We start from the raw sequence: 141601 nt of genomic DNA, 5'->3' as shown, positions 1-141601 counted from the left end.
AAAGAAAGTGGTACATAAGAAGGTTATTGGGTGGTAACTTAATTCTCACATACTCCATACTAGGGTTATTGTTCTGGTGATTGGGAGTTTGTTGTAACTTCTTAACTTTTAATTCTTGCTTTGTATAAAATAAAGAGTGTGAATGAATAAGATGAATGATTTATGTTTTTATTCAGGGAATGTTAATTAGAGAAGCTGGATGGTAAAATCACATATTAGGGTTAATAATTAGGTGTTTAATTGGTTTGACATAAGTCACATAACGTTTTATTTAGGACTACCTATATTTAATTTGGGAATTCCCTAAATTTTTTTTAGAAGTATATTGTTGGGAACAACTGCCCTATAATTAGGACTATCTAATATTTAATTGGGAATTCCCTAAATTTTTTTAGAAGTATATTGTTGAGAACGAATGCCCTATAATTAGGACTACCTAATATTTAATTGGAAATTCCCTAAAAAAATTTAGAAGTGTATTGTTGAGAACAAATGCCCTATTATTAGGCCTACCTAATAATTAATTGGGAATTCCCCAAAAAATTTTAGAAGTATATTATTGGGAATGAATGCCCTATTATTAGGACTACCTAATTTTTAATTGGGAATTCCCTAAATTTTTTTTTGAAGTAATTATTGATACAAATAATTCTCATAAAATTTATGTTGAAGTGACATTTCTCGATCATTTTGAATAACAAATACACTAAATAGTCCATCAAACCATTGTAGAACTTAATATGTATGTTTGATACCAATTAATGGGAGAAAATCATCTGTCCCATAATTTGTGTCCCACTGGTGTTCCACTAAATATGATTGGTTCTTAAAATATTTATTTGTCTTTTAAAATTTGAGAAGTGAGACCTTGTAATTATTAAAACCAATGATATTAAGTGGAACACAAATAAAACATGAAAAATGGGACAGAGGATTTAAACCCCCAATTAATGGTTAGGCATTCTCAATGTGTTAGGGTCACAAAATAATATTGATCATAGGCTCAACTTTTAAACACTTGCCATTTACTAAGATTAAGGTCAAAACTCATTTCAAACTTAATAAATAAAATATGTTTCAAACCGACGTGTTTCAACCTATTGCATGTGATATGGTATTCTTTATTCCATTAAGCCAATAAGGGTGTTGAAAAACAATAATCCTACCAAGCAAAAGATAAATAGAAAATACTATACATAACCCTTAGGACTACATATAAGCATTAAAAACACACTAGAAAATCGTATAAATTTAAGATATCATAAAAATATAAAACTAATTACACTGATTTACGTGAGTTTTTGTCATGAATTCCTAATTTTATACAATTTCATATAAAACTATACGTTATATATATATATATATATATATATATATATATATATATATATATATATATATATATATATATATATATATATATATATTATACAAGCACATATATATACGTAATCCCAAATAAATAAATTATGATAATTATGCCAAAAAATATGAATTTTTTTTTTATATAAATCTGGTTTCTTGATTTATTGACAACCATTGATTGGGTGATCCATATTAAGTTAGGGTCTGTTCACATCTAATGAACTGAACTGAACTGAATTGATTGGAGCTGAAATGAACTGAACTGAACTGATTGGAGTTGAGCTGAACTGAACTGAACTGAATTGATTGGAGCTGAAATGAACTGAATTGATTGGAGCTGAAATGAACTGAACTGATTGGAGCTAAGCTGAACTGAATTGAACTGAGCTAAGCTGAATTAAACTGAGCTGAAATGAATATTTTATGAGAGAAGGAAATTAGGAACTGAACTGATTGGAACTAAATTAAACTAAACTGAAATTAAGTAAATGTGAACATACCCTTACTAACACTCAATCTGTACCACTTTTGCTATTTTCAAAAGTGGTTTAGGATGTCCCAAATAGAAATGTAGTCCCAAATGTTTTGGGCATTCTCAAATTACTTTGCGTGGCAGTCCCAAATTCACATATTTTACATAAAATGAGTTGAATTTTTTTTTTTTTAATAAAAGTAAATATGGGATATTCAAATCTAAGAACACAACTAAGATAAGCTGTAATAAATTCATAAAATTTTAGATAAGATCATTTAGATTAATGAAAATTAGGTGAATACAACACACTTTTACCAATGAAATCCTATTCTAACTCAAATTACATGCAAACTGTGGCTGAGCCAGAATTTTGACAATGGAAGGACACCATCGATCCGCGTATTAATCACAACTAATATTACGCTTTAACTTATAAAAAATAAAAATTTAATAAACGTGCTTGTTTTTGAATTGTGTTTCATTTTATAGGTTCAAATACTATAAATATTAAATACTACTTGTATTTATTAAATATTAAGGTACGATGAACAAGAGTTTGATTATAAGCTAATTTTTATTATCTTTAACCAAACATTATATCATATTTTTGTAATAAATTAATTCTTATGTCATATTTTTATGATTATACGGAGTTACATCTTATTTTAGGAAAAGATTAGCTAAGGTTAGATAAATTTTGTGTGATTCTCGCTCCCTTATTCACGCTTGATACATTTTCCTTATTATTTTCTTTTATTACAAAGGGTAATCAATTATTATTTGACTTGAGATACAAATAAAGACCATGGTATATATCTTTGCTAAAAAAAATTTGATAAATTATTACAATATAACATTTAAATTGTTAGAAATATATTTTGTAATTATTGGTAAATATCTTCTAGTTTCTAAAATTATTTTTTAGGTATCTTTTAGTTAGTCAACTCTAAGGTTTAGCAAATCAGTTAGCTATTTTTTTTGGTGCAATCAATTAGCTAATATGTAGCCTAACTTTATGCTTTTAAATTTGTATATATTCCACTGCTTATTAGAATGAAATACTCGTAGGCTTGCTTTCTTTCTTGGTAACTAAAATTAAAATATTATTTTTTTTGGCAAATTTTTGTAAATAACATTAAAATTTAACAGCTCGTCTTGTGTGTGGCTAGCCACACCGTGTGGCCACTTATAAAAGAACAAAGTAACCCATATAACACTGACCAAGTAATCCCTATAATACTGACTGAGTAACCCCTATAACACTAACCAGGTAACCCTATAACACTGACGAAGTAACCCCTTTAACACTGATCAAGTAAACCCCATTACACTATGAAGTAACCCCTGCTACACGGTGTGACCAGCCACATATAAGACTTTGTGAAAATTTAAAAACACATTTTTATTTTACGGCAAAATTAATAAAAATATGTACTTATACACATTTTGATTTTTGAATATTCATATACATATTAAAATTACAAGTATTTCTTTTTTTTATTATTTCGCATATTTTCAAATACCCATATAAAATACATGTGTTGGGAAATATTTCAAAATAAATTAGAGAATTGGTAAAATTACTTTTAGTGTAATAAAACTAATTTCATTCTAATATAAATAATTTCAGTTTATCAACAAAATAGGGTGAAGAGAGAAGGACTTAGCACACGTAAACTATATTTGAGCATGGTAAGTAATAATAATTTCATACAAATTAGTAAAAGTGAAACAACCACTGGTGATTTACACACCGATACTTTTGCAGTGTGGCTGGTCACACTGTGTGGACGGGGTTACTTATAGGGGATACTTATTCAAGGGTTAGTTACTGGGGTTACTTATTCAGGAGTTATTCATTTAGGAGTTACCTAGTTGGTCATAGGTTACTTATTATGAGGTTACTTAATCCTTTAACGCGTTTTAGCTGGAGTTAGTTACTTATTTAAGGGGTAACTTATTTATGGGTTACTCAGTCAGTCAGGGGTTATTAACTCTAAATTTACTCAGTCCGTTTCTGTGTAAGAATAACCCCTGACCGACCAAGTAACCCTTGAATAAGTAACCTCTAATCAAGCGAGTAACCCCTGAATAGGTAAACCCCGAAATAAGTAATCCCGGCCACACGGTTTGACCAGCAAAACTGCTTTAATTTATTACCAACAATGACACACTTGGCCCACTTACACTGTCTAATAATATCAGATAAGTTCTACACTTCTACTAAAACTTTTCATGTCATGACGTGATGCAAAAAATAAATAAATAAAATAAAATAAAGAAGGAGAGAGTAAGGTTAATTTGCCAACAATCAACACAAACTGAAGGATAAAACTCATTCAATCATAATGATCATCGTTACTCTACGTTTGACTGAAATATCTTTCTTATTTAATACACACTCATGTTATATTAAGTATATCCGTATTTAGACATTCATAAATTTAATTTATGAGTACAAAAAATGAACATATTTTATTTTTCCCACTAAGGGCCTGTTCATATTTACTGAACTGAGCTGAACTGAATTGAACTGATTGGAGCTGAACTGAACTGAACTGAACTGATTGGAGCTGAACTGAACTGAACTGATTGGAACTGAACTGAACTGAATTGAGCTGAAATGAATATTTTATGTGAGAGGAAAATTAAGAGCTGAACTGAACTGAACTGATTTGATTGGAACTGAACTGAACTGAACTGATTGAAGCTGAACTAAACTGAACTGAACTGAAATTAAGTAAATATGAACAGACCCTAAGGTTATATATTTAGACATCATTATTGATCGTTGTAGCTTACTAAGGGCTTATTAGTTAATCACGTTCATTATTGATGTAAATAGCTTGAAGTTAACTACACATAATTGCTTAGCCAAAACATGTGTATTTATATTATAAAACAAAAAATATGATTAGACCGTCTAAATAATTATATAAAGTCCCAAAATTATTTATTTTTTTTTAAAAAACAACTAAGATTAATTTACCTTTAATCATCATAATTTGACGAACAAACATTGAAATCAAACGCATTTGTGAGGCCTAACATTTTTGTCACTCTGTTTCGTATATTTTTTAATTATCCTTTTTTAGGTACCTAAAATTTTTATTGGAGTACCCAAACAAACATTTCTAAAGTTTTACGACTTACATGGATATATATGGCTAAGTTTTTTATTTTTATTTTTTTAATCGAAGGATAATTATCAAAATTCATACACACAAGAATCCTATCAATATCGATTAGTCCTATTGTTTGCAATGGATTAATCTTGTGTATCATGACAAAATTCACAACCCATAGAGCATACATACATTTCGCTTTTAGATATGTCTTATTTAGTTTTAAGCGTGCATAAAATTTGAATTTTATTAGTCAAGTCATTCAAAAAATTGATAAATATATGATTTGATTATAACATAGAACACAGTGGATAAATTGTTTTCCATTTAAGGTATACCTTAGTTATATTTGGGCGTACCTAAAACAAAGTATTTCAATTCTGTTTTTTAAAATAATACAAAGTATCAAATTATTTCGGATAATCACATGCATCCATTTTTAGTACTTTTGACTAGATTTATTGTCACTCTATCTAACCAAGGTCTCATTAACTTAATCACATTTCTTATTTAAAGTAGAAGGACCGTATTTAAATGCTGAAAAGAGTTGCTTGGTGTAGGGAATATTTCAAGCATTATGACCCCAAACTTGAACCCCACTGTGATCATACACTAAAGTATGGTGGCGTTCCAAAGGGAAGGAAAAGAGAGCAAAAGAGTCGCCAACAAGTTTTAGGAACTTGTAAACCCAAAAGACAATCCAAAAGGACCATCAACTCCATAAGGTCTTGAACCAAACAGGGTCCGGGGATGAGGGTACGAATCCAATCTACAAAAGAAAGGACCCGCCCTATAAAATAGGCCTCTACTTTGTTCTGCTCGTATTCATGTGCGCTTTTCGAATAACATACAAACATTATATTAAACCTACCCTGTTTATCTATGTTGGTTGAATATTAATGCACAAATAATACTATTATTGGCGATCACTTGAATTAAAATCACATTAGCCTAAACCAAATTAATAATTATCTTATTAAGCGTGATTTCAAGTACAAATTCCCTTTAACAATCATAAAAGGTGTGATCAAGCAATAACAATAAATAAAACAAGCAACATAATAATAAGCAATAAATAATAATAACGATGATAATAGCATGATAAGGCATAATAAAGCTTAAACATAATAGCAAGATCCTAGGCATGATACTAACAAGATTAATAACAAACCCTAGCATGTCACTAAACAATAAAGATCAAAGCTTTAAACCTAACATGGTACTAACATGATATCACAATATTAGAAAAGAGTAAAGGCATCCTAAACATGATACTAGAAAGCATAAAAACATCCTAACATGATACTAGAAAGCATAAAAACATCCTAACATGATACTAGGAATATTAAACAATAATAAACATGCTTTCTACATTGAAAGAGAGTAATAAGATTACATAATTTGAAGCCTCGTACCTCTTTCTAATAACAAAATACACAAGTTAGTAAACTTCAATGAAAATAATAAAGAATAATTAAAGAACTAAATTGAAATCAAATTAAATAAAGTTTTGACTAGTTTTGGACCAAACCCTCAGAAATTATCAACCTTTCACGTCTAGGGCGAAGGCAACTTCGAACTTGGCTAGGTGTTTCAAGATCTTGTGAATGCGGAATTGTGTTTGTAAAAAGGTTGGTTTAGAAATAGAGAGGAAGAATAAGCTATATTGCTTAGAGAGAGAATAGAGAGAATTAAGGATGAGAATTGATGAGAGATGATGAAGAGAATTGATAGTAAGAATTGATGAGAGATGATGAAAGATGATGATTCTGAAAACAGGGATTCGGACCCTATTTATAATGAAAATAGTCCGGAAAAACATAGAATTTGATAAGGAATAAAACTACACGTTGTCGCCAGGAATCGACTCTGTCGCGAGGCGACAGGGTCTGTCGCGTGGCGACAAACTTGTCGTTTGGCGACAACCTGTATTAGCGCGTTTTCTTCACGCGGAATCCGATCTTTAACCAACTTGATCTACGGAATCCGTACATAAGATAAAATACGTATTTTTAAGATAATAAAATAATGTTTTACTCCAAATAAAAGTCTATTTTTTAAAATAAATAATTATTAAATCTAATAATATTTGAATTAAAAAGAATCTTCTAGAAACTTCTAGGAAATTATAATTAATCCTAATAATTTTAGGAATAATAATTAATATTGGGCCCTCCTCTACATCATTGGGCTGTATGTAAATAATTAACCGGCCCAGTTTAGTATTTTGGCCATAACTTCCTCAATATTCATCGGAATTGGGCTTATAATATATCGTTGGAAAGGTCTTTTAAAGCCCCATCCAACTACACCATTATTTGGACCCTTAATTATGGACCAAACTAAACTGGTTTGGCTGTTTTCAAACAAATAGAGTTATTTTCAAAAACAGAGAGAAGAGAATCTTAATTAAAACTAAACCGCAACACTCGACTTTCAACCACTTTCACCTTATTCGATAATGGTTCGACGTGAAAGGCATTCATCACTGGGTTTGGTTTTGGGGAGACACAAATGGGTGTCTACACTTGGCCAATACATTACTTCCTTATTTAGAATTAGAGGTGATCAAACTTTCGGGCCGGGTTGGGCCTTAATGTAGTATTTTGTGCCCAAACCCGTAAAAAGTAGCGGGCTTTTTGGGCTAAAACGGGCTTTTCAGACTTTTTTTGAACCGAGATCGGGTTTTAATTAAAAGTGCGCTTTTACTCTTTTAGGCTTGCCCAAACCCGCACTATTTTTGGGTCGGGCCAATGATGATCACCTCTATTTAGAATGTACATACGTAGTAAGTAACAAAAGAACACAACTAGACGGTTCCAGATGACTATTGGTTAGTCCCAATATAAAAGGCTAAAGATTAGTTAACCTTTAATCGAAAGATAATTATCGAAATTCATACACAGAAGAATCCTAGCTATTTCTATCAGTCATATTGTTTGCAACCTTATACTTTTGTATTTTGTTAAAAAAAAAAAAAAAAAGATTGAAGCACTTTGTTTTAGGTACGCCCAAAATAACATAGGTTTACCCAAAATAGGAAACATTTAGTGTCTGTTCTCATTGACTGAACTGAACTGAACTCAGCTGAACTGAACTGAACTGAACTCAGCTGAACTGAACTGAACTGAACTGAAATGAATATTTTATAAGAGAAGGAAATTAGGAGCTGAACTGAACTGAACTGAATTTCAACGTAAGAGAACATGCCCTTAATACACATGAATCTATGTTTTAATCAAGTCTTCTCTTAGTAAATTGTCCTGATTGAAAAATAATATTCAAATTGTGGGTAAGCCCAAAAATAAATTGGGGATATCTAAAAGAAAATATAAACATATATGTGTGTGTGTGTGTGTGTGTATATATATATATACTAGGAACTAATCTAGGCCCTTAGATTATGTTTAATCGGACATTCCACATGTTTCCCATGTCATTAATGGAATTTTTTTAAAAATATTTTAACTTTACAAATTAAAGTAAGGTTAATTTGTTGCAAACAATAGGATTAATAATTGAAACTTCTAGGATTCTTGCGTGTATGAATTTCGATAATTATCCTTTGATTAAGGGCAAACGTATCTTTAGCATATTATTTTAGGGCATACTAGTAATTATTGCCCGCCTAGTTGTGTTTTTTAGTACGTACTAAGGGTCTGTTCGCTTCAGCTTAATTTCAATTCAGTTCAGTTCAGCTCCAATCAGTTCAATTCAGTTCAGTTCAACTCCTAATTTCCTTCTCTCATAAAATATTCATTTTCATTCTATTCAGTTCAGCTCCAATTAGTTCAGTTCAGTTCAGTTCAACTCTAATCAGTTCAATTCAGTTCAGCTCAGTAAATGTGAATAGACCCTAAGTAGATACAAGTATATATGTTTTCGCGTATTCTTAATATAATTTAAGATAATGGGGTTTTTCAATCTAAACAAGGATTGTTATGTAATAGGTTGGCCGAGCAACTATTTTCAGCATTTATTATTGGGCTTTCTATGTTTAATAAGAACCGTGATTAAACTAATGAGACCTTGGTTGTATCGAATCAAGAGTACTAAAAACGGATGTGAATTGTAGGCGTCGTTCGAAGTGCGCCTACGTTAAAGCATGTTGTGAATATGCTTGGCACTCATAGGAAGTGGGAATTGACATATACGATTAGGGACAAGGAAAGTAGGGACAAAGCAAGGTAGGGAGCCGCCAACAAGTTTTTAAGGAACTTGTAAACCGTTCACGGATCATAAAAGGCAACCACGATTAAGGGACAACGAAGGCAACAACGATTGACCCGTGAAGGTTACACCCCATTCATAATCCATGAGATTACTAACTCCATATGGTTCGGAACCACGAAAGGAGGATCGGGGATGATGGTACGAAGTGAGTCATGGAGTCACATTCGCCCGTATTGGCCTCTACTCGATTCTTATTATGAAAAGTATTCCTGTGATCTCAAAGGCATGCAAACAAAGATTCAATTCGCTCCAAACTATTATTAAGCTAAATTGGTTGAATATTAATGCACACATTATTCTAGAATATTGGTGATCACTTGATTAAACAACAAGATTAAAAAGGAACCTAAACCGGTTGTCCAAATTATCTTATTAGGCGTTATTTTCAATTACATATTCCCTTTAAACATGCAATATGGTGATATAAATAAATAATAGAATTAACATTAATATTGGAAGCAATTCAACGATAATAACGTTAGTCAAATAAAATAATAATAATAATAATAATCATGATACTAGCAATATAAAATAACAATAGGTAATTAAAATAATTAATTACTCACATTCCGCGCGCTCTTTAAAATTGCTACATCGTGAATAAATTGTTAGTAACTTCAATAAAAATAATAAATCAAATGTAAATTAAATTAACTAAAAATTAGAGTTAATTTAGTCCAAACCCTCAGTTAATTATACCTTTCACGCCTTAAGGACGGAACCTCGGGTTAAATATGGACTCCTTTGAGTGCTTAGGGGAAGAATGATGTAATTAGGAATATAGGTTTGAGGCTTAGAATATAAGAGAAAGATAAGAAAATGATTTTTGGTAGAAAAGAGAGGAAGAGAGAAGGATTTGATTATCAAGCTTGTTGATGATTAAAAAGGGGGAGATATGACCTCTATTTATAGGGAAAAAAGAGGGGTCGAATCAAGAAAAGATAAGAATTCGAATCGGATAAAACTCTTGCGATAGACAGCAGTTTTTACAGTTTTTGTTTTTATCATATCTTTTGAGCCAGAAATCGGAATAAGATGAATAAGATATCACTGGAAATCTATTGAAGTCTACTTTCTAACCCAATTGGAATCAGATTAAAATATTTTGTAGAATAAAAGATATGGCCGAAATAGTGGGACGGTGTCAGTTTTGGATAGAGTTTCGTATTTCTTTTATATCTTTTTCGTTATAGCTCGGAATTAATATTATAATATATCATTGGAAAGATAATTTCAAGAGCTATACAACCATCTAAGAATCAGATAAAAACAGTGAGGAACGAAAATAATTTCTGACTATCTTTGAACGTCTTTCAATTTGAATAGAATTAGGACTTTCAACAAGAAAAGTTTTATTCAATTTCAAACTCTTTAATCTTATCTTTTCAAAAAGGATAATTAAGATCTTTTAGAAACTTATAGAAGCTTCCAATTAATCCTAATTGGATTAGGAGTGGGATTAAATCCTTTGGACCCTCCACATGATCATTGGGTCGTAGGTAAGGTGGGCTTAAGTTCGGTTTGGACTCAGTTTAGTATTTTAGCCATAACTTATTCGTTATAACTCGGATTTGGGCTTATAATATATCGTTGGAAAGCTCTTTTCAAGCCCCATCCAACCATTTAACAATTTGACCCAGATTATGGACCAAAATAAACTGGTCTAAACGTTTTTATAAAAAGGACACGAAATGAATGATTTTAATGGACACGAAATGAATTATTTTGGGTTTAAAGGCACGAAATGAGGAAAATAAGTTATGGTTTGGTGAAATGGGTTAGGAATTGGGTTGGTTTATGAAATGTATTTAGAATGAACATGGATTTAAGCACTCTAAAGATTACATACTCAACCCGACCAATAATGGCGGTGAAAGATTGTTCATCATCGGGTTTGGTTTTGGGGAGACATTTTTAGGTGTCTACATGAATATTCGAAATAGCCTTATATTCTAATGTATTTTATGAAATAAAAAAAAAAGAAATTTTGACAATTACCACCTTCTATTATGTCCATTTTAGCAATTACCACCTTCTATTTTTTTTTTTTTTTTGAAAATTACCACCTTCTATTTTCAAAAACATCAAAAGTTACCACCTTCTTGCTCCCCAACTACCACGTGACGTCATTTTGGGCCCATTCTTTCTCTTTCCTCCCTATTTCCCTCACATTTTTCATTCCTATTTGGATTCTCATCTCCCCTTTCACTTTTTTTCGTGAATGAGAGTGTTATTGAAATAACAATTAGAATAAGTTTATTGTATCAATTCTAATATGTTATACACATATTTTGGTATTGTAATAAATAGAAATTATAAATCAATTTAGATATGTATTTCATGAGTTATCCGGATTATCTAATAACAAATCGTAATTAATTCTAATATAAAGGGATTTTGACATTGTGTGAAGAGAAAAAAAATTATCCGGGATTATTTATATGTAGATTTTTTTTTAATCAAAATTTTTTTTTAAAAAAAAAAATTTATTCTTATAATCGAGTTTTTTCGTGAATAGGTACGTTGTATGAAACAGTGCAATTTTTCTTCTTCTTTTGCATGGTATGATAGACAACTGAAAAGACATTTTACATTTTCCCATTTTGCATTACTTGAAAACAGAGAAATTCATCATCATTTTCTCACATTTCCCAAAACTCATTTTGCATTCTTGAAAGTTGAAGATCGTTCCTCTCAGCTTCTCCCGCTTCATCTTCTCTATCCGCACACCAAATCGAAAGATCTGAACAGCACCATGGCTGGATTTGATGATAGTGATAGCATTTTTGATGATTGGTACCGGAATTTCCTTGTCAAGTACAAGGACAGCGTCCGTGGTCAGTTTGGGGCCTGGGGAGAAATTCAAACGCAGGAAAAAAAGAGGATGGATGAATTGCTTGATGAGATGAAGGATTGTGATGCGCAGATAGCAAAGTGTGATGAGGTGGCGCAGAGGAAAAGGAAGGCCACAGAGAAAAAGGCAGGAACGCAGGGCAAGAAACCTGAACCCGGAAGCAACTATGAAACTCCAATCAAAGTCGAAAGCGATTCTGATGATGACGAAACACCAGTGAGAATGATAAGATATGTTGGTGTGCAGGGTGAACCGTCTAAATTCAGAGGTCAGTGCAGTGGTACTAAGTTGGTGTTTGGTGTTGGGGTTGAAGGAGGGGAGGCTGATATGGATATCAGCGAGGATGAAGGTATAGTGAAGCATGTTATTGACACAACAGTGGGTGCGTTTGCTGAAGCAGAGGATGAGGAACCTGTTGTTGGGGTTCAGGATGTTGGTGCGGCGCAACATAGCCCACAGCAGCAGCAGCAACAAAGGGATTCGGAGGAGGAGGATGTAAATGAGGAAGAGAATGCCGAGGAGCAAGGTGATACTTCCGAGTCAGCTAATGGTCATCCTTACCATTATTACTCTCCAGATATGTCTGAGAGCGATGATGAAGCTTATGGGTTTGCTTCTGATTAAGATTCAAGGTTTTCTGTTTTTTTTTCCAGTGACGTTGTTTTATTTTAGGTCTTTGGTCGTTATTTTCAGACATTATCTAATTTGAATCTAAGTTATGTATTTATGGTAGATGTACTGGCACTAATTGTAGTGGTCTTTTGTTCACAAAACATGTTATGGTAATTTGGGTATATTTATGGAATATTGATCTAAAATGTTGATTGTTAACTGTGGTGTTAATCATGGTTTGATGTTACTATATTTTATTATAAATCTGTCTTCTTTCTCATGTAGTTGAATGTCAAAATGTATAAGGCTTTATTGTTAGAATCTTACTATAGTTGTTAGCTATCAAATGTGTAGAGAGGACTATTACTTAATACTACCTCCGTTAATTATTATGTGCAACTTTGGAATATTTTATATCTCACAAATAATACCCCAAAGTTGCACATAATAATTAACGGAGGTAGTATTAGTATAATGATTATGCATAATAAAAAATGTGTAGAGAGAACTATTAGCATAATCATTATACTCAAGTGCAGTCTAATAGGTAGCCTTATACTCAATCCCTATTACTTCTGATTGTTTATAATTATTATGCTTGGAGCCTTCCTTAGTCTGCTTCAAATTGCATACATTCAAAGTGTATATTGAAAACATTTTTATAAACTACTCTTTCAATTCTGCAGAAACCTGCCTATTTCATTTGGTGATTTGGGCACATAGATAAGGAAATGTAGTTTGGTGGGCCATTGAGTGAATGAAGATAGAAAAACTAATTGAAGTATGAGTGAAATGCAAATTTTTTGGTTTATTCTTTTTGAAGAGAGGGAGAATGGGGACATTGTAAAAGGAAAAAGAAAGAAAGAATTGCTCGTAGTTGAAATTGATCGGAGTTAAACTCTAGAAGGAATTGGATAATCCTTTGAAAGTTTGGGACATTCTAAAATGGAAATTAGGTGGTTGGGACAGGGGTTGGAGGTATAATACTATTATGTTAGTTTATTTTGAGCCAAATAGTTACAATGTAGTTATGCTAACTGTCTTAGATCTAATTCTGTTGTAAATAGACATTTTTACTTTGGTCTTCAACATTTACCTTAGCCCTGTAGCTGCAATCAGGGTGTTGCTATTGATAAAATTCTTAGAAAAAGATTAAGTCATATATATTGACTGAATTTGATTTTTTTAATTACAATGATACGTTTGGTTTCTAAGCTAAGTTTTCTGGGATTTGGATATAGTTGTTGAGCATTTCAATGCTGTATGCTCTACATCAAGTACAGGTTTGGGGTTGGTTGTGAATTAGGCTGCAAATAGCAAGCATTAACCCTTGTTTGATGGCTAAATGCATATTGCTTTGCTGTGTTTTGATGATAGAACTTAGGACAGATTTTTTGGGATTGGTTTTGATAGCATATTCTTAGGTAATTAAGGCTGACATATATTTAGTATAGTATGCCATGGTCTTCTATTATGATTGATTTCACAAGCTTATGTTGATTTATTCGAGGAGTTTTTGTATACCTACATACATTGCTGTTGTATGTATGAAAGCTAGCAAATACTCAAGAGAGTTATTGGGGCACAAGATGATGTGTTGGTGTTAGAAATAAGGCGTGTGGGGTTTAGGGTGTTGGGTCTGGTTGTATGATCAGGAAGGACAGAACTTAGCAGCAATTTTTGATAGATTGGCCTTTATTTTGTTGGAGAAGAATAGGAGAAGAAATTAAATAGGCTGATTGTTGAGTTTAGTATAACTGCTGTCAATTTTTGGTCATTGTGTCTGAGAAAGTATAAACTTGCTCTTGTTTGCCACTTTGTGTGTGCTTCTTAAGTAGTTAGTAATATGTGTTATGTGGTGGTTAACAGGTGTTTAAGTTCAGCACTGTTTGCAAATTTTAACCTTTACCCATTTTTTGCGAAGGAAGTTTGTCTGCAATAAAATGCGGAAAATGAACTTAGTCTGTGATGCATTATGTAATATAAATTGCTAAGCTCTGGGTTTCTCTTTTACATGAACTGTGGAGTTCAGTGATAGGGTTACTGAGTGTAACTTAATTACCAGATTTTTTGTCACTCAAAATCCTTAGAATGTAATTTAGTCTGATAAATTTGGCAATGAGCTTCTGCTGCAGAATTTTGTATGCATTTCAATTTTAAATGGCTTATTTGAAATGGATTGAAGGATAGGGTAAGTTGTTCAACTACGTTGTCAAATTATCAATAATTACCAGCCTATTTATTAGCTGAATCACCAGCAAATTATTAGCTGTAGGATGGTAAGCATGGAAGCAGTCCATTTTAATATAGGTGAATTATCAGAGTTGTAGGATGTTTGGTAGGGAAAATCAGTTGAGCATTGAAATCATTCACAAACAAAGAGTCTTTGATCTCTCAATCTATGTATTTCTGGCAAAATGTATTAAGCTGTAATTCTGATAATGGTGTTGTTGGTGCGTTCATTGGTTAGACAAGCAAATTACATGTTCTTCGTAATTTTCGCGCTGCGAATCCGTGTAGAAACCGTACATATTAGGAAACCTATTTTGCCGTAGTTTTAATAATAATATCTAATAGTCAAGATTTGTTTAACTAATGTTGTTTTTTTTGTAAAATTTTAAAAATACTTGTCCCACCAAAATTCTACCGAACTTTGATGCTTTAGCGTGCTATACGGCAATGGAGGTAATAATAATATTTAGACGATGCATTTTGAGAGCTCTAGCACGTAAAAACAAAGGGAAAATTTGCTAGAACGTCTTAAACATTAATTCGGAAGAACCAAAACAAAATGAGTGGTTTTGTGTGATATTTAAAGGCGGAAAGCTAGAAGTTTTACTATTAGCAAGAAATTTTTTAAAAATGGTAGAAATAGCTGTTATTTGACACAAATCATGCATTGATTGTGAAACATTAGAGTATATAGTACAAACAAATTCTGAACTGAAACCTTAGTTTAGTATGCAGCAGATAAATTGTTTTACAAAGTGAGCAGAACTGCATGCAAGACAAAACAGAAACATACAAACAAAAGCAAGATTTAAGTGCCAATCAAAAGCAAGTCTTTTTGGCAGTTGATTAGATAATAGCTAACTTGCTAGCAGAAATTATCAAGGTCTCAAACAAGAACACAACTCAAAATGATAAGCAACGCTCATCGGGAACGATGTGTTCTGATGTGAGCCCGTGGATCAGTAGACTTAGTATTCATTGGCGGGAAATTGACTGCACTACCCACCTAAGTACCCCTGCCCTGTTCAAGGACTGTGCTGGGTGAATTATGATGTGCATTGGTGTGTTCTTCAGTGCTGCAGCAAGGTGATCAAAGTCACTCCAATCATCCTGAGATAAATAGAATAGAAGAAAGTGTCATGGCTAGAATAGGTTTATATAAGCGATTTTATTTAATAAGACACTTGTTAGATTAATTAGGCACCTTAATTTTCCTCTCAAAGATTTCTAATGTAGGCAGCTGGAGGATTTTCTCACATACTGGACCAAATGCCTGGAGTTAGTGTTTTTAAATTTAGCGTAGTAGTTGGCTGCATAAAATAAGCATGTTGAAAAGCAAAGTGCACCTTTCAGTGGAAGTGCATTTTTTGTTAGGGCAATGTGGACAAAAAAATGCTACATTTGCAGCAACTCCACAGCGTTTACCACGGCCATCACAGCCAATGTAAGCAATGACATTGCTTAGCTGTGCATCAGGAATTGTGACAGTGATTGTGTACACCTCTTCTTGGACAGTGTTGTCAACCTGAAATATTTAGGGTGGGTTAGAAAATTAAGTGTTGGTGGCAATGGGATAGGGAGTAGCTGCTAAAGAGACTTACATTTTTTTTGATGATCTGATCAAGTGTCGTAGGAACTGGTTCAGTACCAACAGTCATGAACTCGAGTTGCCTGGCCATATAGTCAGTAATGACATCTGGATGTGCATGAGCCCTATTGACAGCAAAAAGGGCAGGATGAAGTGAATTTTACTGAGGAAGCTAAATATAATTCCATAATACAATGTGATCTTAGTGCTGCCCAGGAACACTAAGGTTGTGTGCTTACCAGGCTCTTAAAGCTTCAACTTTCTCACCAACAGGGGCTGGGTTAATTTCTGTAGACATACTCGATTGCAGAGAAAAGCCTGTGAAGACTGCATTAGTAATTTGATATTGCAGAACATTTAAAATAATAGATGGTGTAAATGTGTATAACCTTTGTGAGTTGCAGGCTTAAGAGAAGTTAAGCTTACAACCAAGGGGCTGGATGACCAATCCTTTAGGAGTTCACAGTCAAAAGTTGCAAGCTGACCCCATGCAGAGATGATCATGGGTCTAGTACCAGTGCTGCAAGGGCAACGAATTGTAAATTTGTATTTTGGTTAGTATATTGGTAGTGTAGCTGTTAATGTGCAGCAGAGGTGTTACCTTTCATCAACAATGCTTATATCGCGCACATCAGCAACCCTGCCTGACTTGTATGTCACTTGGCGCACATCTTCCATGTGGACCACTATGCCTAGCAAATCTAGCAAAACGGCAGCACATGAGTTCATTATAAGTAAGAGATTATGTGGTCTTAGGTAGTAAACACAAAGAAGTTTTCATGCAATGAAGACAATACAAGCAACTTACCAAACCGATCATCCTGACCACTGATCTTAGGGACATCAGCAATAGGATGTATTCTGGCAATACATGCCCTTCAGTACGATCAACAGGTTGGATTTTAGTCATGCCTTCAAAGGTTAGCTCGCATTCGCCTGGGAAGGAACTGAACTTGGGGTTTACGGCTCTGACCGGAGCATTAGCAATTTCATACTTTTTCTTGTGTTCAAAGACTCTCTTGAAGTGATCACATTCATCTCCGAACAAAGTGGCTTTCATGTTGTTTCCCTGCATTGCAAAAAATTAAGCTGATGTGCAGCAGCATATGCTTATATATTTATAAAGAAGAAGGGTAAATGGTATCATATACCTCATCGTCTTCGAATACCAGCTTCTGGAATTTTTTTTTGTTTGGAGGAGATCGGATAAGGGACTTTTCTTTCACGGTAACCCGCACTTTGTATGCCTTTGTTATAGGTGAAAGCTTGTCCAAAGGGGTGTATTCAGGTTTCATCTGTGGACATGAGTTTAAATGAAAATGTTACATGGGTCCAAATTGTTTAATTTGGTATAGTCACACATTATTTGTTGTAGCTAACAATCTAATATGCTATAACTGGATTTTCAAATGTACAAATAATTTAGGATGATATCTGTTTTACTTTATTAATTAGCTCTGCCACTTGTATTGAATGGTAAGGCACATGAGGGAATCTAGTATGAATTATTATTTTGGCAGGAACAGCTTTACCTTGCAGACAATAGAGTGACCTTTAACCATATATAAAAGAAAGGTAAGTGTTCACAATGTTACAAGCTTTCCTTTTCATTTTTCCCCTCAAGTGTTGTAGCTTAGTGTTCTCAGAACAAAGTAGGCAGCAATGTCAAGCAAAGGAAAGAGTAAGATGGAAAGCAGCAAAGAAGGTGACCTCTCCAACCAGCAAAGGTCAAGCCCTCTGGAGGAAAGGGTTGCTGTTTTGGAGCAGAAGGTGGAGAATCTGGAAGCAGTTGTGCAAGCACTTTGCTTTGAGCCTGAAGATAAGCACCCAAGCCCAAAGAAAGAAACTCCAACAGAGGGAACCAGCAAGCCTAAGTTTATTCTTGTCTTGGATGACCTCCACCACCATTCAAGCCCGGAATATTCACCTGAGAGTGATGCTTCCTATGGTAGTCGTTTCTAAGGAAGCTATTAATTTATATCCAAACATGTTGTATCTTTTTAGGCTATAAAACTAAAAATGCCTTATTATTGTTGTTTTCATGTAATACCAGCTTCAAGCTGGATTTTCAAAATGGGAGTAGGTATTTGTTGCTTTTTATCAGTTGTACTTTGTCTTTAGATTTCCCAAGTAGTAGTTATTATTGTTATAAGTTGTATTTTCTAAGTATTAATGGCTATCTATTGGTGTTGTGTGGATTATGTCTTATGTCTGTTTTTACCAAAAAATAAGTCCTTTTTTTTTTCCAATTGCACATGCAAACCTTATTATCTTTACTAATGCAGAACTAAGCAATCCTATATGACAGTGATTTTTTTGGCATGGTTTCCATGCAAAATTGATGAAAAAGAAAAGTCTACCATTTTTAGAATGTGTATTGTGGTCCAAATAAATGAAGTCTGAATATGGCTAGCTAATACTGAGCTCTAATTAAGCAACTTCTGTTAATTTTTTGAATTGTCAACATAATATTAACTAAGGCCTGTATAAAAAGAAGTGGTGACTTTAGTAAGGCAAGGCTTTACAGGTAAATGTACCAAAAAGAGCATTTTTTATAAGCTTAGCATTTACATAATGAGTGTCAAAATGATAGTCAGAGCTAGGATAAAGGGCACTGATTATTAGTCCAGGAGAATGGCCTGTGAAAGTTGTTTAAAGTGTACATGCAAATTTGAAAGCTAGGTAATGCACCCTGTATAAATTAAGCAATTGATAAATCTCAAAATAATATTAGGCTAGAAAACAAAGCATGATCATCTGTCATAGAATTATACAAATGAAGTTTTAAGCACATGGTTTGTTAAGTGGCTTAGCAAGTAAGATGGAGTGAGTTATTGTGTCCTATTCTTGTAAATTGAATCACGACAACAGCAAGGCATTGCTAATTTGGAATCAAAACCAAAATTACAAATGGAAAACTGAGTTTAAATTGAAGAGGAAAAGAATTTATGAACGTACCTTGCTAGAGTGGGTTTGCAAGTAGTTATTGCTAGATCACAGCAGCAGAAAACTAAAGTGACAAAGAGAAAAGCTAGAAGTAAATTTTCTCTATGAAATATTATGATTTTAAATAGATCAGAGGCTTCTAGATCTAACATGAGTGCTATGTAATATCCAAGGATTCTTGCTTTGGTGTGGAACTCTTTATTATCCAGCAGATTTAGAAGTGCATTAAGCAAGTCAATGGCTAGAAACCGGATGTGCAGTAAGTTTTTTTTTCTGTAAAATAAAGTAAAGCATAGTATGGACCAGCAGTCAATAAGATGTGTGTGGGAAAAGTAAATGCTGTAACTTGTACAGTGGGTAATAGAAGGAATCATGGTTTGCTGCAATACAGCTGCAAAAGCAAAGATGTAATACAAAAGTAAAAATAAGATTTTGTCTTTATAGCAAATCTTTATAGCATAATCAGGTTGGAAAACCTAGGATATTTCCATTTTTGTGTTACCAATTTCAATATACCTAAGCTTGTATTTTAAATTTAAAATAGAAAAGTGGTGAAAAATCAATCACATGCAATAGGTGCCAAAGTAATTGTATATATCATATAACATAATACATGGCTGTAAACAAACAAATCTGCAGCACCATTTCATGGGGGTTTTACACAAATGAGCTTACAAGAATTTAGGAAGCTTAACCTTAGGCTCAATTACATTATAGATATATAGTAGAAGCAAAAGCACCTGCATTTGCAACATGGTGAATATTATATTAGTTACAGCATGTAAAATAACTGATTTAAAATTAAGCTAGGAGATTAAATAATTAGGGAGATATACCTTTACATTCCTGTATCATGTTGTATCATGTTATGCCAGATAATCTCAAGACATCATATGCTACAACGTTTTTCATGACCGGTGAAGTGCGTTGTGGGTATGGTGTGATCACAATCACTTTAGCTGACTTCTTTGCCCTTGACAAGACAACATATAGCTGTCCATGGGAAAACCATGGATGTGGGAGGTAAACTATCACTTGGCTTAGTGTCTGGCCTTGAGATTTGTACACAGTCATTGCAAAGCTGAGTTTCAGAGGGAATTAGATTCGCTCAAACTGAATAGGATATTTCGTTGATGATGGAGGTCGGAGATTAACACGATGAATGAATACAAGCTCTCCTCGACGATGACCAGTGGCTATAGAACAAACAATTACATTCCTTCTGAAAGACTTGCATATAAGACGCGTTCCATTGCAAAGCCCATCTGCTGGATCAATATTTCTGAGCAATATCACAGGACTGTTTATTTTAAGAACAAGTTCATGCGGAGTCATACCACCAGGGGCTAGCTGGTTTAGGAATTCTGTAAGGTAAATGGCGCAATTGTCATCTAGCATGCTGTCAAAGCTCTTGTAAATTACAGAGTTTCCTGGAAATTTGTCTATGAGAACTGTGTTAATAGCATCAACTGCATCATTTAATGGTGTAAGAATTGCTCTCTATGTGAAGATATCTGGTGAAAATGCTGCATGTTCTAATTCTGGAAAAGTAGTAGCAGCTAGGTGACTGATAAGATCATCATTCTCATGATAATAACTCACAATGTGAGCAGGAACCTGAACATAAGCATTTCCATTAGATTGCAGCTGGCCATTGCCCAAACTCAGCAGAAATGAAGCATATGGGGGATCTTCTCTTGCTCGGATGTTTTTAGTTAGGTGCAGCTTCTCTAGCCAAGGCCAAATATGTGAGTTTACCAGGCTTGCTGCAACAGCTTCTCTTTGAGTTTTGCGAGGAACAACTGGAAAACCTGCCTAAAATCTCCCCCAAAAACTACAACCTTTCCACCAAATCGTTGTTCTGTGTCACAAAGGTCACGAAGCAAAAGCTCAACTGATTCAATGTTTTCTTTTTTAGCCATTGAAGCTTCATCCCAAATAATAAGAGTTGTTTCTCTGATTAAAGCAGCTAGGCTGCCTTGTTTGGGAACATCACAGGCAAGAGATGTTTCTGAATCCAGGGGAATTTTAAATCTTGAATGTGCTGTTCTTCCAGAAGGGATATTTGCTGCAGCAATCCCTGATGTAGTAGTTGGCAGAACAATCTTCCCTGACATGCGGACTTGAGAAATAATCTTGTCAAATGCAATTTGCTGAGCTGAGTTCAGTTTGCCTTTACAATCAATACATTCCTAAAGGATAGGCGCATCTAAGGCATCAATGATGTCTTTTGTTCTGTTCAGGTCTGCTGGCAGCTCTTCATGTAAATGATCAAGCTGGAAATGAGCTAATGATTTTCCCATAGACTCTAAATGTCGTTCAATTGACTGTATAGTGAGCAACTTAACACGGAATTCGTTCCCAGGATCAGTATGCCTGTAATCATCAGATAGGTCATTGTAAAATCGCTGCCACAGTCTGTTTGGGTCAGTGGGGTTGCAGAACACACAAACAGCTGCAAATAAGCGCCGTAAGGCTCCTGGCAAGTGTATTTCTGCTGCTTCAGCCAAGCATGCATGAACAACATTGTCTTCTTCACATAAGCCTCGTTTAATAGCTGCCTCTTGAAAAGTGGCGCAAAGTAATCCATTAACAGTCCGAAGGTCAGCAAATGACTTAGGGCTGCGTACATTAATCAGCAACAGCCTTAAGAAAAAACGCTCTCCTTCTGCTGGTGTCACACTTGCCAGCCGACCAACCACAAGTTTCTTGTTTTGCCGTTGAAGCCATCTTTTCTTACCGGCATCCCATCTGTTGTGCTCTATAAATTCGTTGTAAAGGTATCCTGTACCTTGAGGAGAAGCTGCATTTGCTTTAAAAAATTCTGTCAGATGAGTCTTTGATCTGCGTTCATTTAGCATAGCAGAATCTAACTGTTCATGAGCACGTAACTGAACAGTCTGCATGTTTTCCATATGCACTGCCAACTGTTGCACAGGTGGGTACATCTCAAAGAGATCAAAAGAAAAAATTCGCCAAGCTGCCTCACATGGTGACACCCATCGGCCAGACTGAAACCTCTCTATTTCATCTTCAGAATTTTTTTCTGTCCCAACCACATTGAAAGAAACCCTATCATGACCCTTATAAACATACTTGTACAGATACTTCACAGCTTTAATGGATGAGCACACTTCTACATTCAAATGGCAATCAAATAACATTGAAAGGTATGGATTGTAAGGAATGACCCAGCGGTTATCAAGGCTTGCACCCCTTATTCGGACACTTTCTCCCGTATCTCTTCTTTTGTACATGGGATATCCATCATCGTGATTCGTTGTTTCATGTAAAAAAATCTTTGGATAACCATATTTACAAGACAGGGGAGAATTGTGCTTTGTAGTCATGCATGCACATTCAGGGTTAATTTCTCCACATGGCCCATGCATCATATGCCGTACCACAATCTTCCGAAGTTCTGGGGAGCTGTGAGGTGGCAGCTCTGCAGAGACAAAGCGATCAAAATCCGCAGGATTTTGGATCTTGCAGCCTAGTTTTAAGATAATGAGAAAGTGTGCATGAGGCAGTCCCCTTTTTTGGAATTCAACCACATACATCATAGCCGCAACTTTTCCAAAAATATGCTTCTTCATTATCTGTTTTTTCAAGCAAATCAACTTTGCCCGGAAAACACGAGCAACAAGATCTGGCCAGTTCTGAGCTGCTTCCCCAGGAGCTAGTTCTGCCTTAATCTCCGGCCAATTAGCGTTGCAAGTCATTGTGACAAATAGATCTGGCTTACCGAATCGCTGAACCAAAGCCATTGCATTTAAGTAGCGGCGCTTCATGTCTCGTGGACCACCAATAAAAGTTGGAGGTAATATAACTCGCCGGCCAACATTCATGGGATTTGTTTCGCCGCTCTCAATTGAGTCTAAGATCCCCTGGTACAAGTCAACTCTAATTGCATGTTGATTGTGACGGAAAAAATCTAGGCGGGTATTTTCAATCTTCACATACATATCGACTATATATTGCTGAAGCCACCGGCCTGCTCTAAGAAGCATGCTGTTCGGCCGAGATTGCAACTTGTAAGCATAATATTCACGAGGTGAAACATGCCTAGCTGAAGTGCCACTTGCATCTGCCAGCCCTGAAATCAGGATGTTTGCAATGTCTGTCAGAGAAGGCGCACAATGATAGGTTAAGAGGTATGATGAAAACAAGCAAGTTTATTACTTAGTTTAAAAGCTTACGTGTTGCTTACTGTTCAAGCACATCTTCCTCTGTGTGTATTGCAGTCTGTTCGAGCACGTGTTCCTCTGTATGTATTGTAGAAGCCATAGCAGAGTTTGCTTGTTCCTGAGATGTGCCTCTGCCTTTAGCTATACCTTGACTCCAACCACAATCACCATAAGGAAATAACAGTGGGTACTGCAGAGGATCATAACATCCGTAATGATGGTATATTCGATGAGGATCGTTTGATTTTCCTCTCACAACAATGTATGGGCTGCTGGACTCACTTGACGATGTATCGTCAGGCCAGATCACAGCCACCTCATCTGTTGTAGGAGCATTATAGGTGCGTTGGTCTACAGCAGTGTTTTTGTTGATCAAAATTTGTGTGTCTTCTTCAATGTCAATTTCTCTCAAAGATCTGAAAAAACGAGCGTATGGATTATGCTCAGTTACCTCCATAAGTATATTTATAATATGCTGTCTAATTTGTTTAAAACAGTCTTTCCTAGCAGTAGCTTCAAATTGGCCATCATAAAAATAGAGTTGTAAATATCTAGGGCCTTTATCACCAGGGATTAAATCAGGCAAGTTATGGTAAATCTGGCCATGCAATTTAAAGACATAAATTCCTTTGTCTGTATCTGCATCATACTTGCCACCCAATGAGCTAAATGCAAATAAGTTATTATATAAGCGGATATATTGTCTAAAGTGCTGTGCATCATCTTCATCAGATGTTAAGAGTCTATATAATGCAGGGGGATACTCATTAGCTGCTAATTCAATTGATCCATTTCCACAACAGAAATGCAGTGACTCATGCTGAAATTTCTTTGCATTACAGTGCCCACAATACCTAGGTGCTTTAAGCTTCAGAGGAGCAGTTGGTAATTTGAGACCAACCATAGCAGCTGGGGGTTCTGCTATGCATAGAGAAATTGCCACATCAATGTATTGGTTTGTAACAGCACCAAAAAAAAATAAGAAGATGTGGACAGGAAAACCTACTTGTCTTCTTAGCAATGGGTTTCTTCACCACTTTCTTTTGAGAAAGATCAGCAGCAGTTTATGTGAAATGTAAATGTCAGAAGCAAGGTCTAAGCAATCAGGCATCTAAAAACTAACTGAAAAGGTGATGTGTACATTTTTGTTGTTTAGATAGCATTAATAGTGGTCACTGCATATATAAAGTGTTTGTATGTCAAGCTTTTGTCTCATGGACAACAATCATTAAATAGCTGTTGTGTCAAAGCTTAGCTTGCTGTTAAAAAGCTATACTGCAAAAGTCTATTTTCATTATTAACACCTAATATGAATTTCATTATAAAAGGGAGGAGGTCACTTTAAATTGTATTTTGCTTCCAAAGGCTAACTTACTGACCTTTGGCTGAGCTAGTTGTGGTGTAGATTTAAAATCACTCTTTTTTAAAAAAAAAAAAAAAACTAAATATGGAAGGAGATGGGGATAAATTTCCAGTAATGCAGAAACATGATATTAAACCTATGCTTCGAGTGCTAGAGTTAAGGGAAGCTAATATACAGGGCAAATTATCTAATGCCATGTCTGTTCATGCTGATGCAGAAAAGAGGATAACAAAGCTAAAGAGGAAATTAAGTGAGATATCAGCTGAGGTTATAAAGATCAGAGAGCTTGGTAAAGGGAAAAAGGCTAGAAAGAATACTACAAGCGAAGCTGGTGAATGTGCACCTGCTGTGCAGATAAGAAAGAGCGAAATGCTGAACAGAAGCTGCAATGAAGATGCTACCATTGCTGTTAATGATGAGGATGCTGGAATAGCTCAGGAAAATGTGAACAAAGACATTGCCGAAGCCAATGAATTGAACAGTGATATAGTCATCCAACACTTGTGTTGGTGATAATATACAAAAAGAATCTTATGGGATCTTCATGTAAATGCCTTAACAATGAAGAATCGCTATTATTATCTTAATGTTGGCAGGGAATTGTGCACTCTGAATTTTAGCTTGTTTTTGTTATGTTGTAAGCCATTTTAGCTTTTGCTACTTTATAATGTATGAATAGCCTCTACTCTAGATCTTGATGATGCTGGGTTATAGAGTTGCCAGGGGAAAATTGTTCGATTTGTTGTAACAGCACAAATGCAAATCTGAAGAGGTTATTATTAAGTCCATATGATATGCTATTCTGAACTATGTCATGCTCACTTACTGGTTGTCTTAGTTTGTGATTTCTTCAACTGCAGGTTCCTTGTTTTGCCTTGTTCACTGGTTTCACCTACTTCCCTATATTCACAGCAACCAGTCAATGCTAAAGAAGTGTTGTTGTTACCAATTAAATAAAAAAATATGTGTCTTAGCAAAAAATAGAAGCAGTGAGACCTTATAGGAACAGGTGGTTCACACATAGAAGCAATTGCTCGCTTGCGTTTGCTAGTTCTCGGATTATTAGTAGTATTCTGATATAGCATGCACCGGTCTAAAAGTGGCCTCCCAGTAACCTCACTGGCAGGTTGTGCACTATTCAATTCAGGTGCATTAACAGGCAAGACATGAGAGGCTGTAATCAAAAGACCATGTTATCTAAGTACAGCAATAAAGCAATGCATAATTCAAGACTGTGGTTTATAATTCAAGACCATGTTATCAGTTTAAGATCTCCACAGTTCAGAGCCATAGCACGTATCCAAGAAACATATAATTGTGCTTACTTTTACCTCTGTTCAGCAACCCGGCAGATAATTGATCACTTCTGGCTAAGCATGCCTCATTAGGTTCTCTGTATGATACAAGCGAATAGGGAATTTTAATGAATGGGGAAAAAAGTTTGAACAAACACTGTGAGTAAATTAGCAGGGTACATTTGCAACCAGAACAAGAAATGACCTTATTGAAACAGGTGTCCTAGACAAAGCTTGTAAGCCCTGTAAACGTTTGCTAGTCCTAGTTTTTGCAGGACCCTTCTTACCAACTAAGCAGCGATTTGTAATACAATTTAAGATATTCAGAGTCACTCCCCAAAAAATCTCTTTCTAGGTGCATTGTCTTATTGATGAGCTGGTGTAGGCATATAAATAACAACCAGATTTAGCAAGAGATAGCAATATTACTCATGGTAGCAGTAAAGGTTGGTGCAGCACAAACAGTTGAAAGCAGCCGTTTAGCTCCGAAGCAAACAAACTGTGCTGGAAGGGAAGCACCTAATTAAACCTGGGATTGGGAAGAAATGCAACCTGGTTACATTAGCCATCTATTTTGGCCAAAACCAGTGTCTGCGTATTATGGATAAGCAACAAACCAAAAACATAAACAGCAAAGTACTCAATACAAATATTCTAGTAACCTTTTAAAATAAGCGCTCAAATATTGTAAAGCATGGCAAAACAAATTTATATCATTAATTAACCACAAAAGTCTGCAATACATTATACGAAGCAAAAGCAGCACAACAGTTTTGCCAATTACAGGTACACATAGAGCAATTTAAACTATAAAACTAATGGCAAAATGATAGAATACCAATCTTTGCCAACTACATGTACACAGAAGTACAGTAAAATGGAATCAGATCATAACTCTAAACCTTAACAAACTAAGCGTGCTTTAAAACTGAGAATGCAAAGCTATGCTCTATGTGAAATGCAGCAGCACACTATTCAAACTTTCTACGCTTGAAGAAGCTGTCTAACTCAGCTGTTGTGGGTGAGAGATGGCCAGTATAGCGAGCGCTGAAGGATGGCCTTGATCTTAGCTTGTGAGGTGGCGGTGGAGGAAGAGTAAGTGCTGGGATCCTATGGACAGCAGACTTAGGTGTGACACAACTTTCCTCGACTAAAAAAGGAGCTAACTGAAGAGCACCTTGAATCCCCAACACACGTTCTTTGGCTGCTAAATAGCTCTCTCTAGCCAGGGAGCATTTTATGCCAGCATAAATCCCATTTCCGTAATTCAGATCAACCATGTCAAGATTGTATGCAGTACGTATGAAATCAACAGCCTTCCTAGCTGCATCCTGCTTAGTTGCTTTCAAGTCAGCACGCACAGCACTAAAGAAACACTCCACTCCAGTAGCAACAGAAGATCCATAAACTGTCACCCATGATACAAATTTTCCAGGGCCAACATTAAAAGTGTCAACTTCAGAAATACGTGCTTTGGTTTCGAAAGACAGGGTGTGCAAAACATCCATGTAATCAATGCAAACATATTTCTTTCGACGCTTATGATCAGGTACAGCCGGCCACTTCACTGGAACCTTCCCTGTCTCTCTTTCAGTTGCTTCTAGCTCAATACGCTTCATCTGATACAAAAACTCAGCGCGCTCGAGTCTTCTGATTTTCCTAGAAGTGAAGTCCTCAACCTGAATACTGAATTCCATCCGAAGAGCACGGACAGCATATTCAGCAGCCTTTTCCCGAGATTCCCTTACTGTTGTAGCAGGACCACCCTCATACACAGAAGAACCTAAACCTGGATCAGTTTCCATGACAATCTTCACAGCATTCTTCCCCACATCCACCAAATAGTAAGCTGGTACAGGAAGTTTCAGGTACGCAACAACCTGATAGAGGAGGTAGGTAAAAGAAATAGAAACTTTCCGAGTTTCATGCCCACCCTCCTGTGTGCACACCCATGACATGAGAAAAGTATGTATGCAACTGATTCTAGCGTAGACATCTAATAACCTAAGCTTCATTTTTTAAAAGGTAAACACATTCCACAAGAACACTGTAATGCTATACCCTAGCCATAATAAACTAAGCACATACGCAATCTATAAAAGCATCTAAGAACACGGTATCATGCTCATCTAGCCAAAGGAACTGCATTTTTAAAAAAAAAAAACAGCTACCTCGTATATATTCAGCTAATTATAAGCAGCTAAGACATGCAACATGATCCAACAAAGAAGGGAAAACAATAAAGGTAGCATAACACAAAACCAAGCTACCTATCTTAGTAACACTTTGCTAACACAATGCATCCCCTCAACAAACCCATGATAGCCAATCTTGAACCCACACAATGCATCAATAGGGACAATAAAACCACATTCAGACAAGGCATACTGCTAGCTTATTTAACAAGAGAAAACATGTGGAATGAACATAGCAAATTTAGCATCAGCTTAAAACAGCAACTAAACAAACACATGAGCCAAATCAGGTAAACATAGAAAGGTTTCAAGAATACTCACAGCAGGTACTTCATCTGCAGCCATTGCAAGGTCATAACTCTGCACAAGATGAAGCCACAACCAAAACAGGAAATTTAGCATTTCATCAAAATAATCTGTAAAGACTGTAAAATAATGCACAATTTGCAAGCACTCTAACTCATGATTCTCCCAGACTCTTTTACTGCTTCTTTAATTCTCTCAACTAATTTGACCGATTAAACAAATTTGCAAGCAGATCTATATCCATGCATGAACATAGATCTATTTTCCCCAAAAAAAAAAATTCTCAAAATAAAATAATAACCAATTAAGTTAAAAGATATTTGTAAAAAATATGCAACAACAGTAAACTTGTGATTGTTCCCTAGCAAGGCCATAATAACTCATCAAGAGGCAAGCACAACCAAGTAACACAATGCATCCCCTCAACAAGCATATGGTAGCCAATCTTGAACCCACACAGCTATTGTTTTTAGCAAAATAAAGTTACAATTACACAAAAAATAAATCTAAAAGTCAGTTTCTGCAAGTCCAGCATTCAATTTTTGGGGTGAATAGTTAACAATCAGTGAACCACCAACCAAGATAGCATAGCAAGTTAAGGTAATTGTTCTCAGTGCACATAATCTAAGATCAATGTTCCAAAGCAAGTTATTAGTTGTTCAGTTTTCATAGTCAGATTTTGGATGTTGTAGTTCTCTTGACCAACACAAGCAAATTGTAGATCTAATTTTTGCATTACCTCTAATACAATCCCCATGAAATCTGAGCTATATAATGCATATGCAGGAAACCAAATAAACCCCCCTGTATTTATTAACCAGCAAAGCAGTAGAAGACAAAATAAAGAGAAAAAGGTTCAGCAAAACACAGCAAGTAATTGAGTTCACCTATTAAAGCCTACAATAAAGTAAGCATGCGTTGATTAATGACAACCTTACAAGTTCGTTATCACTAAACAAGCAGCCAGACCCACTGCCCCAGAACCAAATAAGCTTCTTTAAAAGAGTAATACTCTTACTCAGTGTAAACTAAGACAGACCAGTGTGTAATGCAATGCTTCAGCTTCATATTCCAAGTAAAATGAGTATCGAAAACCCACTGGTCCAAAGAATGCTCTGCTGAACAGGCAGAATCAAATGTCAGTGCTACTTATTTAAAATAATTAACTGAACACTCTCATAACTTAATAAGTTTTTAAACAATCTAATTATCAATTACCTATTTTAACCCCTTCCAAAACCAATAACATAGTTAAACAAGTTACAAATAATTAATCAAGCAGCACATTAGCAACCCACTTTTGCAGAGTAACACCTAACAAAGCTGTTAAAAAATGGGGCACTAAGCAATTGAAAACTTACTTATAAACGGACATGCACTAATAAATCTGAACAAATTGGACAACCAATGAAGAAGGCTAGAAAGCAGCAGTAAGTGGACTGAACAAGGCCTGCATAATGGTAGAATTGCGTACACAATAAGTTCGCAATTGTTTGGGTCAATTTCAACAACAACGCTAGCAAAACTAATCAAGGAATTAACTCCTAATTACTCCACCAATTTCTCACCAAGCATCAACTACCCATGTACATGGAAATAGCAAAATTGCGCCCAGAATGAACTTCATAATTATCACGGCAATTCTGCACAATAGCTAATTTAACACTAACCTCCTGCTCTCCCTAGCAATCTCGCCCTCAAAGAAGCAGTTATGAACTCCAAATAACCTCCATTGTCAAGCTGAGGAAGAAGACAGCTGCACAGCCCGCAACACGTGTTCTCTTTTACATTTAGAAATATAACGTGGACACTTTTGAGGGACCACATACACCCTCACATGCACAAATACAGAAGGGCAATATGGGCATGACACTATTGACACAGAAACTCCTCACACAAAAGCAGGGGCACTCTGGGTAAAAATGTTCAGCAGCACATGACATATTTATGAGGGCAATTTGGGGAAAGCACTATTCATAAGGAATTTGTAGAACAAATACAGGGGCAATATGGCAATGTGGGCATGACACTATTGACACAGAAACTCCTCACACAAAAGCAGGGGCACTTTGGGTAAAAATGTTCAGCAGCACATGACATATTTATGAGGGCAATTTGGGGAAAGCACTATTCATAAGGAATTTGTAGAACAAATACAGGGGCAATATGGTCAGAAAACTATTCATAAGGAGGGGAAAAAAATGATGCTTGGTGCTTTTTTAGGTTTAGGGATATCTTGTTTTATTTTTATTTTTATTTGTCTTCAACCTAAAATCATGCCAATAGCTTCAACATTCAACAATGGTGGATAATACTCACAAATTCTTATGACTAATCAAAGTTAAAAACAGAATATTATGACTAATACTAGAAATTAATCCCAAAATCATTGAATAAATATAAAATCAGAAACTTAATTATTAATATTCAACAATGGCGTATTAAGCTTGAAATCATATGACTGATAAAATGTTAACATGAAATCATAATATAATAAGTGATTTTTTAAACAATAATACAAATAATTAAATTGATTAAAATAGAATAATGATGAATAGCCATTGATATTATTGATTTAATATATACTTTGGTAACTAGTTGTAGATGAAGGATGAAGATTTAGGTCGAACATAAAGGTTTTAGATGTCATAGGTTGAAGATGATGTTGAAAATCATATAAAGGTTATTATAGGTTGAGGTTGAAATATTTATTATTTGAAAGATATTTTTATTCAATTTTATAATAATAAAAAAAAAAACACAAGCGTTTGAACAAATTTTTTATCCAAACAAGACTTGATGACTGGTTTTTTGAGGTGTCGGATTGGACGACTAGGATTAGACAAATGATACATTAACGGTTCAGATTCAATATCTTACCGTAGTCGACCATAGTCGACCGTAGTCGTCCGTAGTTGACGACTACGCTAGAATTTTTATTTTTCTAATGATTCCTCAAAAAAGAAAAAAAAAATGATGTCCAAATGAAGTAATGATGCATGAACATAGTCTAAAAATGCGTAAAATAAATTAACAGTGAACCAACTATTAACTTAATTGATACTATAGTGATAATGTACTCCGTAATAAACATGTGCACTTGATTAGATTTCATTTAATGTGATTTTAATCTTTCCTTTATAGTTCATACGTTTAGATTAAGATGACAAGATTAATTCTACTAAGGCTACCAATTTATAAAAGTAAACGGTTTAATTTGGTTTAAAGTGGTTTGGTTTATAAACGGTTCGATTTATAAGTGGTTCGGTTTATAAGCAATTCGATTTGAAAATGGTTAAGTGCAAACGGGTTGTAATTTGTTGACGGTTTGGTGTAAACGGTTTTTACACCGGTCGAAACGATTTTGGGTTAGAATCGGTTTGGGTTAACAATGGTTCGGTTCTTTTCGGTTTGGTTTATAACTAGTTCGGTTTGTTAACGGATTCAGTTCTTATACGGTTTAACATAATTAAGATCGGTTCGGTTTCGGGTAAACTAAAAACACCGTTCGGCTCGGTTTTTAATTTTTAATCGATTTCGTTGTCATTTGGGTCTGTCGGTTTCGGACAATTAATGGTTTCAGCTAAAAATTTGACAATGCTACTTACAGTGGTCAACAATCGGTGTTTAATGATCCCTCACATGTCTTCATCACCTAAATTATTGAAAATCACTAAAAGGTTGGAGTATTTCCAATGTTCATTTTGTGGAATATTGGGGTTACCTTTATGAAAGCAAAATTAGAAATAATTATAAATTGGTTGCGGCAATATAGAAACAAAAATACGTGTAATGCGCTTAAACGTTAAATTGAAAAAGAAAGTAGTGTTTATTTGAAAAAGAAAAAAGAAAAAAAAAAAAAAAAAAAAAAAAAAAAAAAAGGCAGTAGTTGGAAGACGTAACTATCATGTTTTTCGACTATAGCACCATTTAATATAATTGTAACACATTGAATTAAACTCGTAGTTGGTAAGTAATTGAAAGAGATAGAGAGAGAAAATCGCAATGAGGGTTGAAGTTTGGTTGTGTTTGTTGCATTTATGCTTAGCATTGTTGAGAGTGATTGCTAGAAGTGAAGGCAAAGAGTATAATCGTTACGACTTTCCGAAGGATTTTGTATTTGGTGCTAGTACCTCTGCTTATCAGGTACATATTTTATTTCTTCTAATTCTCAATTTTCATATAATTTAGTCATGTTAAAACGTATAGGTAAACAATTAATACAGAGTAAAACATACTTAGGATGTAAATCGTATAGGTAACAAGTGATAAAACTCGACTTGGCTTTTATGGATCAATGCGAGCTTGGATCCGGTTGATGATACAAAATCGAAAATACTAATGTGAATTGAAATATTAATTTGTATGTCAAGGTGGAGGGAGCAGCATTAGAGGATGGAAGGAAGCCTAGCATATATGATACTTTTGCCCATCGTTGGGGTAAGTAAACCTTGTTTCATAACTTTTATTTACTAAAGGTCAGCCTAAATGATTGATATAATAAATATATCATATAAAGAAAGATGAACAAGTTTCTTCATAAAACACATATTTAGTGCTTTTTTCCACTCTTTTTATTTATTTTTTTCTCCCTTCATTTTTAGTACGTGCTCTTTCTCTTCTCAACCCATGGTGTATTATATATACATTTATACTACGGAGTATATATTACCACTGATTTGATCTTATACATTTGTCCCAATCACTTTTTGCTCGGTCTTTACTGTGTATTCGTGACTAACAAAATATAATTTTTCCGTTTTTTAATACTTGCAACATACCATTTTTCACGGTATTTAAGAAAAGTAGGTCTCATGTGATTTAAAACACTTATAGTTAACATTCAAAGATTTTAAGAAGATTATGATTATCGATGAAAGATATCAATGAAAGATAATAAAGCTAAAGGCAAAAGCATATGTTCATTTTTTTTAATTAGATGGATAAAGCAATAGCAAGCCTAAAGAAAAAAAGAATTTTATTTTTGGGTGGTGGTGGGGAAGGTGGGGAGTGAATGGAAGCTTAAAAACATCCCTAGCGAGCTCTAATCAATTCAGTTCATGTATTGATTTTCTTCTCTCGTAAACAATTCATTTCAGCTCTATTCAGTTTAGTTCAGTTCAGTTCAATTCAACCTCAATCAATTCAGTTTAATTCAGCTCAGTTTAGTAAATCAGAACAAACCCTAAGTCCCAATGAGTTAAGAAGTTAAGCTAAGCCATATAAAACTATGCCTTTGTCTAGTGCATTTTTAATTTTTGAAGGGTCCTTTGTCTAGTGCATTTGAGTGAAAGAAAAATGTTATTTAACAATTACGCTTTATTTTTTTAATTATTTTTTGAAAAACAATTACGCATTTTTAAATTGATGCAAATTTGAGAACTAGGGATTACATTATATATATATATATATATATATATATATATATATATATATATATATATATATATGCAATCCTAAAATGTTGGATATTGTATATTATAAGTTCATGGTCCTAAATACTTTGCGCCATAAATCTAATTTTTTTTTTCTTTTGGATTCTACAGAATAGGAGAGGACAATAAGTCAATGATGTAGGCGAGTGCCTCCATTTTAATATTTTGGCCTCTTCTCATTAACAATTTTTCGTCTACTAAGGGCATGTTCTCATTGACTGAACTCAGCTGAACTGAATTGAAATGAATATTTTATAAGAGAAGGAAATTAGGAGCTGAGCTGAACTGAACTGAACTGAACTGAACTGAAATTCAACGTAAGAGAACAAGGCCTAACTTGCTTTGTTTCATTAGATAAGTACAAACTAATTTTTGGCTCTGGCGATGTCTTGGATAATTGTGTGTTTATTGAAACTCAATTTGAATATGATAAAATAATTCAGGGGAAATATAATTATAGATTGGCTAATATTTTTAAATGATGATGTACTATTTTATTTTTTTCTCCAAAATTATTGAACATCAAAATCCATTATCTTTTTTTTGAGGGCTCAAAATCCATTATCTAATAGCGAGCATTTTAAGTTCTTCAATTGTTCTGTGGAAATATTTTTGGGAAAAAAAAAAAAAAAACAATAGCATGAAAAGTACTATATATACATGCATGCATTTTTGGGTTACATATTCTACTTAGCATTGTTTGTTTGAGCAAATGTAAGAGATGAGATTAATTTTGTGAGTATAATATACTCCGTACATTGCTGTTAAATGTATATGTATAAATTTAATTTATATATATCTATTATTAAAGTTAATTTGAAATTTATGAACATAATTAACTATTGAAGTGGTGGTAAAAGTTAAATCATAATGATATAATGAACATGATTATGGTTTAAAATATGGAAAAATTGATTCTAATTAATAATCCCACCTTTAACCGGTTCGCCATTAATAATCCCACCTTTATAGGGGATTTTCTTTATTGGTCCTTAACCTATTGGTAACCTGTTTTCATAGGTTAAGATGCCATGTGTCGTTTTTTAATTGACTGAAAAATTAAACTAAAAAAAAATTAAAAAATAAATAAATAAATAACTGAAAAACTAAAAAAACAAAACTGAAAAAATAAAAAACAAAACCCACCAGCCACCCCCAACCACTATGAACCCAAACCTAAACCTAGCCCCACCAAAAACCAACCATAACCCCCGCAAATGGCCAGTCGACCCACACATTACCGAAAATCACTTCGCCGACCATTAGCAACCCCCAAATTCACCCCTAACCCGAATCCCACCCTCGAAACCACCACAACCACCACCATAAAAACCCAACCCAGCCCCAAAACCCCCCTTCTAACCGCCGAAAACCATCGTAAAACCCCAAAACTCTTTCCCAAATTCAACCTCAAGCCATCCCTTGAAGAAATTGATTCATTGATTTTTTTTTTTAAATTCATTGATATTAAGGGGTTCGATGGTTTTTCGTTGGTGTGAGGGTTGGAATTGGACCAGTTTTTCCTAGTTAAGGGTGGGAATGGGTGTTCTGACGGTGGGGATGGGGGTTCGGCGGTGGAGGAGGGACTGCTGGAGGTTGGGTTAGAACCTTAGGGTGTTCGTTGGGGCTGGCTGGCTTTTCAAAAAAAAAATGTAGGTTTCTTTTTTTTTTACCAATTTTTTTGACCAATTATATAGTGACACATGTCACTCAAATTAAAAAAAAAAAAAAAAGTTTACCCAATATTCAGGTTACCGGTCATAAGGGACCAATAGAAGAAGATCCCCTACAAAGGTGGGATTATTAAATAATAATCTAAAGGTGGGATTATTAATGGCGAACCGGTTAAAGGTGGGATTATTAGAATCAATATTTCCTTAAAATATCAATGCTAACAAAATTTATATTAATTGTAATTTTCAGAGTATGACATGGGTAATCCAGATATAGCATGTGATCATTATCATAAATACAAGGTTGCCCATCAATATTTCAGTATATTATTTTATAAAAGTTTTATCATTCTAAACAGGCCAAATTGTTACTATTTGTAATATTCAATAAATATGAATGTCATCTATGCACCAGGAAGATGTTCAACTCATGGTGGAAACAGGATTGGATGCCTATCGATTTTCTATATCATGGTCGAGGTTAATTCCAGGTACAATTACCAATCTAAATAGTACCTTATGAGAATACCATATTTGAAAAAATAAATCATTACTATCTCCGTCCAAGAACAAATATAAATGCAACATTTATTACTCTATATCAGGATTTTTGATATGTCAATATAACTAAATTTACATAAATTATAACTCTCTTAGCCCCGTTCTTTAGAGCTGCTCAGCTCTTCTTAAAAATAATAATTAATATTGAATTATTATAATAAAAATTAATATTTAATAATAATAGTAATAGTAATAATAATTGATTTTTTATAATAAAAATTAACATTTAAAGAAATAATAATATTGAAAGATAATAAATAATAATAATAATAGTAATAATAGTAATAATATTAATAATAATAAATAATTAATATTGAATAATAAAGAATAATTAACATTTAATAATAAGTATAATAATAAATAATAAATATTTAATTATAATTATAATAGTAGTAGTAGTAGTAGTAGTAGTAGTAGTAGTGGTGGTGGTGGTGGTGTTGGAGGTGTAGAAATTGGGCTAGGGATAGGGTGGTGGTTGTAAAATCTGGTTAGAGTTAGGGTGTGAGTTGGGGTGGGTTTGAATCGGGTTAGGATAAGGGTGGTGGTGGGTTGAAATCTGGTTAGAGTTCGGGTTAGGGTTAATTTGGTGAGAGATAGGTAGGTTTGGTTAAGATTTGGGTGTTTTAGGTGGGTGGATTTGGGTACGGGTTTGGTGGGGGTGGTAGTGGGTGGTAGTGGCGATGATGGAGTGGTAGTGGCGGTGATGTGGGTGACTGGGTCGTAGTGGTGGTGGTGATCTAATGTTAAGGTAAGGGTTAGTTAGGGGTTGTTGGTGGTGATACGCCGCACCACGTGGTGCGGCGTATTTTTTTAAAATTTCATTAAAACATTTTTCGACGAAATTTCGGTTAAAAACTTTCTGACGGAATTGGGTCCGTTGGAACTTTATGACGGATTTTTCCGGCCCCGGAAAACCTCTTCCGACGAACGAATTCCGTCGGAAATTCCGTCAGAAAAGTGTTTTTGTTTGAAGATGCCGTTTTTCCTACAAAGGCTTTTCCGACAACTGGTTTCCGACGAAATTCCGTCAAAAAACCCTTTTTCAACGGATTTCGGGGTATTTTTGATAGAATTTTTCCGTCGGAAACAAGCTGTTCTCTAGTAGTGCTGGACGGGTTATGGCTGATGCGGCTCATCGGAAACCGGTTAAGTACGAAGCTCGTTGTCGGGCGAATATATATGGTTTCATTCCCTTTTCCTTTTCTTCTCTTTGGGAATTAGAGAAGGAGATTGTTGCGTTGCTAAAGTGGGTTTAAAGGTTCTCGACGACGCAAGACATTGGGGCTCGTGCGGCAACTCATATTTTCACTGGGGTAGACTTTGCTATAGCTAGAGCCTAGAGGATTGAGAATCCAGATTATATCTCGGCTTCCCACTAATTTATTATAGATTATATGACTTTTGTTTTTGAGATATAATAATAATAATAATAATAATAATAATAATAATAATAACAATAATATAATAATAATAATAATAACAATAATATAATAATAATAATAATAACAATAATATAATAATAATAATAAATAAATAAATAAATAATAATTAATAATAATAATGATAATAATGCGGTAATAACGGTAATAACAGTAGTAGCAATAACAGTAGTAGTAGGGGTGTTCAAATCCGGGTACCCGGGTATTCGGGTACGGTACCCGGATCTTCGGGTAGTTGATAAGTCGTCCCATGTCCCGTCCCGGATAATTCGGGTATACCCGAATTATCCGGGACGGGACATGGGTACCCGGATCTTTTTGTTTTTATTTTCTATTTTTATAAGTTTGTACTTAAAGTCCTTTTTTTTTACAAGTTGTACCTAGGAATGACCACCTTTGAATCCAGGCCATGTTTGTTTTGCAAATAAATTTTCCTTCTTTTTAGATCAGAATTTAAGAATAAAAATAAAAAAAAAAAAAAAAAAAAAAAAAAAAAAAACAAAAGGATTGAAGAAGTACAGAGTTTGTACACAGAAAAAAAAACGATTATTATCACTTGAATAATTATAAGAAAAATTATCTAAATTTTCAGATCTACAGAAAAATAAATTACAAACTTTCAGATCCATACAAAAATTAAATCTTGGAAAACGGAGAACTTCCAAGGTTGTTCTTGGCTTCGAGCTTTATATCTTCAAGTGTAATTGACACATAGATTATGTTCACGGTTGTTGTTTTGGTTTAGATCTCCATCATTAATTAATAATGGCAATATAGTAGAATTCAAGGGAGGTGTAATTGGAAAAGTGGTTGACAAAACACTCTCCTAACATATGGAGTAGTTCTGAACAGAGAGTGAGGAAGGAGAATGGAGAGGAGAGAGAAAGGAGAGGAGAGGAGAGGAGAGAGAAATGATTCTTTGAGGGAAATTGGGTGAGGAAAGTGGCGGAGGAGTGAAATTGGGTGATAAATGAAACCTAAGTCTAAGTGGGCTGGCTTGTTAGGGAGAAATGAAATACTAGTAAATTTAATTTTTTTTTAACGGGTATCCGGGTACCCGAGATTAACAAAGTGTGTCCCATATCCCGACCCACGAAACTGCTGTTTTGGCAGGACGGGTACCCGACCCGAAAACGAAAAAAACAGAAAAAATTACTAATTTCCCATCCGGTTTTTGGCGGGTCATCGGGAAATCGGGACGGGTTTTTTTGAACACCCCTAAGTAGTAGTAGTAATAATAATAATAATAATAAAATAATAGTAATAAAATAACATAGTAATAGTAATAGTAATAGTAATAATAATAGTAGTAATAACAATAATATAATAATAATAATAATAATTAATATTATTATTATTATAATAATAATCTGCTCAGCTTTGGTGCAATCTTCTCTGCTCTGCTGATACTCTATCTAGAAGCTTAAAAGAACAAGGCCTTGGTAGCACCTTTGTCACTTATTCTTATCCGAGTTTTACTTCTTTTGTCTTTAAAGTTATGGTTTATAATCTCACAAAAGGTTAAATCATCATATTGTAATCTTGATCGTTAATTACACATTGATTCACTTAATCACTTGCCCACTCAATTGTACGTAACTTGGGTAAGAGTACAACTACTCCATGAAAACGGGTTGTTTTTATACAATTTAGTATAATTTTATTAATTTTTTTACAATCATTGCTATATTTTCTTTTTACTCTCATTGTTTTTATGTTTATGAGATAATGTTGTTTATTTTATTTTTTAAAATCTTGGTTGATTAGATTACAAATTCTAGTACTTAATTGAAAATTTAAAAATTCCCTTTAACATTATACAATCATATATGTAGTAAAATAATCCCTCCATCCTTATATATTGCGAGTATGTTTGTCTTTTATTTTAAGTGTTTCAAAATGTTGACTGTTTTTATTTATTTATTTTTATAGATGGCAGAGGAGCTATTAACCCCAAAGGTTTAAGATTCTACAATAATCTCATCAATGAACTCATCAATCATGGTATTTAATATGTTACAAGCTATATTTCATATGTATGGTAAAAATAATCATAAATGGTTTTGGGTTTTGATCACTTTGTTAAGTATTTCAAATTGAATTTGCAGGAATCGAACCACATGTTACCCTTTTACACACAGATTTACCACAGGTTCTTGAGGATGAGTATGGAGGCTTTCTCAATCCTAGGATCATGTATGTCCTTATCAATTCGATTATAAACAATCCCTGTTTCATATTTTTTTATTTTTTTTTTATTAATGTTTTCATTTTATTTCATTTTTGGCTAATTTTATGTAGTACGTTACACTTTTATTTCATTCACTTTCTCTTTTTCATCCACTCAATCAACGTCTTTATACTCTTGTGCAATTTACTACCTCCGTTAACGGTTATTTGCAACATTTGCCATTTTGGGAAGCTACCTATTATGTGCAACAAATTTTTTTCTTTCCACTTTTAGTAACTTTTTGTCAACAAGATGAGCATATTACCCTTACTTAAACAATTTAGACATCTAATTAAATCACTAACCTAATTTCACTCTTTATCTAATGAATCTGATTACTGTATTTATTTTTACTAAAAATCATTCACCTACATCAAAATCATTCATCTCATTCTTTCAAAAAAAAAAAAAAAAAAAAAAAACATTCATCTCCCAAATTTTTCTTCAATTGAAATCTCTAGAATTTAAACCATAACCCTACATTTTGGTTCATTTTCCCCCTTTTCTCTCCTCTTGCGATTTGGGTTTGGGTTTTTATGGTTCATGGGTTTGTGTTCGTGAAATTGGGTTCTTCTGGTTCGTGGCATGAGTTTCGTGAGGGTGGGTCTGGTTTCATGGGTAGTCGTGGGTTTGGTTTCGTGGGGATGGCGTGGGTGGTTTCGGTTTAATAGGGTTTCGTGGTGGTTGAATTCGTGGTGGTTTCGGTTTAATTGGGTTTCGTGGTGGTTCAATTAGTGGTGGTGGTTCAATCTCACTCCTCCTTCATCTTCCCCATCTTCTATCTAGATCTAGAGGTGGAGGTGGTCGCATGTGGGTTTCAAGAGTGTGGTGGTTTTGGGCGGCACGAGTTTTCGTGGATATGGTGGTCAAGGTTTTGCTGGTTTCGTGGGCGTATCTAAGTGTCGGGGGTCTAGGTGGTGGTTTCGGTTGGTTTGTTGGTGTGGGTTCTGGGTTTCTGTGGTGGTTTATGTGGTGGTGGTGGTGGTTTTTGGTGGGTTCTGGGTTTCAGTGGTGGTGGTGATTCTGGGTTCTAGGTTGCCGGTGGTGGTGGTGATTGTGGGTTCTGAGATTAGTGGTTTATTGATTTTGGTTAATTGTGGCTTTTTATTTTTTAAATTAGATTAATACTTAAGTACCACCCTATATTTCAATAATCATGTTTTAAAACTTTTGCCTAGGAGTCTGTGCTACCCCCCTTTGTTGCAAATAAATGTTAACGGAGGTAGTATTAAAATACTCCGTATTACTTTTGAAAAAAAGATAACTTTTTTGACAAGAAAAAAAAAGGTAACTTTACTATATACTACTATTTATGTAACTTTTTGATTTTTTTAACTACATCCGTTACAAGTAATGTGCAACGATTTGACATAAAGCAGAAAGGGAAAATGTCTAATCGTTGCACATAACCTGTAACGGAGGTAGTAAGACTAATTTTATACCCGCTGACTATTTATTGTACATTTGTATACCCACCTTAAAAGTTTGTATATAAAAAAAGGAAATTTTGATTTTTAACACCTTCAAATAACGACTTTATTGAATTTACCACCTCCAAAAAAAAAACAAGATTTACTTTACCACCTCATAAAAAAAAAAAATCAGTTTTACCTCCTAATTCTAACTCCGGTGACGGACACAAACCGTCACTTCCCCTCCAAAGTTAATGTTTTAAACACGATTTCCCTCTCTCTTCCTCCTTTTCTCACCTTTCCTATTCAATTTCTCACCTTCCTCCTCATCAATTTCTTCTCTATCATCTGTAATTTCTTCTCTCCTTTGATTTTCCATCTTTCTCTGTAAAAAGTGAAACCCTAAATGAATTTGGGTGGTTGATGACGAGCTGGAACCACAAAATTGCAACACCTCAGCTTCACTTGTCATCTTCATCAATCGGGGGAGCTAAAAGACATTCCCTTCTAAAATTCATTAACAAAAGCATTGAAATTAATTGTATTTGAACACAATTACCATAATCTAACCCTAATTTCACTGCCCAATTGAAATATCAAAAAACCCCAAATTAATTTACACTTACATGAACCCTAATTTTTTATAATGAAATTGGGGTTGAATTAATAACACAAAACGTGCAATTGCTATGTGCAATTTCAATTACACTTAGCAATTGCAACATAATCACGCAAAGAATTGCAAAAAATTGCAACAAAATTCATGAAAATTGCTCACCTTTATGCTGTTTGTCGTCGAATAGTTCAATTGATTCAGGGCCGAGTACAATCTTGAATAATTTAATAATTTGAGGATGTGGGATTGTTAAGGATCACCCAAACTAAGGATTTGTGAAGAAAGTTGCAAAAAAAACCTTCAATCTTCAAGAATTAGATGTAGAAATGAAGAAGGTTGGTTTAAATGGAAGGGAAATCGAGAGAATTTGGGGATAATTTCGAAAATTAACCGTTATAGTGGGCCCCAAAGGCGTTTTCCGTCACCAGAGTTAAAATTAGGTGGTAAAACTGATGTTTTATTTTTTTATGAGGTGGTAAAGTAAATCTGTTTTTTTTTTTTTTTTTTTTTTTTTTTTTTTTTTTTTTTTGAGGCGGTAAATTCAATAAAGTTGTTATTTGAAGGTGGTAAAAATCAAAATTTCCTAAAAAAAATGTGCTTCATAATAATTAAGCTATCTAAATCCCTTCAATAAAAAAAAAAAAATTAAGCTATCTAAATTATTTATTTATCGGTAATTTATTTATCTGCTTATGCAGAGAAGACTTTACATCATACGCAGATGTTTGCTTTAGAGAATTTGGTGATAGGGTTCGGCACTGGACAACTTTCAATGAAGCAAATATCTTCGTCTTTGGTGGTTATGATGCTGGTAATACACCCCCAAGTAGATGTTCTTCCCCCTTTGGATTTATCAATTGTACCAAAGGAAACTCGACTACGGAGCCATACGTTGCTGCTCACCATATATTGTTCGCTCATGGATATGCTGTAAAGCTCTATAAGGAGAAGTACAAGGTATGCTACATAATATACTTCTTCCACAAGTTCCATTGTTTGTAATAATAGTAGTCATATTTTCATATACTTACCTCCGTTTTTTTTTGTTGACACGTATTTCTTTTTAGGAAGTTTATTTTTGATTGACATGTTTCCTTTTTGGGTAAATTTTACATCTTGCATTTACTAGTGTACCTTACTTGCTTTAATATTTGTTTTCATTCTCCATTCTCTCCTTAATATGTGTGTCTAAATTGAATGCGTCAACTAAATAGAAACAGAGGAAGTATATTATATTTTGAACATTACATTTAAATTACATTGGTGTGCTTAATTGTTGATTAAGTAGATTTACATTTTTTAAAAGTTCTGTTTGGTTAATCTGATTTTATTTTAATCTGACATAGGCTAAACAACACGGACTAATTGGGTTCAATCTCCTTTCCTACCATTTTGCACCTGTTACGGACACAAGAGAAGATATACTTGCAGGTCAAAGATCCTACGATTTTCTAATGGGCTGGTAATTAAGCTCAAACTTAAATGGTTAACATGGTTAGGTTTTATTTGAGCCCTTTCCCTAAATAATGTTGGGAAAACACGCAATTCCCAAAATACAGCCGATCTTTTTTTAATTTCCACCGTACCGTCCACATCAGCTAAGGAAAACAAACTGGTTTTTTTTGCTTGGTCCAGCAACAAACCGCCACTTCAAGTAGCGGTGTTAAGAGAATAAATCGCTACTTAAAGTTGCGGTTTTCCTGGAAACACTGCCACTTAAAGTAGCGATTATAATTTGTTGAATTATTTTACAAGGGAAAAGGAAAAGTGATTTTGTTAAAAAAATACTTTAGTAAATACAAACCGCCACTTCAAGTAGTGGTTTTTAATAAGTAAACCGCTATTTGAAGTAGCGGTTTTTAGTAGCACACCGCTACTTGAAATAGCGGTTTTCTAATGAACCCATTTTTTAAAAAATTTGCACAAAACCGATGACGTGGATAGTACGGTGGGAATCAAAAAAAGATTAGCTGTAATTTGGGAATTAGATAATTTCCCAACATTATTTAGGGAAAGGGCTCGTTTTATTTATGGAAAATAATATACATAACCCTAAGGGCTACATATATAATGAGCTAAAAATGAAAAAAAAAAACAATTGAAAATATAACATTAATTACACTGATTTGCATGTGATTTTGTCATGCATTATTAAATTAATACTCCCTCCGTCCCAAAAAGAACGACCCATTTGGCCAAAATTTTGTCCCAAAAAGAATGACCCATTTGCATTAAAACATCCACCAATTTGCTACAATATTTGTGCAAAATTAGCTTCCCTATATAAAAACTTGATTTTCCATGTTATTTTATTACTTTATCTCTCTATTTTTTTACAAACCCCATGTAAATTTATCTTTTTAATATACTTTTACTTTTTTTTTACTTAACTTCCTTAATACCCGCGTAATCAACCCAAATGGGTCGTTCTTTTTGGGACGGAGGGAGTACTATATTAGGAAATACATTAAATGTTTATTCATTGCCCCAAGGGCTACATATAACATTACCCTTTATTTATTTATGTATGGAGTAAAGGACTTAAAAATCATTAAAGTTTGTGTTCCTAAAGACTATAATCTATTCACTATTACTAAAATAAACCATTGCTGATATCATCAATCCCCTTAAACTATCCTATGTGTCATTCTCACATAAAAAAATTTCCCTCCAATTCTACGTGTGATGTCATCAATTATTAATGATTTTTTTTATTTTTATTTTTAATTTACACTTTTGACATCAATGCATAAGTGTCTATATAAAATTCAATCTATTAACTATTACCAAAACAAAACATTGCTGACATCATCAACCCCCTTAAATTATCCTATGTGTCATTCTCACATAAAAATTTTTTCCTCCAATTCTACGTGTGATTTCATCAATTATTAATGATTTTTTTATTTTTATTTTTAATTTACACTTTTGACATCAATGCATAAGTGTCTATATAAAATTCAATCAACCAAGTTACTCTACTAAATTATAGTTTCAGGTACTTAATTTGTTTAATGTTTTTATCATGGTTTCAATTTTCTTACTACCCTCAAATGTAAATTACTTTTATATCTACTTTTAATTTTCACATACAATGTAATGTAACAGAACATAAATTACAAGAAAGAATAATACTAATCGTGCATCGCACGGGGATAACCTAGTCTAACTTATAAAAGAAAATTGAAATTTAAAAATATTTGCCTTAGATTAAAGAACATTAGAAGGAAATTTCTAAATAGCGACCTCTAGAATATAATTACTACTAGATTAGCCCCGTGCGATGCACGGTTTTAAAAATAAAATTGTACTCCGTAGTGTTGAACTCGCATATACTCCACAAATAATATTCTCTAGTGAGGCTTTAGATAACTAATTAATATATTACTTAAAATAGTACTCTGTATTAAGTCTGTAATGCATGACAAAATCACACATCAATCGGATAATTAATGTTAATTTTACTTTAATATTTCCACATAGTTGCCATAGATAAAATCATAATCCTATTTTGTTAAGTGATATACAATCAACTCTTTCAATATAATTGACTTGTAGTGGCCGACTTAAAATTTAATGAAACAACACCCAAATTATCAAATACAGATAAATACTACAAAGTTCAATTTATCAATCTTTGAAAGAAAAAAAAAATATCATCAACAATGTTCAATAGTATGTCAAAATATAAAGGTGGATGATTTCTAAAAAAAAAAAACACACGCAAACAAATTTTGTGTATTAAGTGTTTCAAAAAAAAAAAAAATTGTATTAAGAAAATATTCTGATTTGAAAAAAAAAATTCAAAATTCTTGTATTAAGAAGCAACCCCAGCAACATGATTAATCATTATTTAAAAGCAAACCAGTCATTAATATGAACTCAAAGTAGAAAAACAACTATCCGTTAATACCCCTACCTTTTAGGAAAATAGTAGTCAAATTATTTTGCTACTTGAATTTAAATTATTGATTATGCAAAATGTATAGTAACTTGGGATAAATACAAAAACAACTATACCAATTCAAATCCCATTATTTTAGGAAATAATAGTTTACTGCTGTAACTTTAATGATAAATTTCTTTATTATTTTTTTTCTAAAATAAGCCATACAATTGGGCGGGAAAATTTTTCATAATAAGTCGACACGTGTACAGGTTTGGAGGAAAGATAACGTCAGCGGTTGCTACTTTAGTTTATATATATAGATTTTCTAACCTCTTTTTTTCGATTATTTATCCACGGGGTCACCATGGAAAATTGAAAATAAATAAAATTATCGTATTTCTTAGGAAAACTCTATATAATCTTATAATACGATTTCACATAGAATATAATAATAAATTAAAATTGTAATCGTTTTAGTTGTTTGACTGTAATTGTACATTCACATGTAACTAGAGCAGAGGAGCAGCTAACGTACGCACCATAACTAGCCATATATGGGGAACTTATTCAGATGACGACATAATGAGGGAAATTATTATGTAAGATAATATTACTTAGGGGTATAAATATTCTTTCACTACTAGGTTAGGTCCCGTGCCATGCATGATAATTTTCAATAACTATTTTTCAAATGAACATTATATTATATATTCAACTTTCATATGTTATATTTATATTAATTGAATGTTGAAGAACAATAAAAAAAATGGTAGGAAAATAATCACACTAAGAATAGTCAACATGTGTCGCTCTTGGCAAGTATTTTTGAAGTGTGCAAAGTTAATTATAGATTTTTTTTTTGGTTTTTTTTTTTTTTTTTTTTTTTTTTGAAAAAGTGATTATAGATGATTGATTGATTAAAATTTTAATCATATATTATTCAAGGAAATAATAAAAGTATCCTTTGTAGATTAGATATACGGCATTTGCATTTCATTGTTAAAATTTGTAGCTTCTATTATGTAGTTTAAATAATACATAAATTCAAGAAAAGTAAATATAGATCTTGTTGTAATAAACATAGTACGTAGTACTTAAGATATGTCTTTCCAAAAAAAAAAAACTCAATATGTCACAAATTATGTTAACAACTAGTTTATATATTTTATTTACTGCTTAGGAATATAATTGTTAATATGCTTTTTTTTTTTTTTCTTTTTTTTTTGGTATGGAAGGATATGAGTCATATGGCATATCAAATCTTCTCATACACTCCATAAATTATTATTACAGTATTATATATGTAAAGATTAAAAAAAAAAAAAAACTAAGACACACCAGGAGATGACACGTGTCATTACTGATGTTTTTTTTAGTATATAATTCTTATATTGATTTCTCAAGAGTTCAAAAAAAGAAAATTAATATTAATGAGGACAAATAAATAAATAAACATTTTAAAGAATATATTTGTTTAAATACTATTCATAAGAGTTGAATTATTAAATCATACAGTGAAAACCTTAGAGGCAATTAGCATCATATTAATAGGGACATATAGGTAAACAACCATTTTAAGGATATAACAATCCTCACACTATTTATAAGTGTTTTCTCATACTTTTAAAAGGTAGGGATAGCTAGTATTAATTTTTTTGAATTATATTTTTAATGAACAAATGCTATACATATATAGCCTTTTAAAAAGCTAAAAAGAGAAAAGTATTAACGAAATATATTCGTGTAATTTTTGTCATGCATCCATAAACTAATACCAGTACCAAATAAGTTATAACCCAATTCATCACCTATATAAGTTGCATTGAAATTTGTTTTTTGTTTTATTTTTTTTATTTTTTTATTTTTTTTATTTTATTAGAATGATATCTATTTACTGTTTATGGGCTATTGTGGCAATGTTGAAAGAGTTTTTGGAGTTAACTGTGTTAACTACTATTCAGCATCTTCTTTCTCCCACCTTCTTCTAGCTTGTTTATCTTCTTCTTCCCACCTTCTTCCCCTCTTCTTCTTCCTCTTATTCTTTTATTTCTTCCTCACTCCCACCCACCTTTATCTTCTCCTCCGATCCACACCCAATTTCATCTTCTTTTTAAGTCGATTTGACTCTGTAAGCACCACCATTTCCAGTAGCTCACTGAACTGAAACGAAAATCCAAATAATAAGGGAGAAATAAAGGGCTTGGTTAACTCTAAAGGGCAGTAAGCTTTCATTCCTCATTGATTTCGTCTATCTCAATGCCGTAGTGAAATGCATATTTTCCGCCATTTTAATTGAAGGTTGAAGGAGAGAGAAAATCAGGGGAAAGGGGAAAAAGCAACTAACGACAATTAACAGTAGTTAGATGTCAATTACATAAATACCCTTGATAAATTTGAATTGTTTATCAAGGTTATTATAAGCTTGTATTAGCCCTGTACAACATTTCATTCATAATTTTATTTTTGTGTTAATTCATGAATCTTAAGAGGAATTCTAACTTTGACCTTATCTTGTATGGTAATAGGTTTATGCATCCCTTGACTTATGGTGATTACCCTGAAATAATGAAGAAAAATGCCGGCACCAGAATTCCTATTTTCTCAAAAAATGAGTCAAAATTATTGAAGGGATCAATTGACTTTGTTGGAATTAATTACTATACTGTCGTAGTGGTCAAGGACAATTCAATGAGCCTCAACACAACACCACGAGATTATATTGCCGATATGGCAACGCAGTGGTTATGTATGCTTTATTTCTTCGCTCGTCTTCTATCATATTCGGTACTTCATTGTTCATACATAGCATGCAAATCATTTTTTGTTTTCAGTCAATACTTGAAACACATGAATTTAAAAGAACTTTAATTTCACGAAAATTGTGGAAAGTAAGGGCCTGTTCACATTTACTTAATTTCAGTTCAGTTCAGTTCAGTTCCAATCAGTTCAGTTCAGTTCAGTTCCAATCAGTTCAGTTCAGTTCAGTTCAGTTCAGTTCAGCTCTTAATTTCCCTCTCACATAAAATATTCATTTCAGCTTAATTCAGTTCAGTTCAGTTCAGTTCAGTTCAGCTTCAATCAGTTCAGTTCAGTTCAGTTCAGCTCAATTCAGTAAATATGAAGAGGCCCTAAATTTAAAAAAAAAAAATGTTTGTGTGACAGAGAGAATTAATACAAAATTAATTCAATATAAGTGGGAGATTTAAATAATATACAGTATAATTATTATTATTATTATTATTTTGACAAGAGGTTTAATTGTGTATTGACTACTTAAAAATAAAAAAGTGTTGCAAGTATTCTGAAATAAAGACTTTTGTCAATGGGTACATGTTATAGGGAGTACTTTGTATTATATTTATTTATTATTGGATTACTAACCTTATAACACATTTACATAATTTCTTTTCTTTCAAAAAAAAAAAAAAAAAAAAAAATTCTTAAAAACATGTAATAATTAAATTTCATTTTTTAAATTTTTTTTTTTTTTTTTCCATTTTTAACACTTGAAGTATGTCCAATAGAAATAACCTTGTTTATTTTATTAATTTTTTTTTTAACAGTTTTCAATACGAGTGCACAATCTGAAAAGGTAAGGTTCAAAGTCAATTAAGCATCTTGTATTCTTGTTTATGATTTGGTTGTACATTTATATTAATAATGGATCACACCTTAATTATGATATTTTCCTAGACATTCTTTCCAAATGAACCATCGGGTTTAGAGCGAGTTTTGGAGTATTACAAGGATGTTTATGAAAATCCCATCATATATATCCATGAAAATGGTATTCTTTTTTCTTTCCTTTCATTTTGAAATTTATTATAAATATATTTTGATTATAAATTGATTGTAGTTAAAATGGAAATTGGTTGTAGGTCAAGCTGCAGTTTATGATACTTCAACCGACGATTCATTCAGGGTGGAATACTTACGCGACCATGTTGAGAGTTTGCATAATGCTATGAGGTAAGGCTACTAGAACTTACTCCGTAGTAATTTATTGACTAAGAGTTATACTTCCTTTGCTTTTGTTTTACTGTAAAGTTTCACCAAATTTTACATGTTGCTGGGGTTTACTTTGTTAATGTTATAAGGATTATTTCGTTAGTGTTACAACTTACAAGGGCTATTTCAACAATGTTATAGGAGTTACTCCGTCAATATTATGTGGGATACTTTGTTCTTTTATAAGTGGCCCAGTCGCAAACAAAATGCGTTGTTAAAGTTTTGAATGTTATGTTTGTCGATTCATAAATTCAACCATAATTATAGACGGAGTATATTGATAATTCTTGAGTAAAAGTTATTATAAAAAGTTGGTTTTAAAATAAAAACCTAAGTATCTTAAACAAACCAGAATAAAGACACTACAATTAAGGGCTTGTTCACATTTACTTAATTTCAGTTCAGTTCAGTTCAGTTCAGCTCCAATCAATTTTATTCAGTTCAGTTCAGTTCCAATCAATTCAGTTCAGCTCCTAATTTCCTTCTCTCATAAAATATTCATTTCAGCTCAGTTCAGTTCAGCTCCAATCAATTCAGTTTAGCTCGGTTCAGTAAATGTGAACAGACCCTAAATCAAACACCAAAATGTGGAAAATCGATCACTTTGCTTCAAAGTGTACATGGTCATGCATATATTATATATAACGACATATGTTTTCAACTCTTCATCTTTACCTTATACTACACTAGCTTTGGTTACTCTAACTCTTATTAATCACGAGCTTCACCTAATATTATTGGTGTTACATATACAATAAATTAACTTTGGAAGGAATTATAAATTTGTCTCTAGAAAATCCTTCTGTAAGCCCTTTCATTGTTTAGTTAATTATGATCATCACTACAAAAATCAAAGAATTTATTTCTATCGGTTGTATTTTAGTGGAATAGATTAAATATTGATTAAATAATAAAACTTTAACTCTTTTATTATTTTCTCTATATTGCAGAAATGGATCCAATACTAAAGGATACTTTGTATGGTCACTTTTGGACGTGTATGAATTATTATTTGGCTTTAATTATACTTTTGGTGTATACTATGTCGATTACAATGATCCAAATTTGACAAGACACCCGAAGCTTTCTCAACAATGGTACTCACAATTTTTGAAGGGAAGAAATGCAACTACAAATATACAAATGAATCATGCAAAGGATACAACTATTAGTACTCGATCTTCAATTTAGAAAGTAGAGTTTTGTATCATGATGACAAATATTGCATATTGAGGAGATTATATATTTTTTTTTTAAATCAAAATGTGTGCGACTAATTAGAATGATATTATGCATCAAGAATAAGTTGCATATTGAATTTTTGTACTCCCTCCGTCCTTTATCGACTTTTGGGGATTTCAAAATTACATGTCTATTTCTATTTAAAGAATGTACTTTTTGATTATACTCTCTTTTTGATGAGTTGCCATTAATTTTCTTTTACTTTTATGTACTTTTGATGTTAAAGTGGAGAAAGATTGGAGAAAATGGCTTCACCTTTGTAATGATATTAATCACATATATATACACAATACGAATTGAAACATAACCTATTTTACCTAAAACTCCTAACAAAATAAACTAGCAAAATATACAATATTAACATATATAAACCAAACCGACTCTAATACTCCCCCTCAAGTTGGAGCATGCAAATCACGAATGTCCAACTTGTGTAACAGTTGTTGTCGTCCAAGAGCCTTGGTAAGAATATCTGGCAACTGATCGATGACCAGACGAAACATATGATGTAGAAATGTTACCCTTTAACAACTCATCACGAACAAAATGACACTTGGCCTCAATATGCTTAAACAAACAACAACTGCTTCAACCATTTCAACTCACAAGTAGTGAATGCCATCAACCGGTTTTCGGCTTCAGCCGAGGATTTAGATATGGAAGGTTGCTTCTTAGTCTTCCAAGAAACAAGGGGAACGACCTAAGAACACAAAATAACCTGACAAGGAACGCCAAGTCAAAGGACACACCTTGCTCGATAATCAACGACACAAAAGTACTCATCACTAGGTTTGGTTTTTGGGGAAACACAATCAGGTGTCAACACTTACGTACATGTTTTTCCAATGCCTGATTTAGGTCCTCTGAATTATTTTTTGGGCATTGCTGCTACTCGTACTCCGTCGTATCTGTTTTTATCTCAGCAAAAATATGCGCAGGAAATCTTGGAGCGCACCGGCATGGGCAGTTGCAAACCGGCAACGACTCCAGTGGATACTCAATCCAAGCTCAGTTTAGAGTCAGGGCCTAAGTTTCACAATCCAACACTTTATTGCAGTCTTATAGGTGCATTACAATACCTGACTTTTACTCGCCCTGAGATAGCTTATGCGGTTCAGGAAGTCTGTTTATTCACGCATGATCCTAGAGACTCATTATGATGCAATGAAGCGCATCTTGCGATATATTCAGGGCACCATTGATCACAGGTTACATTTATATCCTTCATCTACTACAAACTTGATTACTTATACTGATGTAAATTGGGGTAGGTGTTCGGGCAATCGTCGATCGACCTCGGGTTATTGTTGCTTTCTAGGGGACAATCTTATTTCATGGTTTTCTCAGTGTCAACCTTCTCTTTCAAAATCAAGTGCAAAGGTAGAATACAAGGGCGTAGCGAATGTTGTTCCCGAGGCATGTTGGATTCGTAATCTTCTTTTGGAGTTACATTATCCTCTACGGCAGGCCACTATTGTTTATATTGATAATGTCAATGCAATTCATTATCTCATAATCCCGTACATCACCAACGCACCAAGCACATCGAAATGGATATTCATTTCGTTCGAGAAAAGGTGGCGTTGGGGCATGTACGGGTCTTGCACGTTCCGTCTCGTTATCAATTTGCAGAAATTTTCACAAAAGGCCTAACTTGACAACTATTTTAGGAATTCAGATCTAGTCTCAGCATACGTCCTCCTCCCGCTATGACTGCGGGGTTGTGATAGAATATGATAAATATTTAGATACTATTATGTATAGAAGGATATAGTTTTGTGAATATTCTGTAATTATCTTGTAAGATTTCCTAACGAGATTAGGTTTCATCGATTGTAACCCTAAATATATGGACCAATGGAATACACTCCAATCTAAGGATTTTACATTTTCTAATAAAAACTATCTTCAAATGAACCGTCTTACAATAAAATGAATGTAATCTCATCTTATAGAAGAAACAAGACTTAAATTACTACAACATTTAAGCCTATGATAATCTAGGGACAATATCTTGATCTAGTGATTTTTGTTACGACTCTTACAAAGGATCGATTCTAAATGGACCAAATTCTTCTACAAAAACTATTAATAGACCACTAATAATATTTTGTAATTAATAGGCCGACTAATAATATTTTGCAAGCAATATGCACACTATAATATTGTGTTCTAACGTTTTTTTTTTTTTTTTTGAAGAAAATTTTGTTCTAACTTAGAACATGACATTGTTTTCAAGTTTCCATCCTCTTTTTGTGATTAGCTTCCTACCTACGCGATGAGTGTTTTCAAGTTTTCATTGTCTTTTGTGATGAGCTCCGTTCGTTGGTTTCACAGTTTTGGTGGGGCCAAAAACAAGGGGAACGTAAGATCCACTGGTTAGCTTGGAAGAAGCTGAAGAATGAAGGTGGCTTGGGATTTCGTGATTTCAAGCTATTAAGTTGGGCTTTGTTGGGTAAGCAAGCGTGGAAGTTATTAATGAAGCCGGGCAGCCTTTTGGGGAGAGTCCTTAAAGGGCGATATTACCCAAATTCTTCTTTCTTGGAGGCTGATATTGGTGTCAATCCTAGCTATACTTGAAGGGGTATAGCAGAAGCTAGATAGGTAGTCAAGAGAGGTATGAGATGGAGGATTGGCAATGGGGAGTCGTTAGGATTTGGGGTGATCCTTGGATCCCGGGTACTCAGTGACACATGATTCTTTCCCCTCGTGGCAATGAAAATGCAGACTTGAGAGTAAGTTCCTTGCTTTTACCAAATGCTACTGGTTGGAATTTTGATAAACATCATCAACTTTCCTTGCCTTTTGAATGTGATAGGATTGCTAGTGTTCCTTTGAGTTCAAGGCTGCTAGATGATTGTGTATGATGGGACTTGGAAAAGAGTGGGTATTATACGGTGAAGTCAGCCTATAAGGCCATATTTGATGATAATTGGAAGGGTGATGAAGAGGCTTCTTCGATTGCTGCCCACACAATATGGAAGAAAATTTGGCAGCTTCAAGCTCTTCCTCGTGTTAAAGTTTTTGCTTGGAGAGCTTGCCAGAATGCCCTTCCCACCCGCCGGAATATTAGCTACCGTATTAAAGACTATGATTCAGAGTGTTGTATCTGTGAGAGGGACTTTGATACCACTCTGCACGCTCTTAGGGACTGCAGTCTTGCTCGTGATGTTTGGCGTAAGAGCAAGTTCGCCCATGTTTAGCATTGTTGATTGGTTGGATGGGTGTTTAGCTGAGTTTGATAACTTTGATGCATCGGGCCGGGTATTATTACCTCGTGCTGGGCAATCTGGGGTGCTCGCAACTCGTGGATAATGGAAGGGGTGGCGCCAGTTTATGAGAATATTGTAAGCTATGCAGAGAAGACCAGCAGCGAGGTCTGTGTTGAATTATCAAAGAGGAAATCCACGGCTGCTGGGGGGTCTCTCCCTGACTCATGGTCTCCTCCATGTTCGAGCTACCGTAAAGTAAATGTGGATGCTGGTGTTATTAGTGGCCTAGGAACGGGGCTGGGTGCTGCTATTAGAGATGAGGATGGAGTTGTGCTGGTGTGTGGAGCTGCTTAGTCTTTGGACAGGTGGGAGCCGGCTGTTGCGAAGGCTAAAGCAATGCTGTTCGGTATGCAATTGGCGAAGGATGCGGGGATGAAGAAGCTAGTGGTCGAAAGTGATTGTTTGCGAGTAGTACAAGCTTTAAAAATTCAGTCAGGCGGTTCAAGTTCCTTCTCTTTAATCATAGAAGATATTTTATTGCTTTGTAATAGTTTTTCTAGTGTATGTTGGTCTTTTGTGAAAAGAGGAGGAAACTAAGTAGATCACGAATTGGCTCACCTTCAACCTTGGGAGGTTGGCCAAATAGTGTGGAATAGTGCTTTCCCGTCTCATGTACTTGCTCTTCCTTCTGGTGATTTAATTAATTAAGCGCACCCCTAGGGGTTTTTTTAAAAAAGAAAAAAATAAGAATATGACGTTGTTAATGTACTTACATAGATACATCATACCAATTACTATACTAATTTCAATTTTCCTTGCAGAAATGGATCAAATACTAGATGGTATTTCGTATGGTCACTTATGGATGTATGTGAACTATTGTTCGACTTTGATTATACTTTCGGTATATACTATGTTGATCTTAATGATCCGAATCTAGCAAGACATCCTAAGTTGTCTCAAAGATGATATTTCAATTTTGAATGGAGAAAGCATAAGTACGCATGTAAAAAAGAATATAGTAGAAGATACAACGAAGTATTGAATTTCAATTTAATCGCTCTTGATTTGAAGATGATATGAACTTGAGAAAGCACCTGAACTTCATTAACAAATGTCTTCTTAGGAAATAATGCTTTTTCATTTTATCAAATTTCATGATATGCATATGCTATTTCACATTGAAGAAGATGAGAGATGCTCTGTTATCCTTGTCAGTTGTCACAAAAGAAGAAAACGAAATTGTATGTTGTATGTTGCTAGATAGGTACTAAATATAAAGTTTCATGATATCAAATTTTATACTTCCTCCGTTTTCTTTTACTTGCAACACTTCCCTAAAAAGGAAATGTCACAATACTTGCAACACACTATAAAAGAAAAGTTACTTAAAGGAAAAACTATAATATATCCCTTATTTAAAGTACATGGCCCACTAAATTACACTCCTAACAACCACTAATCCTATTTTAAAGTTTATTATATCATGTACACCCCACCTTTCTTAATTACCGCACTAAAGGGTGTGTTGCATCTAAAAGAAAACGGAGAAAGTATATGTTTACTACTCCGTAATATTTAATTACATACTAGTTAATTCCCGAGTTATCCTCGGACTTTAAATTTAATTACTAGTTAAATAAATACCTATCTAGTATTGTTATATCCAACTTAGGAATTACTATGCACTTTGTATAATATAATATACTTTCTTAGTTATTTTAATTGCAACACTTCTCAGTTCTCATTTCACACTAGCCAATGCATCATTTTAATTATTAACTAGTATCTTTAATTTTCAAATAACAATTATAGAAATTAGTATGTTGAAAAGGTAAATCAAGTCGAATCTAATACTTCATAATAAGATTTCATAAGAGTAAATATTACCTTAACTACAAATCATCAAAACTTGTCAAAGTAGAGTATTTTCAAGATAAAGATAAATCACATTTTTATTTTTTTTTTAAAAAAAAGGAAGGTGGGATTATAGGTAATAGACTAATAGATATACACAAGGTTAATGTATTTAGTATTGACATGTGAGTCGAATTTAATTGTGTCAATTATTTTAAGATGAAGGAAGTATAAAACTAAAGAACATGATGTCATAGAGGGTGTTTGGTGGAGAGCTTATTGGAGCAAAATTAGGCTGACCACTACAATAAGCTATGTGGGGGGGGGGGGGGGGGGGGGGGGGGGGGAAGGGGGTTGGTGCCTTAGCTTGGTGGTGAGCTCATTCAAAACTCTAATTCCATCAAATAAGCTCATTTTCAATAAGCTCTTTGGAGGAGCTTTTTCATTATTAGCTTATTCAAGTACTTTAGTTGAAACAGCAACTTATCCTTATTAGCTTAAAATTTACCACAATTAATAATGTAATTGTTCTTATTGGTCATTTTACATACTCAAATAATTTTAAGAAATTATTTATTTACCAAACACTTTTATACAATTAATCAGATAATATAATTCGTTAGTCAAATCAGTTAATACAATCACTTGGTCAAAATCAATTAACAGTACACCATCAACTTTATCTTTTAGTTTTTCACAAAAAATGCAACCATATTCTTTTATATATACACTTCCATGAAATTGTGATCTATGTAAAAGTTCAAGAATCAAGATTGGAGGGAAGGCAAAAAAAAAAAAATTAAAAAAAAAAATCACACATCATGAGTACATTGTTAATTAATTAATTAATTTATTTATTTTTGAAAAATTGTATATTGTTAATTTATTATATATAGTGGTCAACAATCGGTGGCCTGGTTAATGATCCCTCAGTCCCTCACATGTCTTCATCACCTAAAATATTGAAAATCACAAAAAGGTCGGAGTATTTTTAATGTTCATTTGTGGAATATTGGGGTTATCTTTTTTAAAGTGAAATTAGAAATAATTATAAAAAGGTTGTTGCAATATAAAACAAAAATACGTGTAATGCGCTTGAACGTTAACTTGAAAAAGAAAGCAAAGTTGGAAGGCGTAACTATCATGTTTTAGACTATAGTACCATTTAATATATTTGTAACATATTCAATTAAACACAAAGTTGGTATGCAATTGAGAGAGAGAGAGAGAGAAAATCGCAATGAGGGTTGGAGTTGGGTTGTGTTTGTTGCATTTATGCTTAGCATTGTTGAGAGTGATTGCTAGAAGTGAAGGCAAAGAGTATAATCGTTACGACTTTCCTAAGGATTTCATATTTGGTGCTAGTACCTCTGCTTATCAGGTACGTATTTCACTTTTTCTAATTCTCGATTTTCATGTAATTAAACAACCAGGTAAAAAAGTAAATGTAAACATATACGAAGTAATAGAGTAAAACATACTTAGGATGTTAATCGTATAGATAACTAATGATAAAATTTAACTTGGCTTAGCTTGTATGAATCAATAATGCGAGCTTGAATCCCGTGAATGATACAAAATCGATAAATATAATATAAATTGAAATGTTAATTTGTATGTGAAGGTGGAGGGAGCAGCATTAGAGGATGGAAGGAAGCCTAGCATATATGATACTTTTGCCCATCGTTTGGGTAAGTAAACCTTGTTTCATAATACAACTAACTTGGAAGCTCAGCCTACATGAATGACGATATGATAGTTGTCATAATATAAAGAAAGATGAACATATTTCTTCATGAAACACATTATTAATGCTTTTTTCCCCACTCTCTTTTAACAGAGTTAAAACTACAACATTCAAAGATATTCAAGAAGTAATTATCAATGAAAGATAATAAAGCAAACGGCAAAAGCCTAAAGATTAAAGTATTATAAAAGAATTTTTATTTTTGGGTGGTGGTGGGTAAGGTGGGGAGTGAAGTGAATGGAAGGTTAGAAACATCCCCAACTAAAAAAATCTAGCTAAAGTCCCAATGAGATAAGAAGTTAAGCTAAGCCATATAAAACTATGCATTTCTCTAGTGCATGTGAGTGAACAATAGAATGTTATTTTGTCAATTACGCATTTTTAAAATTATGCTCATTTGCAAGCGTAAAATGTTGGATATTGTATATTACTATATAAGTTTATGGTCCTATTTCTTTGCGCCATAAATCTATTGTTTTTCTTGTGAATTTGAGAGAACACTAGAGGACAACAAGGCAATAATGTAAGCAAGTGTCTCCATATAAATATTCATCTTTTAGTTAACAATTAGATTTTTTGACCGTTTGAGTTATTTCATAAGTTATTTTTCTTGTAATGTATTTTATTTGTTTTATATGCGTCAGTGTTGTTTTGTACCCCTCTATTTTTTGTAATTGGTTTTTAAAGGAAAATAATAAAAATAGCCCTTACCATTAAGAAGCTAAAAAAGAAAATATTGAGAATCTATTAACATTAGTCACACCGATATACGCGTGATTTTATCATAAAATCCCAACTTAAATTAATTTCATTTTATAAAGTGTATTTAATTCTTATGCTACATATATCATTAGATTCATTACCCTTTTTAAAATACTAAACCGTAACAATGAAAATATTAATGCTACACTCCTAATAAAAGATTAAAAGGAATATAAATGCTACACTGCTAGCAAAGGAAATACAAAAAGGAAACATAAAGTTCATTACTAAAACTTAAAAGAAAATGCATGATAGTGGGGGTGGAACTGTGGAAGAAAATTTAAGTTATATTTTAACTTTAGAAGACAAAAAAAACTATTATTACTTTATATGTTTATGTAATGTGCACTAATAAGTTCATCTTTAATTTTTTGACTATTACTTTAATTTATATTAAGTTTAGGAGATGAAAAAACTATTACTTTATTATATTATGGTGGAACTGAAACATTTTATTTTTTTACTAAAATTTGCAAGTTATGCAATGCATTAAGACTTGAACAGGATATACTGTATTAAAAAGATATTATACGGAGTATTATTAAACAAAGAATGTAAAAGGAAAATATTAAGAGAAATGACATGTGGCATATGAATGATTTGTGGTGACATGAAGCATAGGAGTGATTCGTGGTTTGTGTTTTTAGATATACTTAAATTAGAGGGCGTTTGAATAGGGGTAATAATCAAAGGGAATGGGAATGAGAGGGTTTCATTCTCTTTGTTATTGTTTGTTTGCCACATTTTCCCATTCCCTTTACCCCTTTTTATTTTTGGGTTCACCCACTTTCCCTCTACACTCATTCCCCACCCCCCCTCCCCTTTTGCATTCCCATTCCCCTCATTACCACTAAACCACCAACCTCACACCAACCACCACGACCTTGCTGCCTACCCCACCGTCCAGCCACCTTGCCGCCTCTCCGCAGTCATCGCTGCCCCGCCGTCGCCGTCGCCGCCCCTCCTCATCAGTCACCGTCCCTCAATGACCGATCTCCCTCGACCATTGCTGCCTTTGGTCGCACGTAGATCGTCGTCGGAGATGGGACAGAATCTGGTTGGGCCCAATTGAAGGAACTTGAGGAGAATCCATTGTTATCGAGGAAATTAAATTGGGATTGAGAAGGGGTAGATTGAGGGCGTGGAGGATTGAAGAAGAAATCGCCCCAAACGTCGGCGATTTTGGAGGTGGAAGTGACGCCATTGATTTGCGTGATTTGAGGTTGAGGTCGGCCGTCGTTTCTAGGGTTTCGAGGGTGGGGGTAATGGCGGCCGATGGTTTTGAGGGGAGAGGGAGGGTTTTTTAGGGTTTTTGCGCCATGGGAGAGGGTGGTTTTTCGAGGACGGGAGGGCAGCGAAGGTAAGGGAAGGGCGGCGACGGCGGAAGGGAAGGGCGCGCGGTGGCTAGGCTGTGGGTAGCTACAACTGTTGAAATTCGAGGTGTTGTGGTTGTGTTGTGGTGGTGCTGTGGTGGTGTGATTCTTGGGTGTTTTTTTTTATAACAAACATGTTAAAAAGAATGGGTTTCATTCCATTCTCTTTGATTCCCTTTCTTCATATAGATATAGATTTTCCATCTGTGTAATAATAACGTGCTTTGTTTCATTAATTAAGTACAAATTGTAATTTTTCAGAGTATGACACGGGTAATCCAGATGTAGCATGTGATCAATATCATAAATACAAGGTGATCGGTCAATATTACAATATTATTTTTCAAGGATTTTGTTATTAAACAGCCAGACTATTATTATTTGTAATATTCAACAATTATGAATGTCATCTATGCACCAGGAAGATGTTCAACTCATGGTGGAAACAGGATTGGATGCCTATCGGTTTTCTATATCGTGGTCGAGATTAATTCCAGGTACAATTACCAATATAAATAGTACCTTATGAATACCATATTTTAAAATATAATTTACTACTCTCTCCATCCTAAAACAAATAAATATATGACAGTTATTACTATTTTTGGATTTATGATATGTCAATAAAGCCAAATCTTTTATATATCTATATCTACAACTATCAATACTAATCTATTAAAAGACATTCATTAAAAGGCTATGTGTCATGTAGATCCATTTTCATTACGTCACGTCACATACTCGACATTTCACCACTCAGGGCCTGTTCTCATTGACTGAACTCAGCTGAACTGAACTGAACTGAACTCAGCTGAACTGAACTGAACTGAACTGAAATGAATATTTTATAAGAGAAGGAAATTAGGAGCTGAAGTGAACTGAATTGAGCTGAACTGAACTGAACTGAACTCAGCTGAACTGAACTGAACTGAACTGAACTGAATTTCAACGTAAGAGAACAGGCCCTCAATCAACTAGCCTTAATCATTATGTCAGGTCACCTAATCAACCAACAATACTCTATATAAAAACATGAGGATAAGGAGATTCGTCTACCCAACCTCTTGTAAGAAAAATGATTATTTGACCATCTAAGCCAATTATCAACCATATTATAAAGATGAAAATAAGTGTATATAATTGCAAAGGAAATCACAAAGTCTAATTAAAAAAGAAGTAAAAGATACCTGGCCTTAAATGTCAAATACATATCTATAGTAATACATAAAGTGAAAAGGGATTTTGGGTGATAAATTTTTCTTTCCCAAAATACCCCTCTCATCTTTAATTTTCTTTACCAAAAAAAAAAAGTAAAACTACCTACATTTTTTTTAAATAACTACCATCAATAATAATAATAATAATAATAATAATAATAATAATAATAATAATAATAATAATAATAATAAAACTACCATTCTTTATTAAAAAGTTAAAAGCTAACTATTTTTTTATTTATTTATTATTTTTAGGAAAGTTATATCCATGAATTCATCAATTTATAAAGTCACTAATATATTTTTTTTATTAGAATTAGCTATATAATATTTCTGAAATAAAAATAAAAATCAAGCCATATAAATTTCTTATATTGCACACGCAATTTTGCGTGTGTCTCCTACCTTGTAATAATAAGGTTTAATCAAAGTAGCAACCAGGTGCAATGTTCGGGCTGCACACGAGTAATCTACTAAAAGCTAACATTTCTAAGGAAGTCTATGTGTCACGTCCACTAGCTCTTTCATTATGCTACATCATCTACTCAACTCCTTATTACGCCAGATCCCCCACTCAACACCACTTGGCTTTGCCTTTCATATTTTTCTTGTTGCATGTCATGCACTTACAATAAAAAAAAAAAATAAAAAAAAAAAAATAAAAAAAAAAAAAAAACAAACTCCACAAGATTTGAACTTGTAACCTCTAATTCTAGAACTAAGTGTCTTACCACCAATTTAGGTGATATTCTATGTTATCTTTTGATACAAATTAATATGAACAAATTTAATTACAAGAAAAAAAATGTAATGTAATAACCCAGGCATCGCCTAAGCCCAAATACTAGTTCACAGATTATAACTCTCTTAGGCCATGTTCTCTTCTGATTAATTTTGGTTCAGTTCAGTTCCTAATATCCTCCTCTTATAAAATATTCAGTTCAGCTCATTTTAGTCAATTAAAACATGCCTTTAATAGCCTTTATGCCCTCACAAAAGTTTAAATCATCATATTGTAATCTTGATCGTTATCTCTAAAATTTAGTCACACATTCACTTAAGCACTTGCCCACTCAATTGTAACGTGGGTACTCTATATGGATAGGGATAGTGGGTATACACAACAATCCTTAAGTGGAGTGGCTGGGTAAGAATACAATTACTCCAAGAAAACGGGTTGTTTTTCTATATTTTTATTAATTATTTTTACGATCATTGCAATATTGTTTTTCTTTTTACTCTCATCGTTTTTGTGTTTAAGAGATAATGTTGTTTATTTTGGGAAATTAACTGGGTATCCCTCGTTTATTTTAACTTTTTAATTCTTGATTAATTAGATTACAAATTCTAGTCTTTTATCTCTAATGTTTCTAAATGTTGATTGTTTTTATTTATTTATTTTTATAGAAGGCAGAGGAGCTATTAACCCCAAAGGTTTAAGATTCTACAATAATCTCATCAATGAACTCATCATTCACGGTATGTACTATAATATGTTACAAGCTATATATATGGCATATACATGGTAAAACTATTTAAAAATAGTTTTGGACTTTGGTTATTTTGTTAAGTATTTCAAATTAAAATTTGCAGGAATTGAACCACATGTTACACTTATGCACTCAGATTTACCACTGGTTCTTGAGGATGAGTATGGAGGCTTTCTCAATCCTAGGATCATGTATGTACTTGTCAATTCTATAATAAACATCCATTTTTCATATTAATTTTTTTTTAATTAATATTTTCATTTTTGTCTTAATATTCATGTTTCATGTTACACTTTTATCTCACATGCACACATTTTCACTCACTTTTTTTTTTTTTTTTTAGTTTTATTTTTTATCCACTCCATCAACATTTTTATACTTTTTAATACTTTATCTTTCCTTTTTCTCAAAAAAAAAAAATAAAAACAAAAAAAAAAACTTTACCTTTCCTTTGTTTTAAATCTTGTGCAATTTATTAGAATATTATTATTTAAAAAGGTAACTAAACTATATACTCCGTATTTATGTAACTTTTTATTAATAATTTTAGTCTAACTTTATACTCGCTGACTATATATTGTAAGCCCACCTAATTTAAAAGTTCGTAAATATAAAATGTGCCTAAGAATTCTTCAAAAAAAAAAAATGTGCCTAAGAAAGATTAATTTATCTAAATTATTTATCTATTGGTAATTTATTTATCTGCTTCTACAGAGAAGACTTTGTATCATTCGCAGATGTTTGCTTTAGAGAATTTGGTGATAGGGTTCGACACTGGACAACTTTCAATGAAGCGAATATCTTCGTCTTTGGTGGTTATGATGCTGGTAATACACCCCCAAGTAGATGTTCTTCCCCCTTTGGATTTATCAATTGTACCAAAGGAAACTCGACTACGGAGCCATACGTTGCTGCTCACCATATATTGTTCGCTCATGGATATGCTGTAAAGCTCTATAAGGAGAAGTACAAGGTATGCTACATAATATACTTCTTCCACAAGTTCCATTATTCGTGACAATAATAGTCGTATATACTATTTTGAATTTTTTAAAATACTATACATTGGCATACTTTACAGACAATTTGATGTAGGTCAAACAACACGGACTCATTGGGTTCAATCTCCTTTCCTACCATTTTGCACCTTTAACGGACACAACAGAAGATATGCTTGCCGGTCAAAGATCCTACGATTTTTTTTTGGGCTGGTAAGCTCAAACTCAAATGGTTAGCACATTTTTATTTATGTACTACGTGTTTAGTGGTCTTTTGATACGGACTATATGACTACCATAATGTTTTAATGATTATGTTTTTCATGAAAATATTGAAAATATTTTACATTAAACCAATCGGAGTCTACATTTATGTTTAGCTAAACTTTTCAACAATTGAAAAACAGAATAAGTTTTATTTCAAAAAAGAAAAACAGAATAAGTATAATTTTTTTTATTATTCTTGAAAATTAAAAGGAATTCTAACTTTGACCTTATTTTGTTTGGTATTAGGTTTATGCACCCCTTAACTTATGGTGATTATCCTGAAGTAATGAAGAAAAATGCTGGCACCAAAATTCCAATTTTCACAAAAAATGAGTCAAAATTATTAAAGGGCTCAATTGATTTTGTTGGAATTAATTACTGTACTCCCATGGTGATCAAGGACAACTCAATGAGCCTCAACACAACGCCACGAGATTTTTTTGCCGATATGGCAACGCAGTGGGGTATGCATTATTCCTTCATCTTCTATCGTCACTACTACAAAAAAGGCTTTATAGAACTGTTAAAATAGGCTTTATAGAACGCCTCAGGACCGTTCTTCTGCTAAGCGATGTATAAAGTATATAGAACGGTTCATGGAGGCGTTCTATTAACTCAAACATATAGAACAGTCATCACACCCAACCGTTCTCTATTCCCTAACTAAAATCAGAAAATAAAGAAGGAATAAAGAACAATTAGTGTACTTGACCGTTCTATATAGCATTACTAAAGAGAACCGTCAAGTCAGATAACCGTTCTCTAATCCTTATTTTAAAAATAAAAAAAAACACTAATATACGGTATTTTATACAGAAATACCGTATATTAATTTCTTGCTATAATAATTAGGAAACAAATTAAATAACGAATTACAGTAATATTGAATTTGAAATTTTAAAATAATAATTAAATATTATCAATAATTAAAAAAAAAATTTACAATAAATTTAGCGTGAAAATAAAACATGACAAGAGGTACAAATTAAACAAAAATATTGACAATCAATCGTTCTTATTTCTTCTTTTCCAGATGTTCCCCCTTTCTTTGATAGTTGTAAATCTACAAAACAAACATAAGATATAAGTGAACATTTATTTGAATAAAAATAATTCCAACATCAAAAAAAAAAAAAAAAATTCTACTACAAAATTCTAAATATGTTCTTTAATTTAAAAGTAAAAGCTTATATAAAAGACTATATGGGAAAAATGCAAAAAACCAAGGGAGAAATCAATTAGAGAATGAATTACGCATTCATACCAAATGAAAAAGCATGATACTAAAATTCGCATGAACATAACAATAAAAAATGAAACATTTAACTCAAAGCAGCTAGATCTAATATTATAAAAAGTCAAAAAGGGAGAATTCAGACTACTAAAAACGAGTAATAATTGGTCTCCAACATCAAAGAAAATAACAGAAATCATATCTAGTAAAATGAATTATGAAACACAACCATTAAAAAGGCAAATTAGCTACCTTTGATTTACTTTGCCTCATTCATACTCGGAGCAAGCTCAACACAGTAGGAATGCACATTCATTGTAAGCAACAAATGGTTCACTATTTCCATCACATTTTATTTCATGTCCACAAATCTGACATAGAGATGTCCACTCAATTGAGTCTTTCACATATATGTCACCTGTAATCACACCAAAATTACATTGAAGAAAAGATTAACTCATAGTTCTAGATACCCACAAAAATCTAGAAAAAACCAAGTTAAATATATCCTAGAATTTTTGAGTCAAATTTGGTACAAGTTTAATAATCTACGAGCTAAAATGGAAACAAAATCAGATGGAAAAAAAAAACAACTTTATAAGAGGAGAGGACGGGCAGCTTCCTGTAATGGTTGTACAGAGGGTGAAATTAAGTGTGATGGGCGTGTGGTGTTGGCAGCTAGGTGGGGGGTCTTGATTGCACAACAATCAAGTTGATCTTGATCGCTTCCGTTTAGTGTTCTTGGATTCCTTCCCGCAAGGCGTGCAAACCTTAGCGGAGATTAATGTAACATAATTGATTAATAATATCATCACTTTCGTTCTCAACAAGAAAAAATAAATCAATTAACCTAACCTACAAAATTACCGATCGAAAGTTACAATCAAGAGCTTAAATCAATTCAATTAACTGCAAATGTAGTCGAATTAAATTTATATTCCGAATTCTAGCAAAACCCATTACTCTATAACCAAAACAAAGTTCGTGAATGGTTAAAGAAACTATCAATATCATCGTTTCATCAACATTATTGATAAGAACGAACTCGTTTCGATTGTGACAACCAAAAACTAGCCGTCCATTTATAGCCATTTTTGTTTGACCTCAGAAAATTCGAGAAATGTATCAATCAGGGGCTCTAAATTTGACCTAGGTTCGATCAATTTCACTTAGATCTATTTGATGGTTATGAAATAAATTGGATTATTTGAAAATCTAAGTGTAATTTGATTGAAATTACTGCAATTTTGCGTTCCAAAAAACCAATTGAAAATTTTTCCTAAAATTAGAACAATAATCTACCTAAAAACCGACTAAAACTTCTGTAACTTTAGGAATACTATGATTGATTTATCATTATTACAATTCAATTGAATAATTCAATTCAATAAACACTTCAAATAGATCTACAATTTTCTAATCAAATTTGTATAGTCGAAGGAGAAGAAAATTCAAAGGCATACCTTGATATTGCAGTGGTGGCCTGGTGCGGCGATGCACGCAAAGGTGCAGTCATGGTGGTGGGGTGCGCTGCGGAGGAACAGTGTTGGCGATTCAACGCGGAGGTAGCAGGCTTGATGAATTTGAGAAGACGATAACTGTAGTTCATTTTTGGAGTAAAAAAATGAAATTTAGACTGAAAATAATAGATGTAAAACTGATATAGGCGGATGAAGAATTTCAGTGGCCTTTGATTAAATTTGCAGGGCAAAGTTCTAATCCCTCTACAAAATAAAATTAAACAATTTTAAAAAAAAATAAAATAATGAATATACACAAAACAGTTGTCAAGTGCACTGTTGTATATTGTTTAACATAATTTATTAATAATTTATTTATTTTTGCTAAAAATAATAGAGAAAGGTCAACTATAAGAGTCGTTCTATATTCATCAACTCATAGAACGCCTCTTCTACAAATACGTTCTATATTGTTGCAGAGAACGCCTATCTCTGTTAACCGTTTTGTATTTAGCGTTTCTACATAGCATGCATGTCATCTTTTGGTCTTGAATACTCTTGATGAATACTTGCAACACATAAATTTATATATGAACTTTAATTTGATTTTATGAAAATTGTGGAAAGTAAAAGAATATGGTTTTTTTTTTAGAAAAAAAAATGTTTGAGTGCGAGAGAGAATCAATATACTACATCTGTTTCATATTTTTTGCATCTTTGAGTATTATTTGTGAGTTATAAAATATTACAAAATTGCAAAAAATATAAAACGCAGGTAGTTTAATTAATTTATGGAAAATGTTATATATAGCCCTTAGGGCTACATATAAGCATTAAATTTACATTTGAAAATTGTAAAAATTTATGAAATTATAAAAATATAAACACTGATTTACGCGTGTTTTTGTCATGTATTCTTAATTTTATACAATTTCAAGAGTGTATTTAATGCTTATATATATATAGCACTACCCTTAATTTATTTAGGGTATGTTCACATTTACTTAATTTCAGTTTAGTTCAGTTCAGCTCCAATCAGTTCAGTTTAGTTCAGTTCAGCTTCAATCAGTTCACTTCAGCTTCTAATTTTTCTCTCTCATAATATATTCATTTCAGCTCAGCTCAATTCAGTTCAGTTCTGTTTAGCTCCAATAAGTTCAGTTCAATTCAGTTTAGCTCCAATAAGTTCAGTTCAATTCAGTTCAGTTCAACTCCAATCAGTTCAGTTCAGTAAATGTAAACAGGCTCTTAGTGGGGGATATAAACAAAATACATAAGCTTTAATTATTGTCTTAAAATAAAAAGTGTTGCAAATTGCAATTATACATAAGCAAATTCCATGTTATAGTAAGGTAAGGTATAGGGAGTACTTTGTATTTATTTACTGGATTACTAACATTATTGCACATTTACTTATTTACTTCCCGTAAAAAAAAAAAAAAAAAAAAAAAAAAAAAAAAAAAAAAAAAAATACTTATTTACTTTTTTTTTTTATTTTATTAGAACATTCAATAAATTTCATTTTATAAAACCTTTTTTTTTTTCGTTTTTAAAATTGAAGTATGTCCAATAGATGGTAAGATGGTAATAACCTTATTTATTTTATTAATTTTTTTTAAATTTTTTTTTACAGTTTTGAATACGAGTGCACTACCTAGTAAGGTAAGGTTCAAAATCAATTAAGCCTCTCGTTAATTATTTGGTTGTATTTGTATATTCATCATCTATTAGTGGCTCACAATCAACTTGCTTTTGATATTTTTCGTAGACTATCTTTCCAAATGAACCATTGGGTTTAGAACGAGTTTTGGAGTATTACAAGGATGTTTATGAAAATCCTATCATATTTATCCATGAAAATGGTATTTTTCTTTCCTTTCATTTTAAAATTTATTATTAATATGTTTAGATTATAAAATATTATTGTAGTTAAAATGGAAATTGGATGTAGGTCAAGCTGCAAGTTATAACACTTCCACAGACGATTCATTCAGGGTTGAATATTTACGCGACCATGTTGCGAGTTTGCATAATGCTATGAGGTAAGGCTACTAGAACTTATCATCGTAAGATATTGTATTGACTGAGAGTTATACTTCAATTCCTTGATTCCTTCGCTTTAGTTTTATTTTAAAGTTTTGAATGTTATGTATCGACACTTAATCTTAAATATCAATGAGTAAAAGTAGTTATAAAAAGTATTCTTGTTAAACTTGTATCAATACACATTTCTAAACCAACTATTTATGAGCCCTATCATTGTTTTACTCATGAGCTTGACTTAATTATTGATGTTACTATGTTAAGTCCCATGCCATGCACAGTTATTTTAATTGCCCCATATTTTCTTTTGACAAATTAATTTATTTATAGCATAAAATATAAAATTGTTAAATTATCTTGAACAAAATTGAAGTAACTTGGAATATTTGAGCAAGATCATATTCATAAAAAAAATATTCCACCAAATATTTAGATCTTATTATTCCGTAATTAATTGCATAGCAACTTAAGAATTATGGAGTATTAAAAAACAAACTTTTTTTTAAATAACTTCCTAAAATAAAATTTAGCAATTTAATTATTAAAAAAATATACTAAGGACACACCAAAAAGTGACACGTGTCATTTCTGGTGTGTCTTTTAGTACATAATAAGTTATTAATTGATTAATTGATTATTGATTGATTGATTATTGATTGATATATACAATAAATAAACTCTAAAAGGAATTATCAATTTGCCTCTAGAAAATCCTTCTATAAGCCCTTTCATTGTTTAGTTGATTATGATCACAACAAAATATCAAAGAATTTATTTCATATCGGTTGTATTTTAGTGGAATAGATTAATAATTGATTAAATAATAAATTCTTAACTTTTTTTATTTTCTCTATATTGCAGAAATGGATCCAATATCAAAGGATACTTTGTATGGTCACTTTTGGACGTGTATGAATTATTATTTGGCTTTGATTATACTTTTGGTATATATTATGTTGATTACAATGATCCAAATTTGACAAGACACCCTAAGCTTTCTCAACAATGGTACTCACAATTTTTGGAGGGAAGAAATGCAACTGCAGATATACAAATGAATCAATCAGAGGATACAACTATTAGTACTCAGTCTTCAATTTAGAAAGTAGAGTTTTGTATCATAATGACAAATATTGCATATTGTGGAGATTCTATATTTTTATACAATGTGACATGCTATTGAAAAAATCATAGATAAAATCACTTTTAACTATAATAATTTATTATATAATCTAAGCATTGAGTAATATAATTAATTTTAACTATGAGTCTATGACTTATTAATTAGCACACATATCTAATGTTTTTATAAGATTGATTTAGGCACACCCATTATAAGAGTATAATTTTTTATTCTCCTCATATAGAGGTTTGCTAAAATCAGTTTCCGTTTTATATCTTAATATCATATTCTTTTATTTAGCACTAATAGTACTAAAAATAGTAATATTGATAGTAGTAGTAGTAGTAGTAGTAGTAGTAGTAATAATAATAATAATAATTGTTGCGTTACTGAAGCGGATTCAAAGGTTCTCGACGACGCAAGATATTGGTGCTCGTGCTGCAGCTCATATCTTCACTAGGGTAGGATTTGCAATAGCTAGAGGAGTGCGGGCCCAGATTGTATCTCGGCTTCCTACTAATTTATTGTAGGTTGTATGGCTTTTGTTTTTGAGATAATAATAATAATAATAATAATAATAATAATAATAATAATAATAATAATAATAATAATAATAATAAGCTCGGCTTCCCACTGATTTTCTATAGGTTGTATAACTTTGTATGTTTTTGAGATATAATAATAATAATAATAATAATAATAATAATAATAATAATAACAACAACAATAATAATAACAATCCCTCACCAAATAGTCCTTGAATAAAAAATGACACATATAATTTTATTTTTTATTTTTTTTTTATTTTTTTTATTTTTTTTTTTTTTTTTTGTGATAAGAGCCACAAGGCAAGAGACATGTACAATTTAATCAAGAATAAAGTGGAAAGACATAATAAAACAAAACTCACACATCAAAAAAAAAAAATTTAGTGGTCAACAATAGGTAGTGATCAAGGATCCTTCACAAGTCTTCATCACATTCAGTATTATTGTAAATGACAGAAAGGTACATTTGTGATAGATTATAGAAAATGTTAATTACGGAATTTTGCAATTAATACACCTTTTTGAAATTTAATTTATGAAAAAAATACAAGGTTCACCTTCACGCAATATAGAAACAAACATACGTGTAATGTGCTAGAACAAAAGAAAGAAAATTAACATAAAGTTGAAATACATATTTATCTTGTTATTAGACTTTAGTACTATGTATTGTATTTGCACCCTAGCCAATAACACTAAAAGTTGGTATGTAATTGAGAGAGATAATAGAGAGAGATTATGGCAATGAGGTTTAGTGCAAGGTTGTATTTGTTGCATCTATGGTTAGCATTGTTGAGAGGGGTTGCTGGAAGTGAAGGCAAAGAGTATAATCGTTACGATTTTCCTAAGGATTTCATATTTGGTGCTAGTACCTCTGCTTATCAGGTACGTATTTCACTTCTTCTAACTCTAGACGCGTTATTTATATAAACCAGGCCACCAAGTAGTAAAAACGTACGTATAGGCAAATAATTGATTAAGAGTAACATACAGAGTACTTTGTAATATTTAGGATAAAACCTGACTTAGCTTATTGGCTTGTATGAATCAATAATGCAAGTTTGGGCTAGGTTGAATGATATAATCTTAGGGGGTGTTTGGTATGGGTTTTTGGTAGAGTTGGAAACGGAATTAGTTCCCGTTTCCCTTACATTTACTAATTTGATACCAAACACCCCCTTAGTGTTTAGAGTCCATAATATATGATGAAATCGCCCATTGTTATATTACAAAATAGAAAAATCTCATGTATGTGAAGGTTGAGGGAGCAGCATTACAGGATGGAAGGAAGCCCAGTATATATGATACTTTTGCCCATCTTTCTAGTAAGTTAACTAAGCTCAATTTATTTAGTAGGAGGCTCAGCCTACATGATTCTTATTATCAATGTTTACTCCTTTTTTCAACCAAATTTTATATACTACAAAAGATTATATAAAAAAGACAAAAAATTTGAGGTAGATAACATAACTCCTTACTTATATAAAAAATTACAAATCAGAAAATTTTAATTAACGACCCTTCAAAACACCAAAATTTGATTTTACCTGTTTTTTTTTCTTTTTTCTTTTTTGTTTACTACAAAAGATAATAAGTATTAGCTTTGTAATTTTTTTCCCAACAGTTTTACATTTCGCCACCTCAAGTGGGATATTATTTGAGGCATTTTCGATAAATTTTTTCAAATTCTGACCTCAAATTGAAATAAAGGAACAAAACGACCCCAAAATATTAATAGAGAAGTTTTGGCAAAGTCAATGTTTTTTTTATTTTTTTAATCGGATTTTAGTTAAGAAGTGGCGAAAGGAAACATTTTTAAAAAGAGTGGTAATATAAAGGTGATTATTTCTAAATATGGTGTATGGAGGATTTGAGGGGTGGTTATTTGCAAATATTTATTAAAGAGCATATATGTCAACATAAACAAGCCAAAAAAGGAGAGAATCCTTGAGAAAGTCCGTGAACATTGTTAGCAACATTCAATGCATCACCTTTACAATTAGTCTAAGGTGCACCCTTGTGCACCTTAGATAGGTGCAACAACGTAAAAAAAATCAACACTACGCTCTACAAAATGAATATTTAGTAAACAAATATGAACATTTAGTAAATAAAATATGAACATGAAAAAAATATGAACATTTAATAAAAAAATATGAACACGTAAAAAAAAATGAACATTTAATACTTATATGCATATGTTTCGTAATCATATTATTTTTTATTTCTTTAAATTTTTGTGTTCATAATTAAATTCATTATATTCATAATAATATTTTATATGTTCATATATAATTTCAAATATTCATAATGTAAATATGTAGTGTTGTTCATGAAATATTAATTAAATCTGTTTATGCATATGTTGTCTTTCTTAAATGTTTATGTTCATATTTTTTTTACGTATATGTTCACCTTTTGAATGCTTATATTCACTTTAAGAAAACCAATGCTAACGTTCATATTTTGAAATGTTAAGTTCACTTTCTGCAATGCATAAGTTCATATTTTTTATGCCTATGTTCACTTTATGAAAAGCTAATGTTCACATTTAAGGGAACCTATGCATATGTTCATATTTTGCATGATTATGTTCATTGATTAAAAAAAATGCACAAAATCAGATAATATTCAATTCGTTAGTATTAAGAAAATCATATACTACCTCCGTTAACATTTAGTTGCAACTTTATAATATTTTATGTCTCTCAAATAATATCCTAAAGTTGCAACTAAATGTTAACGAAGGTAGTATAACCTAATCAATCGAAGTTAATCACAAAGTCACCACATAAGAAATCGAAAATCACACATTTTTATGCCTAAGTTCACTTTCTGAAAAGCTAATGTTCATATTTTTTATACCTATATTCACTTTTTGAAAAGTTAATATTCCTATTGTATAGTTGTTACACCTAATTCTAGGTGCATGAGTGTGTACCTAAGAATATGTGTCACCCTCAACCCAAATGCGCGATGACCCCATCCGCTTAGCCCTACAACTCTACAAGTCCAAAGATGAAAAAAAATGCTTTTCTTATATTTTACAAAGACATGTGATGAGAATTGATTCCAAAATCTTATTAAATTGGAAGAGAAGTTCTAACCTTTTGAGTTATACCTCACTCTCTATCCCAGCTATATTGTTATGTGATTTTAATATACATTTCTAAATTGATGTTAATTTAAATAAAATATATTATAAGATTAATATAGATTTATATATAATTATAAATGCCACATAATAACCCTAAGCACTTTACGCATAAAATCATTTTCTTGAAATATTTTACTAAAGAGAGCAAGATAGAACAATAATATAGATGGGATTTAGGGCCTATTCACATTTACTGAACCTGGGTTGAACTGAACTGAACTGAACTGATTGGAGTAGAACTGAACTGAACTGATTGGAGTAGAACTGAACTGATTAGAGCTGAACTGAACTGCAATTAGTATTACATGCACCATGGTGCACCTAGAAATAGATGCACCAGGCCCAATCTGCCGCCCAGCCCAACAAGTCCATGTCCAATAGAAAGAAGCATGTGCCCAATAGAAAGCAGCCCAGCCATTTTTTTTTGTTTTCACCATTGAATTTTGATATTCTTTTTTTTTTCCCTCTAAATTCTTTGAAAACCTAAAATAAAACTTTCAATAGCCATTTTTTTCTCTCTCCTCTTTTTTTTATTATTATTTTTTTTAAGATTATTTTTGCTTCCCTCATTGATAATTTTGATTCTCCCTTTTTTTGCCTCTAAATTACTAGAAGCTATAAAATTTTCAATAATGGGGAAAACTTTACTTTCTCTATCCACTATAAAGTTTCTTGTATTTCGTTAAAAAAAAATGGAGATTTGCTGCTTTTTTTTTTTTTTTGGGAGCTTTTTGACCAATTCTGGTAGATTGTGCAATAAAATTAGCAAATCTGATGTTAATCGTTCCATATCCATTACATTCATATATTCCTGTTTGTTCATATACGCTACCTTTTACGTCCATATATATATGTGTTGTATGAAGTAATAATTTGTGTATAAACTTTATCAAGTATTTTGGTATGAAATAATAATTTATTTGGATCTTGTGTATTTCCTTCTTTTGTTGTTTAATACTTCGTATATAATTATAGACCAACTACTGAACACCTTCAAGAAACTTCTGAACATCCACCAGAAACTTCTAATAAGACATCAGAAGCAACACAAAAGCCCCCATTAACTTCTGATAAGCCCCTACAATTTTCTGACAAGCCACCAAAAACACTGAACCAAACTCAAAAACCACTGAACCCCTACAAAAACTTTTGAACCCCAGTACAAACCACTAGACACCCTTCAAAAACATTTTAACCACCATCAAAAACCTTTGAACCCAACCACAAACCACTGAACACCCTATCAAAACCCTTGAACCCCCTACAAAAACTTTTGAACCCCAACAACAAACCACTGAACACTCTAAAAATACTTCTGAACCCAACCACGAACCACTAAACGCCCTACAAAAACCTTTGAACCCCCTACAAAAACTTGTGAACCCCAACAACGAACCACTAAACACCCTAAAAAATCCTCTGAACCTCCTATAAAAACTTCTGAACCCCAACCACAAATCACTTAACCCCCTACAAAAACTTTTGAACCTCCTACAAAAACTTTTGAACCCCAACTACAATCCACTAATCACCCTACGAAAACTTCTGAACCTCAACCACAAACCACTAAACACCCTATAAAAACATATGAACCTCAACCACAAACCACTAAACACCCTACAAAAAATTCTGAACCCCAACCACAAATCACTAAACTCCCTACAAAAACTTCTGAACCGCAACCACAAACCACTAAACACCCTACAAAAACTTATGAATCTCAACCACAAACCACTAAACACTCTACAAAAAATTTTGAACCCCAACCACAAACCACTAAACACCCTACAAAAACCTCTGAATCCTTTATAAAAACTTCGAACCCCAACCACAAATCACTGAACACCCTACAAAAACCTCTGAACCCCCTACAAAAACTTCTGAACCCCAACCATAAACCACTTAACACCGTTCAAAAAATTCTGCATCTAAAGACACTGCTCAGCCTTCAGACTTTCCTTATAAACAACTTCATATGTTCTAACTGCAATAACAAACACAGTTCATAATAACCATTACCGGAGTTCAAAAATAAAACAACAAAGTTCAAATACGAGAAAAAATAAGCAATGATAATCAAATATCAAAATCAAGTTCATATGAACCGAATGTTCAGAACCATATAAAACAAAATTCATGAATAGTTTAATCAACAAGTGATCAAATTCATCACAAAATAAAAATAGAATGAGAAATCAAAAAAATCTCATCGCAAATTCCAACAGCTTATTTAAAATTGATAATTGTTTGATTAGTTCATCAATTAATCAATTGAATTATAAGAAATTACAACTAATTAAACCTTACAATTACGCCATGTTCAAAATCATATTAAATTCAAACAAAATGCATCATTAGTTTAATCAACAAGTGACCAAATTCATCACAAATTAATAAAAATACAATGAGAAATCAATATCTAATCTCAAATTTCAACAACTTAATTAAAACTAATCAATCGTTTAACTAGTTTATCAATTAATCAATTGAATTATATGAAAGTACAAATAATTAAACCTAATAATTCTACGATGAGTTCGAATCAACAATTGCTCAAAAACATTAATAGAATCAATAGCAAATGTAAAATCAACAAATAGCATTAACAATAAAAACCTAATCAGCAAAAAATAGCAATTGAAATAAGAAATCAAACCTGCATTGTTGAGAATTTCAGATCTAGAAATTAACTCCATGGAAATAACAGCAATAATGAACAAATTCAAGCAAAATAGAGGAATCAACAATGGAAAAGAAGAGAGAAAAATAGAGGAGAGAGAAAATTGAGGAGAGAAATTATGTATGATATTTCAAAAATCAGAAAAGTTTAAGAAAAAAAGAATTGAAGAGAAGAAATTGAGAAATAAGGAAATAATAGAAAAAACGAAAGAAGCGTGAAATAGAAAGGGGAAGAACATTGAGATTAGATAGAAGAAAGTAGCTAGCAAACTTTTAAACACGTGGCGTCAAACTAGTGGTGGAGCACACAGTTTAAGGTGCACCCATGGTGCATCTTATAATAATATTTTATGAGAGAAGAAAATTATGAATTAAACTGAATTGAACTGAAAGTAATTGTGAACAGACCTTTAATATTACATTTTGACTATTGGGTCGAATACCTATAATTAACTAGGCAACTACATTATCTGAGTCGTGAACCCATACAAATGTTCCTTTTTTAACTTCTCATAACTTTTTTCGTCTTTCAACATCGTTTTGTTTCATTGATTTAAGTACAAATGGTAATTGACAGAGTATGACACACGTAATCCGGACGTAGCATGTGATCAATATCACAAATACAAGGTGATCGATCAATACTTCAATTAATTTTATTACCATTATTCTAATCAAGATTATTATTTGTGAATATTCATTCTTTAAATAATGTATGCTATATATTCATCAGGAAGATGTTCAACTCATGGTGGAAACAGGGTTGGATGCTTATCGATTTTCTATCTCGTGGTCAAGATTAATACCAGGTACGATTACCAATTTAAAAACTCCTTTCCTGTCCTCGTGAACCAAGAGGAGGGATTTTTTATTTTCATTTTTCATATCATATTTAATATTTTACTTAATATATAGTAATACATTACTTTCTTCGTCCAATAGTAAACTAATAAGAACACTGTACCCTCCGCATCATATTTTTTAAGGTTTCTTTGACAATAACTTCCAATACTTTTTTGTTTGAAATTTACCCCCAATTTTTTTTCAAAAGACTAAAACTTCCCACCACTTCTTGGTGGGAAATTTATCATTTTTCATAAAATATCGGTGGTAATTTTAAAATAATAATAAAAAATATTGTTGATGGTTATTATTAAAACACCAATAATTATCAGTAATTTTTGTCAAAAAATATCCTTTTTTATTTTTATTTTTATTTCTTATATATATATATATATATATTTTTACCATACTATACTTTCTTCGTCCAAACATAAATTAAAAAATATGTCAAACAACATATCACTTGCAAGTTGCAACATATAACACGCCAAATTCCTCCATTCTATATTTGTAAATTAATTTGATATAGTTTTTATATTATAATGTTGTACATTATACGAATCAAGCCGCTACAATTTTTTAAAATGTGATCAAACTTGTCTTTTAGATGGCAGAGGAACTATTAACCTTAAGGGCTTAAGATACTACAACAACCTCATCAATGAACTCATTATTCACGGTATGTAATACTTCTCCCTTCATTTTTAGTTGATTTGTTTTTTTATAACGTTTGTACATGTACAAATTCAATGACTAACATATTTAAACATCGATAAATACAAATTATATAACCAAGCAAAACTTAGTGCAATTGGTTGAGAATTTACCTTGTGATTTTGATGAGGCCATAAATTCAAGCCCCGCCAACTACATTTGCTTGGGAGTAGGAAGATAAATATTGGAAAAAAATTTCTGTAAATTTATAAGTATTTAGTTAGTGTGTGAGGATTTTTCCCAAAATCTAACCTATTTTTTTCGTGATTGTTTAACCTTATGTTTTTTGGATAAAGAGTTTAACCTTATGTAGGTAGGTTTCACTTTGTTTAGTAATTTTTCAGCTTAATTAATTTTTGCAGGGATTGAACCACATGTTACACTGGTGCACTCAGATTTACCACAGACTCTTGAAAATGAGTATGGAGGCTTCCTCAGTCCAAGGATCATGTATGTTCTTGTCAATTCGATCAATATTCAATCTGTGTTTCATAATATTATCAACAATAATTATTGTTTTTATATTCATCTCTTAATGTTATAGATTAAGGCAATGTTCTCTTCAGCTTAATTTCATTTCAGTTTAGTTAAGTTAAGTTCAGTTAAGTTCAACTTAGTCAGTTCAGTTCAGTTTATTTCATTTCTCAATTTCCTTCTCTCATAAACAGATCAGTTAGTACAGTTCAGTTCAGTCCAGATCAGCTCAGTTCAGTCCAGTTCAGTAAATCTAAACATGCCCTTATACTATCGGTTTATTTCACTTATGACAAATGTCTTTTACTCCGTTAAATAAATCTTATGCACTTTATTACTAGAAATAAAAAAAATGTTTACCTTACACCTACCTAAAACTTCATATATTCTAGATAATTAACTTTGTATCAGATGCACAATATTTATTGTATTCTCTCCTTATATTCGTAAATACAAAAGAAAAAAAAAATGATGAATCTACCTAAATTATTATCTATTGACAATTTATATTAATTTATCCACTTATGCAGAGAAGACTTTACATCATACGTAGACGTTTGCTTTAGAGAATTTGGTGATACGGTTCGACATTGGACAACTTTCAATGAGGCGAATATCTTTGCCGTTGGGGGTTATGATGCTGGTATAACACCCCCAAGTAGATGTTCTTCTCCCTTTGGATTTATGAATTGTACTAAAGGAAATTCGACTACGGAGCCATACATTGCTGCTCACCACATATTGTTGGCTCATGCATACGCCGTAAAGCTCTATAAGGAAAACTACAAGGTATGTTGATTCAATTTCATGCAATAATTCCTTTCCATTGCTTAGAATAATAAGCATATATGCATACTATTTTGAATGCATAAAGCATTGACATGCTTAATCATAGCTTTGCTGGTTGTTTCTTGCAAAAGTACCACGGTATGTAGTACTTCTAAATCATTCAAATATTAGATGTCATATATATTTCGTATATATACCAAGCTTGGTGAAGGTGGAGGGCAGCTCACCTTGTGACTTTAATTTAAGGTCACAAGGTCAAGCCCCATCACCTACATTAACTTGGGAGTAGAGGATTTCCTTATCCGGTCCTCCCCTTTTACTGTTATTAAGTGTTGACTTGTAAAGCTAAGTCGACTGACAAAAAAAACTTTTTATATATAATTATATTGTTGTTTGTTAGTCATTTAGACATAACACAATGTACACAAAATTTTCTTACCACCTTAATTTTGCATTATTGTAAGTTAATACAATTGGATATAGGCTAAACAACGCGGACTCGTTGGGATCAATCTCCTTTCTTACCATTTTGCACCTCTCACAGACACAAGAGAAGATAAACTTGCAAGTCGAAGATCCTACGACTTTCTAATTGGCTGGTAAGCTCAAGGTTAATTTAATTTACTTTTTATGACGAATGAGATAAGTTATATCAATTTCTCAAATTAGAAATTGTTATATACACTCGGGTGCACCATATACCCATAAGTATTTGTTCTCATTTTAATGATTATTTTTCATTTAATTATCAAATTAAGAGCAGAAATGAACCCTGCGTTAGTTGGGTGTACGGTACACCCGGGTGTATATAACAATCTCTCCTCTCAAAAAGTTCATTTTTTGAGCCGAGGCTCAGAAGTTAAGGTGGAGGTCGTGCCACCCCTCCAACACTTCAACCGACCTCTAACTGAATTGTTCAAGGTTGGATACCTTGATTTTATTTATTTGTAGAATAAAGTACTCAAAAAATTAGGTTCATCTTTTCCCGAGATTATTATCTAATTGTTAGATAGATGAAAATTAAGATCGAGTATATGACATCAATTAAAAGCTACTACTAATTTATTTATGGCCAGCTATTTGTTAAATGTATTTGCTTAATTATCTATACGAGTAGTAGGGATATCACAGGAATGTGGCAGAGATGGGTCCAAATTTGAAATATGCATGGCAGGTTGGGGTGGATGTTAGATTGTATCTATCTCACAAAGGTCCCACATATTTAAAAAACAATACTCGTACAAAGAAGATATGCCGAGTTTGCTAAACTAATAGGCAAATTGGAAGAATGACTTGATATTGAAATTGAAATAAGTGGTGAAGTAGAGGAATATGCACTTATAGAGTTATTAACTTCTTATAATGTATTTTAAACACATATTTTACTTACGGTATTTTTTTTAGGGTGGGTATATAGGGTGGAGATTATTTAGGCATTGAAGGTAGGAATTAAGTTGGTGTGAATACCTAGGTGAGATAAGTGGGATGAGGATGATTTTAGATGTGTATTTTCATAGGCGAAAATGAGGTTAAATTATGTAAATTGTATGAACTTAATAAAAAATTTAGAACTTAAATCACAAATTCTCCAAAATATTCATTGTATTCTCATTAATTTTCGTGGCCAGAAAACATGTAGGGTCTGTTCACATTTACTGAACTGAGCTGAACTGAACTGATTGGAGCTGAACTGAACTAAACTGAACTGATTGGAGCTGAACTGAACTGAATTGAGCTGAAATGAATATTTTATGAGAGAGGGAAATTAAGAGCTGAACTGAACTGAACTGAACTGATTGGAGCTGAACTGAACTGAACTGAACTGATTAGAGCTGAACTGAACTGAACTGAACTTGAACAGGCCCGTACTCCCTCCGTTTCATAATGTTAGTCCTATATACTATTTTGGGCGTTTCAAAATAATATACCCATATTGAATATATTTCATTTATAACTTGATTTTTTTTTTAAATTAATAGGTTGTGGATTGATGACATGACTCTAATTAAGGAAATCTTTACCTTAAATTATGCAATTATGACTTGTGATTTCCAAATAAAAAATTTAAAAAGTTAAATAAGGTAAACTAATTATGAATTATGTTGTACTTTAATGTTAGATTCCAAATATATTTCTTTTCTTATTTTATGTGATTGATTGCATATGGGACTAACATTATGAAACGGAGGGAGTATAATATAACATTAGGGTTATATTCCACAATATTCTACCACATCTTTACATAAGCTATTTACTCTAAATATTATCCTAGCATATCACAATAATATCCTAGAATATCTCCAATAAAATTCTATAGTAGTCAAATGGTCTGGATGAAGTTTTTTTACTTTTTAAAGCTATATTTGTATTCAACGTAACTTTTCATTTACTCCGTATTGATTAATTAATTGTGTTATTAATCTGGAATCTTAAGAGAAATTCTAACTTTTTCCTTATTTTGTTGGGTACGTATTAGGTTTATGCATCCCTTAACTTATGGTGATTACCCTAAAATAATGAAGAAAAATGTTGGCAACAAAATTCCTGTTTTCACAAAAAAAGAGTCAAAATTATTGAAGGGCTCAATTGATTTCATTGGAGTTAATTACTATCACGTCAGGAAGGTCAAGGACAACTCTATGAGTCTCACCAAAACGCCACGAGATTGGTTTGCTGACATGGCAGTGGATTGGATATGTATGTTTTTTATATCTTCATCTTCTATTATATGCCTTACTTGAGTTTCAACATAATTTATGCTTTTCGCTTTTTAATATTTGCAACATTTGAGTTTACACGTATATTAGGAAGAATTGTAGATATAGTATTACATAAATTAGTGTACATTCAATTGATTTCTTCTCTTAAACATTTCTTTATTTTTCTGGTACAATTCTAATTAGAATTTATGTCTTGCCTTACAGTTTCTGATTCGAGTGCATCGCCAGAAGAGGTTACAAACTCTCCATTAATTTATCATGCTTTGATTATGACATACTTATGCTCTATTTGGTTCATCTGAATATCAAATTTTGTCTGAAACTTTATTATCTAAACTTATTTCATTTCATCTAAATTTATTCTCTTTGGCTTTCTTAAACTAATTTTGTCTTAACGTATTTTTTATTTGATTTAATTATAAAAACTTAATTATTATATGTAAACTTTTTTTTTTTGAAAGAAGATTAAAATAAGGCCCTGTTCTCTTCACCTTAAAAAAAATAATATTAAGTAAAAATAATTTCAGCTCAGTAAAAATAAGTTTAGTTCGGTAAAATTAATTTCAGTTCAGTAAAAATAATTTCAGTTTAGTAAAAATAAGTTCAGTTCATTAAAATTCAGTTTTCTTAAAGAACAATTATAATAGAAAATCAGTAAAAACAATTTCAGTTCAGCAAAAATAATTTCAATTCAGTGAAATTAATTTAAGTTCAGTAAAATTAATTTGAGTTTAGTAAAAATAATTTAAGTTCAGTAAAAATAATTTCAGTTCAGTAAAAATAATTTCAGTTCAGCAAAATTAAGGTGAAGAGAACGGGGTTTAACTGGAAACAAACATACCCTTATTATGTGATTTTATTAGTATCTTACATTTTTTATTGTGATCTATATTATAGTTTATGTTTCCAAATGAACCATGGGGTTTTGAGCGAATTCTGGAGTACTACAAGGATGTATATGAAAATCCTCTTATATTTATCCATGAAAATGGTATTCTTTTTTTTTTTTTTTTTCCTCACTTTTAATTGAATTTATTACTACATTCCGAGTGTAAATTAATTGAAGTTAAAATGCAAAATTTGTTGTAGGTCAAGCGGAAAGTTATAATACAGCAACACAAGATCCATTCAGGATTGAATATTTACACGACCATATTGGGAAATTACTTGATGTTGTGAGGTAAGGCTACTAGAACATATTTCACAAAAAAAAAAAAAAAAAAGGCTACTAGAACTTGTCACAATGGTAATATTGATTGAGTGTATCACTTCTTTCAGTTTAGTTTATTTTAAGTTTTAAGTGTCATGATTGATAATAAAGTACATAATTTGAACTTCTAAAACTAATAATTGCAACACTTTATTTTTCATGTTTGTTGATATATTATTTCAATCGTGAATATCTTTAATTATAAAAATGTAAAAATTATAAACCTATAATATTAAAATAGTATAACTCGATATGAATCTAACGAAATTTCATATGACTATAATTTTGTTTAGCTATATGAATCATCAAAGTTATTCAAAACTGTAAAAGTCAAATTGTTACAAGTATAATAAACAACGAAAGAAGTAGATATTATTATTATTATTATTATTATTATTATTATTATTATTATTATTATGATTGTGTATGCAATTTTATAACTCTTATTAGCCACGAGCTTAATTTATTGGTCTTATGAATACAATGGATCAACTTGGATAGAATTAGAGCTTTGCTTCTAGAAAAGCTTTTAATAGACCCTTTCGTTGTGTTATTATTTATCTATTTATTGAGCAATTCATTTTGTTAATTATGGTCACAACAATATCAAAGAATTCATTTTAATTGCAGTGGAATATTATATTTTTAAAAATCGATGAAATAATTATATAATAAATCTTCAAATCTTTTAATTTTCTCTCTATTGCAGGAATGGATCAAATACTAAAGGATACTTTGTATGGTCACTTTTAGACGTATATGAACTATTGTTCAGCTTCGATGCGACTTTCGGTCTATACTATGTCGATTACAACGATCCAAATTTGACAAGACACCCTAAACTTTCTCAAAGATGGTACTCTCAATTTTTAAAGGGTAAAAACGCCACTACAAATATACAAATGAATCAAGCAGAGGATACAACTATTGATGCTCGATCTTCAATTTAGAAATTAAGTTTGGTACTATAGGAAAAAATGTACCATGCTGAGAAAATTCTACTTTCCAATTCTAATGGATGTTAATATGTTGAAATTCACAAATTTTTGTATGCGGCTGGCCACATGGTGCGGCAGGGGTTACTTGTATGATGTTACTATATGTGTTACTTGTTTCTGGGATTACTTGTATGGGTGTTACTGGTTTTGTCAGGGATTATTTGTAGGTGTTACCTGTATTCTGGGGTTACTTGTATGGGTGTTACTAGTTTTGGTCAGGAGTTACTTGTAGGTATTACTTGTATTATGGGGCTACTTGTATTGGTGTTACTAGTTTTGGTCAGGGGTTACTTGTAGGGTGTTATTGGTTTGGTACGAGATTTTGGTCTGGGGTTACTCAACTCATTCAAGTGTTCCATACAAGTAACCCCAGAATACAAGTAACATTCTACAAGTAACACCTACAAGTAACTCCAGAAACAAGTAACCCAGAATACAATTTTTTTTTCAAGAGTTACTTGTACGATGTTACTGGTTTTGGTCATGGGTTACTTGTAGGGTGTTAATAATTTTGGTCGGGGTTACTTGTAGGGTGTTACTGGTTTGGTATAGGGCATACGTACAAGCAACCCTTGAATAAGTAACTCATACAAGTAACCCATGCATACAAGTAACCCTTAAATAAGCTAGTAACTCATATAAGTAACCCTTGAATAATTAATCATACAAGTAACTCTTGAATTAACTCATACAAGTAACCCCGGAATAAGTAATCCATACAAGTAACCCCTTAAAAAAAACAAGTAACCCCTAAAAAATACAAGTAATCAGTAACTCATGAAAAAAATAAAACAAGTAACCCCTGAATGATACAAGTAACCCCTGAATAAGTAATCCATACAAGTAACTCTTGAAAAAAAAATATAAGTAACCCCTAAATAAGTAATCATACAAGTAACTCCTCTAAAAAAAAAATACAAGTAACACCTGAAAAATACAAGTAACCCTGACAATACCAGTAACTCTCATTATTTTTGCTGACTTGGCAGTAGGCCACACCATGTGGCCTGCTGCACCAAAAAGGCACTGGTTGAAATTAAATACTCGAGTGTGGCCTGCTGCACCAAAAAGACACTGGTTGAAATTAAATACTCGATTGTGGTAGTTTCTTATTATGAAACCTATATTTGTACTTCTTTCATTCTTTTTCTCAGATGATAGGCTTGACCGCTTGACTTTCAAATAATTCCTAAGTTATGTTTTAGCTGTCTTTTATGATTTACATGAACGCTAAAACATTGTAATAAGCCTAAGAATAAAACTACAAAAAAAACTTAATACCTACAACTCTACAAGTATGTCCTATACGCATTACCTTCTAGCATATACGTAGTACGTAGTTGGTGAGACTCAATTTTCAGTATTAAAATACAAAATTATTTGTTTTTTTACCTCCAATGGTGATACCTAATCTACTTCTCAATTTGACAACTTATGTGAAGTTTAATTTCTTAATGGTGAGACTCTTTAAAGTATACTAATATCACTTTCAATTTATGGCCCACCAAATCCATATTATAAGTTTTTTCAAAAAATAAAAATAAAAAGAAAAGTTATAAAAAAAATTACAAATACGAGTATATTATAATATTGATAATTTTTGTGTCAATATATATATTTAAAGGGGAGTTTTTTCCTGAGTTTTTAGAGAGCCACGTAGATCTAATTTTCTCAGCGCGCTATGTAGTATGTAAGATTATAAATTTAAGTTGTAGCCAATTAAATAAGAGATTATTAATTTCTGTTACAATTAAATAATTCAAATGCCACGTAAGCAAAATTGACCAATGAGATTTTAAAGTTTAAATTAATTAAATACAAAATATTATCTTTTGAGATTAGGAATTTTATCTAATATTTTGAAATTAATATAATAACAATTTTAATCACATAAATATTGATTTTTTTTTTTAAAAAAAAATATTAACAAACCGTGCATCTATAATTAAAGAATTCAAATACCACGTAAGCAAAATTGACGAATGAGATTTTTAAGTTTAAATTAATTATATATAAAAAATTATCTTTTGATAGTATGAATTTAATCTAAATATATAACAAATTTTAGCACATAATTTTTTTTTTTTTAAAAAAAAAAATTTAAAAAAATTAAAAAAAAAAAAAAAAAACCGTGCATCGCACGGGCTTCATCTAGTAAGTCTTAAAATTGAGTATTTAAACTTAACAACTTCATTGCTAAATTTAGATACCAACTTATTGGTATCCTTTATTCTTTTGCAAAAAAAATACTCTCTCTCTCTTAAAAAAATTACCATCAAGTCTTACCATTGGAGACGGTATTATCCAAACGAGAGTATTTAAAAAACTGAGAAAGTATCTGATTACTAAATTACATTAATAAAATCGTTGCATTCCCAACTCCCAAGAATGTTTGTGATATATAGCCATGATAGGAGAGAGAAAGCGGAGGCTACTATGTGAGTGAGCAAGAAAGAAAAAAAATGTTAAACTCCTCTCATCTTCCTCTTTACTTTACCCTATTTTTAATTTCGGCGGCAAAATTAATTATTGTCGGTGCTAAATTGTATCACCGTTACGATTTCCCAACTGATTTTATCTTTGGGTCTGGTACCTCTTCTTATCAGGTTTTTTTTTTTTATTTATTATTTTTTATTATTTTTTATTTAATTGAGTTTATTTTAGTGTTTCATAAGCTCTAATTTTGTGGATTATTTTAATATTGAATAATTAATTTGATAAATTGATATTATGAAGGTTGAGGGAGCAGCATTTGAAGATGGAAGGAAAGCTAGCATCTTTGATACTTTTGCTCATTCTTGTATTTTTCTTTAACCTTTATTTACTCATCTAAGCAATTAACTCTACAATTACTTTCACATGCATGTTTGTGGCTTGTCATTAATTATTTTAGAGCGAGCACCAATTCATCAACTAGATAAACAAAAAAATCTTGCTAAAGAGTGTTTGGGGGTTAGATAACTAATTATATCTAACACCTCACGGCCACAAATGCTTGTTAGCTTTTGTCAAACAAAAAATACACCGACTTGGGTGTGTTTTGTTCACCTTATTTTCACTTACTTTAGGTGTAATAAGTCCACTTCAGGTTTAATGAGTTTGATAAGGTTACCTAAGTATAAATTACAACTAAAATAGTTTTAATAATAAGTTCAGATTAGTGAAAATCACGTGAATTAAACATATCCTTGTTCTCTTTAACTTGTTTCGGATACATATTATTTTTTTTCTTAATAAATACTAGAAACATTCATATCATATAAGAACTTATAATTATCATTTATTAAATGTTAAATATATTTAATTGCATATTAAAAAAATTATGAAAATTACATATTTGAAAAGTTTATAATGAGACGAATATGATAGGATTTATTTTGATAATGTTTTTCTTTATAGATTAGTATTAAAATGTAGTCAAAATTTAGTCAAATTAATAATTTAGATCAGACCAAACTAGATAATAAAAAACTCAGATTAGACCAGACCAAATCTTCTTTTTTAAGATGAAGAGTACAAATCCTCTGTTTTAAGTCAACAAAACCAGTGAGCATGACATTTTCGTAGTAAAATTAATAAATGTGAGGTCTATAGGTTGGACACGATTAATTTTTGTAGTCAAACTACAACTTGAATTGGGATTCAGTGAGAATCGGCCTAAAATGAGAGCAAAGAATCAACCTAAGCTCTTAGATCTCCAAAATCGGAAGATAAATATGCTTCTCGTGTCACTAATAACATTATTGTAATGTTGCTTCTTTTCAAGCAGGTTCCATTACTTTTAACATAATTTCATTTGTTTTTTTTACTATCGAATTTATGCTAACTAGGTTTTCCTTTACTTTACTCCATAATTTGAAATTCAAAAAACCTAATCTAAAGTAATTTTTAATCAAAAATATTGAATTTGTTGTTATAAGGCTGTTAATCTATACTATATATTAAAAGGCGTTCCTTTTAAAGGAACGGTGTCACGTGGCACTCTTCAACGTAGATGAAACCATGTCACAATGCCACGTCATTATTCAAAGTGCATGCGACACATAAGCTTGCAAGTTTATTTAACAAAATAAATAAATTATGGTTTGATCTAGATTCGAACCCTCAACCTCCAACAAATAAAGGTTGTACACTTCTTACCATCTCAACCAACTTTTATTAGTGTTTTAAATTTCACATAATTAACATTATATATTCCTTTCAAATTATAGGTTATTTAATTTATTTATTTTTCACAAGATTAGAAAATAAATACATATGAGGTAAGAAACCGTAACATCCGAGGTAATGCCCGAACCACACTACCGTAACATCTGAGGTAATGCCCGAATCACACTCAGTTCAACATAATTATCAAATTAAAAAAGTTCAAAGTACAAAATAGCACTCCGGGGTATCGCCTGGGACACACACTAGTTGTTGATTAAAGACGTGTGTTTCTTCATAATATGCTAAATCTATAGTGTAAAAAAAGTTCATAATTTGGTATTTACTTTAGAATTAATATGATTTACTTTAATGTTAATTATTTTACTTTGCTGATGCAATTGGATCTCAGTGATAATTTTAAAATTGGTTCTAACTTGGTTTAAATAATTATATATTAGTACAAAAACAAGTCAAAATTAGTCTATATGAAAAAATAGTGAAAAAAGTCAACATGTTGCTTCCATCAAAAGAAAGACGGAGGGAGTAAATATATATAGATGAAATGAGACTTTTATTTAAATATTCATATAAGAGTTTGTTTTTGGTGAAATTGAACTTTTAATTGGGGAAGGAGCGAGTATACAAGTATACAAACAATTGCTAGTACCCTTTGTTTGCCTATTTGCATTTTGCACAATTTTAAATGCATATTCTTGACTAACCACATATAGAATGCGACGGGGTATTGGATTTGTCTCTGTATACAATGCTCTCTTGGCTCCATTATGTTTGTCGAATTTATAGTTTTCACATGTTTCAATGCACATCTTTGAGCATCGATACAAGTTAGTTATATTTAATTAAAAAATTACTTTAAAACTATAATTTGAAACGAATTTTACAAAATCCCACACATCTTTGAGCAATCTCATATATTATAGCCTCTTTAAATCTTTAAGGCCGGCCAATGTGTGTGTAGGGGTGTGTTTGGAGTACGAACAATGATAAAGGAGCAAGTAACTAAGTGTGACTAAGAATCTAAGATAACTCTCATAAGTATATTTAAGCCTATAAAAACACAAGAATAAGAAATTTATAAACGTACAATTTTTTGGATTGGAATTATTTTGCCAATGTCGCAAGCAATGTTTTATCACCTAACTAGAATAAGAAATTTTCAGGGAAACATTTGCGAGGCACTGGAGATGTTACATCTGATGCCTATCACAATTACAAGGTAATTACATGTCTTCTGTGTTATGAATTACTATAATATTATTGTCACACTAGTTTAAAGTGTGTACATTATAAATGACAAAATGTTCTGCATTGGATGATTGATATTTTATTCAGAAAGATGTCGAACTCATGGCAGAAACAGGATTAGATGCATATCGATTCTCTATCTCATGGTCAAGGCTAATACCGGGTAAAAAAGTCAAATCCTTGAGGTGTTAGTGATGAATTAAATTATAGTGCTAATTTGAAGTTAATTTCTTGATATTGTCATATCTGTTTCAGATGGCAGAGGACGTGTTAATCCCAAGGGTTTGGAATACTACAACAATCTTATCAATGAGCTCATCAACCGCGGTAAAATCTTATATGTTTAAGTACATAGAAATATAGAGCATTACATTATAGAAGTATATTGTAACTTGAATTGAATGGCATAGTTATGGTTTCGATTTATTCTGCAGGGATCCAACCACATGTTACGTTAATGCACTTAGATACACCACAGGCATTGGAGGATGAATATGGAGGTTTTATCAACGCGAGGATCATGTATGTTTACTTCATCTTTATAGATACTCCAACCTTTTTTTCCTTAAAGCGGATGAATGCTACCTGAATGATCGACTTTTATTATAGAAAGAGTTGTGGTTGGTATAAGTTTCTGATATTGATATGTTGTTACAGAGAAGATTTCACTGCATATGCTGATGTCTGCTTTAGAGAATTCGGGGACAGAGTTCTTTATTGGACAACTATCAATGAGCCCAATATTTTCGTTTTAGGGGGTTATGATGCTGGTAATTCACCTCCTGGTAGATGTTCTAACCCTTTCGGAGTTCTTAATTGCACGAAAGGAGACTCGACGACTGAGCCATATCTTGCTGCTCATAACTTACTGCTTGCTCATGCATCAGCTGCTTCACTCTACAAGGAGAAGTATCAGGTTTTATTTCTTAATCTAGACATGTTTTTTTCACAATCGTCTTAATTTCCTCTTCATCACATTGTTTATATATGCAGGCCAAACAACTCGGCCAAATAGGGTTCAGTTTTTATACCTACCACTATATTCCTTCAACAGATTCGACTGAAGATGTGATTGCAACACAAAGAGCACGCGAATTTTCTATTGGCTGGTAATCTCATAGTACACCGATGTTAAATGTCATGTATAGCTTTTTAATACACTTTAAAACAGTGTATTTAGATCAAACGATACGTGTTAAATGCTGTATCTTTCATTGGCCAACAGGTTAATGCATCCCTTAATGTATGGAGATTACCCGAACATAATGAAGAAAAATGCTGGCTTCCGGATTCCTGTTTTCACCAAAAAACAATCAGATTTGGTGAAAGGATCATTTGACTTTATTTCAGTGAATTACTACACTGCTATGTTGATCTCACACACAAACCTTAGCCCGGAGCCACGGGATTATCTAGCTGACATAGCAATAAAAAGTGTTTGTATGTCCTATAAGACCGACTAATTTCACTTTATCGGTTATACATATTGATCTTATAAAATAAAATGTCATAACACAGATTGCTGGACTGAGTAGGCTGAAATTCCTATATTACTTATCGAATTATATGTATAAGCTGATTTTTGTTTCATCGATCTTTTGCAGATTATAATTATACTAGTGATTCACCAACTGAAGTGGTAGGGAACTATATTTACCCAATTGTGTTATGATTTCGCTATATTCGTTGATCTTAATCCTATTATACATTTTACCTTTTTCTCCCAGACTACGTTCCCAAATATACCATGGGCTCTGCAAGGACTTTTGGAATATTTCAAGGATGTTTACAATAATCCTCCGATTTATATATATGAAAATGGTTCGTTATTTTCGTCTCTTTCTGCAAAAATTAAAGACATTCATGCAAATTACTTGATCATATGTTCATTCATATCAATATTCATTAACTATGTTTTGCTATGATACTTCCTGTAGGTCAAGTGACAGAGCATCGTACCACAGTATATGACTTATCGAGAGTTGAGTATTTGCAAGCTCATATTGGAGGTGTGCTCGATGCTGTGAGGTAAGATTAATGTACTAGGTTACAATTTTCATAATCGAATTGTGGAAATGAAGGCGAAGGAAGTAGAGTATGCATACAGTTGACAGTTCTGCTAAACATCAGTAATTAATCTGCATATAACTGAGCATAATCAACTCAGATTACTGATTTACTGTAAATATCTGCGTATGCCTATCAAAATTCTTAGTATGATGCATCAGTCTGTCAGAAATCCACTTACAACTTTCTGATTTCTTTGTTTTCCTCAATTTGTCTGCAGAAATGGATCGAATACAAAAGGGTACTTTGTTTGGTCATTTGTCGATCTATTCGAGGTGTTATATGGTTACAAATACAGCTTTGGTCTGTACTATGTTGATTTTCATGATCCAAAACGGACCAGGTATGCTAAGCTGTCTCAGAGATGGTACTCAGCATTCTTGAACGGGAAAAATGTAACTGTAAATGATGAAGGCAACCAACCACGAAAAAGGTCTACCATCCTTGGGACTGCTCTGGATTTGGATGATAGGTTTTCGAGTTAAGGCTTCTACACTTTGGACTACTTGTGTTTCCTTTGTATTTTAAATTTTAGTCACCCTAAGTAGAGAACTAGTTCATGGTGAACTATGAGAGGGCAAATTGGTAATTATGTTTCATCGAGCAACCTCCATTATTCCATTCTCTCCTCTCTAGCTCACTAGAGAACCAACGAACTCAATCTACAATTAGCCTTTTTCCACAAGTAATAAGCTATCATACCCTCTTAATCTTTGCCTCTATTGAACTTAGCCGACTTGCATTGCCTCATATTGTACCATGTTACCATGTACATACTTCTTGACAATCTACCAAATACTCCACAAGTTACTAGTTGCAAACGCAAATAAAATGCAAACTAGTTTGTAGCATAATGTTTCATGATTAGTGCATCGCATACTCACTTGGTAAGATTCTTATCATAGATTCTACAGGTTTGAAGTTCAAGTTCTACCAAAGTGAGGATAATGTGAGATAAGGAGTTCCCTTACATCCTTTCACTTCCAAGAGCAAATTCTCACCAAGAAACTTAATAGAGATGGTAGAGAATTTAATGTATGACTTTAAAATACCGATTTAATAGGATCTTTTTTACCATATATTATGAATTACCATTTGTAGTCAACTTTGAAAACTTTATTTATTTATTTTTTTTTTTTTTTTGAAAACTTTAGCTGTTAAAATACACTTATTATTAAAATCAAAACCATATTATGTGGGATGTTAATTGGTAAATTTGTTTCCATGAATTGAATTCATAATACCGATCAATTCTTTATAATTTTTAGAGCTGTGCCCAATTAATTGGGGTATAATCGTTTTTTCAAGCACCAGTGGAGGAATACATGCGTCTTTTCATGTACTAGTTGAGGGGTACATGTGTAATTTCCTTACCAAACAGTAAAAGCAAACTGTTAACAGTAATTGGACACCTCACCAAAAGTATTGAACAAATAACCACGTTTTTTCAATATATTTACAGAAATGCCACCAGATTAACAAAATTTCGTTTATCTGGCAGATAAACTTGTATTTGCCGAAATTTTTATACGTATTTAATTGAATATATTTGATACGTATTCACCCTTTGAGTTTTGTTGACATGCAATGGCCTCCATACCACAGTGCAACTAGTAAAATGAAATCTATAATATCTTCCCTTTTAAATATTATATCTAGGATTTTATAGGATATTTTTACCAACAATAAGCACATGCATGCATTCTAGGTAATGTAACTTAAGGGGTTCTTGCTTGATTTCCAAACTCGAGGATGGTGTCTAATATTTTGTGGAATTACTTTGGATTCTAATTAAATCACCTGTGCTATGGTACATATAAATGTACTTTTGAAAGGTTGGAGCATTATTTGTTATATTATTATGATAAAAAGTTCATACGATTATTGTAATTTTAATGTCGGTGTGTTAGCCTTGTACAAAAACATATTTGAAGTAGTGGCTATTTAACCTTTTGAACTCCGGATCTTCTCAAATTTTGGTGATAACATGTTTAAGAAGAAATGACATAATTATATGATATATTATTAAAAAGAAAAAAAAAAGATAAATTTGCTTTTTTGTTGTCTATTTGGCTAATTAAGAGATTAAACAACAAATGATATTTTATGTCTTGTGTGATTAAGGACAAATAGCATACCAATCAAACATCTAAAAGTTCTATATTAGCAAAATGCTCTTTTTTAGTAGCTAAAAGCTTTGAATGGAGAGGAAATGAGTTTGTATGTGATTAGACTCTCATTCAATACATACAATTGTATAGGCAAAAATACAAGCAAGTTCATATTCATCTAGTGGTACAATTTGGAATAGTTGTGCTACTTTGACATTTTAATCTATTCACATATTTCCTCAAAAAAAAAAAAAAAAAAAAAAAAATCTATTCACATATTTTATTTTGAAGACAAAATTGGTTTCAACACCATGAATGTTTGGCTGTAACCAACACCCTGAACTTTGACTGGTAGCTTAAACACCACCAACTACTATTGATTGGGGTACAAACATGTGTAACAAGTGTCATAAATTGCCCTTTAATTACCAAAAATGTCTTTGTTTTTGTGCCTAAAGTATTCATTACTAGCCTTACTGGCACGCGTTGCATCCCAATCAATAGTTGGTGGTGTTCTATTAGTCAAAGTTTGGAGTGTTGACTACACCCAAGCTATAATTCAGGTTGTAGAGGCTGATTTTGCCTAATTTTGATCAGACTTTATTTAGATATATTTGTTAAAAATCAATTTTTTAAGATTTCACAGCACATTGGATTTGACTTACTATATATATATATATATTCTAATATTCATAATATTAGATTTACTTTTTGTTTTTCTATCGAGATACATTTGAAGATAATAGTGGTCATTTTTACGCGTTAAAAATCATGTTCAATCAAAAGAAACAACAATGTTAAACAATAATAAGATTTATCGAAAACTTAATATCTTCCTCATTTCCTCATCATCCAAAATTCAAAACGTATACCATTACAGTAAGGTAAAGATAAAGTATGAAAAGATGGTGATACTTGATGAGAAATAATGAAGGAAAAATGTGTTGTAAATTTGACAGTTAGTACTGTGTCTTGTAATACCCTAATAAGCCATGCATGTGAGGAAGATGATCCAAGCCAGCCTAGAGAGGTAGTTACGTTGTTAATTGTTAGCCTTTCAAAGTCTAAGGTCATGCCTCGGATGCTTGTTTTCTTTAAACAAAAGCTAAACGATTTGATGTATGTTTTATTTTGTTCAACAATTTATGTCTCTTGTTACCAACTGATTAATTCATATACCCCCCCTCAACTACAACATATTATATTATTTTCCACTTGGTTCAATGAATGCACATAGTAGGGTTTCCTTTTTTACAAAAAAAAAAAAAAAAAAAAAAAAAAAAAAAAAAAAAAAAAAATAATAATAATTAATAAAGTGATATATATACGAAATATGCAAAGAAAATCTAAATTTAACAAACACAGAAATTTAAATCCAATTATAAAATTGTTATCAATCAATAGTCTTGCAATGAATGTGGTACATCATATCGTTGGAATATACAAGTATATCTCTCCAACATATCTCTTTCGCATGTATTGAATCAAATAATTAAAAATCGCATGTTTCTCTAGAATAAACATCAACCTTTTCATTTAGCCGATTCATTTAAACACATATTTGAAAACTTAATTGATAGTTGGATAATATAAGTCTATAACAACGAATTACGTTAGTAAAGAGCTAAAAGATAGAAATGCCAATATAGGTGGTTTTTGTCCAACTTTGATACAAGCAAATTAAGTAATACATCTTTAAAAATCCTTCTTGTGTAAGTTGACATGGAATAAGTAGTTTTATAATTGGCACCATCGTAGAATGTAGCACCAACACACTTCCATATTGTACCTATAACGTTAGTTACAATTAATAATTTATTGATACCGCAAATAAAATTTAAAAAAGTTTAATTTTGATACCTAAAAAACAAATGTATTGTGTTTTCTCTCACATCCCTTACTTATAAGTTATGACTTTTAACTTCTCAATCTCTTTTGTCTTAGTCTCTGATACCTCATCCGATCCTTCATCACTTTCCTTTTGAGTTTAATTGTATAAAATTATTGAATCGGATAACAAAATTATCTAAAACTACGAGAATTATTGGAAAGTAGAGGGACCGTTTAAATAAAACTAATGTATGAACTCATTTCTTCCATGGATTCAACAACTTCAATATGACCAATTACCACATATTTGTGTTGGATTTTGTTGCCTTAAAAATAGGGATTTGTTGCTCATAATTGATGTGCGAGCTGAGTTATATGTATACTTGATTTGGTGGAGTATTTTCTGCTACCAATGATTAGACTATTGGCTGAGAATCTCTTTCTCTATTTATTTTTGACCTTTTTGTGTTATTTTTTCTTATCAACGTTCTATACTACTATGTAGTATTTTATTGGTATGAGAGTGGGGGAGCTCGAGTGGTTAGAGTTCCCTTCCAATTTCGTAAGATCTGGAATCGATTCTCACTCCGTCATTGTGACTCTCGAAACACCTTTCCATGTCAATGGTCTCTTTATCAAATAGACCATCCCATATGAAGCATTATGTATTCGAGGGTCACACTCACTGACTCACATCCCTTTAATTATTTTTGTCAATCGCGCGGTGGTGGTAATTTTTGTCAATCTTTGCGGTGGTGGTAGTAATGACGGTGGTGTTAGGCACTGAATTGTTTCGTGAACCTCTAATGTAATAGGGGAGAATACGTGGTTTTGAAGGAGGAATTGGTACAGTGTTGTTTTATAGGTCGATATATAATTTTGAGAAAGATTAGCAATGATGGTGGGTATGGTAGTGTTGAATGTATAAAATTAGGGTTTTGAGCAATGATATTCCATATAAAAAGTTAATGGAAAACCTTATTTTTAGCATAACTACTACAGAAACTTTTATTAAACAATGTGTCTTGTGTGCGGCTGGTCACACCATGTGACCACTTGTTAAATAACAAAGTAACCCCTATAACACTAACCCGGTAATCCTTGTAATACTGACAAATAACCCCTAAGTAATCCCTATGTCAATGACGAAGGGACCCCTGTAAAACTAAACGAGTAACTCCTATAACACTAACAAAGTAACCCTCATAATAAATGGCTACTCTGTTTGGCCAGCCACATATAAGACTTTGTGTTTATTAAATGTAGTTGTTACTATAAAAAATTATCAATTAAGCCATTTGCTCAAAACCCATTACTCCGTATTTATTTAGGTATTTCTAACAAATTTTCCTTTCACACATCCTTACCTTAAATTTTTAAATATTAATTTCTTAATATTTTAGTAAATGTATCTAGATTGAGGTAGGGCATAAAGACTTTCAAAAAATGTAACAAATATACTCATGAAACACTATTATTGGTCAATAATGTGGGGAGTCATTTTCTTGCACAACCTTAATTAAACATAAACAGTTAATCAATCATTTAAAACATAAACAAATTTTAACCCTCTTAAGAAACTCTAAAATCATCCATACACAACAAATAGCATAACATTAACAGAAGTTCAGTGAAGAAAAAAAAAAAGCATATGCCTAATTCATACATTGCATATGATACAAGACTTGATGGACAAGTAATCGTAACGCTTTCTTGGAGCCGTTTCCGTTATCATCTTCTGTGCAGCTCAAATCATCGCATCTGTACAAAGATTGGGACACTTCTTGAGGTGAATTTTCATTCATACTTCAAAATATTATACAATGCAATAAACTAGTTTTAAGGCTCATGCGATACCGTGGATGATGGATGGCAGGTCTATATGTTTATAATACTCCGTATATTTTTACTATCCAAAAGATAACATTAAACATTGCATAATTTAGTGATTGAAATCAATTTTTAATATTAGTATAAGCTGACTAGATCAAATTAAATCTCTTATTAAAACCATGTCTAATATAAAGTGATAAAAAACAAATGGTGAGATATGATACCATGTTTAAGGAGGCATGAAAATCCAACTTATAGGGTTAGATATAACTATGCATGAGATAATGTCAATTATTAGTGCTCCAAATTTCAAAAAAGATTTATACATCCAAAATTTTCTTGTCTTGTGCATATACTTTTATAATGCCGACACTCTAAATTTTAAATATAATATGTTGGATATTATTTAACACTCTAAATTTTTTTTTTCTTTTTTTTTGAAACAATTTAACACTCTAGATAGAAACAAGTGAATTATATAAACATCAATCTTACAACACATTATTAGTATTAATATGTTTCTTTAGTTTGTTTTTACTTAAGACAATTCAAATCATACATAAGCTTTAATTTGATCATACCAATATGATGATAAATCATACAGATATGATAGATGATAAATGAAAATTCAGTTGTTATTATGTAAATGATTGCATTAATTAATCTCAATATGTTTCTTTATATTGTTATTATTATTTTTTTTTTATGATTTTTAATCGTATTAAATCTATAAGTATATAGTTTGTCAAAATTGTAAAAGTAAATATGTTGTGAATATAATCACGTACTTAGAGTTTGTCATCTTCAGCTTATTTTAATTCAGCTCAGTTCAGTAAATATTAACAGACCCTTAATAAAGTTCACAATAGATTACTTTGCATGTGAAGGAGCCTAAGTTAGAAAATGCATATGAATTTGACCATTTCTGACTTGGACATTATGTTATTGATAAGGGATAATAAGATAGGAAAGTTACGTTGATAAAATTGTACTTTCTTTTTGTTGACAATGTACTTTAATTTATATAGTTTTACTTGAGTTGTTATTGGAATTGTGTTGGACATTGCATGCATGAAATTGATGCGTGTTCCTTTATTTCATATCACACGCAAAACACAAATTGGACCTACTATAGATTTCTTCTAAGTAAATAGATAGAAAAAATCATTTAATCCAAACATATGAATACATTTGCAATTTGCAATAATAATTCTAAATGAGCTCCCACAACCTAAATACATTCAAAGGGTAGAAGACAATAGTAAATAGCTTCATCATCTAGCTTCATAGCTATTATGGAATATGGATCATACAATTTATGTGGATCACATACATTTCACCCTATATATATATACTACTAGATCATATATATTATTATTATGCAATCAATATTTTTAGTAGGGGCGGGGTGTCCCCCAACCTTTGGTCAAAAGACTCTTAAATTGCCTCGACACAAACAACATTAAAATCGGAATCCTATCTGCAAGTGCCTGTCCAATTTAGGACTGTACAATATTAAATAGTTGCCTTAATTTATGTGCAAAAAATAGATGTCAAGATTTTTGAAAACGGAAAGAAGTAACCTATCAACCCAGTTGTGGGGTTTCAAATGTAGTTTGAATCAATAACTAGTGACCAAGTTAGCAAAGATTAGATCAAGAAGAATATGTAGTCAACGATGGGGATAAGAACTACAATAGATAATTTTATATAAAAGCATGTACATGCATGGCTTAGCTTCAATTCATTTCTTACTTTTCTCCTTATTAATGTAAAATAGATCCATTAAATTTCACCCTCCAAAATTTGAATGGTTCACTCAATCTTGCAAAATATGTGGATCATTTTTTATAAGAAATCATAAGATTTGGATTTATATGTAAGCATAAGATACTTCACTATTGGCTTCAAATAATGCCATGACATATAAATACCAATAATGATATTTACTTTTTTTTATGTGATGAGTGAGGATCGATCCCTCTTAAGATGACAAGTGGCAGGGATAAAGAAAAAAGTATGAGTATTTGATTATTCTAATTGGGTTAATAGCTAGACAAGACTAGATACAATCTAGATTACTTAAGATCAATGCTAATTCTTATTAATGATTAATCCAAATAATTTTAATAGTAATCTTAAGAATGTTATGTGTCTTTTAGCAATAATTAATATCTCAATACAATTATCCAAACAAATCATGTATATAAAAATGATTATGACATGACTACTTGATTATGAAATAAGTTAATTTGACAACATATACTTATATATATTATGATTGATAATATAAACATGCATTAATATGTATAATACAGCTAAAAGATTAGACGTACCTTGAATGAGAAGCAATGAAGCTAACTCGTTATTGGCTGCATCTTGGACATTGGTGGGGTCCCTAAGACCATAGCTTGGATTCATATGCATGTCTTTTTGAGTCTTTCCTTCGAGGTCCGGGTGAATCTTCTTCTTCATCATCCTTTTCATAAGCTAAAAATATTTATAGCAATTTTTGATTAATTATTATTATTACAAATATTTCATGAAATATGATGACTTAAATGGCATCCAAAGACATTATGCACATCCACTTTTATTTTTGGCTATTGTCAATTATAAGTGTCCTTGTCTATAGCAATTCGATTCTTGACAATGATACCGTTATTATTTTTGTATTTTACCAACTCGTTTTCAGGGTGGTAATAAGTAGAGGTAATAGTAATGATTAGATACTACGTGATATGGAATATGACATGGCAATTCTCACACCAGAGGTGTTATTAAGTGGTAATGAAAATCTATGAAGAACAATAAAAAAAAATTTAAAAAAAAAAACATCTTTGATTCAAGATGAATTACCAAAGACATTTGCAAAAGACTTTCTTAACAAAAACTTTATCAATTCATTACATATACTATTGCCAATTTGCCATCATTTATGTCTATTCATCAAACGGATCGATCCTACAATACTTTTTGTTTGTAATTGACATCTAATTCTAATTTATCTAAATCAATATGCTATTGTACTATATATAAATCAAAATAATTAGTTCATTTAATTTTTATCTATTTATCATAGCTTTGGGGATGTTTTTGTCATTTGTCTCATTAACCCACTTAGTAAAATTAGTTAGTTGTAACTAAGAACTCAAAATTAAAATGGCTTGATAGCTATAACTAAACTTTTCACTATCAATTAAAGAAGGATTTTCATTATAGACATTATTTCTAAGTCAATCAAACAGGTCCTTTCTATTCAATTAGTTAATCCTTTTCAGTAGGCTTTGCTAAACTTTTCAACTACCAATTCTAACGTTCTGCTACCTTTATAGCTAACAACTATCTAATCATTTTTCATGCATCAATTTTATCTAACTTATCGACTTCAAATATTCTTGTCGAGCACCCCAATTATTTCAAACCTTTTTACTACTTACTTATATGTCGATATATTCTAAATATGATTAGTATTATTCTAATGGTACATTAATACGACAAGCAATTACTTCCAAGTTCCAACTATTTATGTTATTAATTTTAAACAACAATTAATTAATATGGAATTAAAAAGTTGTTACCAAACAAAATGAAACATTATGCTCTCTACTATTTATTACCTATTTAATTTCTAGTGAATTTAAGCGACAGATAATATGGAATAAGAAAAGTTTGTTACCTTGTTGAACTTCTTGAGTGGGTGCAAATCCTCCTTGATAAGCTTCTTGGCTTTAGAGATGCCATTTTTAGCACGAGAAGTCGGCTTTAAACTCATCTCAAAGCTTAGTTTTCCATTGCTAGTATCATCCTTTGCAAGATGAGCATCATTATCATAGTCATCCTCTAGCTCTTTCAACACTTTCACAGGGTGATAATCAGAGTCTTCTAAGAAAAGGTCAGCAAGAGTAACTCTCCTCTTAGTTTGTCCTTCATTCTCATAAACATCACAATTATAAGTATCTTTCAATTCCACAACATTTTCAACAACTTCTTCCTCAATGATCTCATGGTTAGCACCAATAACCTTCTCCAATTCATGGCTAAAGAACTCGACATTCATCAAAGGACTTGCTTCATTATCACATTCAATCTCATAGTTGTCGATATCAACATCATGTTCATTGACAATATTAGCCATTTCGTGGTCACGAACATCATCTTCTTCCTCAAGCATTCCATACTTACAAGCCTCCAAGGGACTAATAGCAATAGTTCCAATGGATAGAATCCCATCATTCCAATGGTCGAGCATGTCGACTACCATATGAGCATCATTCCCAAGCAAAACATGCTTATCATTTTGTATCTTTGAGCTTGCACCCTTCTCTGCTTCATCTTCTGCGCCATTAATATTCATGTGTACGTATATTTGTAAGTTAGTATACTATGTAATTCATACATTTTTAGTGGCCATTATAAAAGAAAATCAATTGTTGAAGCTTTTACTTTCTACATGCCCTTAAATCTAAGAAATATAGTATAATACATGGCATGACATATTGACATAGTAGAATTTGTAGCATTAACTAAATAGAAAATATATGTAGCATTGACAAATTAAAATAGAATTTAGTTTCTTTGCATGGTAACAATCAAATTATATATATGATCCTATAATTGTCTAAAATTTTCATGCAATGCATGGAAGCAATTAATAACTATGTTACTCCCTATATCATTTTAAAATCAAGATATCATGTTCACGGAAAAACAAAAAATTAGAGTACCTTGGAGGAAAGCCGTGCATGAATTAACATTCAGAAATCGCCGATGAACCCAATTAAAAACCTAAATAAAAGAAATATGAATAATTAGTCGATTTGTTTGCTAACAATGTTCAAATTTCAACGAGTCTAGACTATTTCCGTGCTACTCTTATTAGTTAAAATAAACACTCATGGTTATACCATACCACGCGATACCAATTAAAATAGTTCATGAATTGTTGCATGGAGAATAAAGAGTAGTGAACTAACCTTCATTTTGTTTGTTGCCACTTTTCTTGTGGTTGGTTGAAGAGTAAGGTGAATTTGAGTGTGCCTAAAAAATATTTTGGGTTAAAAAAAATTGGGCTAAATAAAAGAAATTGATGTGAGAGAAAGAAGAATTGGGCCCATAGATGGGCCCATGGGAGCATGGTATGTTTTAGAAGAGTTTGTGTTGGGTATTTGATGGAATGATGTATATGTCAAGATTCTTGATGCGACTCTAAGCACGTGACTAGCACCCTCTCTTCTATCTATCACTCTAATTTTCTACTTCTAGTAACAAATTGTCTATTTATTAGGCCCAATTTTAGCCCAAATATAATATGGGTTTATTAGTCATCTATATATGATATAAATGGGTCATAATGTCACATACACTTGACCTAATTAAGTTCTTTGCATTTCAATGTTGAAAATGGAAGTTCTATGAATTTTGCCATTATTAAAGGTTTGTAGATGTATCTTTTTCAAAGAAGGGAGATAATGTTTGTATTGTAGCTTAATTATTGAGTCAAGTACTAGTGTGTTTAAATGTGTTTCATGATAAAGATAATGTACTATACTTTAATTTCAATTTGTTTGGGGTGGATATGAGCTAGCTTGATCCTTTAGTACAATATTGAGAAAACGTACGTAGTTGTTGAAAATGACTAGTTATTTTAATCAATGAGTCTCTTTACATTATATATTAGAATATAATGCACGCCATATGTACTTGATTTTAATATGCACGTAATTACCAATAAGAAATTCAAATTTAATCTTGCATGTAGAACGATTACCCGAATTGCCCATATATTATATGCTTTTATCACAAATGATTAGTTGAAATTTTCAAAAAATTGTTAAAATAATCTGTGTATAAAATTAGTAATATGAAAATTATCGTCACATATAAATTTAATTATTTTTGCCATAAACTCTTTATTAATGTTATAGATGCTAGATATATTATTAATAAAATAAATTACTAAAATTCTTATGATAATAAGCCATAATAATTATATAATGTCTTTTTTTTTAAAAAAAATAATGAATATTGAATATTGTGAATTGCTAATACCATAATCTAAATTATATTTTAAAAGTTTTTATACATTGTGGTATATGAAAAAATAAATAAATAAATAAAGAGAGAGACTGAAAAAAAAGACTATTATGTGAAAATTTTGATATTTATTGCCTGGCATTTTTTTTTTTGGCTTGGCATATTTATGTAAATGAATTTTTTTTTTTTTTTTTTTTTTTTTTTTTTTTTTTTTTGTCACGAAATAATCTTACGTAGTTTCATTAGAGTATAGAGTAGTGTATTTATAAAAGTGATTAGGGCTCGTGAAATAGGCCCATTAGCTATACACTATACACACTAAATATATGCCCTAACACCCCCCGCTCAAGTTGGAGCATGCAAATAAAAAATGCCCAACTTGCCTAGTAAATACATGAATTCGCTTTTACTCAAAGCCTTGGTGAATAAATCCGCTAGTTGATCAGTTGTCTTCACATAAGATGGACTAATAACACCGTCCTGAATCACATTGCGGACATAATAACAATCAACCTCAATGTGTTTAGTACGCTCATGGAAGACCGGATTTCGTACAATATACAATGCATATTGACATCACAAAACAAACTTATTGCGCGGGGATGCGAGACTCCCAAACTCAGAAGTAGAGCCTTCAACTCATCAGTGGTTTTAGACATTGAACGAAATTCGGCTTCTGCAGAAGACTTAGCCACAGTGTCCTGCTTCTTAGTCTTCCAAGATATAGGGGAAGCACCAAGAAACACCAACCAACCAGAAATAGATCACCTCGTCAAAGGACAACTAGCCTAATCCGAATCACACCAACCTGTAATATGTAAATCACAATCTGAGCTCAAAAGGATCCCCTGACCCGGACATCCTTTCAAGTATGGCATCGTACAAAGGGCAGCCTCCCAATGATCCTGTCGCGGTTGTTGCATAAACTGAAATAAGATATGCACCACATAAGCCAAATCAGGTCTAGTAAAAGATAAATAAATCAAACGACTCATAAGCCGCCGATACATTTCCGGATCAGAATGAATAGAGGACTCTGATTTTGCCAGAGTATGATTCTGCTCAATCGGAGTACCTGCCGGACGTGCCCCTAGCAATCCAGAATCTGCAATAATATCAAGTGTGTACTTCCGTTGACATAAAAATATGCCTTTCGGACTCCGTGCAACCTTAAAGCCAAGAAAATACTTTAACATACCCAAATCTTTCATATGAAAACAATCACTCAAAATAAGATATGAATGTTGCAATTGCAGAAGAATCATTGCCAGATATTATTAAGTCATCAACATACACTAGAACACTAAATTGAATAGACCCAGTTTGCATAGTAAAAAGAGAGTAATCAGAGTACAATTGCAAAAATTCGTACCTTTTCAGAGATGTGGATAATTTAGAGAACCAACAACGAGGTGCCTAGCGAAGACCATACAACGACTTCTGAAGGCGACACACCATACCAGGTTGAGTATTTGACTTTCATTTGATTCAAAAAGCTTTGTTTGAATGTGTTTGACTTTCATTTGACTCAATTAGCTTTGTTGAATGTGTTTGACTTTCATTTGACTCAATTAGCATTGTGGAATGCAATTGATTTTCATTTGATTCAAAAAGCTTTGTTTGAATGTATTTGACTTTCATTTGATTCTAAATGCTTTGTTGAAAGTGTTTGACTTTCATTTAACTCAATGAAAACCAGGGGGATGTTTCATATAAACCTCCTCATCAAGATCACCATGAAGAAATGGATTGTGGACATCCATCGATCTGATGCAATTCCCAAGTCTTTGCAGCAGCAACAGCAAGAAAAGCACGAACAGTTTCCATTTTAGCCACGGGAGCAAAAGTCTCGGTATAATCAATACCCTCTACCTGATGATTATCGAATATAACCAAACGAGCTTTTAATCTCTCAAGTGTGCCGTCATAATTAAGCTTGGCCTTGTAAACCCATCGACAACCAAGAGCTTTCTTACCCGGAGGTAATTTTTCAAACACATATGTACCATTATTTTCCAATGCATCAATTTCTTTTTGAGTCGCCTCTTTCCACCCCTCATCTTGCTTTGCCTCCTTGAAATTACGCGGCTCATCCACCATATCAGCTACAATAAACACACGGTGTCACATAGAAAATTTATCACAATTCACAAAATGTGCTAAAGGATACGGAGTACCTAAAGAGCTCGGAGAAGACGGTGAACTAGGAGGAATAGATGGACTCAAGAGAGATATAGTATGTGCAACGTAATCACGATGCCACCCTGGTGGATGCCGTGGCCGTTGACCACGACCTATGTCAATAGTAGAAGAAGAAGAGGAGCTCGACGAAGATTGAGTGATGTCGGCAGCAAGCACCACAGGCTGGCCGTGGCTGGCAGAAGGTGCCACGGGCTGGCCGTGGCTGGCAGAATGTGCCACGGGCTGGCCGTGGTCTGGCCTGCCAGCAGCAGTAGTAGCAGAGGAAGGAGGGGGAGAGCTTGAGGCTGTGTTTGGGCTATTGGGAGTTACCGCAGGTGGCCTGCGGTGGGGACTGTCAAGGCTGCCAGCATGGGCAACTTCATGTGAGGGGGTAGCAGCAGTAGCGTGGGGTTGTGGTGGGGTTTTGCCTTTTGGGCACAAGAGACCCTTCACCAACCTCTAACACATATCCCAAATCATCTAGAAAATCATGATCAACACCAACATTGTCATTAGGCCACACATTCTCGGCACCCACTTTAGTCGAAACCGAATCACCAGCTTTCACAAACGGGAATTCATTCTCATGGAATTTAACATCACGGGAAACAAAATTATCACTGGTTTCAAAATCATACACCTTCCAACCCTTTTTGCCATGAGGGTAACCCATAAACACGCATTTCCTACTTCTAGGAGCAAATTTGTAACCCACATTAACACCAAATTGATTTTTAACCATAGCAAAGAAAGAACATAAAGAAGAATAAACCTCAGTTTTATCATTCAGCAAATAAACCCAAACACCTTTTGAAAAATCATCCACTATAGTAAAAAAATAATGAGCACCATAAGTAGAAGCCGTCTTATATAGTCCCCACAAATCACAATGTATCATTTCAAGAATTCAACTAACACGACTATCACTATCAGGAAAACTGGCTCGGGTTTGTTTAGCTAGAGGACAAATGTCACATGCTTTATTTAAACACTTAGGAGTAGTACTACCTCGAATAGCAAGAAGCAATTTGACAATTTTCTCCGACGGATGCCCCAAACGACGATGCCACAACTCAAATGTAAAAATCTCTGGACCCGTGAGTGCACATATTTTGGGAGACGCTGGAAATAATATAGCCCATCTATCCGTTCACCGCCTCCAATTAAGCTCCCCGAGGATTTATCCGTTCACCGAACTGTATATAAACCGAATCGTTTATGAACCGGATCGCTTATAAACGAATCGGCTACAAACTGCTTATTATAAAGAGAATATTAAAATCAAGTAAAAAGGTGTTTTAAATGAAATTTAATTATGCACACATGTTTACTACCGATCGAGCATTAAAGAATCGAAGTAGTTATAAAGTGAACCAAAAAAGAACCTACAAGTTATAAACTAAACCGAAAAACAACTGAACCAGTTATAAACTGAACCGAAAAAGAACCGAACTAGTTATAAACTGAACCGAAAAAAACCGAACTGTTTCTAACCCGAACCGTTCCTAACCCGGAACTGTTTGAACCGGGATAAAAACCGTTTACACCGAACCATTAACAAACCGCAACCCGTCTGCACCGAATTGTTTACTACCCAAACCGAATTAAAATCGTTCAAGAATAAACCGAAACCGAATCGAACCGATAACTATTTAAACCGAACTGAAACCGACCCGCAAAACATTCAAACCTATTTCAAACCGACTCGATTTAGTACCGAACCGATTTCAAACCGAACCGAACCCGAACTGTCAAACCGTTTTGACATTGCTAATATTGAATACCAATACACAAATACTAAATGCAGTGCAAAATAACCTAAACGCAGAAAAAATTATGCAAATTTAAAAAGACAAAAATATCCTCTTCTAAATCAATTCCTCTGTTTCAATAATTGACTCTTCACCCTTCCCCTAATCAGCCTAATGTAATCCTCCAAACCACTTCTACATTGACTTCATCTCTTAAATACTTTGGGTTGCTTAATCGATTAAATAAACAAATTGTAGTTATTGTTTCCAGTATTTGCCCTGACTACCCGTCAGTGTCCAGGAAATTTCATCCGGTAGGTAGCTTAGGGCCCCGGAAATCTCATCCGGTAGGTAGCTAATAGGCCCGGAAATTTCATCCGTCAATCTTTTAGAGCAAATCTTCTATCAATCTCACAAATCAATATTAACACTGTATGAATGAGTATAAAAGTGACTTAAAAATTAAAAAAAAAAATGAAAATGGTACTGGAAAGTGGAAATCTGGAGTGATAATGATGATTGAAATGTTTTTTGGGCTGGAACTCTTGAAAGGGTATAGTTAATTAAAAGGGTAAGATTGGAAATCTTATTTTTCATAACTATTCTTTTGTTCTACATTTAGGTGATTTACTACTCCGTATCTGCATTGAATACTGCCCTGAATAAAGTACAAAAAATTGTTTCTTTTGGTGCAAAAGTACAAAAAATAGTAAGTAAATATAAAAATGAATATTTCCACGTGGAATATTGACTAGAAAAAGGTCATAAAACATTTTTGCAGATGAAAATACAGTTCGTAATAACAGATTAGAAGTGAGAGGAAGCTGAAAAAATGAAGAGGATAAGCTTATATTTCTCTCTCCTTTTAATCTGTTATTTTCTCATAAATTTAGCGGGAAAATCAGTTGGTGTCGCCGTCAAAGTCTATAACCGCTATGACTTCCCTCCTCATTTCATCTTTGGTTCTGGCACATCTTCTTACCAGGTTTCATCTTTGACTTCCCTTTTTCTTTTTTTTTTATTTAATTTATAGTAATTCTCAATTTCCTTTTTAATTTCATTATTATTGGAGCTATTTTAATTTAAATTCTATAATTAAATTTCTAAGATTTAATTTCAATTTTTGGTTGATTAAAATATGTGAAGGTGGAAGGGGCAGCATTTGAAGATGGAAGGAAAGCTAGTATCTTTGATACTTTTGCTAATTCTGGTATTTCCATTTATCTTTGATACTTTTGCTAATTCTGGTATTTCCATTTATTTTTTATTTATTTTTTTTTTTCAATTTTTATGGTTGTGATTTGATGTTCTTAAATTTTGTCTCATGTGTTGTTTTCTGTTACAAGAAAGTTCGGTATAATTAATTGACGAAAGAAATCACCTAAAACAAAAATTAAAATAGGGAGTGTTTAGGAATTTGTTTTACAAATAAAAATCTATTTGTAATTTTGATTGGTTGAACGGGAGGGTGTTGTATCATATGGCATATACGAATAGAGGAAATAGAAATGGAGAAATGTTATTTTTTTCGCCTTTGTTCAAGCCATGTGGTATAACCCCTTACTTTCAAGAGTTTCAACCAATCAAACGCTATAAATTCCCCCCTATTGTGAGATGTCTTGATTAACTTGTTAGTTTTATTATGTTAAATACTCCGCAGAGTCCACCTACCTTTGTTTTTGCTATTCTCGTAAGAAAAAAAAAAAAAAAAAAAAAAAAAAAAAAAAAGTGAATAAAATCAGAAAGATGTAATTAATTGTCACATTATCATAATCTATCACCATAATGAAGATTTTGGCAATTTGGCATGATTTTACCAGAATATCATCTTATAAGAGTGAGTTTTATTTGGAATTGTGGATGTTGGCTAGCTTAACGAGGTTGGTTAGTGTTTGAGGTGGCCAAGAACATCATTTGCCCTTTGTTGCTCGCCCTACAGGCCTACACTAAAAAAACATATTTTCAAATCAGTTTGAATGATTTGTCCACCTCAGGGGATTAAGTTTATGTTCTTAAACCTTTTTGGTAAAGTTATTATTAAGATTGATACTTTAATACTTTATCATTTGAGCTATAGATCTTTGTAAAATACGAAATTTCTATAGTGGTCGTTTAAAATATGACTACCATAATGTTTTAACGATTATGTAGTTCACAATTGACTTGTTAGGTATGTGTAAAATATGGTTTTACCTTGTCAAGAAATATGTATCTGTACGAACTAGCATAATTTCTCCAGCATTCCTAGATTATCGTTATCTCATGTTATTGCATACAAATCAGGTAGATTTGGGGATGCAAATGGAGATGTAGCAGCAGATCAGTATCACAAGTACAGGGTAATGGAAAGTTTTATCACCCCATAGTTTTTCTCTATATTGAGATATCGAAATAAAAGACTTAACAGTTATTTTTCCTTGTACAATAACATAATAAATGATACATAAACCTATCTTACTTATGTGAACTACTCAGGAGGATGTTCAACTGATGGCGGAAACAGGATTAGATGCCTATCGATTTTCTATCTCATGGTCAAGACTAATACCTGGTATAATTTTGACAGCTGATGAGTAATCAGATATTATGTATGTGTGTATTTGAATCTTAAATTTGCATGTTGAGTTCTTTCTGATTTTTCTTCCAGATGGCAGAGGACCTGTTAACCCCAAGGGTGTGGAATACTACAATAACCTCATCAATGAACTTGTCAGCCATGGTAAAAAAACTCATGTTTTCGACAGTATTAAAGTTGCAAAGAGAAATTATGAAGAAAGTAACTTCCTTAATCTAATTTTCGTGTTAGAGTTATTGTTTCAAATATTGCATTGTAGGAATCGAACCACATGTTACATTGCTGCACTTGGATACACCACAAGCACTCGAGGATGAATATGGAGGATTCCTAGATCAGCGTATTGTGTATGTACTCTCTTTTCCTTGTCTGAGCACCGACATATTCTGTTGTTTAAGCTTCTGACATCAATGCTGTGCAAACAGCGAAGACTTCACAGCATATGCTGATGTTTGCTTTAGAGAATTTGGTGATAGGGTTCGATATTGGACCACTATCAATGAGGCAAATATATTTGTCTTGGGTGGTTATGATAACGGGGATTCACCTCCTGGTAGATGTTCTCCCACTATCCAAAGTCATTGCATGAAAGGAAACTCTTCAACAGAACCCTATATTGCTGCTCAGAATGTTCTGCTTGCTCATGCTTCGACTGCTAGGCTCTACAAGGAGAAGTATAAGGTAAGCATAAGGTTTTGAATGTACACGTTTTTTGTGGTATGATGTACACATGCGAATTTGGTCTGAAAGTTTTATATTTTTGTTTGCACTGGTAGAAACTTCCTGCCTAGCCTGCATATATACCTATATTGACAGCATATCTACCATTTTAAATTCCTTAAACAATCATACATTTATCGTTTCTTATCAGAATCTTTGTATTAGGGGTTAGTTTGCACGCATAATGACCAGATGCTTATAGTTGCATTGTTCTTTTGCACCTTGAGTGCAGGCCAAACAACACGGCTTACTTGGTTTCAGTTTGTATCTGTTTCATTTTATTCCGGCAAGTAATACAACAGAAGATGCATTGGCAGCACAGAGAGCATATGATTTCTTTATTGGCCTGTAAGTTTTATATGTTACCTCGTGTTATTGTTAAGTTCACAATTAAAGCTTAGGTCAGGCCCCGTTCATTCTCTCAACTTGTGAAAACAATACTTCATATTTAGTATAAACTAGTTTCTTGTGTTTTCTTTCGGCCTATCAGGTACATGGATCCTTTGACATATGGAGATTATCCAGAAATAGTGAAGAAAAATGCTGGAAATAGACTTCCTGCTTTCACTAAAAACCAGTCAGAATTGGTTAAAGGATCATTCGACTTTATTGGGGTGAATTACTACAATGTAATTTTGAACAAACACACAGACCTTAAGCCGGAACCTAGAGATTACATTGCTGATATGGCAACAGAATGGATATGTATGTCATATTTTAATCTCATATCTACCAATTACTTGATGAAAAAGCTATACTGCATACAAAATATCGGCTTTTTTGGTGATCAATGCTAATATTCTTCCTATGTTTGCAGTTTATAATCAGAGTTCTGATATACATAATGTGGTGAGGATTTAGTTGTGTAGGCATGGCAGCAGTTGGTTTCAACATTCTGTGTTTTTCTCTCTAATTTATACTTTTTTCCCTTCGCTTCTTAGGATAAATATCCTGTTTTACCATGGGGTCTAAAAGGAGGATTGGAGTACTTCAAGAATGTCTATGACAATCCGCCTATGTATATTCATGAGAATGGTTGTGACTTGTTTCCTCTTGTCTTCTCTTAATAGAAATTTACGCGCTAATTTTCATCTACACTCTAATCTCTTTTTTTTTATTTCCATAGGTCAACTGACTGACCATACTGTATCAGTAAATGACCCATCCAGGATAGAGTATTTGCAAATTCTTATCGGCGCTGTGCTTGATGCATTGAGGTAAACTCGATTCTAGTTAGCTCAAACTGTTATAATTGTCTGAGAAATATTTTGCTTCATATAACAAGCAGCTGTTTTTGCAAAATGTGGTGAATACGTATTCATCTGTCTATGAATCCTTTATATTTTCGATGATGGGAAACCAAAAGCTTAAGGTGATGGTTGAAGTCCAGGATCAGTTTATATACTCTATCCAAAACATTGTCAATGATCATTACTCGTGTCTTGTTGCAGAAATGGATCGAATACAAAAGCCTACTTTGTCTGGTCATTCTTGGACTTGTTTGAGCTGTTATTTTCCTATGAAAAAAGCTTTGGTCTGTACTATGTTGATTTCAATGACCCAAATCGGTCCAGATATCCCAAGTTGTCTCAGAAATGGTACGCGGGATATCTGAGAGGAGAAAATGTTACCATAGACGACGAGGAAAGCCAAGCAGAAAATAAGCTCACCATTATTGGAACTGCTCCTAATGATGAAAAGTTTTCTAGTTGAGGTTCTTGTAATAAATAAATAGCCTATGTTTGGTTCTTGTAACAAATAGATACATTATTTCAGTATATACTGATGTTTGAAACATAATCTATTCTGCCTAAGAAACAAGATATGATAGAAAAAACTAAACTTATTCCCAATAACAAATTAACAACAGGAAACAGCTAACAGACTTTCCTAACAACATAGGATGTCTAGTAACATAAATTAGTTGTGAACATAAAATACTCAAAAAGTAACATCATTAACATTGAACAAATGATGAAGCTCCCTTCCTCCAGTTGCTAAAGTAGACAATAATTGAGATACAAAATATGATTGCAGAGCCCAACATCAAGGGTTAAAAATAGTATTGATGCTACCTAACCAAAAATGATGGGAAAAATAAATATCGGAATAAGGGTCTGAACATTGACAAATCAGACAAAATCACAGAAAAATCTACCTAAAAAGCTATCTTTAACTTGAAAATATTAAAATCACATCAATTAACAATCAAACAAAAGCTTTAATAGGTTTCAAAAAAAAAACAAAAGCTTTAATAAAAATGAAAATGCAATGTAATATAATATATTTATAGAGTAGAGATTGTAGAGTTAGTTTTGGCTAGAATTATGCATACATTCCTTTTTTTTTTTTTTTTTTTTTGAGAAAATTATGCATACATTCATAAATTCAAGTAATTAGAAATTTACAAATAAAGTAATTAAAAAGATTTGCATTTTACATAATATTGTTTATTAATTAGGGAATTTAATTTGATCAGGGAGTGAAAAAGATTTACAGAGAGTCTCGCTCTGGGGTTAGGGTTTCCTTTCAACGGGGGTCTGAGTGGGTTTTCTCTTGCGAGTTCAAGCGTTTTGCTCCACTTTCTGGTGGGAATTTCGTGACGATAATAGCAGATGACATTGTAGAAAGATGGTCGAGACTGAATATTACTGAAGAAGAGGAAGAGGTTGCGGATTTGGGTGAGAATAAGGATGATACTCAGGAGAGTAAGTTGGCCTTATCAGTGGTTGGAAAAATCTTGACTATGCGTTCATATAATTTCGAGGCGATGCAAAAAACCTTGAAGCAAGTTTGGTCATTGAAACGTGAGGTGATTTTTCATAAAATTGAAAATAACCTCTTTGTCATCCAATTTTTTCATTGGAGGGATAAAGAGAAGGTTCTTGATGGGGCTCCATGGAATTTTGACAATCAGTTATTGCTTCTAAAGGATATTCAACAAGGAGAACAACCTGAATCGATTGAATTGAAGTTTTGCCCTTTCTGGACGCGTATTTATAACCTCCCTTTGGATAGCAGATCGAACGAAGACGTGCGAATTATTGCGAACAAAATTGGTATTGTAATGAAGGTGGAGGAGGATGAATTAGGGTGGGATAAATCAAGAAGGGTTCGTGTTTTGATCGACACCTCTAAACCATTGCGAAGAATTCAGAAAATCAGAAATAAGAAGGGGGATATATCGACTATTCAATTCAAATATGAACGTTTACCCTCTTTCTGTTTTCTGTGCGGTATTATTGGGCACACTGAGAGGGATTGCCCTCATGTTGATGAAGATGAAGAGCCGGAGGAGAAGCAATGGGGTCTCTGGTTAAGGGCTTCCCCGCGAAAGGGGAGGGGGAAGTTAGTGGATGAAATGGATAAATTAAGGGCTGCAAAAAAACCCTTAATTTTCACTCAAAAGCCAGAGAAGTTGGTGCATTCTGAAGCTATGACAGTTTTGCGTGATGAGGTGCCTTGAATTGTGAATGAGCAGCCCCTGGATGTTGATCAGAGTAACATATGCAAGGAGACGGAAGTGATTGCTGCCCAGGACCCTGCCTTTGCTTTTACAACTGTATCTTCCCCTGCTGAGTTGGCTTCGAATAGCAAGAGGAGTGAAGTGAATCGTAAGTGGAAGTACTTGCCTCGTGATACTATTGGTATGGATGAGAGTGAGGGTTCTGTTTCAGTGGGTAAAAAGAGGGGTAGGGAAGAGAGTTTGGAAGCAGGCAGTGGGAAGGATACTAGGATGAGGATGGACAGTCTTTTTGATAGCGTGGTTGCTTCGGCGGAGGTTGGTGATGGCCAACCCCGCCAAACCCAATGAGTATCCTTAGTCTCAACTATAGAGGGTTGGGCAACCCCTCTGCAGTTGATGGGCTCTGGGACTTAATCCGGAGAGAGGCCCCGTCAATGATTTTCTTATCGGAGACGAAATTGAGTAGTGCGGAGTTTTATAGAGTTCGAGAAAGGTTGGGTAATTTTGATGGGGTGGCAGTGGATAGCATGGGTAGATCGGGGGGCTTGGCTCTCTTGTGGCGTAAAGGGTTGAGTTTGTCTCTTCGGTCTATGTCAGTGCACCATATGGATTTTTGGGTGGAAGGTGAAGCGGGGTCGGATGGTTGGAGACTCACCGGTTTCTATGGTTGGCCGGAGATTCAAAACCGGCACCTTTCGTGGAGCTTGCTTAGAGAGTTGGCCTCTCAAAATAACAGTGCGTGGGTTTGTATCGGGGATTTTAATGAAATTCTCATGGATTCGGATAAGAGAGGGGGTGTTGATAGAGCTTTATGGCAAATGTCGAATTTTAGAGAAGCGGTGGACTTGTGTGGGTTTCATGATATTTCTTTTGAGGGATATCCATTTACATATGATAATGGGAGGGAGGAGGAAGAAAATGTGCAATGTAGACTTGACCGTGCTCTTGCAAATGGGGAGTGGATGGAGAGGTTCTCGGGTTGAAGACTTATTCACATTGATCGGGAATGGTCCGATCATGCTCCTATCAAGCTTCTTATTGAGGAGAGTGATGGAAGAGTGAGTAGGCAGGAGAAATTATTTCGATTCTAGCAAATGTGGGTTGATCACGATGGGTGTGAAGGTGTTGTGAGGGATGCTTGGGGTGAGGGTCTGGGTGTTGAGCAGAAACTGCAGTTGTGCGCAGAGCAATTGAAGTCTTGAGGAAAAAGAGAAAGAAACTTAAGGATTAATCGGGGGGGGGGGGGGGGGCTTGTCTCGTGCTCAGCTGGACAGACGACGCAAACTCCTTCGTGATATTGCTGGTCTCTTGCGGCAGGAAGAGGTCTTTTGGCGCCAACGTTCTCGGGTTCTTTGGTTGGAGGCTGGTGACCGTAACACATCCTTTTTTCACCGTCGAGCTTCGGGCAGGAAGAGTAAGAATTTCATTGCTCATTTATTTGATGAACAGGGCCAGAAACGTACGGGCAACGTGGCTGTTGGGAACGTCGCAAACAACTACTTTGCTGGGTTGTTTGGGACGCAGGGAGTCGTGGATATTGAGGCTGCTCTTCGTGGTGTGGATAGTCGTGTCACTCCGGCTATGAATGAGGTGCTAGCTGCTGAGTATAGGGGTGAAGAGATTAGAGAAGCTCTTGCTCAAATGCATCCCATAAAAGCTCCGGGGCCGGATGGTATGTGCCCTTTATTTTTTCAAACTTATTGGCATATTGTTGGCCCGTCGATTTGTAATTTGGTGTTGGGCATCTTGAGGGGTGGGAGCTTTCCTTCTTATTTAAATAGGACCTATATTGTGTTGATTCCAAAGAAGAAGAATGCAGAAAATATGGTGGATTTTAGGCCTATTAGTCTTTGTAATGTGGTGTATAAGCTTATCTCGAAGGTCTTGGCTAATAGACTAAAATTGTTTCTCAATGATATTATTTCTACTAATCAAAGTGCCTTCACTCCGGGGAGATTGATTTCGGATAATGTGCTTGTGACTTTTGAAATGTTTCATCACATGAAAACCTCGAAGACAAAAGGGGGGCACTTGGCTCTTAAACTTGATATGGCGAAGGCATATGATAGGGTGGAATGGGACTTCTTGGAGGCCATTTTAGTTCGGATGAATTTTCATGGTGCGTGGATTAGTCAGGTTATGGAGTGTGTTCGTACGGTTAGTTTTTCGGTGCTTATTAATGGCTCTCCGAGCTCTGATTTTGTGCCTTCGAGGGGTATTCGCCAAGGTGATCCTATCTCTCCGTATTTGTTTATTCTTGTGGCGGAGGCTCTTTCGGGGCTTATTAGGAAGGCAATGGAAGACAATGTGATTCATGGCATTCGGATTGCTAGTACGGCTCCCCCGATCACTCACTTTTTGCGGATGATTGTGTGATTTTCACAAAAGCTTCTTCTGTGGAAGCTATGGCCATCAAGGAGGTTCTCAAGGTTTATGAAAGAGCTTCGGGGCAATTGGTTAATTTTGATAAAACGACGGTTTCGTTTAGCAAAGGTGTGGATGGGAGTAGAAGAGATGAGATTGCTACGGTTCTGGGTGTGAGGGAGGTGGGTGTCCATGATAAATAATTGGGGTTGCCTACAGTTGTGGGACGCTCTAAGAAGGTGTTGACTAGGGGCATCAAGGAGAGGCTTTGGAAAAAATTACAAGGCTGGAAGGGTTTATGTCTTTCAAAAGCGGGTAGGGAGGTGTTGATTAAGGCGGTGGCCCAATCGCTTCCTACTTATGTGATGAGTGTTTTTAGACTTCCTTCTTTCTTTTGTGATGAGGTCCGTTCTCTCATTTCTCAATTTTGGTGGGGGCAAAAGCAAGGTGAGCGAAAGATTCACTGGGTGGCTTGGAAAAAACTTTGCAAACCGAAGGCACTTGGAGGATTGGGATTTCGTGACTTGAAATTTTTTAATTGGGCTCTCCTTGGTAAGCAAGCGTGGAGGTTGGCTACTAACCCGAATTCTTTACTGTTCAGGGTGCTTAAGGCTCGTTATTTCCCTAATTCCTCGTTTCTTGACTCATCTTTGGGGTCTAATCCTAGCTATGCGTGGAGAGGGATTAGTGAGGCTCGATGGGTGGTAAAAAGGGGAATGAGATGGAGGGTTGGGGATGGGCAGCAAGTTCGAGTGTGGGGTGATTGTTGGCTGCCTGGTACTCAATCTCGAAAGGTGCTTTCTCCTTGCCCAGTTGGATCCGAAAATATGAGAGTTAGTGAGCTGATGCTCGCTGATGGGGGGGAGGCTGGAATGTTGAATTAATCAAGTCCCTTTTTATGCCTTTTGAACAGGAAAGAATTTTATCTATTCCCTTAAGTGAGAGGCGTCCTCCTGATTGCCTGTGCTGGGAGGGTGAGAAGGACGGCTTGTATTCGGTCAGATCTGCATACAAATTAATTTTTGATGATGGGAATGAGGATGCTAGTTGCTCGAATGATGCTGCAATTAGGAAGACTTGGAATTTGGTGTGGAGTGAACCGATTTTGCCACGGATTAAAGTCTTCTTTTGGAGAGCATGTAATGAGGCCCTTCCTACCAATCAAGGTTTGCATATCCGGGTTAAGGATATTGATGAGTTGTGTGGTGTTTGTGGGGAGGTGAAGGAGGATGTTGCCCATGCTATTCTCTATTGTCCGCGTGCTGCTGCAGTTTGGGAGGAGAGTGGGTTGGAGAGTGTTGTTGCGGGTAGGTATAGAAATTTTATGGATTGGGTTTTCAATACATTTTGCAATCTTGACAGTGCTCAACGCAAGGAAGTGATGACCCTCTTCTGGTCTATTTGGAATGCTCGCAACCATGGACTGTTCCAAAATGAGTGGTGGGAGCCTAAGGGGGTGATATCTCATGTGCAGCAATTATTGAAGGAGATGGGGAGTGCTGGTTTGAAGCAGGTGAAGGGACCTATTCCTAGGAGCAATGGCTGCTGGAAACCCCCTGCTGCAGGTCGTGTTAAGGTGAATATTGATGCGGGCTTGCTTGGAGAGATTGGTATTGGCATTGGTGTGGTTGCGCGTGATGCTGAGGGGAGGACTCTTTGGTGTGCTTCTGTCAAGCTGGGGGAAAAATTGGAGCCAAAGTTGGCAGAATCGAGAGCTATTCTTGTTGGTATGAAGCTTGCTGCTGAAAGGGGTCATGATTTGGTTGATTTTGAAAATGACAGTGAGTGTGTGGTGAATGCCATTAACAAGAAAGCTACTGGTGCGAGTTCTTTTCATCTTCTCTTAGATGATATTCTGGAAGCTGCTCAGATGTTCTCTGATTGCTCGTGGAGCTGGGTTCAAAGACAGGGAAACAAAGTGGCGCATGAATTAGCTCATGCTCCTCCTTTTGTTCTTGGTTGTAAGCTTTGGCTTGATAATTTTCCTGATTATCTTTGTAACCTGTTTGACTCTGATTTGCAGCTTAATACTACTTAATCCCTTGTGGGTTCTTTCAAAAAAAAAAAAAGGGAATTTAATTTGATAATTTTCTCCTAATAAATTTTTTAAATTAATTATTGTTATTTTTTAACACAATAAATTAAGGGGTCGTTTGGTTGGGGTATTCATCAAACGGAATGGGAATCAACTACCCTCATTCCCTTTTGTTGTTGTTTGTTATGCCATTTTTTCCCATTCCCCTCTTCATTCCCCCAAATCCCTCCAAGTTGATTCCCTCCCCCCCCCCCCCCCCCCCTCCCTAGGTATTTGAGTATTTCCATTCACATTCCTAAGCCACCACCTCACCACCATAGCACCACCCTCTTACCTATCCTCACCACCGGAATATCAGCCACCACACTGTCGCTCCTCCCCTGACCATTCGTCGCACCTCCCCCGCCCTCGCCCCGCAAATCTGTCTCCTCCCCCGTAAAACTTCCCTAACCCCCCCCCCCCCACAAAACCCTAGCTAAAAACTCTTCTCCCTCCCCGTAAAACCGTCAGCCGTCTCTCCCACCACCCTCGGGTTTCGAGGGTGGTGGGAGAAGCGGCTAATGGTTTTACGGGGAGAGAGAAGTTTTTAGGGTTTTACGGGGGTGGGGAAGTTGGGGAGGGGAGGTGTAGTGAAGGCCAAGGGTGGTGCGACGAGTGGTGAGTTGGCTGGGTGGTGGCTGAAAAAGGTGGGTATTGAAAGAAATGGGTGGTTGTGTGGTGGTGATGTGGTGGTGGGACTGGTGGATTAGGCCCTGTACTCTTACGTTGAAATTCAGTTCAGTTCAATTCAGCTCAGCTCAGCTCAGTTCAGTTCAGCCCAACTCCTAATTTCCTTCTCTTATAAAATATTCAGTTCAGTTCAACTCAACTCAGTTCAGTTCAGCTGAGTTCAGTCAATGAGAACAGGCCCTTATTTCTCATTGTTTTTCAAAACAAACAACATAGCAAATTTAAGGGTTTCCATTCCATTCTCTTTCTTTCCCTTTGTTCATTTCATTCCGATTACCCCATGCAAACCAAACGGTCCGTAACTATTGTTATTTAAGTATTAATTTACTTTTTCTTTCAAAAAAAAAAAGTATTAATTTACTTTTATTAAATTAAAAAGTATTAATTTACTAATTTTGACATCAAAAAGGAGAGGGAAGTATGTCCATGTCCATGAGTCTCACGAGTCTCAACACTTTTTTTTTTTAGATCAATCATCATGGAGGTTTAACTCTCAAATATTCAACGTTAAAATCAATCACCTTCATTTGTGTCTCAATCAATATTACCAATTTCTCCATTAATTTATTAATTTCAACTGGAGTCAAATAATTCGCCTAGAGCTCAGGATGTTAAAGTTTTCCCTTTCCATTTCAGAAAGTTATCAAGTTAAGAATTTCAAAGTGACAATTTTCCGAACAATGAAATCCGGGAACCCTTCTGAGTTCAATGTCCAAACCCTCAGAAACAATAAGTCACATTGTCCAAACCCTCCTGCGCAATGGTCACAGTGTCCAAACCCCTCCCGCCTCCCTCCTCTTCGGTCACAATCCTCCCGCCTTCCTCCCCTTCAACCACAAACAAACTTCAATGTTCCATTCATGTCAAAGCATGTCATAAAATCAACGCATAATATTACAGTTTAAGAAATTCGACAACTATTTCAACATCTCAAAACAGTATACATGACCATTAATCCTGGATCAAGTATCTTCTGACATTCAAGACTCCCTGAGGTACAGACAATTATGTCCTGTTTCTGATGAGCATTCCTCATTTAATACAATTGCCAACAGAGTGGACTTTACATACCTTTCAGTTTTCATCCAGCATGATCATAATAACTTCCAACAAAATGTACAAAATCATGGGGTAAATTGATCATGTTCCAGATTTACAACAGTTCAGCTCATGATTAAAAAGCCACAAAAGGGTCATCAGCATTCATGATCTATGCATATCGACAATAGATCATAGCAAAATCCACCAAAGACCATATTTGTCACCAGAATTCATGCCGAGCTTGAGGCGAGAATTTTTATATATACATATAATCCATTATGGCAATGGAAAATGAGGAACATTATCTATGCTCCAAGGATGGGAATAATTAGGGGGAGAACTTTCTGGATAATGCGAGAAATTGGGATTAGGCTCATATCCTATTCCTGAAGGCACATATCTAGGCATGCTTCTTTGCGTGTCGAATCTTCCAGCATTGCTACTAATGGGCATGGGCAGACCAGAGGCTTGATTGGGATGCAGATAAGAAGAATGCTGAAAGACCCATCCATGAGGGTGAGGGTGCGGGTGAGGAGGAGGAGGGTGAGGATGAGGATGAGGACTGCCTGCTCCAGGATGCTGATGAGTGACCATCGGAGCTAATGTGCTCATAACTCCAAGGCTTGACCTATCACATATGAGCATTCACATTAATATATTACAAATCCATATAGAGACAATATATTAAATATAACTTCTTTTATGAATGGATAAAAATAAATCTCCTTTAATCTTCGCTTCTGATCTCCAATTACAGTATTTACCAATGAATATCAAAGGACATGAATCCATGCTGCTGTGTTCCAAACTAACCTTGCATTTATAAAGGGAAGTTTTTGCTTTCTTTTCCTTTGGTCTTTCCCACTGCCTTCACAGTTTCCATACTCTAATAATACTCACAAAACAGATGCCTGCTAGTTTGGGAAAAGATGGATACAAGGGGATCTTAAAATATTCCATATTTCTAGTTAGAAATTTTGGAGTTGGGCCAAAACGAATGAATGTTTCCACTCAGATAATCATATGGATCCTTATTGAACACTAGTGTCTAGGACCCTCTGGGTCCATACAAAATATGGCATACTCAAGGAAAATAAAATCAGGGATAGCCAAAGAAGCATAGGTCATTATGGAGATATGACACATGCAGATCAAAACTTCCAATTTACTGTGGTTCAGGTGAAAATCACACTTAAATCTCTAAGACGAGCTAGGTTAGAGGGACAATAAATCACCATCAACACCAACTATGACTTTCAATAGACTAAACACTAAAGTCACTGAACAACAGCTAGACAACAGTCATGAGGTTAATAGAAGCCTAGAGCTGACCTAAAAAAATGAGGAATGGAGACAAACTAATCTCGATTCTACAATGTGTTCAACTTATCAAAACACGCCCCCCCCCCCCCCCCCCCCCCCCCCCCCCCCCTCCCTTCTCTCCCCCTCCTACATTGATGCATTAGGAGCTTGACCAGCCTCGCTTATTGGACTACTCACTGCTGACAAATGTACAAGCAATAATCACAAGTTGCAGGACAGATCTCAATCACAGATGAAACTGGGCAACTAAAAAATTATGCCTAGATAAATCACGGAACTCATTGATATTAGAGAAATGAATGTTCTCAGTTGTGTCCAGAGGGATGCTGGAGAGACCTAAAACATGCAGGATATAAGTTGACAAAGTTCTCAGATAGTTGCATGGTGCTCATATCGGACATGGCCAGTAATAATAATGATTGTTCCACTTTACAGAACACTGTATGTTAGTAAAGGTTTAAGATAAATATTGCAAAGGGTGACAAATTAATCTAGCTTTTTCACCTACGATACCGTCCAACAAAAATAAAGCTAGAGACTCTGAATAAATACTAATTACACATGCAATATATACTTCAAAATGTAGTCACAATATGAAAGCAGAAGATTCTCATCCATGCATCAATTTCTCAATTTCTTGGTAACATATATAAAGCTGTGTTCTCATAGCATGAAACATGAATTCGTTAAGAATCTTATGTTGGTATTCAACATAACCCAGCACCTTAGAGGTAATAGGATAATGTTGATGTTGACATCAATTTTCTATTTGTAACAGTGATACTTTGTTTTGTTGCTTGAAGACGAAAAACAAGTGTTGAAATTTTACCAAAGATAATAAGACATGGTGGTTATAAGTTTAGCATCTAAAATGACAACAAAGACAGAAAAGTAAATTTTCTTACACATCCCATTCAATTGGTCAATCTTTAGATCTTGGATTTTCATAAACAAACACTGCATTTGAATTTTGGAAAATCTTTCGCACTAAAGAGAGCAATGCTAGTTGGTATTGTAGACAAAGGTTCATCCATAATCTGTGTCTCTCATGTCATGCTGATACAGATGCAGAGCAGATACACAGTGTGTATCATTATTACTTTCTTAACAAGGAAAGCATTGAAATATTTTGAGGCACCCAAAATGAAAATGAAGATAACACTTTTTTTAGAAGTAATCAGAAGTCTTAATCTGTTATGGCATCCCTAGCTTCATTTACTTAGTAAAATTTTAGTATAATCCAACACTAATGCCATAATATATTTTCAGATGAAATCGGAAGTAAGAAGCATTTCAGATAAAAACAACTTCACAGGCTAAGAAGTGAATAAGCGCTTACTGAGAAGATGGATGAACTTGAGTGAATCCACGAAATGGACAAATGTGAACTCTATAAGGCTGCAGCAAACAAAAAATGTGGATATTATTCACGTTTGTCTTTAACTGTTTCTTAGAAAATACTATCAGCATGCGTAATCCTACAGTAGGTTTTTGGCAAGAAAAGGTTACAAAGAACAGCATAAGGCCCCGTCCAAAAAAAAAGGGGGGGGGGGGGGGGGGGGGGGGGGGGGGGGGGGGGGGGCGGGGTGGGCAACAGCTTAATAAAGAAGCATCAGATACAGCATCTATCTACCATCTATAAAATCAAACCAGAGAACCAATAAAAAAAAGTAAATCCTACACCTATCAGAAGCTTTATAAACATCTGTAAACACAACTTCTCTTATCTTGTATGATAGACTTTCAATTCTACTGCACTAAACTTCCTCTGCAAACAATTCTTGTGCAGACCTATGATAATAACTCCCATAGATTACAAATAGAGTTTCCAATGGTTTGTTATAGGTCATATATAGGGAGAATAAGGTGTTTACAGGGAGATTAACAATGCTTAATATTAACAAATCTAGAAAAGCAATATTACTGACTTTGAAGATCAATATAGTGAGGTCATTCTGAAGAACATATACATTTAAATTAGTGAATTTAACATATTTCTAGTTTCTACAAGTACACAAAGAATGCACTCAACATTTAGTCAGCTTAATTTATACCAAAGTAATCTAAAGGAGTTCAGCTGTTTCGTGTTAGAACTTGAAGTATTCTTTGCTTTGCAAAAAGTCTTCCCATTTTCAAAGGTATTGGAAGATTCCATCTATTAGTTTTGGATGAAAAAAATGGGGTGAATAGAAATGATCAACTAAATTGTCTACAATTCTCATCCATTGTGATGTAAGAGATGAACTAAACAGTCCAGATCAAGGGTCTAATGAAATGGCCTCTTTTATTTAAGAGATAAGCCAGCATACACTCACTCAATTAGCCTTGGCATTCATCACCTTAGAACAATAATGCTCCAGAGGTATAGTGTGATTTTGACACTGATGTAACTGTGTAAATATTTTGACATAGAACCTTTATACATATATGGTTTATGCTATCTAAATTCACTCAGTTCCAGAAGGTAAAGGGGCCACTCAGTTCTAGCGACCTTACTCCACTCTTCTCGAATCTGAGTCGATGTACCTTCTTCTATAAAAGCCAATCCTTTATCAAATTGCAAAATTAGGAGATTTTCTCATAGAACTCATCTATAACATTATAGTTGGCTTCTACATCAGTAATGACCCAAAAATATAAGGTTTATGCAACCCAAATCCACCCAAAAGTGTCCAGAAGGTAAAGGGACCACTCAGTTTTCAATGCATCTTCTTCTATAAAAGCCGATCTTTATCAAATTGAATATTTAGGAGATATTTTCATATAGAACTGATCCATGTTGCATTGTTCCTCTCTTATCAGTATCTACCCTAACACAAATGCATGTGTTACATGCTTAAATCTGATCTGATATTATACTAGTTTATCCACCAAATTTGCTTGACAAAGATAGCATTATTTATTATTACAAGTTCTTTCAAATTAAAGATCCTTTATAGTTTGTAGTCACCCCAAACATATTATATTGACATGTTCCCATTGTAATTAAACTTAAAGATATTTAAAACAAATTGATTTTGAATTTGCATAATCAAATTAATTTAATAGAAAACATTAACAAAATAGAGATCGTTGTCGACAAAATAATCCATAGCCAAAGTTCAGATTCTATTTTAGTAATATTTTCCATTCATTTTATGTTAAATACTGATTCATAATGTATAAAGTTGTACTCCCTCCGTTTTTTTTTTTTAAAATGCATCACTTCCCTTTTACGGATATTTTTTTTATTATGCATCACTTCCTTATTTGGTAACTTTATACTGTATTTTATCATTTCTCTCTCTTACTTTAAACCCCACTTACATTATTTTATTATTTCTCTCTCCTCTATGGTCCCCACTTATTTAATAAAAATATCTACTCCCCTCAAATACTTTCTCTTTCATGGTCCCCATTTTACTTTTACTATAATAAATTATTCACCCACTCACAATATTATATTACTCTCCTAAAACTCCGTGCATCACAAAGTGATGCAAATAAATAAAAAAACGGAGGGAGTACTATATAACAAGAAAAAAGTATCTTTAATTACCATTTCAGCAAAGGTGAAGTAAAAAGGATAGTTATCCACATTCACATCATCCATTCCTGGTTCTGGGGATGAATTGGTGGAGCCACTAGCATATAACCATCGACCGTTCTCAATTTCCCGGCAGTTTGGACATTGCATCATTCCCTTCATGTTGAATGCAGAACCAATGCAGTCTGTACCACAGATCATGAGAAAGGACATTATATGGAAGTCAACGATTAAAGAAACCAGAAAGAATTCTTACAACATCAATTTTCTGTGCATGTTCTGTGAAATTCTTTTCACTACTACGTTAAGTTAGAATTCAAGATATCTGAAAGTATTTCAACAATTTGAATTGGTCTTTTAGCATACTTCGCCAAGTAGAGCACTTAATGGGCTCATCAAAACTTGTATACACCATTATGTGACTATGCCTCTAGTGGACACAAAAGTAGTAATATGAAAACAAGAGATTGTCAAGAAACATAACAAGGTTTATGATTCGAGACAAATCAAACTAGAGATCTTCTCAACAGTTGGACGATGTCACGATAATATCATAGATACATTAACTTAGGGTTTCCTTAACTGCAAAATATTCTTTGTAGTTTGGAAACGTAATAAAGAGGTCTTAATAATGAGATACCAAGGAACATATACAAAACTACGCTTGAGAAAGTTATATGGTTGCTGAAAATCCTGTTATGCCATGAGAACATCACGTATAACTTCACATACAAAATCAAGAACAGAAAAATGCAATGTGAGCTAATTCACAGCCATGCAAAATAGTATTGAAGAAGGGTAATAATAAGAATGATAAAGTTGAATATATATATATATATATATATATATATATATATATATATATATATATATGTATATATATATATATGTATATATATATATATGTATATGTATATATATATATATGTATATGTATATATATATGTATATATGTATATATAAGGAATATATATATAGGGGAGGGATCCGGTAAGAACCCCACCTTATATAAGAACCCTTTCTTATGTAAGAACCCTAATTATGTTCTAAACTTTTTCCTATGTTCTAAATTTTTTTCAACTTATGTTCTAAAGTTTTTCCTATATTCGAAAAATTTTCTTACTTATGTTCAAAAAATTTTCCAATGTTCTAAATTGTTTTTTAGATTATGTTCTAAATTTGTTCCTATGTTCTAATTTATTTTTTTCAGCTTATGTTCTAAATTTTTTTTTTCTATGTTCTAAATTTTTTTTCAGCTTATGTTCTAAAGTTTTTCCTATATTCTAAATTTTTTCTACTTATGTTCCAAATTGTTTTTAGATTATGTTCTAAATTTGTTCCTATGTTCTAAATTATTTTTTCAGCTTATAATCTAAATATTTTCTATGTTCTAAATTATTTTTTTTTCATATTATGTTATTAATTTTTACCTATGCTACGATTATTTTTTTCAACTTATGTTCTAAATTATTTTTCTTATGTTCTAACTTTTTTGGTTGTTTATGTTCTAAATTTTTGCTATCTTTTAAATTATTTTTCTTATGTTCTAAAATTTGCTGCTTATGTTCTAAATTTTTTCTACTTATGTTCTAATTTTTTTTTCTATGTTCTAAATACGAAATTCTCAAAATTACAGAAATGTCATTACTAATGGATCATTTTAGATGGTTAGATCAAAACTAATAAAGAGCTGAGATTGGTTCTTATATAAGATTGGGTTCTTATATAGAGGAGGGTTCTTACATGAGCCTTCCTATATATATATATATAAGGAACTCAGAACTCCAAGGCAATGAAAACTAAAAATATAGCAACAGAAAAAGGAAGTTACAAGCTAACAACAATGAGGGTTAAACATACATCTGTAACTGTAGACCAGAGGATTATAAGATGGCAGTGGCTGTTTCTCGAGTAAAAGATGGACATGTGGCTAATGTATTCAGACTAAGCAGTTTATTTCTGATTTAACAAGACCTTGGTTCACTGGTTAAAAGCTTGTAGACAAAATACAAAGGTTTGGGAAAGGTATCACAGGAATCATTGGTGGTATGAAACAATGGACTGACAAAAATCATTGGTGGTTTTATATCCACTATCAAAAAATATGAGATGTAAGTTGGAAAAATTTGCTTCTGTACCAATACCCCTGAAATATTTATAAATTAACTTTCTCGCTTGTCCCGGATACATGCATAATATTTACTCAATCATAATTTGACATAATGCATCTTTTATCGGCTACAAGAATACAAACTCTTCTAGAGACCTGTCATTTTCATCTGAATCCAATTTATAACTAGAAGATGAGTGACACTTTAAGTTTAAGACAGCAATTTAAAGAAGCTGCCAGTGATCCCATACCATTTATAGCAGCTTCTCAGCACGATCAGATCAAAGCATCTCCGTCAACCACAATAATTAAAAGAAACATGAAATTCTATCTTATAGTTGAAAAATGATTTTGAAACCGCAACATTGTAAACTACAAGGGTTAATAATAATCATTGCCTCACGACCCTCACCTATCCCTACCAAGAAGAAAGATCCACGATTTTAAATTTTCCTAGAGTAGCTCTAGGAGACCATCCTATTCCCTTAAACCCCCACATTTATGAAAAGATTGCACATCAGAAAGAGGTTAAATTTTCAAAAGATTAATTTAAAAAAGAACCAGGTAATTTGCATTTTTAAACAAAGTATTCCAAACATGTAGATGAAGTTAGTTTGAAAGACTGCGAGAGGACATATATGACAGAATTAGTACCATCCACTATAATAATTAAACAAAATCAACCTATTCAGAAATTTCTTCTATCATCAAGAAATCAAGACAGCCTGAGTCTCCAAAATAACTTAATTATAACTAGGGACAAATCAACTTTCTCGCTTGTCCCCTGTCCCCATAATCTCACCCGGAAATTGAAACATGCAGAGGACAGTTAGCAAGTGAAGAGCAGATGGTATTTTCCCAAAACTATCCTTTATTTTACCACTTGTTCCTCTCTTATTCCGCCATCTTTCACTTTCTTTATTTTCTCTCTCCTCCTTATTCTTCCCTTTATTTATCCTCCCCTAATTCTAATCATTAATACCATTACAATAATATTTTTCATCTCTTTCAAAAACAGTTTTTTTTCCAGATTCTCCGAAATTCGGTCAGATCATATTCAAATGGCGCCTAAGCTAACCAAAAATTCCTAGCATGCGTGACTTTATAACTTTATAAGCTTGTACAGCGTGTCATTATACCCATAAACAGAGATATCTACCTTTTAGTGATAAGTAATTCCTTGCATAACACATTGATAAGGATGCCAATGTCCAACAATATCAAATCCCTTAATAACAACATATTACACCAAACAAAAACCAAAATATACAACATCTTCACTAAATGCATTGTCATGATATCATGCATTAATGCCTCAAACTGAAAGAGTATAAAAAAGATAGATGGTAATTTTTAACAAGAATCAAATGATGCACTAAAGAGCAAAATATGGAAGAAGCATGTCCAGAAAAGCAAAAACAAAACAAACAAAATCAATGGTGTCCTTTAGAATGAAGTATCTCCAACAGGGCAACAACCACAGTGTTAAGCTCGTGTTTGCTACTTAACTGTACACTTACAAGACAGCATCCCAGTACAACATAGGGGAAAAGAAAAAAAAAAAAAAAAAGAATAAACCAATATAAACACAGCCATAATCAGATTATATAACGATCTACCCCCAACCACTATAACATTGACGGGGCTTTAAATTATTATGCTAGATACCAGTGTTACTTACAGGAGCACAGTGCGCTGATGTTATCCTGAAAAAAATGTTTAAGAATTAAGCCTGTTGGGGATTTCCCAAAACACTGACCAGGTAAACATTGCATGATTTCATTAATACCTACTATCCACTAAATTGAAGAAAGTGATCTACAAAACTCAAACATAAAACTGCAGATTACACCTCACAATGTGTTCATAAATATATTTAAAAACAAGTTATATCAGCTTCAAATTTAAGTGAGATATAGTCAGACTTGATGAATAACTAAACCCAGTATCAGAGGCTCTATCCACTAAGGAGCTAAGACCCTTTACACTTATGTATCATGGTTTAAAATCTTTATACAACTGAAATTCAGGAATTAATTCACAGTGAAAAGTTCCCGTTACCCCTCTTTTAGTTATAGACAGAAATGTGGCATCAATGGTATCTTTTGTGATCTGTTATCGAAAATTTATACTTCTTACCATGCATGACGAATGCCCTAAATTGCCGTCACAAAAAGATACGAACACGTGTTTTGTTTTCCGTTACATCTCTAAATGATTGGCTAGGAAAATGAATTAACCGGTCCTTTTCCAACTAAATCTTTGAAAGGCACTACCATATGACAATTCAGCACAATACACATGTTCTACTAAGATCCTATTTGACACTTAAGCCGGAAAAAATGTTTTCTTGGGGCTAGCCCTAAAAATCCAACTCCTAACATATTTACAGGTCTATAATTTCATAGTACAACCCAAAAACCATAACTTCGAGACATGCAAGGCTTTGATATAGAGGCTGTATAATTATTACTTGCACGATTTTGTCTTACACCAATTCCATGGATCTACCAAGATAAAATGTGATGCAAACACAGGAAAATGAAACTTGTATGAGTGCCAAAGAAGCTACTTACACATGCAAAATTTGGAATAAACAAATTCCACCAGAATCCATCTTCAACTAATGTCACATCAGAATTGATGATACATAACCACAAATGAACTAAAACCATCAAAACAAATTCAATTTACAAACAACAAAAATCAAATTTTACAATTAAGAACACAAATTAAAGCCCATAAACTCAAATTCTTATTTTTTTTTATAATAGATATACTTGTATATAATAAATAAATAGATAAATAAATAAAACAATCCAAATTATAATTAAAGAATTGGGTATAAATTAAAATAAAAAAAAAATTAGAAAAAAGAGGTAATTGATGATTACCCAGATGAAATTCATGGCCACATTTAAGTTTAGCACTGGATCTTTCCCCACCATTGGTGACCAAATCAAGACAAATTGAACAAGAAATACATGATTCCTCAGGTTCAACATTCAAATCAATTGCTTGATCACTATTAATTTCTGACCTCACCATGAGTATAATCAATCAATTAAATAAAACCCCATAAAAATTCTCTCTGAAAAAACACCCAATTGTGGATCAAAAATCTGGGTTTTTAAAGACCCAGAAAAATGATCACACAAAGGAAAGAAATCAATCAATAATAATTAATGGGTGTGTTTATCTACTTTAAGTTGGCCTCTGAAATTGGGAATGAATGTCTTGTTTTTGGGTTTTCTGGGTTAACTGTATTCGCTCTCTCTTCTCTCTATCCAAGCTGTAAGGTTACGTGGTGCGTACCTTCCGTAGGATTGTCTCGCTTGCAAGCTTTTGTAAAGACAGAAGGATGTTCACATGATATACAACTTTGTATTTCTAACCAACGGTTAGTGTGTTTGTGTTTGGTTAATTTTTGGTTCAACAATTATTCATTGTTTATGTTACTTTTAATCATTCATTTCTTCCTTATTAATTAATTAATTATCTTGTCCTTATATCGGAGAATATAATTGGGGTATTGGCGATACAGTAGACGCCGCGAACTGATTGTTTTTGGTCAATTGTGAGTCAAGTAGACTTTGACTGGTTCATAATTTAGGTAATAAATACAATTGTATCCTCAATAATGAGTCAAGCAAAGTTTGACTGGATTATAATTTAGGTAAAATGCAAGTGTATCCTTCATTTTGGATTCTGTTTGATTATAATCCCCTTTGCTTGGATTATGTTTGATCAAGTAAAGTTTGACTGGATTGTTTTATAATTAGGTAATAAAACAAGTACATTAATTATTTTGGATTGTGGCTTGTGATGGGATTAAGTTTGAATCTAATATCAATTGAGATATCATGAAATAGTGACCAACAAGGAGCTGAGTAATTAATTCATTGGTTTTTGAGACGAGTTAGTTAAGGTTAATTCCCTAAACAAAACAAAACAAAACAAAACAAAAAAGAGGGAGAAAAGAAGAAGAAGTTAAAATCATATCATTTGATTTTGAGTTGGTTTATTGAGTAAAAATCGATATATATTGAATTGGTTTATTCATTGGTTTATTGAACAGTGATGGTGTGGAAAATGCAACTTGAGTTGGTATATTTCAACTAAATTTGAACTTTACATACATTAGATTAAGTCAAAAATCTCCCTCATATTAGAAAAATAAATAAATAAATAAATAAAAGTCAAAGTCAAGCTTGTCACACTAATTATAATCAATAAACAATGTGAGTATACTATCCCGTATTATAAAATTTTGTTAATTATACTACAGTCTAATTTTTTTTTTTTCAAACTTTGACAACATTTTTTTTTTAAAGAGCCAACATACTTGCATCCTTAACTCATACTTTCTCCATTTTCTTTTAAACACAATAATTTGACTTTTGCATTATTCATATACTGCCTTTTGACTTGTTTTCTTTTAAACACAATAGTTTGACTTTAGCATTATTCATATACTGCCTTTTGACTTGTTTTGTTAATTTATAATTAAGAAAAAATATAATCATATGAGATCATGTTAGATTCGTCTCGATTTATAGTTCGTTCTTCTTATACTTGAACGTCTTAATCCCATAAATGGGGTCGGCTGCTAAGATTATTTCATTAAAATTGACATTTTTAAAAACCATAGTGGAAGTTTGGGAATCAAATTAGAACCAACATGATACTTAATGATTGTATGAACAAGAAATTCTAGTAAAATACTTCAACCTTAAATAACAAAACGTAACCAATTTTACAGATGAAGTACAAGGCTAATGTGACCAAAAGTTTAAACTCGGGGCTCACCAACAAGCTGTACACACTACACAGAAACGTTCATTTCTAACAATAACAAGCAAGTACGTAACTACAACTGGAACGGTTATGCATGTTCAATCTTCAATTCTTCATTAACATCCCTATAAATTTAAAATAAATAAATAAATAACGAAAAACGAAAAAAAAAAAGGCCAATGCTTGCTTCCACTGCAGTTACTATACCATTGATCAGCTTACAATTTCAGAAGTGAAATTAGCTCTTGCTTCCAGTGCTTACAGTCTTAGGCTTCTTGATGATCATTACTGAGCAATGAGCATGGCGAGCGCAGTAGTCACTCACACTACCTAGGAATGCCCTGTAATACAATTTAAGTTAATTGTCAGCATAGCTCTTCACAATCTGGTTTTCTTTATTCTGCAGGAATCAGTTTCCTACAAAACTATCTTCTCTTTCCAACATCAATTGGAATGTAAAATCATTAACAACCCCTCTACCAAATATTAAGAGGAACTTGTAACAATTTCCCGTAGTGAAACCTATTGTAACTATTGTAAGTGTCCCACTTGTGACTTTGTGAGTGTCCCGCATTAGATAAAAAAGAGAGATGGTTCCACTTTGTGAGGTTGAGGAATTACTTGCCTTGACCCGTTTCATATTAATTTAAAAATTGGCATACAGAGAACTATATACTAACATGACAAAACAGTCCTAAGGATTATACTTTCAATCCAAGAACGATGACAAAAACACTTCCTAGGATCGTATGTGCAATGTGCTTATTAATCTAATCCCGGAGCAATTTGAGGTATTTTTAGTGCATGCAGCGGCATTTTGGGATTTTTCGGGATTTTTTTTTTACTAAATCGAAGGGTACTTGAGTTTCAGAAAAAGAATTAAAAAAGAATCTTGCTTGGACTTTTATAATCCAGGCCGAGCAGACATGCTGCAGAAGAGGTTGTCACACTACAGGGGAAAAAAACAGAAAAATACGCTGTCATAATAAGCTAACTAACAAAGCATGTTACTAAACTAGAAATAAGATTAAAAAAAATTTGTCAAACGATACCATATCACACATGTAAGAAGTAACAAGTTACCTCTTAATTGCTCCGTAACCATGATTACCCACAACCAACATAGCCGCGTTGTTCTTCTCAACAGCCTCACATAGGACATTCCTAGCATCACCCTCTATAACTTTAACAGCAACATCATGAACCTGAAGTGTAAGCAAGTTCCATGAGTTCAACCTGCCTCAAGTATAAATCTAACTAAAACTAGGAGTCTAGTCAGTTCGCAATTTGCAAAGTGATGCAAATAAAAAAAAAAACCGGAGGAAGTATAAGTTCAGACAAATAGTACTAGTTTACTACTATTATATAATGTTATAGTAAATGCATGTCTCCTTCACCTTAAAAAATTAATATTCAGTAGATTTGAGTTCAATTTAATAAAATAAGTTCAAACAAATAACTTTGAAGAAGAAATATAATAGAACAATAAAATTAATTTTAGTTCACAAAAAATTAGATGAAGAGAACATGGTCTAAGTCATTTTCTTTCCTACGATTCTCAATATAGCCTTCTTAGCTTAACCAATTGCTCAAAATAACATGAGTACATGACGATAAAAATTAAACAACATAACCATTGCAAATACTATAGCAAAGATCATGAGTAATTACCGATTTCGAGTGACACAAATTTTTAGCCTTATCTATAATCCTGGCAGCATTTTTCTTAAGATCAGCCTCCATAAAAGACAGAACCTCAGAAGCTCCTGTTCATACAATCATCAAAAAGTCAATTTCAAACCTAAAACACAAACTTTATTAACGGTGAAAGTTATGCATAAATAAATGCGCGACAATTTTTTTTTTTTTTTATTCATCTTTCTTAACATATGTGTACTTTGTAACAAACGTTGTAAACAAAGTGCAAAAAATATTAAGGCTCCATTTGTTTTGGTAGAAAATATCTTCGTCTTTACATTTTCCTTTGTTTGTTTTCCTTTGTTTGTTTTGATAAGCGATGGAAAACAATTTTTCTAAAGGTAGAAGATCGCACTTTAGAAAAGGAAACTGTTTTTCTTAAAAAAAAAAAATTATGTCATATTTTCCTCTAATAAAATAAACAAAGGAATTTTTTTTTTTTAAAAAAATCGTGTTTTCCATTGAAAATTATTTCCATAAAAAAGTGATATTTTATGACAATCGTTTTCCTTCAAAACAAACGGAGCCTAAAAGAAAAACGGATGAAAACGAAAAGTACATACCAGGACCAGTGAGGCCGATGGCGGAGGTAGCGGGAGGTTTAGCATAAACGAGCAAGACATTGAAAGGGAAATTAGGAGCATAAGGAGCAAAGAAATGATCAAGAGTCCATTCTAATGCATAAAAACTTTCATCACTCTCATCTATTCCTACTATCATCACCGCTTTCTCTGAAGATGAACCTGCCATTTTTTTTTTTTTTTTTTTTATTTTCTCTTTTGATTATTATGAAGAGTAATTATTTACACGTTGTAACGAAATGAAGGTTGTGAAGAGAAAGGTGGCATTATATCATGAAAAGTTGGTGCATCATAATTCTGGATTTTTCCTGATTTTATTAGTAAAAGATTTTGTTTACTTGTTGGCTAACAATCTAGAGGTTTCTCACATTAATTGGTTTAATACTTTTTTAAAACAAAACTGCTAATCACATAGTTCCCACTGTTTCTAAGTGCAATAGTTTTTTTTAAGCACATAGTTTTATATTTATACTTTTATGTATCTCAGTTAATTATTACTACCTCCGTTTCTTTTTAGTTGACACGTATTCCTTTTTAGGAAGTTTCTTTTTAGTTGACACGTTTTCTTTTTGGGTAAATTTTTTACCTTGCATTTATAAGCTACCCCACTTGCTTTTTCATTCTCTATCACTCTCTCTCCTCTCCTTAATATATGTGCCTAAATCAAACCCATCAACTAAATAGAAACGGAGGAAGTATTTGGGTGTCAAAATGGTCATCCAATTTGGGCCTTACTTCTCAATTGGGCCACCAAGCTCAATGTGTCTAAATTATGTTTAATGCAAATCAGTCCAAAGGCCTGCATATAAGTCCAATTATAAGAATTTATGTACTACCTCCGTTAACTTTTAGTTGCAACTTTTGGGAATTATTTATGAGATATAAAATATTCCAAAGTTGCAACTAAAAGTTAACGAAAGTAGTACATTATTTTGACCAATGTTAATGATTATAAGATTAAAAAATAATCACGTATCATACATTTCCCAATTAATTCCATTTAAGGAACTATTTTAAAGGATTATCTAACATCCCGGGTGTGTTCATAGCAAAATCCTCTAAAAAAACATTTAATAATTTATGTTAGTAGGTCCATTTAGTTTTTGGTATAATTAGCAAAGTATGATTAGCATCTTACTCAAATAAGCATATTAAAAATTTGCGCGGTATAATACAACCCTTTTATTTTTTTAACTAAGACAATAAGAATAAATACAAGAATTAGGTAACCCTTAATTAGGTTTTTACCTAATTTATTTTTCTTGACAAAAGAAAATTTGAGAGTAAATTACAAGTAATTACTACATTAAATGATTCTCAATTAGCCATACTCGGCATAGGCTTATCACTTAATCATTCAATATACAGGATACATGTAACATGTGTATCATTCTCTATATCTTTATCACACTCCAAAGGAAATAAGTTTTGAATAATTATTACACACAAATAAATATTATGAAAGAAGGGCAGTTTTCATGGCATTCATGCATGCTTTCATGTCACCATCCATTGGAAGGGATTTTAGTGCTTAACCTTAGGCTTCTTAACGATCATTACAGAGCAATGAGCGTGATGAGCACAGTAGTCACTTACGCTACCCAGAACAGCCCTGCAACAAAACCAAATTTAGTACTTGTATTAGTTAATCTTCATGATCAGCTTAATTGACAGGAGCTGCCTTTTCACTGAACTTCTTTGGAAAATTTAGTTGGTTAACAACTTTTATTTAAAGGTGCCATTATTGTGGCAGTGCGTGATTTTGGTTCATGTAGCCGACCTCACTTATGGGATTAAGGCTTTGATTGATTGATTGATTACTGTGGAAGTGCAATTGTAGGATAGTTTTATACATTTACATTTGCAAACTGGCATAATTTTTAACTAAAGGCCTAACAAATTCATTTAGGTAAGAACCTACCTTTTAATTGCTCCATAGCCATGACTACCGACAACCAATATGGAAGCATGGTGCTTCTCAACAGCTTCACAGAGCACATTCCTAGCATCACCCTCCACAACTTCTACGGTAACATCATCCACCTGTAATAAAAGAAAATTGACATTAATCAAGACTGACATCACAACTGCTGAACTGCAAAGGAACTAAACAAAGGAATCATTTTATAGGAAGTTAAGGAAACTGAATAGTTTCTTAATTTAAGTTAGGCCTTTGAGCTGTTGTGTACTACTGTAAGTTAGGCCAAAGGCCTAATTTATATTAGGAAACTAGCAGTTTCCTTAACTTCCTACACATTGTTCATTGAAAATGTTTTTCCATTAAACTAAACAAAGCCCAAGTAAAATTAGTGTTTTATAATTTTATGATACTTGATACATAAGACAGATTGATACAGGTCGTTAAGAAATAAAAACAGCAGAGAACAATGAAAGCATTGGTCATAAAACCCAAGCTAATATAACGCTAAAATTTTTCTCTTCCAGATGTTGGTCTTACAATCTTCTTGATTTAAAAATAGTTAGGATAAATACATGATTTCTGAGTTCAAATCCTCTTCTTTAAGGAAGTGATACTAGAATATAGAGCTATCAGTTATATGTTTCACCCTTGGGTGAGTGGTGCCTAAAATATAATCAATACCCTTTCTCGTGTTTCAATATGCATCATAACTTGACAGTAAATATCAGAAACTATATAAGTATTTAGGAAAGATAATGTAATGCAGGGTGAGATAAATTGCAGAATCAAAATCCCAAACTGTAATTATCAATAGTCCGTCAATATAAATAACTACAATGATACATAGATTACTATACCGATTTAGAGTGGCACAGCTCTTTAGCCTTCTCTATGACCCTGGCAGCAATTTTCTTCAGATCAGTGTCCACATACGGCAGAATTTCAGAGCCTCCTGCAATTAATAATATCAGAAAACCAATTCTTATTCTGAAAATAGAAGACAGACATACACTAGGCAATAAGCACATACACAATTTGCAAAGCAAAGATAAAATCAAGCATATTTACAATCCTCTTGCAGGACTTTGAATCTCTATATGCATGTTGCATTCTCCATTCCTTCTCGAACGGAAGCCAATCAGCCATGACAAATTAAAGTACCAACTGAGCATAAAAATAGGAGGTATAATTTCTTTTTCCAACATTCTGACACAAGCTCATACAAGACAGTATATTGTAATTCTGTAAGACTAAGTGTACTGATGAGCTCATGAACTTACAGAAAGTAACTATGAGATAGTCTCCATATGATGTACTTGTTTAAGTAAGATCAGAAACATCATTTAAAAGCTGGGCCTATTGTATACAGCACATTTTGAGCATGCAGCTTACCAAGATCTTTATGCAGAAATCTTTAATATTGTATTGAATGTATTCTATGTAGCTATCTTCTAATACTCAGTAATTGAAATAAGCTGCAAAGATAGCAAATAATTCCCGCAACAGTAGGTCTTGTATACAACAAGTTGTTACCTTAAATTATGCTTGTATAGAAATCAACCCTTCATGAAGTTAGCTTTTACGTGATTTGGGTGACTAAGTTTGCTGAATACAATGTTTTATACAAGTTTTTGCCTAATGAAATTGAGCATTCAAAGTTCTCGGCTTTCATGCAAAATCTGAGATTGATAAAAAAAAAATCCCATATGACAGTAAAAGCTATACTTGTATAGTGTGTAGCTTCTTCTAATACTCACATAGACATCAAAACAAACAGGGGAATTTTGCATCCTTCAAATTTTTACATGGTTATTTTAAACCCTTACTACAAAATTTTCCTTATGGTACCATGAAATCATTAGTCCCTAAAACTCAAGCATCAGCACAACATCAATCTATAATCAGCCAAATTCAATTGAAAAGCTAAGCACAAGGACGCGAAAGCTTAGATCTTACACTTAAGAGCATAATGTTCTGCTACATATTCTTTTAATTACAAATATTACCTCCATAAACTTTTAGTTGCAACTTTGAAATATTTTATATCTCACAAATAATACCAAAAGTTGCAACTAAAAGTTAACGGAGGTAGTATAAGATCTTATTATCATATTTTCATGTTCTTTTTAGCAAAACTTACAACTAAAAACACATCCTAGGCAGTAAGTTATATTCTATGTAGCCTCAATTTTCAACTTTTAACATCAATACAGAAATGGCAATTCAAAATCCTTCCAAATTTCACGTGAATCATGCAAAATCCTTCCAAATTTCACATGAATCAGGCAAAATCCTTCCAAATTTCACATAAATCATGCAAAATCCTTGCTACAAAATGGAATGATTGTAGTCTTAAAATCTTATAGTGCACAAAAATCAAAGTAATAGTATCCAAAAACCTTGTCACAACTCAAGCATCAACCTAACATTAGCCAAAATCAATTAAAAAGCGAAGCACAAACCCCTTAGGTTGGTTTTTTTTTTTTTTTTTGGCCTAACAATGCACTAACGATAGTCAATCCAACACCATAAACACGACACAAACCCGACACGAAATGAATGATTAAAAACACAAAAGAACAAAAACCCACCAACCACAACAATCACAAAAAGCTGTAAATCAACAAAAACCCAGAAACAAAATCAACAGTATTAATCAAAAAATGATCAAATTTAAGGACATAAAAATGAAATTCATACCAGGACCAGCAAATCCAATAGCAGTAACAGGGGTAGGTTTAGAATGAATAAGATGAAGCTTAAAAGGGTAATTAGGAGCAAAAGGGGTAAAGAAATGATCAATTGCCCATTCCAATGCATAAAAACTTTGCTCACTATCATCAATTCCCACCAACATAATTGGTTTTTCAGACATAGTCGCCATTGCTAAAACCCCAATTTTTCTCTCCTAATTTCAGGTTTGATTGTAAGAAACTATCAAATAATCAAGAATATTTAAAGAGAAATTTGAGAGAGACTGAAGAAAAAGAGGTGATTATGCTTTTTTATCTTAGCTTTATACAAGTTGTAATAGTAGTGAAATATCTGGTGTTGCAGAGTTGCAGTTACGTAGGTGGATCGAATACTGTCACAGGGTCTGATTTGATATGAATGAATTATTAAAGGCGTATAATATATGCTTTGCTTATCTTTCTTTTTTTTTTATCATTGTTATGCGCCATGATTGTAAATTTATATCGTCTTTACAAATTGTCTAATCCATTACAGTACCTATCTTGCCAATCATGGGTTTTGGACCCCTATTTTTACTTTGGTGTGCCTTTCTTGGACGTTTTGTTAGTCGTGTCCAAATAGAGTTGTTCATCGGCCCAGATTTTCGACCGGACCAAATCAGATTGAATATTAGAAGTTTTGAATTCATGGCTCGGGGTCAAGACCGATTATGCTAGGAGGCCTAGAACTACACTGGAACTGTCCTGATAAAATTAGTCCCATTCAAAATTGAATCTTATTCATTCGGAACTAAGTAGGATCAATATGCATAACACATAAGAATCACATAATAATACCTTTAAAGTGTGATTTCCATGTTGCAATTAGCTATGAATCAAGGAGAAATAGAGCCCCAAGCGTTGCTTCTCTACTCGGCAGTCGGCACACGGAATCCGATTGAATGTCAACCAATACTAGTCTAGTCGGGTGAGAGAGTAAAAACTACCATGATTACTACCTTTCACGGACAACTGACCACCACCAAATCACCACATGCAAACACACACCGATGCACAAGGAGGGATGAAGGAGGGAGGGGGAAGGCTAGGTTTGTGTTTGCTAACTCGGGTTTTTTGACTGATCAACCTTAATTCAAACCTTAGCTTGGGCACCCAGTGTATTTATAATCATATTATAATTAGATTAAGGGCTTGTTCTCATTTACTGAACTGAACTGATTGGGGCTGAACTGAACTGAGCTGATTGGAGCTGAACTGAATATTTTATGAGAGAAAAAAATTAAGAGCTTAACTGAACTGAACTATACTGAACTAATTAGAACTGAACTGAACCGAACTGAATTGAATTGATTGTAGCTGAACTGAACTGAAATTAAGTAAATATGAACAGGCCCTAAGAAGCAAGCCCAATCTACCTTAATACTACCTCCATGATGGTTGGTCACCTCAAAGAAAAGCCTAACATGGGCATATTCTTCTTATGTTTCATTTAGGCCTCAAAGTGTGACCTTAAAGGATTCGTTCTAATGGGCTTTAACCTATTTTACTAGCCCCAAAGCTTGTTAGTATCTCTAGATATGATATAATGACGATCTTAAAGAACGAACTTAATTATCTCCATAATTCAATCCATTATATATCTAGTAATTGCCCTTGACGAAGAAATAATTCCTTTATGTAATGTATCAAAAGCCCTAATAAATAACCGAAATTAGGGATGGTAAACCTATTTACTCTAGGGTTCCTCCTATTGCCTCGGAGTATGTCTGTAGAAGTAAGAAGCAAGGTGGCTTAGGTTTGCATAACATCCATGACTGGAACATAGCAGCTATGGATAAGCTCATTTGGAACATTGCTCAAAAGAAGGATAGCATATGGCTTAGATGGGTTAATAGTTTGTATTTGAAGAATAAAAGCCGGAAAAGATATAAGTGCCCCTCAACTTGCAGCTAGAATTGGAAGCAAATTTGGTGGGTTAAGAAATAAACTAAGGCTAGTTACAAGAATAATGCTTGGATTGCTAATCCTAAGGGTTATTTAAAGCTTGTGGTTATAAATGGCTAATTCAACTCAAATGAGGTTACTTGGTGTAATTGGGTATGGAATAGATTTAGTGTCCCTAAGCACAGGTTCATTTTTTGGTTGGTTATGTGGAGAAGGGTCAAAGTCAAGGATCACTTAATAACAAGGCTGGGAATTATTAGTGATAACCTCTACCCTCTTTGCAATATGATGTCTAAGACTATTGATCATATTTTCTTTGAGTGTCAATACAGTAGAAGATGTTGTACGTTCTTAACTTCAAAATGCTATTAAGGTGCAACTTAACCCGAATAAGATTGAAGATAGAGTGTAATGCCAAGCTTGAGCAGATCACATGAAGATTTAAGAGGAGAATTGTTCAGAGCTGTTTTGCTAGGCTGATATAATGTATCTCGCAGCAGAGAAATAAAGTGGTGTGGGATAAATATTTGAGAACCCCCTGATGCTGTGATCAGAGATTTGAAATTTGAGATATTTTGAAGAATCAATTTTAATTTGTTATGCCCGTAAAAACTAGTAGGAATAATAGCAATTGGTTTAGAAGTGTGCTTTGTAATTA

General features: G+C 33.1%; 14 protein-coding genes and 1 long non-coding RNA gene across 19 annotated transcripts; 6 read left to right on the top strand and 9 right to left on the bottom strand.

The window, feature by feature from the left end:
* Nucleotides 1-13712: 13712 nt before the first annotated feature.
* Nucleotides 13713-18046, bottom strand: LOC145616833 (uncharacterized). Its single transcript, XM_081671558.1, has 11 exons — nucleotides 18017-18046; nucleotides 17636-17779; nucleotides 17298-17553; nucleotides 17086-17185; nucleotides 16874-17004; nucleotides 16724-16811; nucleotides 16498-16609; nucleotides 16296-16421; nucleotides 16101-16169; nucleotides 15911-16006; nucleotides 13713-13790 (listed from the first exon to the last, which is right to left on the bottom strand). The coding sequence occupies exons 1-11, from the start codon at nucleotides 18044-18046 to the stop codon at nucleotides 13713-13715; spliced, it is 1230 nt and encodes a 409-aa protein (XP_081527684.1).
* Nucleotides 18047-20528: 2482 nt separating this feature from the next.
* Nucleotides 20529-21547, bottom strand: LOC145616832 (ATP-dependent DNA helicase pfh1-like). Its single transcript, XM_081671557.1, has 3 exons — nucleotides 21189-21547; nucleotides 21033-21093; nucleotides 20529-20930 (listed from the first exon to the last, which is right to left on the bottom strand). The coding sequence occupies exons 1-3, from the start codon at nucleotides 21545-21547 to the stop codon at nucleotides 20529-20531; spliced, it is 822 nt and encodes a 273-aa protein (XP_081527683.1).
* A 75-nt stretch (nucleotides 21548-21622) lies between these two features.
* Nucleotides 21623-23395, bottom strand: LOC145616831 (uncharacterized). The gene has a single exon (XM_081671556.1). The coding sequence runs from the start codon at nucleotides 23393-23395 to the stop codon at nucleotides 21623-21625; it is 1773 nt and encodes a 590-aa protein (XP_081527682.1).
* An 8772-nt stretch (nucleotides 23396-32167) lies between these two features.
* On the top strand, nucleotides 32168-51284 carry LOC145616830 (beta-glucosidase 9-like). The gene is made up of 13 exons (XM_081671555.1): nucleotides 32168-32206; nucleotides 32767-32922; nucleotides 33150-33210; nucleotides 36135-36187; nucleotides 36300-36375; nucleotides 39817-39888; nucleotides 39993-40080; nucleotides 42841-43099; nucleotides 43489-43604; nucleotides 48557-48815; nucleotides 49725-49818; nucleotides 49910-50000; nucleotides 50990-51284. The coding sequence occupies exons 1-13, from the start codon at nucleotides 32168-32170 to the stop codon at nucleotides 51228-51230; spliced, it is 1605 nt and encodes a 534-aa protein (XP_081527681.1). The 3' UTR covers nucleotides 51231-51284.
* Nucleotides 51285-57491: 6207 nt separating this feature from the next.
* Nucleotides 57492-70148, top strand: LOC145618398 (beta-glucosidase 11-like). Of its 2 annotated transcripts, XM_081673172.1 has the most exons (13): nucleotides 57505-57731; nucleotides 57975-58041; nucleotides 60494-60546; nucleotides 60654-60729; nucleotides 62857-62928; nucleotides 63043-63130; nucleotides 63654-63912; nucleotides 64035-64150; nucleotides 64451-64668; nucleotides 68532-68560; nucleotides 68667-68760; nucleotides 68850-68940; nucleotides 69803-70145. In XM_081673172.1, exons 1-13 carry the CDS (start codon nucleotides 57591-57593, stop codon nucleotides 70041-70043), a joined length of 1545 nt encoding a protein of 514 aa, XP_081529298.1. In that variant the 5' UTR covers nucleotides 57505-57590; the 3' UTR covers nucleotides 70044-70145. The 2 variants fall into 2 exon arrangements, with proteins under 2 accessions (XP_081529299.1, XP_081529298.1); XM_081673173.1 differs by lacking the exons at nucleotides 60494-60546; nucleotides 60654-60729 and having other exon boundaries at nucleotides 57492-57731; nucleotides 69803-70148.
* Nucleotides 65131-67565, bottom strand: LOC145618399 (uncharacterized). Of its 2 annotated transcripts, XR_014107909.1 has the most exons (4): nucleotides 66902-67564; nucleotides 66033-66208; nucleotides 65691-65856; nucleotides 65131-65267 (listed from the first exon to the last, which is right to left on the bottom strand). It is a non-coding gene; the product is annotated as an uncharacterized LOC145618399 (long non-coding RNA). The 2 variants fall into 2 exon arrangements; XR_014107908.1 differs by having other exon boundaries at nucleotides 65691-66208; nucleotides 66902-67565.
* A 1026-nt stretch (nucleotides 70149-71174) lies between the features above and the next one.
* Nucleotides 71175-84456, top strand: LOC145618589 (cyanidin 3-O-glucoside 5-O-glucosyltransferase (acyl-glucose)-like). The gene is made up of 13 exons (XM_081673364.1): nucleotides 71175-71497; nucleotides 71871-71937; nucleotides 77026-77078; nucleotides 77182-77257; nucleotides 77899-77970; nucleotides 78368-78455; nucleotides 79010-79268; nucleotides 79752-79867; nucleotides 81745-81965; nucleotides 82193-82221; nucleotides 82886-82979; nucleotides 83078-83168; nucleotides 83908-84456. The coding sequence occupies exons 1-13, from the start codon at nucleotides 71351-71353 to the stop codon at nucleotides 84146-84148; spliced, it is 1554 nt and encodes a 517-aa protein (XP_081529490.1). The 5' UTR covers nucleotides 71175-71350; the 3' UTR covers nucleotides 84149-84456.
* Nucleotides 84457-86504: 2048 nt separating this feature from the next.
* LOC145618257 (beta-glucosidase 2-like) lies at nucleotides 86505-92400 on the top strand. The gene is made up of 13 exons (XM_081673033.1): nucleotides 86505-86802; nucleotides 86933-86996; nucleotides 89527-89582; nucleotides 89699-89774; nucleotides 89867-89938; nucleotides 90046-90133; nucleotides 90269-90527; nucleotides 90605-90720; nucleotides 90837-91051; nucleotides 91216-91250; nucleotides 91339-91432; nucleotides 91549-91639; nucleotides 91899-92400. The coding sequence occupies exons 1-13, from the start codon at nucleotides 86659-86661 to the stop codon at nucleotides 92161-92163; spliced, it is 1575 nt and encodes a 524-aa protein (XP_081529159.1). The 5' UTR covers nucleotides 86505-86658; the 3' UTR covers nucleotides 92164-92400.
* Nucleotides 92401-97117: 4717 nt separating this feature from the next.
* On the bottom strand, nucleotides 97118-102652 carry LOC145618436 (protein TILLER ANGLE CONTROL 1-like). 2 transcript variants are annotated; one of them, XM_081673206.1, is made up of 5 exons: nucleotides 102429-102652; nucleotides 102180-102240; nucleotides 101132-101787; nucleotides 99789-99942; nucleotides 97118-97380 (listed from the first exon to the last, which is right to left on the bottom strand). In XM_081673206.1, the coding sequence occupies exons 1-5, from the start codon at nucleotides 102432-102434 to the stop codon at nucleotides 97367-97369; spliced, it is 891 nt and encodes a 296-aa protein (XP_081529332.1). In that variant the 5' UTR covers nucleotides 102435-102652; the 3' UTR covers nucleotides 97118-97366. The 2 variants fall into 2 exon arrangements, with proteins under 2 accessions (XP_081529332.1, XP_081529331.1); XM_081673205.1 differs by having other exon boundaries at nucleotides 101132-101790; nucleotides 102429-102646.
* Nucleotides 102653-105219: 2567 nt separating this feature from the next.
* On the bottom strand, nucleotides 105220-106411 carry LOC145616829 (uncharacterized). Its single transcript, XM_081671554.1, has 3 exons — nucleotides 106116-106411; nucleotides 105666-106030; nucleotides 105220-105593 (listed from the first exon to the last, which is right to left on the bottom strand). The coding sequence occupies exons 1-3, from the start codon at nucleotides 106409-106411 to the stop codon at nucleotides 105220-105222; spliced, it is 1035 nt and encodes a 344-aa protein (XP_081527680.1).
* A 1784-nt stretch (nucleotides 106412-108195) lies between these two features.
* Nucleotides 108196-112515, top strand: LOC145617732 (beta-glucosidase 11-like). Of its 2 annotated transcripts, XM_081672484.1 has the most exons (13): nucleotides 108196-108405; nucleotides 108567-108630; nucleotides 109704-109759; nucleotides 109896-109971; nucleotides 110068-110139; nucleotides 110255-110342; nucleotides 110421-110676; nucleotides 110948-111063; nucleotides 111206-111420; nucleotides 111533-111564; nucleotides 111657-111750; nucleotides 111842-111932; nucleotides 112167-112515. In XM_081672484.1, the coding sequence occupies exons 1-13, from the start codon at nucleotides 108253-108255 to the stop codon at nucleotides 112426-112428; spliced, it is 1575 nt and encodes a 524-aa protein (XP_081528610.1). In that variant the 5' UTR covers nucleotides 108196-108252; the 3' UTR covers nucleotides 112429-112515. The 2 variants fall into 2 exon arrangements, with proteins under 2 accessions (XP_081528610.1, XP_081528611.1); XM_081672485.1 differs by lacking the exons at nucleotides 108196-108405; nucleotides 108567-108630 and adding an exon at nucleotides 108650-108667.
* Nucleotides 112516-114525: 2010 nt separating this feature from the next.
* Nucleotides 114526-115164, top strand: LOC145616827 (uncharacterized). The gene has a single exon (XM_081671553.1). It carries the CDS (start codon nucleotides 114526-114528, stop codon nucleotides 115162-115164), a length of 639 nt encoding a protein of 212 aa, XP_081527679.1.
* Nucleotides 115165-120254: 5090 nt separating this feature from the next.
* Nucleotides 120255-130662, bottom strand: LOC145616559 (uncharacterized). The gene is made up of 4 exons (XM_081671307.1): nucleotides 130204-130662; nucleotides 125212-125384; nucleotides 123013-123071; nucleotides 120255-120978 (listed from the first exon to the last, which is right to left on the bottom strand). Exons 1-4 carry the CDS (start codon nucleotides 130355-130357, stop codon nucleotides 120627-120629), a joined length of 738 nt encoding a protein of 245 aa, XP_081527433.1. The 5' UTR covers nucleotides 130358-130662; the 3' UTR covers nucleotides 120255-120626.
* A 3064-nt stretch (nucleotides 130663-133726) lies between these two features.
* Nucleotides 133727-134554, bottom strand: LOC145616826 (uncharacterized). The gene is made up of 2 exons (XM_081671551.1): nucleotides 134368-134554; nucleotides 133727-133872 (listed from the first exon to the last, which is right to left on the bottom strand). Exons 1-2 carry the CDS (start codon nucleotides 134552-134554, stop codon nucleotides 133727-133729), a joined length of 333 nt encoding a protein of 110 aa, XP_081527677.1.
* A 989-nt stretch (nucleotides 134555-135543) lies between these two features.
* Nucleotides 135544-139355, bottom strand: LOC145616658 (universal stress protein PHOS34-like). The gene is made up of 4 exons (XM_081671420.1): nucleotides 139007-139355; nucleotides 137164-137258; nucleotides 136307-136428; nucleotides 135544-135997 (listed from the first exon to the last, which is right to left on the bottom strand). The coding sequence occupies exons 1-4, from the start codon at nucleotides 139188-139190 to the stop codon at nucleotides 135910-135912; spliced, it is 489 nt and encodes a 162-aa protein (XP_081527546.1). The 5' UTR covers nucleotides 139191-139355; the 3' UTR covers nucleotides 135544-135909.
* Between the last annotated feature and the right edge of the window lie 2246 nt (nucleotides 139356-141601).

The sequence above is a fragment of the Chenopodium album genome, chromosome 26 (genome assembly GCF_948465745.1).
Source record: "Chenopodium album chromosome 26, dcCheAlbu1.1, whole genome shotgun sequence".
In the NCBI taxonomy this organism is placed as follows: domain Eukaryota; kingdom Viridiplantae; phylum Streptophyta; class Magnoliopsida; order Caryophyllales; family Amaranthaceae; genus Chenopodium; species Chenopodium album.
This window is presented reverse-complemented; position numbering and strand designations above follow the sequence as displayed.

Excerpts from the sequence above, each read along its gene's own strand:
- LOC145616833 (XM_081671558.1), bottom strand. The coding sequence starts at position 18,046 with ATGGTTAAAGGTCACTCTATTGTCTGCAAG. Across the intron at positions 17,780-18,016 it reads GTCACTCTATTGTCTGCAAG|ATGAAACCTGAATACACCCC; the intron begins GTAAAGCTGTTC and ends TCATGTCCACAG. Across the intron at positions 16,610-16,723 it reads GTTGAAGCTTTAAGAGCCTG|GGCTCATGCACATCCAGATG; the intron begins GTAAGCACACAA and ends TGCTGTCAATAG.
- LOC145616830 (XM_081671555.1), top strand. The coding sequence starts at position 32,168 with ATGGTTCGGTTCTTTTCGGTTTGGTTTATAACTAGTTCG. Across the intron at positions 43,100-43,488 it reads TCTATAAGGAGAAGTACAAG|GCTAAACAACACGGACTAAT; the intron begins GTATGCTACATA and ends AATCTGACATAG. Across the intron at positions 50,001-50,989 it reads AGTTTGCATAATGCTATGAG|AAATGGATCCAATACTAAAG; the intron begins GTAAGGCTACTA and ends TCTATATTGCAG.
- LOC145618589 (XM_081673364.1), top strand. The coding sequence starts at position 71,351 with ATGGCAATGAGGTTTAGTGCAAGGTTGTATTTGTTGCATCTATGGTTA. Across the intron at positions 77,079-77,181 it reads ATCAATATCACAAATACAAG|GAAGATGTTCAACTCATGGT; the intron begins GTGATCGATCAA and ends TATATTCATCAG. Across the intron at positions 77,971-78,367 it reads CAATGAACTCATTATTCACG|GGATTGAACCACATGTTACA; the intron begins GTATGTAATACT and ends TAATTTTTGCAG.
- LOC145616829 (XM_081671554.1), bottom strand. The coding sequence starts at position 106,411 with ATGGTTAAAAATCAATTTGGTGTTAATGTGGGTTACAAATTTGCTCCT. Across the intron at positions 106,031-106,115 it reads GTGTTAGAGGTTGGTGAAGG|CCTTGACAGTCCCCACCGCA; the intron begins GTCTCTTGTGCC and ends CCATGCTGGCAG. Across the intron at positions 105,594-105,665 it reads GTCTTCTCCGAGCTCTTTAG|CTGATATGGTGGATGAGCCG; the intron begins GTACTCCGTATC and ends TGTTTATTGTAG.
- LOC145618436 (XM_081673205.1), bottom strand. Across the intron at positions 101,791-102,179 it reads ATGCACGGCTTTCCTCCAAG|AAGATGAAGCAGAGAAGGGT; the intron begins GTACTCTAATTT and ends TTAATGGCGCAG. Across the intron at positions 99,943-101,131 it reads CACTCAAGAAGTTCAACAAG|CTTATGAAAAGGATGATGAA; the intron begins GTAACAAACTTT and ends AAATATTTTTAG.
- LOC145616559 (XM_081671307.1), bottom strand. The coding sequence starts at position 130,357 with ATGGTGAGGTCAGAAATTAATAGTGATCAAGCAATTGATTTGAATGTT. Across the intron at positions 125,385-130,203 it reads TGGCCATGAATTTCATCTGG|ACTGCATTGGTTCTGCATTC; the intron begins GTAATCATCAAT and ends TCTGTGGTACAG. Across the intron at positions 123,072-125,211 it reads ACTTCACCTTTGCTGAAATG|CCTTATAGAGTTCACATTTG; the intron begins GTAATTAAAGAT and ends TGTTTGCTGCAG.
- LOC145618257 (XM_081673033.1), top strand. The coding sequence starts at position 86,659 with ATGTTAAACTCCTCTCATCTTCCTCTTTACTTTACCCTATTTTTAATT. Across the intron at positions 90,134-90,268 it reads TTTATCAACGCGAGGATCAT|AGAAGATTTCACTGCATATG; the intron begins GTATGTTTACTT and ends ATGTTGTTACAG. Across the intron at positions 91,433-91,548 it reads GATTTATATATATGAAAATG|GTCAAGTGACAGAGCATCGT; the intron begins GTTCGTTATTTT and ends TACTTCCTGTAG.
- LOC145616832 (XM_081671557.1), bottom strand. The coding sequence starts at position 21,547 with ATGTCAGGGAAGATTGTTCTGCCAACTACTACATCAGGGATTGCTGCA. Across the intron at positions 21,094-21,188 it reads AAGCTGTTGCAGCAAGCCTG|TTTGGGCAATGGCCAGCTGC; the intron begins GTAAACTCACAT and ends ATTTCTGCTGAG. Across the intron at positions 20,931-21,032 it reads TTCAGGTTCCTGCTCACATT|AGAGCAATTCTTACACCATT; the intron begins GTGAGTTATTAT and ends ATCTTCACATAG.
- LOC145616658 (XM_081671420.1), bottom strand. The coding sequence starts at position 139,190 with ATGGCGACTATGTCTGAAAAACCAATTATGTTGGTGGGAATTGATGAT. Across the intron at positions 137,259-139,006 it reads TATTGGATTTGCTGGTCCTG|GAGGCTCTGAAATTCTGCCG; the intron begins GTATGAATTTCA and ends TATTAATTGCAG. Across the intron at positions 135,998-136,306 it reads GGCTATGGAGCAATTAAAAG|GGCTGTTCTGGGTAGCGTAA; the intron begins GTAGGTTCTTAC and ends GTTTTGTTGCAG.
- LOC145616826 (XM_081671551.1), bottom strand. The coding sequence starts at position 134,554 with ATGGCAGGTTCATCTTCAGAGAAAGCGGTGATGATAGTAGGAATAGAT. Across the intron at positions 133,873-134,367 it reads CATCGGCCTCACTGGTCCTG|GAGCTTCTGAGGTTCTGTCT; the intron begins GTATGTACTTTT and ends TTGTATGAACAG.
- LOC145618398 (XM_081673172.1), top strand. The coding sequence starts at position 57,591 with ATGAGGGTTGGAGTTGGGTTGTGTTTGTTGCATTTATGCTTAGCATTG. Across the intron at positions 63,913-64,034 it reads TCTATAAGGAGAAGTACAAG|GTCAAACAACACGGACTCAT; the intron begins GTATGCTACATA and ends AATTTGATGTAG. Across the intron at positions 68,761-68,849 it reads CATATTTATCCATGAAAATG|GTCAAGCTGCAAGTTATAAC; the intron begins GTATTTTTCTTT and ends AATTGGATGTAG.
- LOC145616831 (XM_081671556.1), bottom strand. The coding sequence starts at position 23,395 with ATGTATGTGAAGATTGAAAATACCCGCCTAGATTTTTTCCGTCACAAT.
- LOC145617732 (XM_081672484.1), top strand. The coding sequence starts at position 108,253 with ATGAAGAGGATAAGCTTATATTTCTCTCTCCTTTTAATCTGTTATTTT. Across the intron at positions 109,760-109,895 it reads ATCAGTATCACAAGTACAGG|GAGGATGTTCAACTGATGGC; the intron begins GTAATGGAAAGT and ends TGAACTACTCAG. Across the intron at positions 109,972-110,067 it reads ATGGTCAAGACTAATACCTG|ATGGCAGAGGACCTGTTAAC; the intron begins GTATAATTTTGA and ends TTTTTCTTCCAG.
- LOC145616827 (XM_081671553.1), top strand. The coding sequence starts at position 114,526 with ATGAGTATCCTTAGTCTCAACTATAGAGGGTTGGGCAACCCCTCTGCA.